The 144,179-nt window shown below is 34.6% G+C and overlaps 1 protein-coding gene across 2 annotated transcripts; it reads left to right on the forward strand.

Annotated features, from left to right (window-relative positions):
* Positions 1–2,518: 2,518 nt before the first annotated feature.
* LANCL1 (LanC like glutathione S-transferase 1) lies at positions 2,519–69,813 on the forward strand. 2 transcript variants are annotated; one of them, XM_051983625.1, is made up of 10 exons: positions 2,519–4,095; positions 5,038–5,134; positions 10,812–10,929; positions 33,611–33,818; positions 42,286–42,421; positions 42,926–43,072; positions 48,761–48,943; positions 50,166–50,342; positions 50,858–50,930; positions 51,319–69,813. In XM_051983625.1, exons 1-10 carry the CDS (start codon positions 3,935–3,937, stop codon positions 51,393–51,395), a joined length of 1,377 nt encoding a protein of 458 aa, XP_051839585.1. In that variant the 5' UTR covers positions 2,519–3,934; the 3' UTR covers positions 51,396–69,813. The 2 variants fall into 2 exon arrangements, with proteins under 2 accessions (XP_051839585.1, XP_051839586.1); XM_051983626.1 differs by lacking the exon at positions 2,519–4,095 and adding an exon at positions 4,501–4,737.
* The last annotated feature ends 74,366 nt before the right edge of the window (positions 69,814–144,179 follow it).

The raw sequence follows: 144,179 nt of genomic DNA on the forward strand, positions 1-144,179 counted from the left end.
ATATTACTGAATAGAGCTCTCATTAAAGCTTTTAGGTAACAGTAACAAGAACATTTAAAAATTACAAAGAAAAAATTTCTAAATGTTAAAAATATTTTAAAGATGTTAAAATAAGCCTCTGATCTCAGGGTATTTACATTATAATTGGGGAACTGGAAAGAGAAAAGACAAATATATTAATAACTGTGATTCAAGGTAGATACTGGTATGTTCAAAGGTCCAGGAAATGCTTTAAGATAAATTTTCATAGGAAAAGAACTTTCCAATCAAGAGATCACAGGAGGTTACATTGGTATAGGAAAAAGATGGCTGTTTAAGTCAGACCTTGAAAAGAACTATTTCAAATATAATACAGTAGAGAAGTTTAAGGACTTTAGCAGAGAATTACTATTAGAATACATTTATCTAAACTAAACATCATGGCAATATACTATATATAGCCAATTCTCAGTTTAAATATATTTAGAGGTTCCCTATTTGGGTCTAATGAATAAAGTTCAAACTCTTTTGCCAGGCATTCAATGCTCTCTACAATCTGAACCTCCTACCTTATTTTTCCTCTTATCTCAAATTAATCAGGAGAAATATGCATTGTCCTGAGAATGCACTGAGTTTTCTCATCTCCATGCCTTTCTTGGGGTGTTCATATACCTATAATGTTTTTTCATCTTATCCTTTTGTACGTATTTTCTATACTACTACTATCTAAAGGCAGGTAATGTTTTTGCTCTTTGTATCCTTAATATAATGCACGGTACATAATAAGTACACAATAATGCTTGCTGATTGATTTAATTTCTATCCTTTAAAATCCAACTAAATTCAAATGCCATTTGCCTCCATGACATCTTCTATGATCACTTGTCAGCATTTTGCAAGTCTCTAAGTCAATTAACATGCTTATTATATTTATGTTTGTACCTTCTATCTTCATTAGTCTGTATCAAAAAGCTGAAGAATAAAATGGGCTCTGAGGCCTAACTCATCCTAAGAATGAATCCTCTCTAGAACTAAGTCCCAATAAGTTAGTTTCTGTTTAAAGAGTTACAACAAAAAGGAACTAACTCCTAATGGAGCCCATATTACTTTGAGATACTTGTAATTGTTCCACAAGGTCTCATCACAGAAGTGCCAGCTTTCTTGAAAAGGTAACAAATCAAGAGAAAAGTGGAGGAAGAGTTGGTAGGTTACTTTTTGTTGATCAATAATTGTGCACCCAAAGCAGACTCTGAGGCAAAGATGCAATATAAACAGGTATGGATTGATTTTCTGCTGCTTTTGCTAATTCTGGCCTGACAAGAAAATAGAGGTTTTCTACCAGTTGGCCCTGTACCTTCCAAATACTGAACCATTTGTTATAGCAAATAGAGAAATGTGGAATATTGTGGGTATGTTCACTTATTTTGGTAGTATATTTTCTAAGGATGTCCACATTAGTGATGGAAGTTGATGCATGTACTACCAGAACTAGCTCCATGTTTGTGAAGCTCCAAAAGAAAGTGAAGTATTTTTAAGATATACCAAACTGAAGGTCTTCAGAGTATTATGCTGACTTCATTGTCATGTCTGTGAAAACTGGACAGCCTACTATTACCATGTCAGAAAATTAAACTACTTCCAAATGAATTATCTCAGGAAGATTCTGAAGATAACCTGGCAAGATATGGTAATAAATCCTGAGATCCTTTTTCTGAGGTTGGATTTGAACTCAGGTCTTCCTGACTAGAACTGGCACTCTTATCCACCCCACTACCTGGCTGCTCATAATTCCAGAAACATAAAGGAAACATGAAATGGTAGAGGCATCTCAATCCTAAATGAAGTATTTCTACCCAACCTGTACTAGAGCTCATGTTTTATATATATAGTACCTTAACCCCAACAACTCAGTCCTCTTTGAGTAAGAAGGACAATTACAGCTGCAATTGTTTTCAAAGTTTTTCCTTACACTGAAACTCAATCTGCCTCTAAAAATTTCATTCATTGTTATATGACAAAACAAAGCTCATTTCTTTTTCATATCATAGGCCTTCAAATATAGTTGTCCATGTCTTTTTTTCAGATTAAACAACTTTTTTTTAACCAATTCTGTATGTGAAAAATTGGAAGTGATTTAAAAATGTTAAAATTTCATAATATATAAAATATATTTAAAATATTTATATATATTTAATATATATTAAAATGTATATTTAAAATACATATGGACATATGTACACATATATATGAGCTATTTGTATTCTAATTATTTAGAGATTACTTTCTACTAAGTTCCCACTAGATTCTTAACTGGTTCTTATTATTCTGCAATTCACTACCTGAAATAGGAATGTTATAATTTTCTGCTATTATTCATCTTTTCTAATGTTAGTTCTAAGCTATTCCAATATCACTTGGTTACTTTTGATGGACTTCATCACTCTTCTTGACATTTTAATTTGCCATCACTCTATCAACATATACTTTTCTCAGACCTTATTCATTTCACTAAAGCTATTTATGTTGTATCGTTCTATCTCCTATTCCCTCTATTAAGTATGAGATGTACTTAAAATAGCATATTCTGTCTCATAAAACATAGGATATTTGTAGAAAGTGTTTAATGATTTTTTTGTGTGCTTAACATAGTATTTTCCTTTTTTGTTTTTAATTTATATTGACAAAAAATTGGTCTTTAATCTCATTTAATATTTTGTGATTTACTGATATTTACAAAATACACATAGAATACCTAATACATTCCCTGAAAACAATTAACTTCTCAAATGACACTTTTTTCTCCTTTACTCAATTCTTCATTCTCCAGTTTATAACAATTTTGTTTTCTGAAAGGCACTATAAGTTATAAGAGCATTCCCAATTCTGTAATTTGTTAGCTATATGACACTGGACTAGTGGCAAGTGATGTAACAACTGGGCAGCTAAGTGGCCCAGATCACTAATTGCTCTACTTGGAATCACAAAGACCTGACTTCACTTCCTGTCTCACTCAAACTACCTGTACAACCCTGGCCAAGTCTCTTAAATTCTTTAAGCCTTCATTTCTTCATCTGTAAAATGAGGATAACAATAGCAGGTAAATCCCAGTGTTGTTGTGAAGACAAAATGAGATTTATAAAAGTACCACATAAAATACTAGATATTATGATGCCCTCTCCTCCTATTCAGTAAACTCTAATGGTTCCTTAGCACCTCCAAGAAAAAATACAAATCTTTTTCCTATCTTCCCATTTTCCTTATACCTTATAACCTTCCAGTACTCGGCTGACCCAGTGACTCTTCTGACACAAGACATCCCATCTCCCAAATGTAGGCATTTTCTCTGGCTGTACCTCATGTCTAGAATGTTTTCTCCTCATCTCAGTTTCCTGGGCTTCAAGTGTTAAATAAAATCCCACCTTCTGCAAAAGCCTTCCCTGATTCTCCCCATCCTCCCCCAATGTCACCTTTCCCCCTAAGATTATTTCCAATTTATATTTAGTTTCTACAGTTGATCCAGGGATGATGGTTCAGTACAGTTGCCTGCTTACTGTCTCCCCCATTAGATCGTGAGTTCCTTGAGGATAGGGACTGTGTTTGCCTTTTTCTGTATCCCCACTGCTAACCCCAGTGTCCGGTATATAATACTTGACTCCTCCATTTTACTGTTTGGACTATATAATCCAATTCCTTGGACTTAAAAATCCAAGGCTCTTTCCAGTGTCTAATACGAAGAATTTGCCGTTGAAGGCTTCCAAGACGTCCCCAGTTATCACGAGGCGGACAACCCCTGCGTGGACCAGTTAGACGATGAGAAAGATGCACAGCTGCAGAAAATTCTTCAGGCCGACCAAGGTCACTTTTGGAGGTAATATTATATTGCGGGTTTGGAGGGACAAACGCAGAGACGACAAATCCGAGGCTGGGTCTGGCATCTAGAAGGGCATTAGGCAAGATGAGGCTGGTTTTACGGCTGTGGAGAGGAGCCAACGCGAGTGACGGCTTTGGGGCTGCGAGCAGGAAATGGAGAACGACTGGGAGCCGAAGAATCGATTTCAGATTCTTGATTGGCTGGGCTACCTCCCGGGGCCGAAAAATGGGGTTAAACTGCACCAGGTGAGGTTCAGAAAGAGACACCCTCGCCCGTGGGTTCCCAAAGAGCTGGAAAAGGGGGGGATTAGGGGGGAGGAGAGCTAAGGGAAAAGAAGGGCCCTAACCGGGGGAATGAGCGCCCACACGGAGTTCAGCCCAATTGTTTTACAATAGGCGTTTAAAAAATGCTTGGGGGCTCCTCTACGCTAGTAGCCCGCCCTGGGAAAGTTTTCCCCGGTCGGAAGTGGGATGCCCCAGCCCTGTCCACCCGGCGCCACAAAGGAGGCCTCCAATGCAGTCACCAGGCTCCACTGCTGAGCTCAAGGAGCCGTCTAGAAGGGCAGCTTACTCTCCGCTCTCGCGATAAAAAACACCCCGAAATCTCCCGCCCCGAGGTGGGGAGGGGCATTGTGCGTGCGCGCAGAAGGAGAGGGGGCGGGGAAAAACGGATGAACTATGAAGCGCGGAATGGGCCATCTCGACGTCTAAGAAACGAGACAGTTAGAAACACCTTGTCTCCGCCAGGCCCGAAAACCTCCTGTCTCTTTAACAAACTGACAACCAGAGGGTGGGTCTCCGCAGGTCGGGCGGGCACTCCCATTGGCCCTTGCGGACAAGAAGTGGGCGTGGGTAGGACGCTTCTGTTATTGGAGTCGGAGGCTACTGGTGAGGAGGAGTGGGTTCTTCATCCCTTTCATTAGGAAAAAAAAAGGCTCACAGGGGACGGGGGCAAAAGGGAAGGAGGAAGGAAGGAGGTTGGGAAGAGAGTCTCGGTTGGTCCCAGGTGTGGGTGTTGAGGGACTCCCCAGCCCCCCACGGGCTCCGGGCGAGGCCCTTCCTGAGAGATGCCCCTACCTGCCCGAGCCTGCCTTGAGTCCCAGCCTGTGCTGACGGTACTGGGAGCAGCCCAGCAGCCGCCCCTCGCCTCTGCACCCCCCAGCGCCCTCTCTCGCCCCTCTCTTGCAGGTTCGCATCTGGCATCATGGCAGAAAGGGCCTTCACGAATCCCTACCCAGATTATAGCAAATCCCAGACAATGGAGTATTTTGACACTTCGGGGAGGGTGAGTTTTTGGCTTGCTTTGTTGTTTTGTGTGTATTTTGGACGGGGAGAGGAATGCGTTGTGGGGAGCCATTTATGTCTTCCCCCACCCCCTCCCCCAGGGCCTTGGTTCCGCCGTTAGATATCCCTGCTGGTAAATGAAGGGAAAGAGAAAAGGATCAATCGATCAAAATATTAAATGCTCTTTTCGTGACAGGCACGTGCTTCGTGTTTGGGGATACTAAAGAATCCTCAGGGAGCTTATCATCTAAATACACCCATCAATAAACACAGATCCCCTGCTATGGGTCAAGCATTGTGCAAAGTGTAGATGGCTTTAAAAAAAAAAAAAAAAAGACAAAATATAGTCCCTGCCCTCAATGAGTTCACCACCTAACAGGGGAGACAATATACACTTTAATTTACAAATAAGGTACGTACAATGGAAATAAGAAAAAAATCACAAGAGAGAAAATACTAGAAATGAGAGAGGTTGAGAAAGGCTTCCTGTAGTCTATGTGATTTTTATTTTGAACTTGAAACCAGCAAGATCAATAGTCTTGAAGAAAGTGTAGTCTTTGAGGAAAGGAGGAAATTTATTAAGTACCTACTATGTGCTAGGCACTATGTGCACATTACAAATAAAATCCTTTTTCATCTTTACAATAACCCTGAAAAGTAAGTTCTCTTATTATCCCCATCTTACAGTTGAAACTAGCGCATTAGAGGTTTAAGTGAGAGAAAGAAGTTAAGGGTACTTTGTGGAGCAGTTAGTAGTACAGTAGGCATGGAGTCAGGAAGGCCTGAATTCAAATGCTGGCCTTAGGTACTCTAGCTGTGTGAGTTACTGGTCTACTTCAGTTACTTAACCTGCCAATTTCCTCATGAGTAACATTCAATTAATCAGTAAACAATAAATGATGGCCAACTGGATTGGGAAGACAGTAATAGCATTTATCTCCTAGTGTTGTTAGCATCAGATGAGATTTGTAAAGCACTTAGCATGCTACCTGGTACATACATAGTACTGGTGTGATAAATGCTTCTTCCTTTTCCTTATCCAGGATCATAATTAATAAAAGAGTCTGAGGGGGGATTTGAACTACAGCTCCAAATCTGTACAACATCTCACTGTCTCCAAAGAAAAACACAAAACAACCAGGCTTTAAAAAAAAAAAAAAATTCAAGTCAAGGCTTTCAGTCTTAATGCATATAAAAAAATATTTGGATTTGTCATTTGCTCTGTAAATATGGAGGATTTTTTTCTGGAAAAACCTGGGCCTTCAATTTTATTCCTGGTATGGAAACTCTTCTAACAATTAAGGAATTTATAGTTCTATCCTTGCTTTGGGATCCCCCATCTTATATGAGTCAAAAGCAAGACTTGAATCCAGATCTTCCTCATTCCAATAGACCCCTCCTTTATTCCCTTTTATCCCTCTCCCTCTTCTCGCCAATCTTCTTTTTGTTAACCTCTCAGGTTTGGAGAAAGAAGTGGTGTTGTTTTGTTTTTTAATGTCAAGTGGCAGTTTTGTTATTTTTTATGACAAGCTTCATTTTTTATGATTGGGGTTTATTTCAAGTTTATGTTCTGATAAAAACACGAGTCTGTTAACACAACATCTGTTAAATACTTCTCATATTCCAGACACTATGCTAAGCTTGGGGAACAATTCTTGTTCTCAAGGAGTTTATACAGACCTGATAGAAGTTTCATCTTTTTTTGGGCACTAAGTATTTAGACTGAAAATCTTATTCTTTAGATTAACCTGGAATTTGGGATAAAGGCTTAAAATCATCCTTTTTGTCCTTAGGTCTTCTGTAACACCTCCCTACTCACTAATGAAGTTGATTAGATATAGATTCTCTCTGGATTGCTTTAATTTACTCTCAAGATCATACAAAAATGAAAACTGAAACTGTGTAGGAAATTACTAGGAAGTATATGTTAATGTCTTATTTGGAGAATGGAATTTTTGGTGAAAAAAAGTGCTTTTAAGAGTAACCAGTTTTAAGAAACTAATCCACAGACATATTTACTGTGGGTTCTTTAAAAACACAAACCAATTTTTTGTTTTACCAGTTACTCTTCTAAGTATAACAATCATATATTCCAATACCATGGGACACTAGAATTTATTGGCTTCTAAAAGTCTTATAGATCCCAAGTTACATATCTAACAGAGTAAGACATGACAAGAGAGTGACATTGACCCAGCCTATACCTATCTGAATCTGTTCCCTCCAAAGTTAAGAGTGAGCTTTTAATTGCCAAATCCAATGACTTTCTCAATCTTTATTCTTCTTGATTTTTGACAGCCTTTGACATACTCAATAGGTTTTCAGGACATTATTCTTTTCTGATTTTTTTTTCCTGTACTTACTTGATCTTTCCTTCTTAGTTAGTGGAGCTTCATTCAAATCACTCCTACTTATGGTGAGTGACCCAGAGCTCTGAACTGTATCCTCTTCTTTATCACTTTACCTGGTAATCTAATCATCTCATAAAAGATTTATTATCTGTCTGCATATGATTCCCAGGTCTATATATTCTAGCATCACTTAGATTATATTAGTCTTTATTGTGGGTTGCCTTTCTGATATCTGGAGCCAGACATCTCCCAACAGATCACACTAAACATGTCTGAAACAAAACACATTTTCCCCTTCCCCAAAAAAATCCTCTCCTCTTCCTTACTAATACTATGGTAGGGACTACCAGCCTCTCAATCACCCAGGCTCAAAACCTCACCATCAGCTTCGTCTCTACTTAGACTCACAACATATATCTAATGTGTTGTCAGATTTTATCATTTCTGTCTCATGTAGTGACTCCCCTATTCCCTTCAGGAGCAAGTAGAAAGTTCCCATTTTTTAAGCTGTTCACACCTTAGCCCCTTCATGCCTATCTAATAATAGTTTCCTTCTCACCTCATGATCCAAATAATAGCACCTCACACATGACAATTCTGTGTTTAGTGGCTTTTTACTATTCCTCATCCCTGGAATGCTTTGCCCTGTTACCTCTGTCTCCTAACTTCCCTGGCTTCCTGAAAGATTAAACTCAAGTCTTATCTTATATAGGAAACCTTTTCAAGTCCTGTCATTTGATGATTTTCTTCTCTCTGTTATTACTTCACATCTGGCATGAATGGGGGGTTTAGGGAAGCCTAGCACTCTGGTGCAAGGACTAGCTGAGCCCTTTTCAGAGTTATTATTCTCACTCCACTTTCACCTGGGGCTCCGACAGGCCTGTAATAACACATGCAGTGGCCTCTTCAGATGGAATAAATAAAAATATTTGGATTTGTCATTTGCTTTGTAAATATGGAAGATTTTTTTCTGGAAAAACCTGGGCCTTCAATTTTATTCCTGGTATGGAAACTCTTCTAACAATTAAGTAATTTATAGTTCTAGCCTTGTTTTGGGATTCCTCATCTTATATGAGTCAAAGGCAAGACTTGAATTCAAGTGGAAGTACCTCTTCAGATGGGATGAACCAGGTGGAGGCAACAAGCTTCAGATGACTGAGAGTTAGGAGGACATTTAATGGAAGCATGGGAAGACTTCCTCCGGCTGAATGGGTGCATGAAAACAGCTTGTTCCTACAGCCATGAAGGCTACTGAAACCAGCACTGTGGAGCATTTGGTCAGACATCTGGGAAATCAAGGTCATCCACAGCCATCTCCACCCTTGTCCTACCCTGAAACTTCAGTGCCTCTGGGAGAAAGAATGGAGCTGACAACTTAGCATAATTGTCTCTCTTAAATCCTGTTCATTTGTGCCAACCCTGGTCCTTTTCAAAAACAAAAATAACTTGCTAATACTTGGAGTTTTTAAAAGTAGAATAGGATGCCAGGGAGGTGTTCCTGGACAGTTTCCCTTAATATCTTTGGAGTGGCTGGCTGATCTCTAGTTAACAATGCTAGAGAGGCTATATATTTATAAGTGATTCTGTGATGCATAAAAAGAAAGGACGGTGATTGTGATTAGAGAAATGAAGTTGGATTTTATTTTTTAAATGTCACCGTAGTGAAAAGGTCTTTGCAATCTTCTTGAAATTTCATAGTTCCATTTAGCAGCTTAAACCTTAACTCTGAATCTAGGCTAACTGCATATAGAGATGTCATAAAAATAGGTCCTGACTTGTTCCATAAAACTACTAAAATATTATTATTTATGTGACATTACTTCATGCCAGAACCTCAACACTAAAGGCCCTAGGATGTGCCAAAACAGGAAAATGGTAACTCACATTCCAGGTTGTCTTATGTGTAAAATATTTTTAAGGAGGAAAATGGTATCTCTAATTTCTTTGATGTTAGATCTTTAATTTTCTACTGTGCTCTGATTTTATTTCAGTTTTTACTTTGCTTTCTGGTATTTCACTATAAAAAGTTCTATATCACTGAAGCCTTTTTTCCCTTTTTCCTAAAAAAAAAAATTAAAAAAAAACAGAACATCACTTTTGTGCTATATATCCAAGCCAGATTGCCCACACCCAAAACAATAATCACATTTATTACACATTACCCATTTCCTGACAGTCCCCAGAAAACAAAATGAAACAAACAGGAAGAATTCTAAAAACATTAAAACACAGGGGATCTGGCCTCAGAGATCTGTCCTCTTTAATATGTTAACTCCAAAATTTCACTTTAGTCACATAAATTTTGGAATGTATCTCAAAAGGGGTATTTTAAGAATAAAAGGGAGTCTTGACATTCTTACTGACTCATAAGCTAATCTTTGAGAGTTTCTTCTGATTATTCCCATATTATTAATTATTTAATAACTTCCTCCAAATGAATACTATTTTACATCATAGAATAATTTTATTATACATTATAGGCTAGGCAGAAAAACATTTCTCTAACTGATATGTCTCATCCACGGTCTTTGTTATGAAATGAGTTGAATTAAGTATAACTCACTTCACCTGTTAGATTACAGGTATTCATTAGCATGTACTTTAATTGATTTAAAGACTGTTTACATGAGTAAATTTACATAAGTAAATTTCATCCCAATAATATGTAATATTCTTAAAACTTTTAATCTGATGGAAACATAAAGAATATTTCTTTTCTTAGTGAAATGTAACATTGAATATTTGCTCCACATAAATGCAGCAAAGAAGTAAGTGATTTAGGTGTACTTAATTGATACTTGTGTAGCACTGGTAGTTGAAATTTACTTTTTTCTGCCATACTACTTTTAAGAAATTATATATCAGCAAGGTCCACCCAAAATGGCAAGCAATAATGAAACTCTTGACTAATTTAACAAATAAATAGTTCAGCCAAGCAGAGAAATGAAGAAAATCAACTGTCTGCCTGTTTATTTGGAACAAAGTTCTCTTTTAAGTATTCACTATATGTCAGACATAATTCATACTCAGAAAGGCATTACATTTCTAATGGGAATAGGTATTTATATACCATATCAAAGTTTGCACATGACATTTGTCTTGATCCTCATACCAACCTGTGATGTAAATGCATTATCTCCACTTTATAAATGGGAAAACTGAAACAAAGAGAGGTTAGTGATTTCCCCAAAGTTTCATAGCCAGTAAGTAGCAAAGGCAGATTTGAACTCAGGTCTAAGCCTAATACTTAGTCCCTCACACTGCCAGGAAAGTCAAATGGTCCTGTGTTTTATCAAATGTATTTTTCTCCTTTTTTAATATTTACAGCTTACTACTGACTTCTCGCAACGAATAAACAATAGGATTCGAGAGCTTCTTCAGCAGATGGAAATAGGCCTAAAATCAGCTGACCGTCGAGACTGTACTACCTACACTGGATGGGCAGGTATGAAGACTCTGCAAGTTGCTCTTTTTTATATGAAAACAAAAATACTTGCTAATCATTATGTCAGGTTGAATAATTCACTGATTCACTTCTTGTGGCCTTTTCTTTCAAAGAGATGTGATTAGAACATCATTATTAATCTGCTGGGCAGTGCCTAAAAGAATCATCACTTTTGTTTGCATTTGGGGAGAATAATTATAAAAAAATCACAAAGCACAAAGCACTTTAAAGTTTATAAAGCACCTTCTTCTTTATAGTTATATGACAGTCAGTGGAAGCATTATCCATGAAGCTGAGAGAGACTTACCGAGGTTGAGTCATTTGTCCATGGTCACATAGATAGTAAATACCAGGCAGGAGTCAAATCCTGGTCTTTGTATTCCAAATCTAGTGCTCATTCCACCATGGCAAGCCAATCAGTTATAGCCTAACAATATTTGATTTTCCCATTAATTGGAGAGAAAGCACGCACTTTAATTTCACAGATGACAACTACTTTGGAATGGCCTGCTGCAGAAAAGAATTAGAATTCAAAATTACCATGAAAAGTCAGCTAAGAGGCAAACAATTGTGGTAAAGACACTTGGTTGAAGAGCATACTTAGCTACAAAGTATGAGCAGACACAAAAAGTGATCAGATACATGGAAATATAGCTACAGGACAAATTAGTAACACAGAACTAATGGGTCAGTAGTGTTACCCTAGTTGAACCTAGCATTTTAGTGGATATAGGGTGAGGGTTCTCTACCTTAATCTTTCTATTGCACCTAATACTAATCACACTAAGCTTTATCTGTTCTTAAGCTACAAAACTTAAAAGTCTTACAGTTTAGAAAGCACTGAAAGGAAATTTACAAAGATGACTCAAGGGTTATACAGTGAGAGAAGTAAAAGTACTGGGATTTTGCCTAGAGGAATGACAGAAGGGTGTTTTCAAATATTGAAAAAGTGCTAAATTAGCAACTTAAATTTAGAGCACAAGCAAAAACTATACAAAACACCATAAGAAAGGCATACCATTATGTTTTATAGGATTCAAAATTAAAATCAGTCTTAATAATATGTAAGCCTAGAAAAGAAGCTTAATAGTTTTGAAAAATACTAAATTTAGTGAATTCATGTTTTCCTTTTCCTCTGAAAATAGAAAAAAAGAAAAGAAAGAAAAAGAAAGAAGCTTTTTCAGTATTTGGAATTTAGATTAGGCACGGAGACTTTTTCCTCCCCAATACAAGAGTAATTAACTCTTAAAATTAGAGTAACTCATATTTGATGAGAGAGTCACAGTAACATATGGGAGGAAAGGATGGTCATAAAGTTAGGAAAATCTGATTTCAGGTCGGTCTTCTGACAAATACTGGCCATGTAAGTGAAATTTATGGTTGTTTTTCTCTTGATAGTTAAATAAAAACAACAACTCAAGCTCTGATTCTGAATTTCCATTTCCTACCATATCTAACATTTATGCTGCTATTTCATTTCTAAGAAGAATATCTTGGGGAAACAAAAAAAAAAAAAAAAAAGATGTGAAGAATCAATGGAGTGAATTTAAGGGTTGCTAACAAATAACTTTTACATGTAAATCACCAGTTCAGGCTAAATCCAGGGCAATAGTGTCTGATGGTTCAAAGCACCCAAGTAAAATATGGAGCTTTTATTTAAACTTTTGTTTGTCTTTGCCCCTAAAGTCTTGTTGAAACCAATTTTGAATTGTCGTAGAAACTGAAGAATGATTTTGTATCAGTTTAGAAGAAGCTTCTTGGTAGAATCATCTATTTTGCCCATACGTATTTCTTCTATATGCCAAGTTTACTTCATCTTTCTCCTCCAAAACAGCTATAGTATTTGTTGCAACTTAAATAACAGGATGAAACTCGTTGTCACACTAAACATTTGAGTGTGATTTCTGTTGCTAGGTATTTGGTGCTTTTTGATCTTAATAGAATCATCTAAGTAAAATTGTTTATTATTTTTGAGGCAAGCAACCTAATACTTTCTAGTATTTGATAAGTACTTTGCAATGCCTGTGTACAAAGAACCAAAATTTTTAATATTAAAATATAACGAAAACCTGCCATTTATTGTCTTAGACAATATTACTAAGTACCTTTTACTCATAAGAATAAAGTCTTGTTATACAAAATTATTACCTTGAATTTCATTTTATAACAAGGGCATTCACAGCAGTGTTTAAATGAACTCTAAATGTATAATTAAATTAAGTATCCAAATATTATTCATTTACCAGTACATTTTGTATTGTCTTGCTAGAGATCTTATTCCTTTTCTACCTTGTGTACCACTTAATGTCCATGTTATGCTTGATATATAATTGCCCCATTTCCTTTTCTGGGATTATGTGTTGACTGAAACTGATTTTAATTTTGAATCTTATAAGACATTGTGGTATGCCTTTTTTTAAGATGGTAAAGTTTTTGTTCATGCTTCAAATTTAAGGTGCTAATTTAGCACTTTATTCAGTATTTGAAAACACCCTTGATGTAACTCTTGGAAAAAAATAAATCCTCCACTAGGTCTGTGATGACAAAAGTATGGGATATTCTTTTAAGATACAGATCATAATTCATTTATACTTCTTCCTGTGCCCAGTCTATCCATATCTAAGGAATCTGAATAAGAAAACTATCAGAGGAGCATTACAGGAGTCATGGTCTAGAAAAATGAGTTGGAGGATTGAAGGTCATGGTGAGGACAGAGTATAGAGTTAGAGATCATAAGACAGAGAAAAAGAGTGATGAAAGATTACAGTCAAAAAAGGGGACTTCAGTATTCATGAGTGTGGAAGTGGAACATCTGGAAGTAATGACAAGAATAAGGTGGAGAAGTAGGTTATGGGTGGAACTGGGAAATAAAGGTCTTTTAGGGAGTATGGATTGAAATATGGATACTGAAGTGTCCCTTAGGATAAGGATAGAAATTGAAGTGAAGAGAAAGATTTAATCTGGCACTGAACTTATTGAGGGAGAAAAGAGTGTCCAAGTGTCTGTGCTATTGGTAGATACCAGGTATAAGAATCTTGATTGGCTGATAAATTCAGATTGAATAAGATTGGTTGATAAATTCAGATTGAATAATCTCAAAGGGGCAGAGGTCACTTAGTGACTATGGTAAGTCTAGAAATAACAATGAGGAGCAACAAGTGTTTTAGCAGGTCCATATCCCCAGTGCATTGGTGGGTATGGATGCATGTACAACTAGTCCTAGCCAGGGATGCTGTATTATCAGGAGGAGCTGTTTCAGTGAGAACTAGAAGATTGAAAGAGTAGAGAAGGTTTATGATCAAAGTAAGTTTGTGAGCTTTGGAAGAAGCATTGCAAGGAGCACAGCAGAAGGTGTGAGTGGACATGAAATAGATAGTGGTGAGGGGTGGAGTTGAGATTTGAAGTCTTAAATGGGTATTTGAGGTCAGAGGGGTGGAGTAAGAGCAGGCAGGGGAGATGGGATGGACTTTGTGCAGTGACAGCCAGGGATTCGGATTCCTGAGATGGAAGAGTCAGGTAGGCTAGAAGTTCCCATTGTGGAATGAGCTCAGGCAGATTATCAGGGGATGCAGAGAGATTTATTGAGGAAGGTGATTCACATCTTCAGAATTCTTCCTTGAGGTCCACTCTGTTGGGCCCACTGGGTCTATCAGTCAGGAGTAGGCAAAGGTATGGTTTGGGAGGGGGTGAGGGATCTGGTCAAGAGGCAGAAGTGTCAATTTAAGGTGAATCTAAATCTGGAAGTGGTCTCAGTAGCACTGCAGAAGTCCCTAGAATGAGGCCAGAGGTGAGATACCTGGGTCCTAAACTGACACAGGGCTCCCTGAGAAGATTCAGTGTGAAAATAAAGCCAGACATGATTGTTCATTTTTATGCAGTGGTAAAATGAAACATTTTATATTCAAAAAATGTTAGCTCCTTCTTCCCGGGTTATTTTTACCTTCTGAATCCATTTCTTCCTGCACAACAAGAGAACTGTTCGGTTTTGCACACATATATTGTATCTAGAATATACTATGATACATTTAACATGTATAGGAATGCTTGCCATCTAGAGGGAGGGGGTGGAGGGAGAGAGGGGAAAAATCAGAACAGACGTTAGTGCAAGGGATAATGTAAAAAATTACCCAGGCATAGGTTCCGTCAATAAAAAGTTATAATTATTTTTAAAAAAGAAAAGAAAAAAAAGTTTTCGATTCATTAGACCAAAAAAAAAAAAAAAGTTGGTTTTACCCCATATTTGGACTTCAGCTAAAGATTTTTCAGCATAATACTTAGAGGTTCATGCTGTTCACTACAATGCATGAAGTAAAGTTCAAAAAATTCCTCTGTAGAGTCAGGCATACTCATTGCTGCCCTTTATAATGCTGATGTAGAGTCATTCCTAAATACAAATTTAAGTAAGGCAAAAGAAAAAATTTTGAAATTTTTATTTCTAAGACTGAGTTTTTATATTCAACAACTTCTTGCCTTTTTGGAGAAAAAGTAAAGAATGTAATGAAGTGATTAGCGATTTTTAAATAGGCTTCAAACATACTGTTTTTTCCCCAAGTTTGGCACATTTACATACCTGGTATTTTATTGTCTTCCATAAAAGCTGTATACCTAGATTTTGCCTTCCAGTCCTTTGAAAAGTAGAAAAAGTGAGTAACAGATGGTAAAAACTTTATAAGTAAAAAATTCTTTATTATTTTGGAAGTCAACAAAGCTAATTTTAGGTGGTATTCTTGTAAAATTGGAGGATGAGTTTTGTTTATTTTGATGAGGAGAGTAACATATACCATGCAAGAAGTACTGATTTTCAAAGAACTAGAAATCAGTAAAATATACAAAACTAAAAAGACTGAATACATTTTAATTTTTGATTCAGAAAATACTTTAATATTGTGTAATACCACAGAATTATCATTATCAATGTGAGTTATCACTTAAGTAGTAAGTAGGAAAAATGCCCTTAATTGAGAGATCCTCTTGATAGAATACTAGATGTCATCCTTTATTTCTATTTTTTTTAACATTTGAGCACCTCAGAATGTGATGATATATTTCAAATACATTTTCCTGACTTTGGAATTTATGATCCCAATTTTACAAATGGAGAACATAAGTCATAAGTAAACATAAGACAGCATAATATTAGCAGTGTATAGAGCTTTTGAATAATTATTTAAAATAAGGTGCTCAGGCAAAAGTCATGAAGGGGAATCTGAAGGGATAGGCAAGGGTAGAATGTCTTTAAAAAAAAAAGTCTAGGGTGAAAATTTTTAGGATTAAAATTAAACCTTGGAAAGACTCCTATGGTCTGCACCTAAAGAAAATGGAATCTGCTAGCATTCTTTTGTACAATTTTTTTCTTCCTAATCCTGTATTAATTTATTCAATGTGATTGCTGAACGGAAAATTAATTGGGCCAAGACAGGAGCTTTTTCTCATAATTGCTTATGTAGAAAAGGGTTGTTGAGTATCTTCTCATGTAAATCATCACCCAGTAGTCTGAAATCAATCGGTAGCTCTTGCAGCTGCTAATAAGAGATATAAAAATGAACAGCTTCAGCTCTTTTCACAAAAATCCCCTCTTATGAAATGTGGTACAATGAAGTGCAATACTATATCTAGTGATGTATGACATTTGCAAGCAATAGATTTAAGATGTTAGTTTTCCAGTTTAATCTTTCCATACTGTGCTTATAGAATCTCCTTGCCAGCATCCTCCAAATACTTTGGTGGACCATATTTTCAAACTCCTATTGATTATTTCCACCTGGAAGTCATATTATCTCCAAATCAAATCTAAACTATACTAAAAAAACTTACTCTTCTTCCTAACTACTCCATTTCTAATTTTTCTATTTCTGTTTCCTTACTTCCCAATCACCCCAGTTTGTAACCTAAGAATAATCTTTGATTAGTCCTTTTCCCTTACCCTTCATATCAACATCCTAACTTCCATTTCTAATTTTTCTATTTCTGTTTCCTTACTTCCCAATCACCCCAGTTTGTTAGTCCTTTTTCCTTACCCTTCATATCAACATTGTCCTTCCTAATTCCCAAATATCTTGTATATCTGTCTTCTCTTGTCCTTGAAAGTGATCTCTCAATTCTTGGATGTCTCCTAACATAATGAACTCAGGCTTTCCTGACTCCATGCCCAATGCTGTTCCTAAATGATAATAGACAAAAAGATGATGAGATCTTTCATGATTCTCTGTTAGTGTTTTTACCTCCCTCTTCCAAATTACTTCGTTAATATTTCTATTCTATATACATGTATTTTCTTAGCATTTTACATTATGTTTCACCCAGTAGGATGTAAACTTAAGGATTAGAACTATTTTTTTTTGTCTCGCATATAATAGCTGCTTAATAAATGGGGGTCAAATTGGAATGCATTTTTTTAAACTATTAGATGATTTCACTCTTAGATGGAGTGTATAGGGTTTTCAGAGAGGACTAGCATCTTTGGTATGGGGACTTATCAACCCCTTTTCAGGGCTGCTTATCTATCTTTGGTGTCTAACCATTCACTCAGCTCTCACCTGTGGCTCAGAAAAGTGTAATTGCCTCACCTAAATCCTCCACTTAAATCCATTCAAATAAGTCAAGCTTGACATCCCTCTAATGTTACTGGTCCTCTTAGAAAACAAAGGTCAAAAAACAACATTAGATGATATTTTCTTTTCTTTCTTTCTTTTTTTTTTCTGAAGCTATTGGGATTAAGTGACTTGCCCAGGATCACACAGCTAGGAAGTGTGAAGTGTCTGAGCGCAGATTTGAACTCAAGTCCTCCTGAATTCAGGGCTGGTGCTCTATCCATTGCGCCATCTAGCTGCCCAGATGATATTTTCAAATAAAAATATTAGTGGTCCAAAAGGGTCCCAACATTATGATGTCATAAGAGATATTTCTTCCTCTGACTTGCAAAATACATAATCTTTGAGCATCCACCTTATAATTTGGGTCCTAGATGATGTTAACACCAGACTTAAATGTTGTTTGTCCTTCATTTTCTAAGAGAACTAGTGACATCCCTAGAGCAGTGTCTTGACTTCTATGTGAATTGGTTTAAATGAGGCAGAGTTAAGCAGTCACCAGCTTTACTCTTCACCTGAGTCATTGAAATGTAGTGGCAGAAGAAAAGAAAAAGTGGCTGGTGGTGACCAGGTCATAGTGGATGACCTTGATGTCTTTGATGACTGACCAAGTTCAGAGTGATCAACAGTTCTCCTTCAGCCACCCACATGGCCTTTGAAATAAATTATTCTCACAAGCCTGTTCTGCCAGAGGAAGTCTTCACATGCATAGGATAGATGCAAAGTTCACCATAGGTTTGATTGAGGCCTGTTGACTCCTCTCAACCTGATTTATCCCATCTCCTGGAATTGTTTTACTAGGATGTGGCCATTGTATATGCTAGCTTCTTGGAGCCACGGGTAAAAATTGGGTAACAGGTAGGCAGCAAAGGCAAGTAAATAGTTCAGAAAAGGAGTACATCGGTGTGCATCTAATAAAACAAAGACCATGTAGTTAGCTGAAGCAGGAACTGTGGAGCACTTAGAACTTGCTCAAACATCAAAGATATCAAGGACATTTACTATAATGTCATTGACAGGATATAATAGCTGATTGAAGAAGAGGAGGAATCTTGGAAATAAAAATATACTTGGTTTCAGCCATTGTGAATTTGATGTGCCAATGGAGCACCCAGGTGGAGTTAATATTAGTTAATTGCTTATATATTAGTTAATGTTTATATAGAATTTTCCTCATTTTACAGATGAAAAAACTAAGGCATTGAAAGGCTTAAGTGCTTTGCTGAATGTCAAAATGCAAAATTGGGATTTTAAACCACACCTTCTGATACCAAGTCCAGTGCTCTTCTGCCTCCACAGAAATGTCAGAAGATAGAACTGAGTATAGGGTTCTTAATCTCCTGACATAGAAAGACTTCCTTTGTAAGAACTCACACCTTTTAATGTCAGAAATTTCTTAGATGTTCATATGATAATAAATGTAATGGTGTTATATGATAATAAATGTAATACTATATCTGTTTATTAAGAAAATAGATAACGATAAAGCAAATTTAGAATATATTTGTATACATTTGTATTTCAGTAATCATAGTACTTATTATACATGTGATATTTGAATTTTTTTTCAGTCTGTAGAAGGAATTTTTATGATTTTGCAAACACCATATAGTATTCTACTACAAAATCACAGGGGCTTATCAATCATAGATTGGGAGAGTTTAACATAAACTGTTGAGAGTTTAGTAGAGAAATTAGAAATGCCAACTTTAGAGTAATCCATGTAGAAATGACAAAAAGATAAGTAAGGAAAGGGAAGTTGATGCCAGAAAAGGTACATTCAGCATTGTTTATTCGTAAGGTCTTAGCAGTTAATATTGATCCTTCTCAAGCCACCAGATATTGGTTTAAATGGGCCTTAGCTGGGCTTAAACAAACTCTCTTCAACCATTCATCTGCCCATTTGACATGACTCAGACTCAAGGAACAGAGATATGAAAAAGTGATTTGGTTATCAATAAGTAAACAAGATATTTATTGGGCATCAATGAAGGCTCTCTGCCAGGCACACTGAATGATACAAAGAATTAAAAATCATATATAATCTTGTAAGAAAATGAGACATGAACAAGTTAATGAATGTCACTTAAATGCTTAATTAGGGGAATACTATATAATCAGTGTTACTGACCAGACCTATAGAGGCCATCTAGTCTAACTTCTTCATTTTAGAGAGGAAACTAAGGGAACTTAAATGCTTACCAGATAAACACCTGGAAAACAGCAGAGTCTGAGTCCATACCAAATCCACTGTGCTGATATAGGAGATCAAGCAGTGCTGATTGTGTTGCTTATGGGTTCTCCAGCAAAAACTTAAACAGCAATAAGTGTTGAATAAAAATATTTATATATATGTATTTATATCATATCATATATATATTTAAGTAAATATTTGAGTTTATCACTTTTCTAGTATTTCTTTGATTATCAAAGCAAGAATAAGAATATGTCACCTTCTATGTCTTCTCATTCCTTCCTTGGTAGCAGAATCTGGAAAAGACAGGAAAAGGTAAGAATATTTGAGGGTTCCTCCCCAGATGATGATATTTGATTGGAGCCTCACAGTCCATTCTGATGTATCTACTTTCATCAACAGGGATTAAACTTGTTCAGTCATCTAGAAAGCCTAGTCATGCGTTTGTCAAGTACACAATACGGAGGCAGTTCAGTGTGTAGTAGACTTAGGATCAAAAGTCCTGTGTTCCAGTCCTGAACCTGCTCTTTATTGATCACATGATCTTAGCAAACCACTCACCTCCTGGCCCTCATTCCACTCACCAATAAGATGGAAAAGTTGGGAGAGAACCTCTAAGTTTCTTTCAACTCTATCTGGATCATCTGTTCTTAGGTCAGTAAAATGGGAATAATGCTTAAGCTGCCTCCCTTGGTGCATTACAAAATGTAGGAATGTATTTTGTAAACTAAGTTACTGTATGTTAAGATTCTTACAAAGTGATAAGTCACTTGTCTAATTTAGCATGATACTTAACAAATTCTCTAGCTCACTAATGTATTTCGCACTCATTGGAGTTCTACAAGATTCACAAGTTCAATGGAGGAGATTCACAAGTCACAGCTCCCACAATCCCACTCTCGGAGGAGGAGTGAACCTTTGAGTTCACACCTCTAAAAGAACATATAAAAGGACAAGCACTAGAGACTTGGGGAGATTGAAAGCCAGAATTCAGTCAGGAGATTCAGAACCAGGATTCAGAGAGAGATAGAGGCTGAAGCTGGCAGAGGCAAAGGACAAGCTGCAAAAGCTCTTAGAACCAAGAAGGCAGATAGGCCTCTAAGAAAACTAACCGGGCTATTTTGGAAGAGACAATAAAGGACTGAACTTTTAGCAGCTGGCTGCATTTGAGGTGATTATTACACTGAACTGAAACTAAGGCTGCCTCCAGAAGCCCCCAAGAAACTTGCTCACAGAGAACCATTATATTTTAGAGAAGAGAACATTGCAACTTGTATACATTACATATGAAGGAATATTACTCTGTTAATGGTAATTATTTCATGCTACCATGTACAGAACATTGTTGAAAGAAATACTGGAAAAAGGGGATGGGAATGTTGTTCAGAAAGAGAATAGGACCTGCTCTTAAAGGACTTTATAATTTAGTTGGGGAGACAGAATTCATCTATATTCAGAACTGAAGAAACATTGTTTAAAAAGCAGCATATCCACAAGCTCTTGAGGGTGTTACAAAACAGAGGTAATCTAATAAATTGAAAAGGACACTAGCCTTGGGTTCTAGTTCTGTCGCTGCCATTAACTGGGAGACTTTATCTTATTATTTATTACAGTCAAAAGGTATGATCAAAATAAGGCTATTCAGGTAGCTTCCTGGTAGTTTAGATGAGTTTCATTATCTTACATTTATATGACATTGTGGGGAAACACATTCCTAGAATTTCAGATTTTACAGATGATCCAACCTAACTCTTTTCACTGCCCTCCTCCCCATCTTACTGATAAAAGGGAGGCCAGAGAAGTGAAGTTTATTTATCCACTAGTAATAACTGTAGAATTCAAAATTCAGGACCTCTGATTTGAAATCCAGCACACTTTCTGCAATAATTACCAAACTTGATAACTGAAAAGTTGTAAATTTTACATTTTGAATACTCTGCTGTTCCCTGTCTTGGAAATTTTTCTATTTCAATATCATTCAAAATTATCTCAGAGTTCTATACCTTTATGTATAGCATTCATGCTAATTGAGTATCTCCAGTGTCTTCTTTTTTATTGGTACCTATAATGTTAACACAATTTTGTTCTTAGAGTTGATGAAGGAAAGAGAGGTGCTCAATGTAATACTGGAGGTCATCTACAAAGCTGAAGTGGTATTCTGACAAAGGATTGACATCACCAAGTCATATTTATAAAATAAAAGAAAAAGGTTAAGAAATAACTACAGATGGAGTAGCTGGAAGTCACAGTAAATAAGAGTGCCAGGCCTGTGGTCAAGAGGACCTGAGTTCAAATCCAGCCTCAGACACTTGAATAGTCACTAGCTATGTGACCCTAGGCAAATCACTTGATCCTGATTGCCTCACAAAAAAGAAAAAAAAGAAAAAACAAATAACCACGGAAATGCAAAAAAAGAAGTATTTTATAAAGACCACACATCTGTTCTCTTTATGGAGGTTGTTTCTACAGTTATCTACACCCTGTACTACTACGTTTTTTTACTCTCCCATCTTCATGATGTTTATAACATACACCTATATCTCCCATCCTGAATAAAAAACAAACCAAAAACCCCCTTCATTTAGCCCTACTATTCATTCAAGGCAATGTCCTTCAGCTCTCCTTTTTTTCCACTAGAAAAATTTTCTCCACCCACTGTCTCTCCTCTAACTTCTCAATTCTTTGCAATCTGTCTTCTCTCCTTTCAATTATATAATTGAAATTGCTCTCTGCCAAGTTATTAATGATTTCTTAATTGCCAGATGTAGATGCCTTTTCTCAATCCACATTTCTTCTTGACTTCATTGCAGTATTTGTTACAATTATTTACCACCCTCTCCTATTTACTCTCTGGATTTTCATGATATTGCCTTCTCTTGGTTTTATTCCTTCCTGTCTGTCTTGCCCCTCAATCTCCATTTCTGGTTGTTCTTGGATCTCCATCATGACCCAAGATTCTATCATTTTTTGATCATCATTTTTTTATCTTCTCCCTTTTCTTTTTTTCTCAACAATCACAAATTGTATCATCTCTTTACTTTGATGCAAGGCACTGGAGATAAATCTTATACTAAAAATTTCAATAACAGGGCAAATAACCCAATGCTTTGGTTTCCTCATTTCTAAAATGTAATTTCATCAGCCTCATTATAGTAAATGGAGCCATTTTTTAAATGGACCACTCATGAATTGCCCTCACATTTTATAGGATTAGATATTAGGAATGTTTAATCAATAATTTACAGCATATTACAATTATAAAGCATTGTGAATATTTTTAATAATAGCTAGTTACCTCCTTAAAGCAATGTTTTGAGATGAATGAGATAATGTTTATGAAGGACTTTGTGCTCAGACAAAATATAATTCTCTTCATTCAAGACAACATGATTCTTAAATTTTGCATTATTTAAATGATTTTCCCTCAAGTTCTAGCTTTTCAAAAACATATACAGCTTGTAATAGCTTGAAGTTATCTTGGAGAAAGACAGTTTGCAATCTCCACAGAATATATAAAATTTTTCATGTACCAATGAACATTTCCCCTAAATTTTTGTTTCTGTCTTGTTATTACCACTGTCCCAGCCAGTCTGTCTCAAAATCTTGGAATAATTCTTTGATGAATCCATTTCTTCCCATAAACTTAGCCAATCACTAATTCCTTTTGACTTTCAAAATGACTTTGTAATATCCTTTAATATTTATAATGACTTTAATAATAATATTGAATTTTAATATTTTTCAGATTTTCCTTTGTTTCTATCCCACTTCCACTACTCTAGTTTAAGCCTTTTCACATTTTCAATTTAATTCAGAAAACATTCCTTAGGCACCTATATGCACAGTAATATACAAAGAGAGGAAGATGATTAAAAAGAAAATAAAAAACCCATGATCCCTGCTTTCAGGGGTACCACCTAGCTAATCTATCTATAAATTGCTAGAATGCTTCAATAGTAGCTTAGTGATGTCAGGAGAAATAAGGAAAATCTCTAGCATATTGGATAGACCTCTTGAGGCAAACTTGGGTGGGATATGAACAACAGTCACATAAGATGTGCAGATATAGATTGATGGTCTATATACATTTGTAGGAACTATAGAGTTGATGAGATCCCAGATCTAGTTGAATAATTTGTGAACAAACAACACATGAAAGCAATGACATTGTTTAAGAACACAGTAAAAGACAAAATGACCAGTATTGAGCTTTCATAATTCACAAATAAGCTAATGTAAAATAAAACATAATAGTTTTCAAAATCCCAGGAAGGATACTTTCTAGTCATTAGGTTCAGGAAAGACTATGAAGAGATTAGTATTTAAACTGAACTTGAAAGGATTATTCAGGAAGTGATGTGAGGAAGACATTCCAGATGAGCAGAAATTTATGTGTCATAATACTTGTGGATGTCAACCACATGACAGACAGGAAGCAGATTGGTTGGACCAGATTAGATGGGCACAACTATGATACATTAACTCCCAGGCCCCAAGATGACCTAGACATCTAAACCCAATGAATCCTTAACTTTTCCACTTTTACTTTTACACAAATTTTCTGATGGTTCTCCTTAGTCTTATTTATTTATGACCCATGTCACATCATCTCTTTTTTCCCTGGCTCTTTTTTCATAGCATATATATGTATGTATGTATATTTGTATGTGTACACCTATTATATTTGAACTCAATAATAACCTGTCTTGTATTGGCTGCATACTTGTATTGTCCATCCAACTAGATTATTGTTATGGGCCAGAACTCCGTACTTAGAACAAGGATTCTTACAAGGTGCTAACTCAGTGGAATTAATAAGACAATGGTTATTAATAAGACAATGGCTATCTAGTTTAGCATGGTGATTAATAGTTCTCCAGTTCAGTACATGTACTTAGTACTTAATATAATTCTACAAGATTCACACCTACGATGATGTAATTATAATAGAGTATATAACAGCCAGCAGGGACGCAGAGACAGATTCATTCCATCATCCACTTTTGTGGTGGCTGGAGGCTGAAGCACAAGCCCTCGAACTCAGAGACAGATTCACTTCATTTCACACCACTGTGGTGGCTGGCCTATCCTCCTGCATTTCCTCCACTAAGACCAAGGCCCATCTGAAGGACCTCCACAAAGCTAGCTGAAGCCCCAGGCAAGGAGACAGGACTTTGAAGGAGACAATAAAGAATTTGGACTTTAGCCCTGGCTATTCTCATAATGATTACTCTACTGAAATAAAGGCTGGGCCAGAGACCTCCAGAAAACCAACCAGAACACTACAGATTATAAATTTCTGAAAGATAGGAACCCTCTGTTTTAAGCCTTATGTAAGCTTAAGTGTTCAATTCAGTGCTGAGCATGTAGTTTTAGATTAGCCATCTGACTTTCAGATCAAAAAGTGTCAGAGGATTTTGAGTGGTATAGCCAATGGAGTGTGTGTTTGTGTATGTATATAAGTAAACTTTTTGATGAAGTAACCTTTATCAAGGTATTAACTAGTAATTAACATGTTAAATGTTAAAAGATTTAAAATGTGACCATCTCAGGAACATTCTTATTTTAAAAGGCTTCCCCCCCCCCCCAGATAGAAAAAACCATTAGCAAAGTAACAAGTGATAGGGCTTTGTAGTTTTCTTTTTTTGCCTGAGAACTACATGACCATCATATTGGCAAAGTTGTGACCAAAAAGGGAAAATAACAAATTTTGTAGTCTGTGAGAAAACAGACACATTAGAGCTCTGTTGGACTTATGAATTGGAAAGGCATTTTGGAAAGAAGTTGAAAACTAGGCCAAAAAAATTATTAAACCATACATACAGTGTCATTCAGAGATACTACAACTAGGCCTGTAAATAAAGAAGTCAGAGAGAAACAAGAAAAGGTCTTATGTGTGCTTAAATGTCTGTGGCAGTTTTTCTTTTGAATGATGGTAAAGAATTTGAAAGCAAAGAGATGCTCATCAATTGGGGACTTGACTGAACAAATTATGGCATATGAATGTAAGAAGAATATAATAGCAAAGAAAAAAGATGATTTCAAAAAAACTTGGACATGAACTGATAACAGAATGATTTGAGCAGCATATTTGTCATTTTAACTTTTTATATGTTTTAAACAATGTCACCGCATTCATATGTTGTGTTTGTTCACAAGTTTTCAGATATATCTGGGATCTCATTAAATATAGTTCTAACAAACAAAACTTCCCAATATATGTTTGCCTTAAGAGGTCTACCCAGTGTGCTAGAGATCTTCCTTGACTTTCTCTGACAACATGAAGATACCATTGGAGCCACTCTTGCCATTTATGTATATTTATAGCCTTTAATAGCTAGGTGGCATGGTGGATAAAGCAGTGGACCTAGAATCAGAAAATTCAAATCCCAACAACTATGTGATTTTGTGAAGTCATTTGACCCCCCGTCTGCTAAAATGATTGTATTGTAAAGTGTTTGGCAAACCTTAAAAATATGAGTCAGTTTGTTATCATTATCATCATCATCATCATCATCATCATCATCATCATTATCATCATTTCTTGCTCTAGCCATGTGACCAGTGCCATACAATATTTTAATGATGTCCTTTACTCCTGTTGTTCTAGTTCCTCATAGATTATGTTACAGCCTGCTCCTGTTTGCCATGAACTTTTCCATTACCCTTTGTATGATCTTGATTCCTTGTCATTAAAATGATATTCCAAGTCTCACTGAAAAACAGCAAAACTGGTTATATAGAAAAGATGAGCCTTTGCTGTTATGGGAATTTGGAGAATCAGTAAAAATTCTTTGAAGTTTCCCAAAAGCAGTCCAACTCTGGATCTAGCTCATTATTCATCTGTATTGATTGTCCCAGATACACATATTGTTGGTTAGATGTCTATTCAAATGCTTGTTGAACTCTTGAGTAGTAGACTATTTTCTTCCAATTTTTCTTTCTCTTGTGAATGGAGAGGGCAAATTCCTTTGAGTAATTACAGATCTCTCCCTAGAGGCTCTTGAATGTCCTGGGGCTTGATTAATTCAACACATTTACATCACACACAAGAACAACTTGAAAACCTCTCCATCTACAGAGAATTCCTCCTCAATCTGGACTCCAGTATTTCTCTTTGTAGAGTGTACATTGATTTAATTTGTTAAGTGTTACTAAATTAATGTCTTCATAGTATTCCCCTACTTTAGCAACTAATATTGATACAGAAGCTGCAGTTATTTTTGTGGTTATCTTTTTGCTTTTAACTTATCATTAATACTTCATTATATGATGAATCAGTGTTTCTTGAAATAAGTCTTACAGATTTTAAGCATAGAATAAAATAAAATCTACTTTGCCATCTCTTTTTTTTTTTTTTTTTTTTGCCTCTCCAGGTAGATTTCGTAAGTTATCCTTTATTATAAATGTAATTTCTTACATACAGTTTTATTTGTAGCAAGAATATCAAGGTTGATATGATTCAGGTCCTTCAACAAAATAAACTACTTATTAATTATTGACATTTAGAATGCCACTAGTAAAATTAAGGTTTCTTAGGACCATCTGCCACATTTCCCCACTATTAACCAGAAAAAAAATTGCGTAGTATGAGGGTCATTTTTTATTCTTGTCTGTTTCATGTGTTACTATAGCCAAAAAAAAAAAAAGATGTCATCACCAAACAAGCTGGTCTTTTAGTGTTGTGCCTCTTCATGATTAACAGAGCTTGTCCTCAGAAAATAGATTCAATTTCTTTCTGGGCTCATAATGACTACTTTTTCAGTATGGTAGAACATTTCAGAACTTATGTTATCTGTCACATTGAGGCTTGAAATGAGACTTTTTGTTTGTTAACAAGGACAGCTACATTACAGAAAAAGTATTGGATAGTTGAAAGAATTCTAGACTTCAAGTCAGAAGAACTGGGTTTGATCACAGGCTCTATCACTTATTCTCATGTGACCCTTAAAGGAACATGTCATCTCTCTGATCTTTAGTTTCTTCATCTTTAAAAGGACGAGGATTGACTAGATGGTGTTTAAGGTCACATGAAGCTCTGAATCTTCTGATTTACAAAATATGTTAACCTTGAATAGTTTAAAAGAAGTAATGGAAGAGTAAGCTAATTAAGACATTGGTAAAAGTAGTAGAATTCTTCATTCCAGAGTAATGCCATAGATTGTGTTATACAAAATTAATACAGAATTCCTGATTATAGATTATTATCAACATTGGATGGCAGTTACAGGATCGTACAATGGATAGAGCACTAGGTTTGAATCATGAAGAAGAGTTCAAATCAGATACTTGCTAATTAAATGAACTTGGTTTGATTAGTTAACCTTGTTTGCCTCAGTTCTTCATCTATAAAATGATCCAGAGAAGGAAATGGCAAACTACTCTAATGTTTTTACCAAGAAAACCCCAAAATGGTTGGTCATGAAGAATGAGACATGACTAAAACAACTCAACAAAATCAACCTTGAAAAATGGAGGGGATATTATATAGATAGTTTAAAATATGAATGTCATTTTTAAATAGATATATAGACCAAGGAGAGGAACAGATATTATTATTTAACATTTCAAAAAAATTGTTTCTTGAAAAGAGAGAGTAAGAGGATAGAAAAAGAGAATAGCTGCCTATTATTTGGATATTTACATGTCACCTAAAAGAGTATAGTGTAAGAATTAGTTGTCTCTGGTAACATCACAAATTTAAGTCAAGAACACTACTTGATTAAAAATGGATTGCCACATCTCCAAGAATTAAGACAAATGTGTATTGAAGTAAAAAGGGAAAATAATAAACCACATAAAAATTATGCATCCTGCCTAACAGTAACGTAGCACTTGATACAAAATATAAATGATCTATTAAAATGAACTTTTTTTATTCCAAGAAAACAGTAAGTTTTCCCCCCTTTTATATTCTTGCAGAATCAGGAATGACATAATCCATTATAGGTAATCTGATAAAACAAGTATAACATATACAATTATCCCCAGTACTTTTCCCACAAGCTATTCTTTTCTCAATAGTGTTGGGTGACAGATCCTAGAGAATTCTTGAAGGAATATATAGCCATCTTGCATCTTTAGTTTTACACTTGCTCTACAGGTTATCATGATTACATATGGGAAATTAAAATCCATTTTGTCCCAAAGCAACAGACAAACATTAATTTCTCAGAATAGAGGGTTATTTATTAGAAATAAAATGTTATCTATAAAATGAATAGTATGTCAAATTAAAATCGAAATGGGGCCATAAGAATCCTTGACCTAGAAATCACATATCAATGTTACGTATATTTGATTGTATTTTTCAAAAATTTGTTATGTATTTTAATCTGGGAAATGGCCTGCAACCTGCAGTTTTGACACTTCTGGATTAGATAACCATTGTGGCTAGTTTTATCCCCAAACATGATCTCATAAGTACCTTTTTTTAATGTGATTGTTTAAGTGAACAAAGTTTCAGCACAATTATTTTGTTTGAGAGTATTTGTTGATCTGTGCATAGTGTTTAGCGAAGTATATAGGCTTTTTATAGTAGTAGAAGGTGGAAATACTTTTATTTACTTCCTTGATGGAAAACTCCATCTTCCAGTGACCTGAAGCAAATAATGGAGTTTATTATTTCTACTGAGAAAGAATGATTCTGAGTCTTTAATATTCAGACCTTAGAATTATTAACTAAAATGTCATTCTATTTGATCTCAGTTGCAGTTACTGGGAAAATGAACATCTTGATTAACCAGAAATCAAATAGACCATTTCAAAATTCACTGTCAGACTAGCATTTGTACTTGCTGAAACTTTATTTTTCTTTTTGAGGTACTTTTGATATTAATTTAAAGAGAAAACCACAAAAGAGAAGATAAGCCTCTATAAAATGTGATTAGGTCATTCATACAAGATGCATCTTTAGAAATGCAACATTGGCTTCAGCTTCTACAGCTGAATATCTAATAGTAGTAACAAATTAAGGAATATCCTTTAATTGTAAATGTCACTGTAAGAATTTATATTGTTAAAGTCATTTGGTTGGAACAGAAACTAGTCTGGAATTTTCAATAGCTTTCACATTCTTTTTTTGTAATTAAAGATTTTTATTTAGAGTTTTGAATTCCAAATTTTATCCTTCCCTCTCTCTTCTCCTTGAGATGGTAATCAATCAGATATAGGTTACATATGTGCAATTATGTGAAACATTTTCATTTTAGTCATTTTTGTACAAGACCCTCTGGAGTAAAAGGGGAAAAAAAGAAAGTGAAAAAACAGTATAATAATTAAGAAGGTTTCACATGCAAGGACATAGAGAAAGTATGGTTTACTGAACAAGATGTTTGATATGTGATTCTTTGGATGTTGTTTTTACATAAATTTTACATAAATTCCTTTAAATAATCAAATTTCAAAAATCATCTCAAATAGGAATTTCAAGTTGGAATCAAAATATTGAAAGAAACCTCCTTTTCCCTCCGTGGAGTCAAGGATAAGCTATAGAGGGAAGATGCCTGTTGTATTTCATTTCTTTCTTGGCTAGTTAGCATTCTGCTTGTTTAGTCTCAGAAACACTACACCCTCTTCTTTCTCTTCTTTCTACTAGCCACCCCAAAAAAAGATAATACAATTTTTAGTATTTTTGAAGAATCTTAATATTTTCATTTTGTTTATCCATTGACTGGTAAATTTAAATGAAACATCCTTCTAGCAAGAAACTGAGGTGTGAAATAAACTCTTAACTCAGGATGAAGGGGGGTAGAGAGGAACCCACAAATAATAGTTTTCCTCTTAAATTTTAGAGTAGGTTCATTGCTCACACAAGTGAAAAATTATAAAGCATTATCAGAGGACAGAAGTAATGTCAATAAAAGTTGGATCAATGAAAATATAAGCCTTTAACTTTTTCCAGTATAGCCTTAAGAAGATTCTCTTGCTATTTCTGTCTAGAAATTTGCAGATATTTGAGGTGGTGTGATCACATTTGTATATGGAGCCTCCTTATGATTAGAGCAATATACATAGCAAGTTTAAGCCATTTCACCTAAGATTTTTCTAGACGTCGTAGAACTGAGAATTTAAAAACTTCTCTTTATGTTCTTGTACTATTAAAATTTGGTAGTATAGAACATCACATTATATAACTTCAGCATGTTGTGCATTTTACCTGACCTTGTAATTTTCATATCTAACTACGTTATTTGTAAATATTAGGCATCCATATAACTAGTAACTTTTTGATAGTTTAAAGCATTTTTGATGCTTTAAAGTTTTAATGCTTTTTAATCTCATAAGTAAAATGAAGGAATTAAAAGATCCCTCAGGAATGTAGAAACTGCAACACATAGAAAGTATAGCCAAAGATAGAAACTTGGTTCTCAGAAATATAGAATCCTAAAATTGGGAAAAGCCTCCTCAAGTTTTCCTTCCTCCAACTGTCTTCTATTTAAATTCTTTAACAATGTCTTCTATTTAAATTCTTTAACAAGGGCAAGATTTGAGAAATGATAATCTAGTGTGTATTATAGAAAATATACCAAAATTCACATTTAAGGCTTCCAGAAAGCTCGAGTTCCTTTTAAAAAAAAAAAAAGAAGAAGAAGAAAAAGAAGAATTGACTTGGGAAGGGGAACAGTGAAATTGTTGAAAATGAGATGGAAAAAGCCTGTAGAAAGAAACAATTATGAGGCTTGTATTTAATCCCTTTTTATTTTCCTAAACTTCAGTCATGTCAGTTATCTGGCCATGGTGCTTACATTACTTAATTAGGAAAGTTGAGACAGCAATGGGAATAGAAGCTGCCTGCATAGTGAAAAGGTAACAATTTAAAACCTATCACACTCTCATATGAATTGGGTAGATGGAGATAAAGCCTATTAAGGACCTCATTCAAGGAGAAGCACTTGACATTGATCACTTGTGAAAAGGAATTTTTTCCCTATCCCAAAACAAATTTTCATGTGTTTGTACATAGAAACTCCAAGCGTTGGTCCATCTGATTCATCAGCTTGTGGAATTACTAACATTGAGCTGCCTTGAAGGAACGGACAAGGTTATTAACTTTGGCAGGAAATTGTCTTTAATATACATGTGAAATTGAATTGTCTGTAGCACGAAGCTTTGGAGATTACCCATGCAAAATGAGAAAACGATCTAAATTTAAAATTGGCCTCAGTACAGTGGAAAGTAATTTTGTAGGCTGCGTTCTTCCTGCATTGAAATCTGTACAGAGATGGGCTCTATTAATTTAGATTTAAACACAGAACCTGTGTCTTCTTAGAAATGGTTAATGAGATGGAAAGTGTACCATAAGGAGAAAAATGAGAATTCTAGAAATGCTTCAGGCAAGTAAGTTCTCTATGTCTTAGCCTTTGAGTCTGCAGTGAGACCAATTGGCTTTAGAAAGGAGGTTCTCCCTACTGTGACAGGCATTTGGAATAAGGAAATCCTGATGATTCTTCACAATTTTGTATGACGGTCTGAAGACCATGAAGGGGAGTAGAGAGGCTCAGAGACAGAGTCCCTGACATAGCTTTTATAATGTCAGTGCCGATGTGGCTGAGTGCCTATAGGAAAGAGCCGGGGGAAGTAGAATATACATTCTCAGAGAATGAATAACTTTTATGTGTTTCTTAAAAGACCTGCCTATGGCAAACAAGAAGACAGGATAGGAGAGCAAAATATTTCTCTTTATTATTAGGAAAAGAAAATCATCTTCCTCCTGAAGATAAAGTGAGCTCTTCCTATCTACGATGCATCAAACTAGTTTCCCTTATTTGTACATGGAGTTCGGCTGTCTGTTTAATTACAAGTTCAGTTGGTTGTTTAATTACTGACAAGTTGTTGAGAGGTAGCAAGACATAGTGTAGAGATCTGACATTGGATCCCAGAAGACCTGGGTCTGAGTCTCTGATACCGGCTATTTAACCTCAAGCAAATTAATGAAGCTCTCAGTGCACCCCAGACACTGCTATAGAAAATAAAGACAATTTGGTGATGTGCATTCATAGAGGGAATTTCCTTATCAAAAGTTCATTACATTTTTTAAATTTCAAGTGAATTAAGGAAAAAGTGTTGGTGCACTAGTCACTGTGAAGGTAAAGATCAGTAATTTTGCCTTGATGAGGGGCAACCTCATATCATTAAAAGAGCAGCTATCTTAGAGTCAGAAAAAGGTAGGTTCAAGCTTCAGCTCTGACACTTAACTACTTTATGACTTTAATGTCTTGGGTTCTCTGTTTCTTCATCTGTAAAATGAGAGAGTTGGACAAGATAATCTCTGTTTTCTAAAAGTTCTAAATTCTGTGGGACTTACTAGCATCCAGTCGCTGAGCTTAAACTGAGCACTTAACTAACTTCCTTACTCTCAGTTTCTTATCAAAGGGGGATATTAACTTATACTGTTAATCTTACAGTTTGGTTGTGAGGAAAACTATTTGTGAACTATAGAATGTATTTTAATTGATTTTTTATTCATTACTATCAACCAACTTAATTCCTTAATTCAGTTATTTGGCAAATTTTTATTGAGTGTTTTGTGTACTAGTCACTATGGGAATAATAAAAGGATGTATAGTTAGTTGCTTCATTCTGTTTTGAACAAGAGAAAGGAAGGGAGAGGGAAGTAAGCATTAACATAGTACACGGTGCTAAGCATTTTAGATATTTTTCTCCCAAGTGATCTTTCCTAACTACCCTATGAGGAAAGTGCTGTTATTATTTCCATTTTATAGTTGAAGGAACTGAGGTTAAGTGACTTGCCCTGAGTCACACAGCTAGTAAGTATCTGATGTTGGATTTGAACTTGTCATTCTGACCCAAGACCCACCTGCCTGCCTCTCTCTGTTAGATAGTATACCAAAAGATAGCATCTCAGTCCTTACCTTAATAAATATTTCCTTTCCAGGTATTGCTCTTCTGTACTTACATCTCTATGAAGTCTATGGCGACCCAGTCTACCTACAAATGTCCCATGAATATGTAAAAAAGAGCTTAAATACTCTGACCAAGCGCACCATCACCTTCCTTTGTGGGGATGCTGGCCCCTTAGCGATAGGAGCTGTGGTGTATCACAAGATGGGGAATGAGAAACAGGTAGAGGACTGCCTCACTCGGTAAGTTTCTTTGGGGAGAGGATTATTTTATCTTGATATCACAAAATGCACTCATTTTGCCTATGTAATCGGGATTAAATCAAGAATAGTCTAAGGAACATTACTTTTTATGTATAAAAGTCCTTTTTTTCCAGTATTCCTATTATGATCATCTGAGTAATCTGTGTACAATTCCCTTATTGTATTTAGGGTTTAGGGCTATAATTTCAGTTTCATAGCAAGTTGTCTTGACATTAGTATGCTCAAAGTTTAGCAGCCATTCAGTGATAGTCCTAACAGAAGAACTAAACCTTTTCATTCTGAATCCATCTGGGAAGCTCCCTGTGTGTTACTCACCTGCTATTGCAGGTGAAGAAACACTGATTATTCTTAGTTATTAGCATGTTTTCCTTCTGTTAAAGCTGAATTGCCCAACTTTAATTAACAAAGAATACTATTCCATGTCCAATGCAAGATGAAACATAAAGCCTGAAACAAATTATTTCATTTTCGGCTAAGCAAGTTCAGAGTCCTTTGGAAACTTTTTTTTTTTTTTTTTTGATGACTTCTCCTCATAGATTAAATAATAGCAAATGAAGTAAGCCCAGCATTATATTTCAATATGGCTACTACAGTCATAAACACTTTTAATCAAATGTTAATCCTTCTCTTTAAAAAAAACAACAACATTTTTCTTCAGTTATAATACAAAATGCAGATATATGATAGGAACATTCTTTATGATAGCAGCTTTCTTTTCTCAGTTTTTAAGACTTTGTGTCAAAGCAAATAAGAATTTGAAAAATATATAAATTCTGTATAATTCCTTCTCATTAACAAAGCCGTAAATTCATTTTATCCCAAAGTTCATAGCATCAGAGCTGTACTTGATCTTACTACTTTTATCACCACAAAAGAAAACTTGAGTTTTTTCTTCTTATGCACCAAACTAGCTTCCCCTCTGGTCTTTCATTTTCTGTGTTACTCTTCTTTTGCTTCCTCTTGGTTCTCATCTAGTATGTTACACAACAATCCTTTGATGAAATAAATTTCTCTCTCAACTTGTGTTGTGTAATGAAATGGGTTCTACTCCCACCATCATACCTTAACCACCCCTCCTGAGGTGTCTTAAAGAAACAGCCTTTTGGGAGTGAACAATTTTAGAATGTTAACATCATAGTGTTATACTTGAATATGCGCATATTGGAGCCTTATATTACTTTAAACAAAAAGTAGAATAAAGGAGCACCAGATGTTCTGAGGTTTGTACTATACCCATTTTTACTGTTTTTAACTCCTATCCAGAGATCTCAAAGGCATCCCTAAATGAATGTAATTATCACTATTTTATAATCAAGGGAGTGATTTACTCTTAATTTATTACAAACTATTTTGAGGAGGATCTAGAACTTTTGCTTTCTAGTTGTGTACAAAAAGGATAATAGGGACTCTCCTTTATAATATGATGTGTCTAGAAAAGGTTTCTCAGAAAAACTTGCTAAGATAATTTCCTCGTACAGTCCAAAATTTCTTCTAAACAGCTTGACAAAGCTGAGAGATGGCAAATAAAATTGTTGTTTATGCTTTTATTTTTCCTTCAATGTTATTTCATCATTGCTTTATTCCCTGTAATAAAAAGTCTTGTGTTACAATCAATATTACCAACATTTCAAAACAAATAAATGGAACAGCAAATATCTACTTCTGAATTCTAAAGTTTCCAAAACACTTAAAATATCCATTATGCTTTATAAATTCCATTATCTCTTCAGTTTATCATCATTGTACAAAATATAAAACATTCAGTTAAAAGAAAACATTGCCTTTAATGATCATTGAACCGAATTGATGAATTTCGTGACTTGAATTCATATCCAACGAGTATGGAATAGCTGTGTTTTCTCCAAAACTGTACAGTATAATTTTAATGGGATACTATCCTCTATTATATTTAAAGAGAATTCACTTCTTTGTTGAACTTTGATAAGACAGAGAATTTTGTCAGAAATATTAATTCTGTACTGCCATCTATTGGCAGTTATTAAGCTCACAGCCCTGGAATAACAGGATTTGTTTAAAAAAAAAAAAAAAACACAAATTCTGAGGGAAAAAGAATAGCAATTGAAACTTACTACAGGGTTTCATTGAAGGTCCTCATTGATATGATCAATTATATTGGCAAAATAGAAAGTAAAATGATTTATTAAAAACATTCTTCTGCAAGGCATTTTTTCCTCCTTCAGGGATTTTGATGATATAGAAAATATTAATTCACTTTGGATTTTGTTGAAGCCTTGCTTACCACTTATTTTCATTTGTAATTTAATGCAATATCATAGAATCATAGTAATAGATAATAATAATAAAGAAACCTTAGTAGAGATCACCTAGTCTGCCCCCTTCACTTATTACATACAATGTACATGAGAAAAATTGAGTTTATAGAAGCACATGAATTGTCCAGAGTTACAGGGTTCTAGTCTATCTTGCCTATTATCTCAGGATAGGTTAAGAGAAGAGGTAGAATTTAGAATTCAAAACTTTTTAAAAATTGAATATTAAAAATTATTTTTACATGTAATTGAAGGGGAAATAAAATAATTATTTAAAAAAGCATTCAGTATTAAAAGGCACAAGAAAACTTAGAATTCACAGACATCTCACAGAGGGAAAGTTTCATATTCCTGAAGAATTTTATAAAGCTGAAAGGTGCCACTTTTTCCCTAAAACATTGTTTATATCCTAAAATGTCTTGCTTCAAAACTGTTAAATTTTGTTTTATTTATAAGTGATCATAAGATTTTATGAAAAAATTTAGTGAAAAAAAAATCCATATTTTTATAGGGAACTTCTGTGAAACTAGTAGAAAAAATGGAATTTTACAAAGTATTTGGATGAAGTTCATTTGACTTAATTGCTATTGGAGTAAAACTAGCATCAAAAAATATCATGGGACATTCTGAAAGAAAGGAATAAAAAAGACCTTAGATGCCAGTGTCTAGAAACAGCTATAGAACAATTGTGTACATGCAAAACATAAATATTTGACTTGGCTTAAGTTAAGTTTGGAACCATTTTTTTCCACAGCCAGAAGAATAAGCCCCACTATTAGGATTCGCCTTAAAGCCCATGCCCATGTAAGGTATTTCAGATAACTGGACTCCTTGAGTAGCCTATTTATTGACTTTTGCATAAAACTATACAAATAGTCCCTGTTGCAACCTTGACCCATTTACAAAATCTTTTAAAAAGGCATTATACCAAAGTTTGGGGCTTTTTAATACTAATTTAAGCTTTTTATTTTTCAGAAGACATGCAAAAATAGTTTTCAGCATCTATCCTTGCAAAACCTTGTGTTCTAAATTTTTCTCCCTCCTTTCCCCATCCCTCCTCCCTTAAATAGCTTATTTTCACATTTTATCATGCTGCACAAAGAAAATCAGATCAAGAGAAAAAAATAAAAATAAAAAGCAGGAAGCCAACAACAATAACCAAAGGTGTGCTGTGATCCATATTCAGTGCCCACAGTTTTCTCTCTGTATGCAAATATCTTTCTCCATCCCAAGTCCATTAGAACTGGCCAGAATCAATCCATTGTTGAATTGATCATCATATAATCTTGCTGTTGCTGTGTACAATGTACCCATTTCCCTTAGCTTCAGTTCATGTAAGTCTCCAGGCCTTCCTGAAATCATCCTGCTGGTCATTTCTTACAGAACAATAATATTCCATAACATTCATATACCACAACTTATTCAGCCATTCTCCAATTGATGGGCATCCATTCATTTTCCAGCTTCTAGCCACTACAAACAGGGCTGTCACAAACATTTTGGCACATACAGGTCCCTTTCCCTTCTTTAGAATTTCTTTGGGGTATGAGCCCAGTAGAACCACTGCTGGATCAAAGAGTGTGCACTTTGATAGCTCTTTGGGCATAGTTCCAAACTGTTCTCCAGAATGGTTGGATCAGTTCACAATTCCACCAACAATGTATCAGTGTCCCAGTTTTCCCACATCCCCTCCAACATTTATCATTTTCTTTTCCTGTCATTTTAGTTAATCTGAAGAGGTATGAAGTGTATAACAAAGTTTTTACTGAGAATGTAATCCTATTTTATACATGCCCAATAAATATTTTTTCAACCTTACTCTCTCAAATACTTGTTATGATTACATCTCTATTTCATACACACAATAAAAATATATTTAAGATGTTATAATACACATATTGTCATACCTCAGTGCTAGAATCCTGCCTGTGCATAACTTTTTGATGTGTCTTTGTAGCTCTCCTAGTTTCACCCTTTGATGCCATTGTGAGAATTGGCATCCCTGAAATGCATGACTTAGAATGATCTCTTGAGTGCAAAAAGAAGGAATCTGTGAAATAATGAAAATCTTTGACCAAGAAGGGACAAATCCATTTAAATTAACCCCTTTAATTTATAAGTGAGAAAACTGAAGATTTAGAGGGGATAAGTGACTTTTCCAGAATTACTGCTAATTTGTGGTAGAATTACAAGACTCCTAAGCCTTGTCCAGTGCTATGCTTTTTCCAGTACCTCATGCTGATATTGCCTTTTAAATTTTTCTCTTATGCTTTGAGAGTTCTAAAGAAATATTTCTGCAATATATGCTTTGTAGAGTCAGATTTTCCTTTTGTAAGTTGGAAATGGCAATGCGAGTCACCTCAAAGAACCTGACCACTCTGGTGGAGAAGAAAGCAAGACTACAGATTATAAGATTTTCTTTTAAATTGCACAGTCAGGAAGACTTGTCCCTCTTGAGTTCAAATCTAGCCTTAGACTCTTATACATGTGATGCTGGGCAACTCACTCAACCCTGTTTGCCTCAGTTTCCTCATCTATAAAATGAGCTGGAGAAGGAAATGGCAAAACACTCTGGTACCTCTGCCAAGAAAACCCCAAAAGGAGTCAGAAGAGCTGGACATGACTGAACATGATGCAATCTTCAAATATATTGCTTCAAGTTTTTAAGTATCAAGATATAGACCAACTCTTAAATTTAAAAAAAGTACAATTTGGTTAAATCAATTTATTCTGTTTTAGCAGGTAGTAGAGTGGATAGAATTGTAATCTTGGAGTCAGGGATGCCTGGATTTGTATTCTGTTCAGACATTGACTAGTTATGTGAACTCTGGGCAAGTTATTTAGCTTCTCAGTCTCAAATTTCTCATCAAAAAGAGCTTATGATAGCTCCTACCTCAGCAGATGGTTGTGAGCATCAAATGAAATAATATATGTAAAGTACTTTGTAAACTTTAAAGCACTGTATTAATGAAGATGATAGTATTAATTGTTAGTATTAGCATATAACATGTTTGGAATATTTGTCAGTTAAAATAGGAATTAACTGGATCCTTCTTTAGGACCATTCAGTCTTGGTATTTTTGTTTTAATTTGTTATGAACCATTTCCTTTATGAATTCTTTTCTCTAAGTTTTACCATCCTACTAGACAAGCTCTTCTCTAAAAGCAATGCATTTGGAACTCAATTTTCTCGATTTAAAAAAAAAAACAGTATTAAAGTCTTTTGAACTTAAAAAACAACATAATATAGATTCTGCTGTGTCCATTTTATTTAGAAATTGAATTACAAGAGATTTTAGCATCTAGGATCAGTTAAAAGGAACGTGAGACAATTTGTCATCTGAACCTCTCATTTTACAAATAAGGAAACATAGTCTTGAAGAAGTGAAGTGATTTCCTATAAAACCATTTTCATAATTTCCTAAGGATAACAGTAATCTGCTTTTTACAAAGGTTAGGGATAAGAAATTGCCTACAAAATAAAATATGTATATTGTTATTAGAGTTTTATGATGATATCAAAGTTTTTTATTGATGTGTGTGTTTCCCAATGACAAGTAAAATAGGAAAATACCCTTGAATCTTGATTTTAAAAAAATTGTATAATTCAGTGTAAGAAAAATTCAACTTATATGGTTATTAACTTCCTCCAAGAGGGAAATTAATTACTGAAATATCAGAAGTAATTCATTTTAAGGCATCCTCATCTATAGAATGTACACCAAGGACATATTTTTTTTTTAATTTAATAGTATTTTAAGAGTCATGTAGGCCAGTTAAACCAGATCTCTATCTGCAGACAGAAGAGAGGAACACATGTAAATAGAAGTAGCCAGAATGATGGAGGGCTCTGTGCATGTAGTCCCTTTCTTTTTCCAATTTGTTCGAGATTGGTCTATTTAAACATATTTGGGCTATGCTTTTCCTGAATTTTTTTATTGGTGTCTCTTTGTCTACCTTACCATAAAACTTTTCTATATCTGTAAAGAAAAAGGAAATGAATTATAATTATACCTGTGACAGTCACAGGGTGGGGGTCTCTTAATCATTGCTGGCAGGATTCATGTCAGAGTCTTCCTCAATGGGCTAATCCTTCACCTGGAAGATAGTTATCTACCTGGGAGTCAACGTGGTTTCAGAAACGACGAAGTAGTGGTTGATATGGTGTTCGCTGCCTAATATCTCTAGGAGAAATGCCAAAAACAGAACAGATGTTGGTGACATGATATTCATTGATCTGACCAAGGCTTTTGGTAGTCAGTTACAGGGACACAGGGAAAATCATGATAAAATTTAGTTTTCTGAAGTACATCAGTCTTGTACATCAGTTTTGTGACAAAGTGCTTACACAGGTTCTAGATAACGAATGGATTATGCTCTTGTACTTTCCCAGTCACCAGTGGAGTGAAAGCAGGAGCTCTGTGCTTGCTCATATGCTTTTTGAAAAACATGTTTTCAAAAAAATAAAAATAAAAAAAAAAAGAAAAGAAAAGAAAAACATGTTTTCAGCTATATTAGGATGCCTTCAGAGAGGATGAAAATGACAAGGTCAGCTACTACACTGTTGAAATTATTTAGCTTGAAGACTACATACCCATACTAAAATGGAAAGAGAGTTGATATATGTCTTTTTTTTTGCAGATGATTGTGCACTTAATACAGCCTCTAAGAATGAGATGCAACCAAGTATTACTAGGCTCTCTGTATCTTGTGCTAATTTTGGCCTAACAATTAAAAGCAAAAAAAAAAAAAAAAAAAAACAGGTTATCCATCAGCCAGCACCACACCACACCCATATATGTAACCATTGATTATAGCAGATGGAGAAATTTTGAGTGCTGTGGATAAGTTAACTCATCTTGATTCGGTATATTTTGGGGGGATGTGCACATAGATAGTGGATATTGTGTTTGTAGATATACATAAATGATAAGGCTGATGAATGCATTGCCAGAACTAGTTTAATGTGTGGAAGACTCCGAAGGAAAATGTGGGAGAGCAGAGGCATTAACTGCCGAGCAGAGGCATTAACTGCCGACCAAACTGAAGAGCTACAGAGCTGTTGTGCTGACCTCATTATTGGATGGCTGTAAAATCTGGGCAGTCTACCCGTGCCATACTAGGAAACTGAATCATTTTCATTTGAATTGTTTTAGAAAGATTCTGATGATTACTTGGCAAGATTAGCACTGGACAGTGAAGTTCTTTCTTTAGCTGAACCACATTCAAACTCTGCTGCGGAGAGTTAACTCCAATTGGGTGGCCCCATTGTTTGAATACCAAACATACATTTACCTAAAAGACTATTTTATTGAGAACTTGTACAAGAAAGTACTCCCATGGAAGCCAAAAGAAATGTGATACAAGGACATTGACGATCTCTCTGAAGAACTTTGGAGTTGATTTGAGACATGGGTAGCATGGACACAGAACCACATCACCCCTCATGCTCACATCAAAGAAGGCACTGTGCTTTATGAGCTAAGCACAATTGCAGTAGCTCAAAGGAAATGTGAGATGTACAAATTTAGAGACATTCCCATTCCAAAATTCTGTGTGGACTACTTGTCACACCTTGTGGTAGAGCCTTCCACACTCAGACACAGTACACCTTGGCCCAACAGAGTGATGTCATTTTGGCCCTCTTCAGGGGGAAAAAAAGACAACCACCATAATAGGAATAGAAAATGGATCTGCTATTTCATTCAAGAATCTTTGTATAAGGGAAATCCCTCTGCCAATACAGATCAGCAACACATTTGCAAAAAGAGTTTACCTCTTAGACAACTATCCAAGTGTGTGTCAGAGCTAGGACAACTTCTTAAGGCCGACTCTCTGTCCACTCCACCACGCTACCTCTTCCTTCTTGGAAACAGTTATATGTAGATTCATTTCCCAGAGCCTGATGAAGATGGGAATCACAGGAGGTAAAACAGAAGTACATAGCTCCTTGTATACTTTTGCATGAATCAATATTCTAATATTATTAGAATACTGATGCTTTGTATTCAATTCACAAATTACAGTTGTTAAGGTATATGTAGCCATATCTCTCTCCCTTGAAAAACCCAAACAGAACCAGCTACAGAGCTTTATTTTTACATGTCTGCTTTACATTCCACCCAATTCCCTTTCATGTATCCTTTTGTTTTCAGTCTTGTCCACCTGCATAAACTTGACCCCCGAGCTCCTGATGAAATGCTCTATGGACGAATGGGCTACATTTATGCTTTGCTTTTTGTGAACAAATACTTTGGACAAGAAAAGATACCTCAGCACCATATTCAGCAGGTACCCAGCTCTCTACCAGTCACTGTATATATTTTTTAAATTTTTCTTCTAAAATATGACTTTGTTCCTGTACAGTATTTCAAGGTTTTCTGAGATGGTGGGATTATCTATAATCTCTGAAATTCACACACATTCAAACAATATAACATGACATTGAGAGCTATGTCAAGTGACAAACTGTGTCACTTCCATTAAAGAATCCATCTCCTTGCAGTGGAGAACAAGTCAGATGCCTCCTTCCACATAAACCTCCTTAAATAAATATTATTTTCTTCTAACAAATAATTTGTTATCTGAAAGTATTTAGGAACTTTTTATATTTGTTTTCAGAAAAGAGCTGTAAATGCTTTCATGCCCAAAATTGTAATATTTGTGAGACTAGTGTCTATATATATGTATATATATCCCTAGTTTCCTCATACTTCTTAACAAGATAGTTTCCTTATTCTATGTCAGGATATTTTTATTCTAATTCAGTTATTCACATTTGGTTCTCCCCTACAGATTTGTGATATGGTAGTATCATCAGGTGAGGGTCTTGCCAGAAAAAGAAACTTTATTTCAAAGACACCACTGATGTATGAATGGTATCAAGAATATTATGTGGGTGCTGCCCATGGACTGGCAGGTATTTACTACTTCTTGATGCAGGTAGGAATGATTAAGAATTCTTAAGTTGTTTTGTTTTCTTCCCCCTCTCCCCCGCCCTGTTTTGCAGATATCTTGATTAGCAGTTTAGGTTTATTGGTTCCATGAAAGCATAACTTTGAGAGAAATATGATTGGAGTCAATAGGACAATTAGTTCCATAATTTTTTAAGTGTTGTGTTTTATACTGAGAAATTATTTCTTTTATTTAAGACATTAGTCAAAAGAAGTAAATGCCATTACTTTTACTTTATAATTTTGGCTTTTAAAATATATTTTTACATCATCATGGTTTCCCTCAGCGTCCTTCCCGATTTTTAGAAGCCAAAAGAAAGAAAAAAGAGGGGAAAAATCAGCATAACCCATCAAGACATCAAAAATGTCTGCAAATTTACACAATGTACAATAAATTGTAAACCTTTTACTTCTGCAAAAGGTTAGGTTAGGAGTATCTTATTTCACTTTTTTCCATTTTTTGTATCACTTTTTTTGAGCCCATGCTTGTTTTTTTATAATTTTGAAGCATTCATTTTTCATTGTGTGTGTGTGTGTGTGTGGCTATTCTTTCATTTTGTTATAGTCATTGTGTGAATCATTTTCTTGATTCTGCTTACTTCACTCTGTATCAATTCATAAAGATCTTTCCATGCTATTATATTTGTCACATTGACAGTTTCTTATAACATTGTAATATTTCATTATATTTATATGCTGCAATTTTTTACCCATTCCTAATTGATGAGTATCTACCTTTTTTCCTCAATAAATCTTGGCAATCACAAAAGTGATGCTATCAGTATGTTGATGAATATGGTATGGAGTCTTTTTCTTATTGGTAGCTCCTTTTGTTAAAAGCCCAGTAATAAAATCTCTGGTTCAGAAATTATGGATATGTTAGTCACTTTATTTCCATAATCACAAATTGCTTTCCTAAATCATTATACCAATTCACAGATTCATCAATAATGCATCAGTGTGCCCATCTTCCTAAAAGCAAGCCCTCCAATATCGATTCTTCCTACCTTTGACATCTTTGTCAATTTGCGGAGTATGAGATGAAAATCTTGATTGTTTTGATTTGATTTTCTCTTTATTTTTAGTAATTTGGAGCATTCTTTCATGTGGTTATTAATTTTACAATTCTTTTGTTTATTCATATCTTTTGTTACAGCTGTTCTGGGGGGGCTTTTGGTCTTCTATGTGTGTATATCTGTATGTGTATGTTTGTGTGATATATATTTATGTGTGTGTATATATTTATAAATGTGTATATACGTATAAATATGCATGTCAGTTGTTTAGTTTATATAGATTAGATGCCAAAACCCTTATCAGAGAAATTTGAAACAAAGTTTTTTTGTTTTTGTTTTTGTTTTTCCCCCAATCACTTTGCCTCTTATCTTCAATGACTTAATTTTGTTGGTGTAAAAGCTTTTCAGTTTCATGTAACCAAAATTATCTATTTTATCTTTTGTAATTGTCTCTATTCCTTGTATGGTTAAGAATATGTCTCTTACCTGATCAAGGAGAAGCATAATTATATATACCGCTCAGAACTAATTTTTTATAGTATGATCTTTAATATTAAAGTCATATAAAAATAGAAAAAACAAAAAAATTAAGCTCATGTATATACTTAGAAGTATTGTAAAATATTACATAAGGTTTTATTTTAAGCCTAATTCTGGCAAACTGCTTTCCACTTATTCTAGTGGTTTTTATCAGATAAGGAATTCTTTTCTAAGTGATTTATGTTTTCCATTTTATTAAAACTGAGTTAATTTCTTAAAACTGGGTTAATTGGATTCTCTTCTTTCTGGTTCTCCCTTATCTATAGTCTATTCCATTAAAATACCTTTTTTTTTTTTTTTTTAACCACTACCAAATGGTTTTGATGACTATTGCTTCAGAATATAGTTGAAAGCCTCAATTCCTATTTTTAACTACATTTTAGGATAGCTACAGTTTAGACCTAAAAGAACCTAAAATTGTTTTTTACAAACACATGAGATTTTAAGAATGGGTAAATTAGGTAACTCAGATTAAGTAATGTTCTTAAAACTCCAAGTCAGCAAAAGGAACCCTATGGTTTACAACTGGTGCATTTATTTGAATGGTAGATTTATTTGCATGGCAGATCATATGTATAACTGGGGGAGCAGTGGTAAAAACTAGTTCTTGGAGGAGAAACAGCAGTGAATAGACCCTCTACAAAGACATTTGCAGAAACTGAATTAAAGAGTTAAAAAAAAAAAAAATCCAACGATATCTTAGTGAGGGAGTATATGAAAAGGATTTAATTTTTTTTTTCTCAGAACCTTCTTAATCTTTAGGTTAAGATTTGTCAAGAGAAGAGATTTATATTTTGTTTTTCACAGACCTGCTGTCCTCAGCTGGCTGAATCTACATCCACCCAAAACAAATAAACAACAACAAAAAAAAAAAAAAAAAAAAAAAGCAAGACAAATTATGGTGCCTTAGCTTTGTGGAAGGAAAGAGCTGTAAACTTGGGGCATAGGAGACAAATGCCTCCCTTTCCCTTCTTCAAGAAACTATCACAATAAGACCTACCAATGGTTTGAACCAAGTGCTTTGAACTTGCTGAAATTGGGAAGTGTTTTTGTTTTTTTTTTTCTTTTTTGTATTTGGAGCAAGTAGTTAGAATACTTAACTTGATGCCTCATTGTTCTGAATGAGGCTGTTGCTAATAAAGGGAATTCCTTTTCAGCAAATTATTTACATAAAGTATTTCATATCTGTTTGTATTATTTAATAACTTGCATAAAGAGCAAAAAAAGTGCAGCTGGCTTAGATTGACATTTAGAGCTCTGATGTCATTATTCCACACATGTTAGTATAGGGTTTGGGTTTAATATGACAATAGGAAAGACAAATAAGATTGATCAGAACAACTTTATGACTGTACTGTTTCTGGGAAGCTCATTATACACATTTATCATTTTCATTGGCCATCCACATTCCAACAAAATCATATATTAAGGTAAGTTTTTTTTTCCCACATTAATACTTAAACCAATCAAAGATAAGGAAATAAACAGAATATTATGATGAATTAGAGGCCTCACCTTGGACTCTGGAACACCCACATTGAGAATCAATCCTCCTTCTGACACATATATTTCATTGCCCATGCGACAAGTCACTTAATCCCTCAGTGCCTTGAACAAGTCAGATGAACTGTCATTTTGCACTGATGGGGAAATTTTCTACATCAAAGAATTCCCTACACTTTCTTCAATACTGATGATTAGATTAATATGTATTTGTATAACATTTACATGCATGTGTATATAAACCTATATATGCCTCCATACATAATAGTTGTGTGGATTATGGTGTGCTTGTATATGTGCAAGTATAGTAGTAGGCACATAGCATTATACCTTAATTTTGATGGGTCACTGAATTGTATCAAGGCATAAATCTTCTTTAGAACTACAGAAACTAAAAAAGTTATGACTTGGAATTCCAGAGCTCCTGCTATGGCATTCACTTGTTTAATGAATTTCTTGAATAGAGAAATCATTTCTCATTATAAAGGACAATCTCTTGAAAATAAATCCTGCAGGAAGAAGAAAATCAGTAAAAAAAAAAAAAAAAAGAGTACATGTTACTTGAGCATAGTTTCAGATAATAAATCTTAGGATGCATTTAATGGATTTTGTGTAACTCAATTGGAAAAAAAAAAAAAACTAAATAGACCTAATACCATTTGGGGACATCTACCTGAGTAAGATAAATTTGGCACAAACAGAATTCAAGCAGAATGTAAAGAAGAGGGATTCCCCACTACAATCTCATTTTCTTGAGACCAGTGACTGTTTTTTGTCATTCTTTGTATTCCCAAATTTAGCGCAATTTTTGGTACATAAAAAATGCTTAATAATTGCTATTGACTGATTTGCCTGAAAGTTGCATAATTTTCTTTAATTAGAGTTTGACACTTGTTAGTGTTTTTGTAAGTTGAGGGTTTTATGGATAAAGATAAAAGATTTTAGCAAAGATAATGCCCATCCATAAGCACTATGTGTCATAGTAGAGAAGATTGTTTTAATTAGTAATGTACAAGAAGGAATATCAGCTGATTAAGTAGCAAAATGGAATATAATAAAACAAGTCCAGCACAGGTCCTTCATGAAACGGATCATTAGAAGATTGTTTATGCTGTTGAATGTAAATTCTTCCTTAAATTAAGTAAATGAATTTTGCAAATAATAAATTGCCTCTTAATTTAGAAGTTCCTAAAGTATTATTAATGCCTATTTAGATTTAAAATATCATTGTTTTTTTCTACCATTTGTTCTTATGGCCTCTCTTTCCAGAGGTAGATACAGGCCCATAGACCTTCTTCAAGAAAGAAGAATAAGAATATACCCCTTTAAATATTTTTAAATGAGACTTAGGCTTATGTGTCACAGAAAACAGAAGGTATTAATTGACTTCACACTGACACTAAAAAACAGATCTTCAGGTCCTCTTGAATTGTTTAGCTAACTTAATCATCATTGCTTAAGTGTTGGGTTTTCCATTTGCAAATTATTCGTAATCTAAAAAATGATTCATAATCTAAAAAAGATTCATTTAAGTTCTTATCTGTCAAAGCAAAACAAAATTACTTTAGGTTGGGTAGAGAATACTGATAGTTTGGATTTAAGAGCAGTCTACTTGGGATTGAGTAAGGCACAGGAAATGTTCTGCTTCTGCTAAAGAATACAGTATTCTTTTAGTAATCATGAAATGTTAATTATCCTTCATTCCCTAAAAACCAGAAGTTGATTTTGTTATTTATAGGGAAGTTGGTGAACAAATAATTTTGAATTGAGAGCTGTAAAATAAGAAAAGAACTTACATTACCTTTGTCATTGGATCCTATAAATTTTATATAGCTAGACATTGTTAATTTGCTGTACATATTATTTTAAGATGAGTTAGAACAAGAACAATTTTGGTCCTGAGTTATGCATCACTATCTGTGTGTTTTCTATCAGACAAATTTCACCTCATATTTTCCTAAAATAAATATAATCTGTGATAAAAATGTATAGTGAACATGGACTTCTTGGGAATACTGCACAAAATGCTAGTATCTCTCTTTAAGTAGCAGAATAACATGGACAAGTCCATAAAATAGCAGCTTCAGAGAGTCTACTGAGAGCCTAAACTCAAAAGTTAAGTTTATGTAGACAGAGGTGAATATTAAGAAATAAAAATTATATAATAATTCTTTACCTAAATTCCTGAGAGCTGGACTGATTATGTAATTAGAAATGTTTGATTCTTCACAATTAAGAAATAACATGCAGGTACAGAAGAGATCTAGGTATGAGAAGATAAAATAAATAAATCCTAAAATGCCTTAATGATGCCCAGTATATTTTCTTATACTTGCTTCTCTTTAAAACTTGTTCCTCAGAATTAGGAAGAAAAGTTTTTGTTATTGTTGTTTTTAAAAGTAAGATTTTTAATAAGTCCAAGCATTTTTCTTTAACCATGAAGATATATATATGTATATATATATATACATATATATATATAAAATATAAACATTTCCTTAAATGTCTAAGGAATTTAATTTTTCAAATGTATAGTAAATTTCCTTTTCTTCTTAATTTGGAAATTTCTTAAGTATGTTAATGCCTATTTGCATTTAAAGTATTATTTTATTTCATAGCCTGTCCTTCAGGTAAGCCAAGTGAAGTTGCACAATGTGGTCAAGCCCAGTGTAGACTATGTCTGTGACCTGAAATTCCCTTCTGGCAACTATCCTCCATGTGTGGATGATACTAGAGATCTTCTTGTCCATTGGTGCCATGGGGCTCCTGGGGTGATCTACATGCTTGTCCAGGCTTACAAGGTATATACTTCTTTGTTATGCTAGGAGACAAAGTATAATTTCATTAACAAAAATGGTATTTCAGAAACAATGTACAAATTCCACTCTTCTTAGAACTCCTTTACCTAAGAACTAAAATAATTTTTTTAAATATATCACATAAGTCAGGAAAACAATTACTATAAAAGCGAAGGTATCCAAATTAAATCAAGTCAACTTCATTGCCAAGAACAACTTGTAAAAGTGTTTCCTGGCACATTTCAATAGCTAATTAGAAATTAAAACGACCAGAAATCCTGATGCACATATGGTGCTAAATATACTTGATTGTTCATACAAGCAAGAAGGGAAAAAAAGACTACCAACTTAGTCTGTTGTATTTTGGTAAGCATTTGCTTGTATGGTAATGTGTATTTTATAAATGACAGAGACTTAACAGTCTAAACTGCTTATAGACAATGGGAGGTTCCAATAAGTCCTCTGTACTTTTGTCATTTTTTAATATGATATAATATTCATAAAGTATATATGTTTTAAAGTATTATGTTTGATTTCATAAGTGGCATTGTGTTCTCCCAAATAAGAACACACTACAGAAAAGTTTCCTTGGATAAACTTTATCCTCATTTCCTAGTAACTGGGCATTTTTGTTACAAAGAAAGCTACCATGTATTCTATGGAAGGTGACTAATGATGACAGTTTGATGTAAATTTGATAATGTTCTTGCTACCTCATCAATCACTCTAAAACCCTTTACAAGTACAGACAAAGTCACAGTCATCTTTAATATAAGGAGAGCCACTGAGGGGTGGGAAAATGAGCCTCATCCACATAACACATTGATAGTCAGTGGAGCTCTCCTTCTCTGTGACCTCCCCTCCTGCTCCATGTCTCTAAGCCCTCAGCTTCCAGGATGGGAGGGAACCACAGGGTCTTTTGAGTTAAAAAGCACCTTAAGAGTCATCTGGTTCCCCCCCACCTAGAATACCACACTACACCATCCCATGCAGAGAGACTGTCAAGGTGTAACAGACCCGGACGCTCTCATTCTGGAGTTTTGCAGTTGATGTTAATCTAAGTTCAGGACCTTACAGTTGTCTTTATTATTTAAATTTCTTCCTTTTGTATTTCACCCATCATTTTGGGCTCTTTTTTTTCTGTCATCTAATACATTTTATTTAGTTGTCAATGGAGTTAAAATGATCATTTACAATAAAACTCGATTTTCCTAATTGCTTACAGATATTTAATGAGGAAAAGTATCTTAATGATGCCTTTAAGTGTGCTGATGTGATCTGGAAGTATGGGTTACTCAAAAAAGGATATGGGCTGTGCCATGGTGCTGCAGGCAATGCATATGCCTTCCTGTCTTTATACAAAATCACCCATGATGTGAAATATCTGTACAGAGCTTGTAAGGTAGGTTGAAGAACATCCAAAGAAGAAGAAAAAGTTTTTTCAAGATATTTTTTAAAGTGTCTAATTCTGGTTTCATTTTCCCCGTTTTAGTAATCTACAGAAAACAGTTAAAATGACCTTTTAAAAGTTTAATTTAATTTGCCTTTTATAAAACAAATTGCTGTATTTAACTGTTTATTTGAGCTGGCAGTGGATTGGCTTGTTTATTTTGTTCCTATCTTCCTTTGGCAATTTGTTTATAAGCCTTAAGATAAAATTTCAGTCATTTAAGCCCATCATCCAGGCTAGCCCTCGATTTTAAGAAGCTTATGTTCTACATAAGTAAGTACAGTTTAGCCAGTTCATCACTTTTTCTTTTTTGGGCCAAAGTCTTCTTGGCTTCCCTTGTAGTTCCCATAGAATCACCTTGATCTTCCCCATAAACCCATTATCTTTTCAGATGAGTACTGTTCAGTGTTTTGGCATCTGAATTGAATATGTATTCTGAATAATTTGACATGGCCTTTCTTTTCCAGTTTGCTGAATGGTGTCTAGATTATGGTGAGCATGCATGCAGGACCCCTGACACACCTTTCTCCCTCTTTGAAGGTATTCTTTTCACATTACTTGTTTTCTTTATAATAGAAATATACATTTGAAGACACCATCTCCAAGGCATACTAATGTAATGATCCTTTAATTTCTTAGCCTTCCCTTCTGAACTCCCTTTGCATTTAGTAGAAAAAATTATTTTATCTTTTCTTGCTCATAAGTAATGAACAGATAAACTAAAGCAAGCACTAATGTAAATGTAAACCTAGAAGCTGAGAATAGTTGTAGTGCTTTCTAAACCTAACATGTAACTAAGTAAAAATACTTTTAATTCTGCTAAGGTTGTGCTGTTAATTTCAGAATAAAGCTAGTGCAGAAAACTAGAGCTATGCTATAGTAGTAGTACTTTAATATGATAACTCCTTATCTCTTTTGGTTTCTTCAGGAATGGCTGGAACAATTTATTTCCTGTCTGACCTGCTTGTTCCAACAAAAGCCAGATTCCCAGCTTTTGAAATATAAAAGGCCAAACACATCCCTACAGTTCATTGCATGTCCATCACTACCCATGCAAACATTGGCTAAATGAGTGCATTACTTTTCACCATCTTTCTTAACTAAAGGGAACAAATTCTGTGTTTAAAATAATTGGTCTTTTCCACAATAATCTTCTGCTCAATTCATTTTGGGGAGTTTTCTTTTATTTAAAAGGATAAGAGGAAAAAAAACCACTTTAGGTTGTTTTCCTGAAAGGGGATGAGATGAACAGTATTTTGTTGGAAACACACATACATACACATTTCTGAACTTGGAAGAAATTGCTAGTTATTTAAACTTTTCAACATGATTTAATGTTGATACAATTCTCACTACTATAATAAAAACTGAATTGTACTTAAAGATTAGTACATAACTGTTAGTGCTATTTAAATATTCATTTTCCTTTGGCCTATAGAAAACATATTATTATAGCCATGCTTTCTTTATGAATGGCCAACTATCAAAGGGGAGGGGAGCAGAAATGTATTTCCTCTAGAAAATTGCAAAAGCCACAAGCTGAACCAAGGATATCTGAACCTTTTTCTTAAATTCACATTATCTATTCAGAGTTTATTTAATGAACTCTTATCTTTTTATTTCGTGGATATAAGTTAGCTTTTGTATATATCTCCCAGATTAAAAAAAAACTTTTAAAAATGTGATAATCAGTTTAAAATTTTTACTTTAATGTTTTGATAAAGTTCAAAGTATTCTTAGAATTACACATTTATTATTTTTGGCTCTAGAAAAATGTTCTAAATTTTGGAAATGCTTATTAAAAGGTGGATGATTTTGTTATTACCAGTGACCAGTGAAACATGTTTTTGTTTACTACTATATTGTGAATTTTTCACCCTCTTGAGCCTTTACTTCCCTTTTACTTGCCTTCTGATCATTGTGCTTTGGTGTACTGCTTGCTAATGCTGTAGAATAGTTTAATCTCTCAAGTTATTTGAGTCTGATCTTCTCACTAAATAGAATAGCATTATCCCATTTTTGTTACAAAGACCAAGAAAAATTCCCCCGCTCCCTCCCCAGCCAACTACTTGAAAAGGAAGCACTTCAGCATTTAGTAGAAGTTCTATTTAGCTGTAAGTTACAACTATGAAGACATCTAGGTGGTACTATGTATAGAGACAGAGTACTAAGTCTGGTGTCTGGAAGAACTGAGTTCAAATTCAGCCTCAGATACTTATTAGCTGTGTGATCCTAGGCAAGTCATTTAACTCTATTCACCTCCGTTTCTCAACTCTGTGAAAATAAGCTGGTAAAGGAAATGGCAAACCACTCCCGTGACTTTGACAAGAAAACACCAATGAGGTCACATAGAGTTGGACACAAATGAAATGACTGAACAAAAACAAATTATCTAATGGGTTGTGTTCAGCACAAATAATGGAACAATCTTAGGTACCTGGATTGTACCTACTTCCAATCTCATGAACAAACAGAATTGGTTTCCCACCATAGGCAACTGATTTGACCCCAATGGATTTATTAAGATGTTTGTGTTAAATATCCTAGTGAACAAATAGAACTTTTGCTAAATACTCAGGGGCCAGTTTTTCAAATTATTGGCTGTATGGCATTTTCCTGATCTTTTTCATAGAAACTCATAGAAAATGAGTGCTAAATGTTTAATTGGAAGACTAAGATTGTTATAAAGTGGGAGGAAAGTATAAGCAAGAAGTACTCAAATGTAGTGATCCCAGAACAGACAAAACACAAATCAGGACTTACAGAATTGTTAAATCATAAATGAAAATTTGTTTTGTTGGCTTAATGATAACAAAAATATGTACCTTTAAAAAAATATTTCCCCAATACAAAACATTTGTGTTGCAATTCACTATTTTCTAAGACTTTAAAATTAGATAGGGAAAGAAACATTGGTGCCTCAAAAACCTCCCAAACTCTGGGGTCATTGGCACCCTTCCCTACTGCTGACCCTTGAGGTAGGCTGGACCTTGCCTCATACTCTTTTTTTTCTATAGCTTTTTAGAACTCTTTAAGGGCTTAAAAAACAGTTTAGGAAAATGGAATATACCTGTTTGATCAGCATGCCCTCACAAGAACAAAAACATGCTGCTGACATTGAAATCTGACATATGAGCTACTCGTTGGCTACTGGTGTTAATATTCCTGTTATTTTCCCTGTTATCTAAAAATAGCTAATAGTGGAAATAATCTGGATCTTTAAATATTGCTGATAGTAGACTCTAAAAACACTTAATTACACAATTTCCTGGTTGGCCTTCTGTGGATTGTGCAAATTGTGGATAACCCTCAGTCACGTATCCTTCAAAAGTGCTTGTGGGTAAGCTGCACCTTCCTTGTGAAAGATTTTGGGTTAGCTGTGTGGGCAGTTATACTAATAAAGAAATGTAAGTCACAAGGAAGTTAATCTGCCTTTGGCTGATTGTCCTGGTTGAAAGAATAAAGCTCATTTGTTTAGCTACATGTCTGCTGTACTGTTTTTGCACTTTTCAATAAATAATTGTGAACCATGGAGAAAAAGAGCACATTCCTCTTAGCTGGAGGGTAGAAATAACTAGCTTTGAACTTTTTTTGATTAATTCCAGGTAAACTTCTGTTCTGATGAAATTGTATTTTCATTGAGAATCCTAGTTGATGTTTAGATTTTAACTGAAGTTTTATCTAGAAAAAGTTTCAAGTAAACCTTTCATGAACACCATAGGTATTATTTAAAACTTTAAAACAGTTGGCTTGCAAACAGTCTATGAATTACTTTAAAATAGTAGGCCAGCAAACCTTTATTAATGTAAACACAATTGAATTAATCAAATCATACAGTAGAAGTATGGTTTGCTGGATTTTTTTTAAATGAAATTTTCAATCGGCATTGTGTCAAGTATTGGTGCTATCACTTTATTTATGTTCAGAATCAGAGACCTTATAATGGCAAATAAAAACTTGAAAACTTCAAGTTTTCTTAAAGTTCACAATAGGAAATATGTTTTTTTTTATTTCAGTTTTACTTTTTTATTTTGCTTTTAAGTATCCTTGCCCTTAGCTTGTGGTTCAGTGATTTTTTTTTTCACTTATGCTTTTCCTTTTCCCCCCAAAAAAAGTTGATTTAATGAAAAATCATTTGCATTTTCCTGGGTGTAGGGTTTTTATATGTTCTGTGTGGACCTAAGACAGAGAAGCTGGTTCAGCATGTACATTTAAAGCATTAACATTTACATAATATGTGCCTATGTCTACGGTGATGAGAAATTGAAGTAGTTAATTTTTCATCCCAAGGTAACTTTTTAAAGACAGTTTTTCCAAATCTCTGTTGGGCCTAGAGTCATTTTAATTTGCAACCATTAATCATCCTTAGAACCTTTTCCCTTCTCTTCTCCACGCTTTGATGCCAATTATAATTATATGGCATTAGAAATCTTTGTGATGGGTAGGATTTTAAGTGAAAATAGTTAGACCTAAGAGCACCTTCTGCATTAGTAAATTTTGTGAATAAATTAAAATAAATGTTTTTCATTGTCATCACCTTATTATTGTTTTGTTTGGGGTCCAAAATGCTTTGCTTTCTATGAATAGTTAGTAAAATTATAAAAATGATCTTTTGTATGCCTATGATTATTTTTTTCTGTATTTCTCAGAAGTCCATTATTACTCAACAGCACTCTTGGTCCCATTTCTTTTTTCAGTGGGTAATACCTCCAAAGTCAAAGCAAATCTCTTTCTGTAAACATATGTCCTTGGTCTTTAGAAGAGCTATTTCTCTCCCATAAATTGGTTTAACCTCTTTTATTGTGTTATGTTTTAGGACTGGAGATATATATAATTAACTTATTGTTAGAAAATGTTAATGTTGTCATCATAATGTGTACTTTGTGGAAAAATTTGTCATAAATCAAACTCTTATTTCAGTGGCAAAAGTGATATCAAAGAATACTAGTTTCCCACCTTTCTCTAACACACTATTGTCTGAGGTATGTTTTTGGCTTTCTTTTCTTTAGACCAAAACTGATTTTCCAGAAGCACTATTTTTTTTTTAAGAAAACAAATCTTTAAGGTAACAATTTTGTGGGCACACATATTCGTTTAATAACTGCATTGTAAAAGAATTTTTAATAGGTTCTATAGCTCATTCCCTCAGCCTTCAGGTCACAAAAAGTATCTTTAACATTTCATACATGTGAGACTCCATTCTATCATTGATAAACAAAGTTGTAATTCTAAAAATTCATTTCCCTGACCTTATGGATTATTTCCTAAATGAATCTTGAATTAGAGAGGTATAAGAAGATAGAAAGGATTGAGAATAGGCTAGAAATAATTGTAAAATATATTTTTGTACTATGAAAGTAGAGCTTTTGTCTTGTGTAGTATTCTGTATGCTACAATTTCAGTGTCACCAACAAATGGCAAGAATTTCCAAAATTTTAAAAATGTTAATTTTTAACCCTAAATTATTTTGTATTCTTTAGTAAGTTTGATTACATTTTCTTAAAATGCTGTTTAAATTTTCCCATAATTTTTGTAAGATTAAGAGTAAATGTGCAATTATACCAATTAATTCTTACCTTTGAGAAAGGAGTATGAAGCAAAGGGAGTATTAGTTCATAAGAATCATTAATAGATTTAGTATAGTGCTTCTTTCTCCCATGACTCAGCCACAGAACACATCACAGTTCATGCCATCTGATTTTCCCTCTTCGGTTGATTTTTTCCCCTCATTTCTTTTCTCTAATTGATTAAGAGGAATCACAAAGGTACCCATTTCCAGTCTTATAAATAAAACAAATCTGGGTCCCCGGTGATAGAGAACTGATTTTACTGCTGCAGATTTGTTCATAGTAATTGATTTTCTTCAGTCTTTTCTAAATTTGAATTTCAGAAAAAGTCTCCTTTTTTTGTCTCTGAACACTGAAGGAAAGATTGATTGTCACATAATTTCTTTTTCTTTTTTTTTCCTTCCTATACTTGATAACACCATAAATTCAGTATTATAAAATGGTTCATGCACTGCTCCTACAGGCACCAAATTAATAAATATCTATAAGTTTCATTTCCTTGGGCTCTCATACCTAATGTTACCATATTCACCTCTTTCCTACTCAAACCTATCATCAACAGTATGCAAAAATGTCATCAATTTTACATCAGAGATCATGTTGGATCTCTCAGTGTATAAAGCAGTGATTCTCAAAGTTTTGTTCTCCGTATGCCTTTATACTATTAAATATTCTTGAGGATCTGTCCAAAGAGTTTTGGCTTATATTTATAGATATTTACCCTATTAAAAATAAAAACTATTTTTGAATTTGTAGACCCTCTGAAAGAATTTCAGAGATTCCCAGGATTCTCTGGACCACACCTTGAGAACCACTGGTATAAGTTGTTTAAATACTGTCTTCCAAAATTCTCTCATGATAGTATCCACAAGGACAAATTTGATAAATTTCATAAGAAATAGCAGAAAACCAAAAACATAATAAACAAAGAGATGAAATAATGAGAATAGAAGGATGAATATAAGCAGTGCTGCTTTATAGTCAACTAGTTCAATTTCACATCTCTACATTATATTAACTTTTTCATCTGACTCAAATTATAGCCATGGTAACAATAAATTTTCAGTTAATGTACTATCACACCACAAATAAGTATTAGGGGGAAAAAAAAACATGAGGCACTCTGTCATGCAAGCAGATACAAGACTTATGTGGTAAATCAGTTTATAAAGCACTATCACAATCATTCAGTTTCTCTCATGATGAAGCTTGAACCTTAAAGAAAACATTTTAAGAAAATATTGATGGCATTCCCAGTAATTTGATGATTCCTATTGATTGCCTCTTTTAAATATGATTTTAGAAATCATCTACATACCTCCTTGCTTACAGATTCCCAGTTGTATGTTGACATTTTGACTCTTTGCCATAGTTTATATGCTGCAAAACTTGATGCTTAACCCTCTTGTGTAAATTACTAGGTGTCCAAAATAACTTCCAGTAACCAATATTGGTAGGGATTGGTTTTAAGTTGCAGTATGGAAGTCATTGACTTTGCATAAACTTTAGTATTTCATCTCTTCCTTTTCCCCTATAAGAATTAAGGCAAAATTTCCAATCCATTAACACTAGAGCTAAGAGAAATAGAGCCACCTTTATATCCTGTTCAGTTTATGTCATGAATGATCATGTTTTCTTACCTGTTATGGAGTTTATCTGCTTAACTTTGAAGATAATTTTGTGAATGTATATGGAAGTTCCACAGACCCCTTCAGAGCTTCTAAGAGTTCTCCCTGGAGATCTCTTGGGTGCAGGTTAATATTAAAGGCTTAAAGGTGACACTTGCCCCCAGATACAAAGAGCCCTGTTTCCCTATTTCAGAAATTGTCACTATCAATCCCATTATGATAGTGTATCCTAAAGTCTTCTATCAAAATAGAGAATAACTAGAATAATCATTAAAATTCCAATACAAATTGTTGATAGTTGCTATTGTGAAAGAAAAGAACAAGATTATGAAAGAATAGTACCTGAGGCCCATAAGTTCTGAAAAAACTTAGGTTAGAAAAAAATCTCTGTTTTAAAGTTATCAAGTACACTGCTTTGAGAGATTGCTGTGTTTGGTTTTGGTCCAAAGGATTCCATGTGAGCCCCTCAGCCAGTCACACCTAGTTATTAGGACGCTAAACCAGTAGACCAGCCTATGGTCGCTTCTGGCACCCAGAATTCCTTAAAACATTGACTGACTTCCACTGATGGGGTTAACTCCTGCTGTGTAATCTTCTAGCTTTACAATTCTTATGACCAAGGTGGGTCGTCCCCCACCATCGAGGTTGTTTTCTTACCTTCACACGGTTCAGAACCCTCTGACCAAAAATAAGGTGGTACAGAATGGTATCTGAACGTTCGGGGTGATTAAGAAAAAATTTGCAAAAGTGGGTCCCATGGGCATTCCCAAATAATCTGGTCCTGAACAACCCCTCTCTTAGAGAGTGGTTGTAAGTCATTCTAAGGCTTTCCTGAGTGCTGCGAGGAGTCCTTTTCAATATTGCAGGCAGTCCATCCAGTCAGCATAAAGCTTAACAACACACGAGGGCAGAGTTATGATCAGATGCATCGACTCTTCTGAGATGGATCGGGACCAAATGAAGACACAGTCAGGGAAGTAACTCCAGGAACTACAGAAACAGGTATCTGGGGAAAGACTTCTGCAAATGTGTGCGGAGTCATTGAGTAAACATGATAAAAAGGCCAAAGACTACAGGCATACTCAGGCCTCTTGTTTGCTACATCAAAGAAATTTGGGATTTCTCTTAAGAATTCCAGGCTGTAACTCACTTTCTGGTAACACATATCACAAGGAAGAAATATGCTCTAAAATGATGAAACAAGGTCAGATGATCATATGACCTGTATCCTCGAGTGATTGTTTCTGGCACAGTTACAAGAATCAAGCAAGGAAGCCAGTTGCCAAACTGTGGTTCTCTTCCCCCTTGGAGCATGAAATGTGACACTTACTGCCTTTCCAAGCCACCTCAGCACCTCTCAAAACTGCTTCTGTCCCCAAACTACGTACTTAGCAGACTGACTTGATTTTGGTAATCGCTTTAGCAAAATTGTAATACAAAATCCTTGTATTTTCCTTTGGAAACATTAATCTTAAACCTATCTTTGAGAACTCTATAGAAGGATATAGAAGAGTTTTATCAAAATTCCATACTTTTGCATTTTAGTATTGCTACCTCTTACTCTGTTTTGAATTCTTGACCCTGTAAATATAATATTCTGAATTTATGATTTTTGTTGTTAAAGTGTATACATAATCAGTCTTTATATGTTTCACCTGTCAGTAAGTCTTAGTAGTGGAAAAAAGTGGTGACAAAGGAAAAAAAAATTTTTTTCTTAAATGTAAACAAAAATAATGGATAATATTCTGTTTTACATATCAGTTTGCATTCTTTCCAGCTAACAAGTTAGATGTTTTTGCAGTCTCCCTGCTTTTTATGATGATGACTTTGTGGGCCATGGCAGATTGCATATGTATTAATAAGATTATTTTATATCAGCAAAAATGGTTTATGCATAATAAAATAATGGCCCACATTTTACATGCATATGGTGCTTTAAGGCTTATAGAGCATTTGGTTCCCCACAGCCCTATGTCAGTAGCTAGGGTTATATATCCCTGTTTTATAGACAAAGGACACAAGCCCCAAGGTAAAGTGATTTGGCTGGGGTAATAAGACTAATAAATGACAGCTCCAAAATTTGAACATAGGCCTTTGAGTCTCAAGTACAGTATTCGTTTCATGCTCCAAAATTTCAAAGTCATGAAATCAGCTTTAAATTCAATCACTAAGCCAAAAAAAAAAAAAAAGGCAAAATTTAATTTTAAATTTTTTTGTTGATAAACTATTGGTCATTGATGTGCATTTGGGATTGCTTTTGCTGAACAGTCTTCTTCATCAACAAGGAATATCACGGGACACTTTACATCAAAAAGTACACTAGAATAGTTAATTCAGAATTAATCCTGAGCAAGTAGCTTCATATCCCTAGGTCTCAAGTTTTCTTATCTGTAAAATGAGATGGCTGGACTAGCTCAGTGGTGTCAAACACAAATAGAACATATCCCTGCAGACCTCATTGACTTAGAAAATCACAGATTAACATTGTTTTATTTTTATTTTGCTTTCCAGTTATATTTCAATTCAATTACAATTCAATTACAAAATATTTTGGAATTTTATAGGCCATTTGCCACTTGCAGTTGAACATTTTGACACTTTTAGGGTAGATGCTCTCTAAAGTCCAGTTCTAAATTGATGATTTTATGAACTGGGTAGTCATTAAAAATGCAGGTACAAGTTGGGAAAGCAGGAAGGAAAGGCAGGTGAGGGAAAATTTATATAGCACTTTGCAAGTGCTCACAACTCTGGTGTAGGTAGGTACTGTTATCTCCATTTTACAGTTAAGGGGTCATACAATTAGTAGGTGTCTGGAAGTCAAATTTGAACTCAGTTCCTCCTGACTCCAAGCCCAGCACTCTGTCCACTAGGTCACCTAGCTTGTCAGTGAGTTGCTTAAGAGCTATGTATGTGTCTGAAAAGTTTTTGAAATGATGAAAATCAAGTATTTCTATTCTTGGAGTGTTATATATTCAGAAATTGGTTCTAAATCATTTTTAATAAATTTACTCTCCACCATTCTGGAATGTCAATGTATATCATGTCAAAAAAGCATCCTATACTCAACTGCTTAATTTTTAAAATGGGATTGGTTTTACCTTTTAATGAATTTTCTGATAATGAAGTTGACTTACCCATGTTTCACGAACTTTTGTTTTAAATTTGTGCCATACTATTTCAGAAATTTATATTTAACTTGGTTCCATATTGATTGTATTTTCTTTTGCAGATCTTTGCTCCCCAGACTAATCAAAACTCTCTCTCCAATAAAAACAGCATTACCCCTGGGGCTAACACAATGATAAATTCTCTCCAGCAGATGTCAGTAGAGTTAAGTTCATAATTTTGTTTCTTCTTGAACTTTGGTTCAGTACAGATTTTGGTCATCCACAATTAATGACTGGTTAATGAATGGATTTTTGTGTATTTAGATGTTTGTAATTGCACTTAGAAGAACAGGGATCCGTAGTGATCATCTCTAATCTCTTGTCCCTTTGACCAGGCCTAGTTTACTCTCACCATTCTCCCTGGACCTTGCCCCCCCCAAAAAAAAAAAAAAAAATTAGGAGCATTTTAAAAGAGCTTCCTCTTCTACCCTGCTCACCAGCTCTTATCATTCAAACATCTTCCTCTACCTCCTTCACTCTGGTCCCAGTTGAAGAGGCTCCTTGACAAGAGCAACGCTTCTAAATGCATCCTTGCTGCAGTCATGCTGATTCCCCTACTCCAGTCTCTTCCTATATACTGGTTCTTTCCCTGCTGTTTACAAAGAAGTACACCCACATTTTCCCACATCTTTAAAAAAAATGCTCATTATATTCCTCTTCTAGTTAAAATCCTGGAGAAAGACATGCATATTAGATACTTTTATTTCCTTGCTTCTCATTTCTAAACCCTCTCCATTCTTGTTTCCGTTCCTATTATTCAACTGAAATTGCTCTTTTCAAAGATACCAAGCCTCTTTTCAAAAGGATCCTTCTTCATCTCTTAATACCCTTCTCTTTGTGGATACTCCTCACCAGGCTTTTGTGGCCCTGTTCTCTCTTGGTTCTCTCTTTTTTTGTTTTTTTGGTGAGGGGTTTTGGTTCTCCCTTCTAATCACATACACTCTTTGGGTTATCTGTGGTATCTGCTAGTTGGAGTTTACTCCTGGGTAATCCCCCAAAGCTCTGAAGTAGGATATCATCTCTTCTCCTTTATTAATTTGCTTGGTGATCTCATGAGCTCCCATGGATTTAATTATCATTTCTATGAAGATTATCTACATATGCATGTATTTATATTTACAGCTATATATACACACATATCCAATACTGAATCACTTCCAGGCCAATTCCAATGCTCTTATGATGGAAAGAGCCATCTGCACCCAAAGAGAGAGCTGTGGGGATTGAGTGCAGATCACAACATAGTATTTTCACACTTTTTGTTGTTGTTTACTTGCATTTTATTTCATTTTTTTCCTTTTTGTTCTGATTTTTCTTGGGCAGCTTGATAACTGTGGAAATATGTATAGAATTGCATATGCTTAATATATTGGATTATTTGCCATCTCTGAGACAGAGTGCAAGGAAAGAAGGGGAAAAAAATTTGGAACACAAGGTTTTTCAAAGATGAATATTGAAAATTATCTAAGCATATATTTTGTTAATTAAAAAAAAAAAAGAAAGAAACTGAATCAATTCCCTGCTAAACAAGTTCCAATGGCTTCTTGCCCAAGCTCAAATTAAATGAGTTATCTCCCCTCCTCACTCTGCCAATACTTCCTTTCAGAACTCAAATCCCATCTACTTCAGGCTGCTTTTCCCTGTCTATCCACACACATGCCTCCAAACTACAAATGCCATCCCTTCCTTAGTGTCTTACCTCTGCTATATAGATCTTGTATCTCCCTGATTAGAATGTAAATTCATGGAGGGCAAGGCTGTTTTATTTTAATTTTTGTCTGTCTTTGTATTTTTAGAACATCATAGTGTCTGGTAGATAGCTGCTTGCTAGTTTGATTTGAGATAAATTTTAAGATGTAAAGATTTTATCTACAATAAAACAGGTTTTGATAATGGCAGTGTCTTTCAGGCAGTACTGATAGTGCCTCAGTGCTTATATCCACCAGTTCTTTTAGTGGATGTCCTTCATCTGGATTTGGTGACTTGAACTCATATCCTGATGCTTTCTTACAATCTCCCCAGGAGGATTTCCAGTTCAGCGAGGATGCTCCTTGAAAAAGACAAGCAGAACAAGAGTTGAGCAGCTCTGCTCTCTCTCATCCCTTATCATCATTCTACCACCGCCTAAGCAATCTACCATTTCTTTGAACTTTCTTTCCCTCCCACTATTACTAACAAGCTTTCACTGCTGTGATACTTTTTTATAGGACTATGATATACTTTTTGTTTTCCCCTTCTTGGAAACATGTCCTGCCTCTTCTCCACCTGGGAAGGAGGGGAACTTCCTAGCTTCCCTGAGCAGCCACTCCATCATACTCCTGACATTCTCTTACAATTAGGAATTATTTTGTCCTGCTGGGGAGCCCCAAGCCTTTATGCTGTCTAGCTACCCACAGCTTCCCTATGCCTTATGCCTAAACCTCCTGGAGGCAGAATCCTTTTGGACAATGACAAAGTAACCTGAACTCATTCCTCAATGATTAATGTACTCCTATCCCATGGTACCTGGTAGGGATTCTGGACACCTTGTTGCTGTTATTCAAAATGCATTCTCCATCCCTCATTGAACACTTTAATCTCATTTCCTGAAATCATATTTCCCCATTCTACACCGCCCCCCCCTCCATTGTATCAAAACTACATTACCCATTGTATTCTCTATAGGTTAAACAAACTAGCTTTCATCTTAACCCTTTTCTATTTTTTTTCCATCTTTTTGCACTCACTGAGACCTAATGGGACATCTTTCCCAACCACCTTTTTCAACAATGGTTGCATTACCCTAACATATAATATCTTGTCTAGATATCACACTAATGACATATTGGGAGATAGTAGCTAGTACTTTGTTTGTAATCCAAATTTACTATGTTTATAGCATTTTCTTAGTTATCAATTTAGCAAAACATATGAGTTCAGCTTAGCATTGTACTTGATGAATGCATGCTAGCTTTCTGTGAACCTTATTTCCCCTCTAAGTGCTTATAAATGACCTAGAATTTTGCCACGTATCAAAACTCCCTGTTTGAAGACTTTATCTTTTTTCCCTTTCTCAAAACAAAGTTAGTTTTCAGTTTTGTAATGCCTTTCTATTCTCCATGATTTTTCAAAGATCATGAAGCAATAACAACTACATCCTACATCTAGTGTGTATGTTGCCTAGGCAACAAAATAGCCTCATTGAGGCCAACTAAGGCGTCCTTTTTTCAACTTATTTTGGGTTTTGATAACCATTTCCTTTCATATTTCCTAATCATCATTCCACTTGATTGAGAAAACAGAAGGAAAATAGAAATTGAATAGCTCTCCCTTCTCTATGTCCTCCATTACTATTATTTCTATAGACATCCTCACGGGATGGGGAGAGCCTAGAATGGGAATTAGAGGCTACCAGGTTTGCATTTCCTCATCCATAAAGTTGAGTTAAATTAGGTAACCTCTAATTTTCTTTCCAATTCTAAACTGGAATTCTAATTTCCAATTCTAAAGCTATAATGCTACAAATTCTTTTTACCATTCTAGTCTTGGTTCTTCATTTGTAAAATTAGAGTTTTGGAAGAGATGATTTCTAAGGTCTCTTCAAGTGCTAAGATTCTAATTCTGTGACTCAAAGGCTATTATTGGAGTGCTAACTATGGTTCAAAGTCAGCAGTTGGAGTTTCTTCTGCTCCAGGATACAACCAAATGGAAAAGTTAGAAGGTCAAAGGGATAAGTAGAAATTTGCTACAGGTTGGATGTTGTACAGGCTTCCTAGAAATGGTTGTTGAACTGTTACCAATACGGGAAACATTTCAACCATATCATTAATCAGTGAGAAAATAATGAATCTTCACTTATAGAAAGACTCTTAAGAATTTTTTTTTAATTAATAGGTTATCTTGAGCAGAAAAATACTATGTCCTGTGCTTTATTAAGGAAAATATGGGTTATAATCTCAAGAGACATGGATCATAGGCCTGCCTCTCCCACATAGGTCCATCTTGCCCATCAACCAGCTACATGATCACAGATGCACTCAATTACCTCAATTTTTCATTTATAAAATAGGATTGAGCTATATGATTTCTGAAGTACCTTCCATGTTTAAAGCTCAATGATTATGTGATTCAGATCTTGCTTTTTTATTGAGTCACTAAATGATTCTGGAAAACCTAGATTAATTCAATCTGTTTCCACTAATCCAAGAGTTAAGTAAATTTAGTCATTGCACTCTAGCTATTTTATAGAAGGTAGGAATAAAACATAGTTGGGAAGGTACTAATGCCTATAGCCAATCTATCACAGCAATACCAACTTCAGAGCTGCTTTTACTCTAGCTAACACTGATCTTTGGAATGCACTGATCTTTCTAACTGTCTTCCTTATAATGAGATGGAGAGGAATCCATTTTACCCTTGAATTTCAAGTAAGACGAAATTAAGAGTTTTTGAAAATGAATTTTTTACTGAGCAACTAAAGACAACAAACAAATGATAAAAATGAAACAATAGTTTGTAGAATGTATATTCCCTATTCTAACTTTAACATATAATCAAATATTGGTTTGGCTAAAACAGCTTATGAGGCACTGAAGTCCACAAATTCTTCCCCTGTATGAGTTGGATATGAAAGAATGAATGCTAAGTAGAGATTCTTAAAACTTTAGCAAAAGTAAATTGTAGTCAAATTATTTCTAGGTAGGTCAATTCCTCTATACCCTACTCCACTCCCATGCTATATCCAATTTTCCTTAGTCTATACTAACCATTTTTATCCCATAGCCACTTAACTTCAGCACACCCCCCTAAATTCCCTCATTGTGCTTCATAGATTTTAGTCCCCTGGGCAATTCTATAGTTTTATTATACATCTTTGGAGTTAAGAATATGCTTTATTCCTGACCCATTTTTCTTTGCTCTTGCATCTGCTGCTGAATATATTTATGAGCTATTTACTAAAGGTGGTTTCATGATATCATTGAAAGACAGTCTGGCAATCTGGCAGCAAGGACTACAGATCTTCATTGAATTTGAGATTTGAAGACATAGATTCAAATACTGGCTCTGATCCCTATAAATTACAACTTTGAGCATGACTTAAATTCTGAGTCCCAGTTTTTAAAAGTAAGATAATTCTTGCCCAAACTACTTCTTTTTTTTTTTTTTTTGTAAGTTTAAATGACGAATATTATGGTTCATCAGAAGAAAACATTTTCTTACATAATCAAGTTAAGATCAGTTCAAAAGATTTGAGAAAAACATATCTATTTGTGCAAAGCATTATAGTAGATGTGATTGTAAAACTATACAGGAGAGAAACCTTGTTCTCAAGGACTTTGCAATCTAAAGGGGTTACAGACATCTTTACAACTAATTGTGACACCAGATAAAATAACCATGGAGCTTCCTGATAAAGTCACCCATGTTCATCCATGATTGTTCTGTTTTAGCCCCTCCCAGACATCCAACTATTTGACAAGCCTTGATCCAATGTTCTCCACATTTCTCATATTCACCCTTTCTCTCATACAGCAATAACCCTAGTTCAGTCTCTTCTCTCCTGGACTATTGTAATAACATTTTCTTTAGGGGCCCTTAATTCCAAACTACTCCATCTCCACTCCAACCTCTACTCATTTTCCAAGGAGATTTTTCCTTTTTTTTTCCAAAAGGAGTAACATGTTCCTCCCAGTTACATGTAAAAACCACTTTTAACATTTGTTTTTAAAACTTTTGAGTTCCTAATTCTCTCTCTACCTCCATCTCCAATCCTCTTCATTGAGAAGATAAGCAATTTTATATAGACTATATATGTGTAGTCATGAAAAACATTTTTATAACAGTCACATTGTAAAAGAAAACAGACCAAAAAAATCCCTCAAGAAAAATAAAGTAAAACAAAAGTATGCCAAACTACTTCTCAAAGCAGTTATGAGGATCATATGAAATATGTCAGACATTCTGTAAACAAAGTGTAACATAGCTATGAACTTTTTCCTTTTAAGATTTCTTCTTACTTTCAATAAAGATAATTCTCTACACTTATCATTCCAACCTACAATTTGGAAATACTCTTGAGTGACGATGCCATCTAGAAAAAGGAAAAAGGGAAAAGAAAAAATATTTCCTTAGACTTTTGGACTGAATCACAATCACATCAAGCTCTCGGGCTGTATAAAAGATTTTAACTCCCTCTTACTCTCTTTCCCGCTCCCAAGTTCTTGATTCCTACCTGAGAGGTGCTTCAGTTTCTCACCTCATTTTCACAACACTAATTAGACAGATTCCAAACCTAGAGATTGTTAAAACCTTTGTCAGCTTAAAAGATGAATCTCACTCACCAGAATAGTAGATGTTTTCCATATGAAGGAGCCAACCATGACATATTAGCAAACAAAATTTCCAATAAGGGAAGAGGAAAAGCATTCTCATTGATACAGTGGCACTGGGAAAATAGATATCTATGGAACTTGTTTTGCTATTGTTTTTTACCAACTCAGGAGAAAGAAGCCATAGGAACATTTTATTTGCAAAGTTAACTGTTAAATTTTCCTAATCATTGTCTCAGTGGATTTTTCATTTTATGGGTATCTGTTTTCTTGTGGTATAAATTTTCTTATCCCTTGGTGGCTTTGAATAGGGATCATCTGTTAAGCTCATTGCACACAATTTCTCTAAGGGTGCATATAGCCTTGAGACTTTCTTCTTCTGATATATTTCCATGAATAAAATAATCATCTTAAAAAAAAAAAAAAGAAAAAGAAACATTTCTCAGTGGGATATTTTCTTCAGTCACTGAAATCAACCATTACTCTGTGGTAAGGAAAGTATGAGCAGTAAGCCTCTTAAAATAACTCTACCATAGCTCTAATTGGAGTTGATTGTGAAAATCCACTTGATTCCAAACTTTAACACATGACTGAAAAGATTGCATCTGTTTTATATTATTATAAAACCTATTTTCCTCCCGTTTTACACACATTTGAAAAAAAAAAAAAGGTATTTTTTTTTAAACTTAGTTTTCAAGAAGATTATGCTGATATAGTAAGTGGTTTGAACCTGGGCTTTTATTTCCATAAATAAAACCTACATGTTTATAGGAGTCCCTAAAGGATTTACCATAAGATAATGTACTTGCTTAGAAAGACTAAGGACTGATATGAAAGTAAACATACATTTACTTTCACTAAAAGTTTTCTGATTTGTGTGAGCCAATGTACCCTTAAGAAGATATATAACAACTATGGTGAGTTGTTAAATTTCAATTAAAAAATCAAAAGGAGCATTTAGAAGTGAGAGTAACTATTGGCAGAATTGAATTGGTCCAACCAATTCTGCATATCAATTTAAATGAAATTATTCAAGAAAAGACTAAATTGTTTTTATACCCTTTGATCCTTTGATTCCCTTTACTGGATAAATATACCCAAGGAGGTCAAAGGCAAAAAAAGTCCAATTCTCTTTTTGTGATAACAAAGAACTGGAAACACAGTGAGTGCCCATCAAGTGTAATGGAATATTATCATTCATAAAGAATTGGCAAATGTGATGAATTCAGATAAAAACATGGGAAGGTCTATATGAATAGAAATGAAATAAGTAGAAACAGGAGAATGCAATAACTACAGTATAAATATACATATTCCTTTGAACACTATGAGAAAGCCAGGCTCCAAGTCACTTTCAATACTTCCTTTAAAAGAAAGGTTGATGAAAAATACCTCTTCTCAGGAAGAAGTGGAAACTTACTAAGGTAGGGTATTATATCCATTAAGGCATGGTCATTATTTCAAGTGTTTTTGCTTAACTGTTCTTTATTAAAAGAAAAGGTTAAATGTCCAGGGGTATTGCTTCTAGAAATGACTGCAGTATTAAAACAATGGCATTTATGAAACATTTTATAATATCCTCCAGAATTTAAAAAAAAATTTTTTTTAAGTATGGCTAAGTGATAGTTTACAAAAATGATAACAAAGAATTTTATTCACTATACCTTCCTCTATATACTCTGAGGTATTAGTAAAAATAACATTTCCATTTTCACAAGAAATGCAAGTGATCATAAGCCCTTCTCATTTCAATTTTTAAAATAATAAACCCATTAGGAAAATGAGCCATAAGGATGATGACAAAAGGTGTATAACCACAATAGAATTATCTCCTTGTCCCCTTATATTCACAATCACTATTTCTTCCTTCCCTACTTGAAAAAGTGATGTAATTCAAGCAATGACTTTAATAGCAGAGGGAATGCGAACTTCCAGCTTATCAAGGCTGCTTAAAACCAGAAGCAGGTTACCCAGTTCCCACAAATCCACCAGCATAGCCTTGAAGTTCTTATCAGATCAAATAACAAGAAATCTAATGAGAAATTATAATCACTTCCACCCTGATTTCATAAGAGATTGGCCAAAAATGAAGCCTGAAAGCAATAGGAATGGTACCTGGCACCAACACATAGTAAGTAGCCTCCCAACTATAACTCGGGACTGCCAAGAAAATGTATGAAAAGCATTTGTTTCTTGAGTAGCAAGAGTAAAGAGTTCCTTCAAAGGAAAAAAAAAAAATTCTGTGGTGATCAGGAAGCCCTGAAATGGTGATAAATGGGAGTAACAAGTAGCAGCCAGTGCATAGCATAGTGAAGAGGTATGACCTGAACATCTAAGCCCAGAGACCAAGTTTGCTAGCATCTGTTCGAAGCACTCTGAACCTCAAATATCTAGAGGGACCCAAACCTAGGAGTGTGGATGTCAGCACAAGAATTCAGGTGACCCAGGATGCAAAAGTGTAACAGGGCAGAGCCTGACCTTGGTGCAAAGCAATTCAAGAATGGAATCTGGAGACATGAACTAGCATAAAAAATAATTGCAAATCTAAAACTACCACAAAAAAAATCACAGAAGATTCAAGGGGGGGAAATGTATTTTCATCAAGAAGTACATGTATGCTAGAAGCAGTGAAGCAAGAGCTAAAGCAAATATACAACTTAAAGAGCTGTTAAGGAAAGAATTAGAACAAATAACTTAGGATTGGAAAGTGATCATTTAATGGACTCTTTGAAATAAAATAACCCAAACAGAAATTGACTTTTCAATATATTTCTCAAGAAATATTAGATCGAAATCTAGAAAAAAAAAATAGAAAATGTAAGATATTAAAAGACAATTAACCTGGAAAATAAGTCAAGGAGAGAATTTAAGAATCATTGATGTCTTGAAAGCCATTTAAAAAAAAAAAAAACTGGATGCTATATTTCAAGAAATAAGTGAAAACTGTTCAGATCTATTAGTGAATCCACTGAAAGAAACCTCAAAAAAAGTTCCAGGAATGTCATAGCCAAACCCATAGTTCTCCCAGGAGGTCAAAGAAGTGCTGTAAGCATCCATTAAGCAATACAGTTAGCAAAGAATAATGTTCACACAAATCATGTCAAATTCCATATTAAATTAGAGATTTTGGGAGTAAAATAACCCAAAAGGCAAAAGAGAAATCACCTTGAAAAGTTCGATTTAATCCTATAGGGGAAAAGTGAATTTTAAATAGAATACTTTGAAACATATCTGATAAGACCAGAGCTGAGTAGAAACTTTTGATAAAAACAGTAGTCCAAAGAAATTAAGAAAGGTGAGTGTACTTGAGCAATTTGAATAAGCTATATGGTGACATGCTAATATTCTAATTGTGAGAGAAAAATCTAGTGTCTTCATAAGCTTAATGTCTTCAAATAGTATTGAAGTTCAATAAAGATCCTGAGAGGGGATTTTGCTTTGAGAGTTTGAAGAAGATGGAAAAGCAAGGATAAAAGGGAATATATGTACAGAAAGAAATGGGTGGAATATACTGTTTCTCATAAATGGACTTTGTGAGTAGACTATACAAAGGATATAGTGGAGCCAATGGGCTAAGATGAACCTCTTTTTTGAAATGGACAAAGAGTTGAATATATACATTTACACAAAGAATCTGGTGTAGAAATAGATCAAATTCAACACAAGTAAAATGAGAGGATGTGGGTGATGAGGTGGCTGCCCCCCACCCATTGCCCCTGCTGCACAAGGAAAAAAAATCAGAAAGGAAAAAAAAGTAAGCAAAAGCAAAAATACAATTTGTGTTCCACATTCATTCCCTGTAGTCCTCATTCTGGATACAGATGGTTCTCTCCATAAGTCTATTGGAATTGGCTTGAATCACCTCATTGTTGAATAAAACCAAGTCTGCCACAGTTGAGCATCACATAATGTTGCCGTGTACAGTGTTTTTTCTACTCCATGTAAATCTCTTCAGGACGATCATTTCTTATCCCATAATACATATCAAACTTATTCAGCTATTCTCCAACTGAAAAGCAGATACAACAAAACATTTTTGTACATGTGGGTCTTTTCCCTTTTTTTATGTCTCTTTGGGATACAGAACCAGTAGAGACACTGCTGGATCAAAGGGGATGCACAGTTTGATAGCCTTTTGGACATAGTTCCAAATTACTTTCCAGAATGATTGGATCAGTTCACAACTCCACCAACAATGTATGTGTTTTCCCATATCCCCTCCATTTATCTTTCCTGTCATGTTTGTTAATCTGATAGGTATGTAATAGTACCTCAGAGTTGTTTTAATTTTCATTTCTCTATTCAGTGATTTAGAGCATTTTTTTTCACATGACTAGAAATGGCTTTAATTTTGCCTGAAAAATTGTCGTTATTCTTTGACCAGTTATCATTTGGAGAATAGCATGTTCAGAAGAAGGCACAAACAGAACAGCTTAACATGTAGATTTAGTTATGTAAAAAATTAAGTGGTTTAAAGTGGATATTTCATTTTTTCAGAGGAATCTTGTTTTTATGTTTGACTATGAATACAAAAATACCCTTTGGTTTTTTTTTAATTCTGGGGTGTTCAAGTTTAGAATTAAAGTATTTTTAAGAACATGACCAGATATTTCAGGAAGAGCCTTATAATCCATTAGCAAAGAAAGAATCCCCCCAACTAAGGGTCTGTTCAGGTTAATGAATTAAATTGCATCATTTGGAGGTAACCAAGCTCTGAAGGGAAGATTTTCACTATGGAAAGTTGGAGGAGGTAGACTGATAAACCAGAATGACATTTTCAATTTACCCTGAAAAATAGAGTTGCCAGCAAACCAGAATTCTCATATCAACTGCCCAGTACATTCTCTTCCAAACAGGAAAATTTAGAAACAAAATTAATAAAAGTTGCTCAGTAACTGTAGCATTAAAATAAATGGAGTTGGATGATTTCGTGAGTCTCGCTTTGAAAATGTCATTAAGCCCAATCTTAATCTCTATTCTAAGAATATAACAAGCAGGCCAAGATATTTTTGTCTGCTAGTTTGAGCATCCCTCCTCTGGACAATACTGGGTAAATATTAAGTTATTATATTTAGCTCATTTCTTTCATCTTCACTCAGATGCTATCCCTTGGTTGTGACATTAAATTTAACAATTAGAAAAGCTTTACCTTTGATTCCTCTGAATTTTCCTGGATCATAATCCCTGTGTTTTCATTCAATTTAAAACTATAAAATTCTAAGTTGGAAGGAACTTCATAAATCTTGTCAAATCTTCCACCTAGTTTGAGAATATGTAGAGATTTGATCATGTTATTACTCTGGCTCAGAAATCTTCAGGCTCCCCATTGCTTACTAAGCAAAGTTCAAACTCCTTTCCTGGAATCCAAGACCATCCACAGCCTGGCAATATTATACTCCTTCAACCTATTATGCCTTATATTCTAGCCAAATTAACAACTCTTTGTTATGTCATAGTCTTTGTTTACATTGCTCTTTGTGACTAAAATGTTCTCCATTTGTTGAATTCTTATACATTTTTTAGAGCCCAGCTCTAATACCAAATGTTCCATGAACTCTTTCATGACCTTCCTCCTTGAACGTCATAAAGCATTTTCCCCCCTCTCTAATGCACTTACATAGTAATATGAATTGTATCTCTAATATATTACATAACTTATTAGGCTAAGTCAAGGAGGATTTCCAGGTCATATGAGCAACAAGATGGATATTAAATATTTAATGTTCACAACTTCTCAAACCTCTTTAAAACAGAAATGAACCAAAGATAAAATGACTTCAGCTGTCTCTCTAGGGTATGTAGAATCCAAAAGAATAATTTAAAAATACTCTTATCTATAAACTAATGCTCACTGACCCCTTCCCCACTACCTACAAGACTGCATTAGCAAACTTAACCCAATAACAAGCTTGTGATAAAATCCACTTCTCTTCATTTTCCCATTGTCATGGAGTCCCCAGCTCCAGTCTGTAGAAATTTGTCTGTGCCCCTTATGGAGCAAACAGCAAACCCATTAGTTGGAGAATGCAATCCCAGAGCATCAATATGGCATCTTTCTGCCAGTGCCAAACCAGAGAGCTAAGGACAGGAAACGGGATAGAACATTTATGGAGTAGGGAAGATAGGGAGAGACATTCTCCTGTAAGCCCTACTCTTCAAAGTTTAGAAAAAAGCATACCATCCAGCTGGGACCAGTTCTGTCCACCCATAAATCACTTGGAGCAGAGACCTAGTGTGGGAGTTGCCCACATGATATGCTCAGTGTGAGAGAAAATTTAAGATGCTTTGAGATCCAGATCCCAAGGAAACCACCTATCTGAGGGAACAAAGTGGATAGGGAAAAACAGGAAGGGAAAAAGATTATCAAAAATTCCAAGAGAAGGAAAACTGAAGGACCTTGAAAGTAGGCAGATAAACCAATAGTAACAATAGAAAAAAAAAAAAAAGACCCCAAGATATATAGTAAACATAGTTTAAGTATCTATGAATAAATACTGGGAAAGAAAGGAAATTTATTCAATACTAGATGAAACAGAGGAACTTATAGAATGGGAGAACATGGAACCATAACATGCCACTTCTAAGTGGTTCAAAAGAGAAATGAGAATTATGATATAACAAACAGAATGTATGGCATGCACAGCAAAAATAATAAAATATAATCTATAATGACAAGTTTCAGCCAAAAAAAAAATATAAAAGAAGTGCAAATATACAGAAGTGAAAGACAATCTAAGAAGCAAAAAATATTTTAAAATGCTCACTAAGCAAAAATTACTGATCTCAAAGACAGGATGCATAGAGATAATTTAAGTACCATAGGTCTCCCTGAAGAACAGGACAGAACAAAAATCCTTAACACTTTGATGCAGGAAATAATGGATGAGAACTGTCCAGAATTTCTGAACATTGAAAAGGAAATACCAAATGAAAGAATTCAAAAACCATCTTTAATAACTATGTAAAAGAAAATTATGATGATGTAACAATGTACCAAAAACAATCCTCAGAAAGAAAATATCCTTATAGTCATGCATTTACAAAATAGAAAAAGAGAAGATTGTTTAACATTAAATTATCATTTTAAAAAAACCCAACAAACCTAAAACAGAAGAAAGATTAAAAATTAGAGGGAAAATAGATAAATTGGAAACAAAAATAATAAAATAGTAAATAAGCCTAAAACTGGCTCTTGGAAAAAGCTAATAAAATTGATAAACCTTTAGCTAATCTAATTAAAAATGAGAGCAGAAAATCTAATCAAAATAGCAAATGGCCCAAGGTGAAATCATACCAAATCCCAAAGAAATAAAAATAATAATCATAGAATTATGTACCTTTATATGCTAACAGCACTGAGAATACAAAATAAAGGAATACATTCAAAAATATGAAATGTCCACCCCTTCAGAAGATTTAACACAGCTTTTAAATAATCTAACCTCAGAAAAAGAAGTAGATCTGGCTGCAGAAGAACAACCAAATAAAATAATCCTGGACCAACTCAGAGGACAAATCTATCAAACTTTGAAAGAACAATTAGTGACTATATTTCACAAGTTATTCTCAAAAACTGAGACTCTACCAGGATCTCTTCATGAGACAAATATAGTCCTAATATGATCAAGTGAGATTTACACCAGGAATGCAAGATGGTTCAAAATTAGGAAAGCATTCAGCATAATTAATATTATGGAATATTATTGTTCTGTAAGAAATGGCCAACAGGATGATTTCAGAAAGGCCTAGAGAGTCTTACATGAACTGATGATGAAATGAGCAGGACCAGGAGATCATTATATACTTCAACAACAATACCATATAATGATCAATTCTGATGGACCTGGCCCTCTTCAGCAATGAGATGAACTAAATCAGTTCCAATGGAGCAGGAATGAATTGAACCAGCTACACCCAGCGAAAGAACTTTGAGAGATGACTAAGAACCATTACATAGAATTTCCAATCCCTCTATTTTTGTCGGCCTGCATTTTTTATTTCCTTCACAGGCTAATTGTACACTATCTCAGAGTCTGATTCTTTTTGTACAGCAAAATAACTCTTTGGATATGTATACTTATTTTGTATGTAATTTATACTTTAACATATTTAACATGTACTGGTCAACCTATCATCTGGGGGAGGGAATGGGGGGAAGGAGGGGAAAAATTGGAACAAAAGGTTGGCAGTTGTCAATGCTATAAAATTACCCATGCATATAACTTGTAAATAAAAAGCTATTTTAAAAAATCGTCTGTTATTGTTTAAAAAGTAGAGATAGACCAGTGGAACGTACTGGACAAAGGAGATTCAGAAATAATAATGTAATAACTCAAGTGTTTGATAAAAGGACTTATATAAGCCTAGAGATAAATTCTCTGATTTAAAAAAAAAAAAAAAACTCGAAAATATTCTGCAGAATTTAGCATAGACTATGGGATAGTATACCTCTCAGATCCATGGAGATTGCATTATGAAATGCAAACATTATGAAACATTATGAAATGCAAACATTATGAAACATTATGAAATGCAACTGGGAACTTGGAATTCCTAGAATCAACTAGCACCTGGAGAAATGGGAGAACATGGTTCCCAGTAAAGAGATTTTACGCAATTTGGGGAAAATTAACAAGGGAGGTTATAGTTCAACGGTAGACTATATAATCAAGGATGTAGTGAGGGAGGACCCTATTTTCTCTGACATCTGCAATAACTGGCATTGTTTGTTTTGGCAGTGGTACATAATAGAAAAGGGGAATCTTCCAACCAAACTTTAAAAGTAGTGACAGAAAGGGGAGACCCTAAAATGGTTACATTGAACATTTTGATTGAGGATAAGAGAAAAGATAGATACTAGATAATCATAGGAGTCACAAATCTGAGAATGGGGAGTCTAGAGTAAACTTGAAGAATGCATAATGAAGAAAGTGAGAGAAATCCTTTTTTTTTTTCTTTTGGAAAGAGGCACCAAAAAAATGAAATTTAAATAACTAGGTGAAGCCAGTCCAATTCAAGTAAAATCAGAATGAAGATGCTAGAGGTAAGACTAGGAAAGAACTGAGACATTAGAAAGCTTGATGAGGGCAAAGAGAGGTTTAATATGAATGAAAAGGATAGAAGCTAGTAGTTAGAAAATGGAATTTTGGAATTCATGCTCTTAAAAGTAAATCTATGTGTTGAAGAGGTAGTAGAAATAAAAATTATTAGAGATTCTGACTTCAGACCTGAATTATGCCATTATTGATAAGTATGGTTAACACTCACCATAAAAATTGATAAAATCATCTTCCTTTTCTATAACCACCAGTGTAGCCCTAAAGATTTTACTTTCCTAATGGAAAGTTTTGATTCATAGTGGATGTAAGAGAAGAAAGAAAAAAAAAAAAAAAGACAAGGAGTTACTGCATTTTTATTAATAACTTGGCTGAAAAGTGGCAAGGTAACATCTGGAATAGATATTATCAATTTGGCATGCTGCTCATCTCCTCAGATAAGATTCAAAATGACAAGCACTGTTATAAAGAAATAAGCTCCATCTAGTTAAATTAAAATGATTAGGGTCATTTAGGCAGAAGAAGTTTAATTTAAATGGATCTAAAAGTTTTGTATAAACCAGAATACCTAAGTATTTAATCTTGCCTGAAGCTTGTTTTAAAATTGAAAATGATTATAGCATAGACCGATAAGGAGTGAAAATATATTAGAAAATAATTTTTAACTGTTTCACACTGCAGACTTATATGTCAGCCAATCAATCCAAAAATGCTTGACTTCCATTTTGTACACAATAATAGAAGAAAATGTTCTACACAACTCATTAACCATTTCATTATTTGATTAATTCTTAAATGTTAAGCTGATCAACTAGAATGTGCCTTAAATTCTGCTTGCTTGTCTAGCCAGCAACTAAATTTACATTGCAACATGAATCAATAAAATTTCAAATAACTAATCTCTTCCATTGATTTCTAAAATTAAGTATACAGGTGAGATTTGAAAGATCTCAGGAACGGTAATATAGCTGCTGAAACAGGCTGGATTTTTGTAGCATTATACAAGATAAAGTAGATTTGACAATCCTCCTACTTGAATGACTAACAAAGATAGCCAGACCAGATTTGGGGACCTGAATTATCTGACTTTGCTGTTTGTATAAATATCAGAGATCTATTTTGTTCTGTCTTATGCTGTCCATTCTTTTAGCAATCATCTAGATTTTTTGTGTGAGAATAATGATTCTGATTAGCTTTGAGTTAGACAACCAGCCACAAGTATGCATGTAATCAGTGTGCTATCTAATGACTAATCTGAGTGTGTCTTATTAAAAATATCCCTTTTTCTTGGAGTCCAATAGATATAAATTCGGAAATGGCCTTTGTAAGCCATTCCATTCAAAATGGAAATAATATCAACTTAACATTTTCTCTGCAAAGACATATCAGTTCCAAACCATCCTTTAAAATCTTGCCAAAGAAGAGAAGCAAAATCCATTGGTCATATGTGTCAGATTGAGGGGAATACCTGATCAGTGCTTGAAAGTCAAATTAAAAGGTACTGGAAATGACTACACAAGAGAAGCTTACAAGATCAGAGGTATTTATTGAAGGGCACACAAAATCAGACTGCTGATGCTCCATTTCCTCTAGGGCTGAAGTTATTATCATCTAACAGATCTCCATCCCCAGGTTTCAGTTTCTTGAACTCTGTAATTTGCTTTGTATTACCATAGCTATCAAATGTACTGTCAAATGGCAGAATGCTGTTCCAATTTGTTCCATTACCCTTTGTTGCCTATTTCTCTTACAATCACCTTGCAGAAACTATAAGGAAGTATCCACGAGGACAGAATATTTTCAAAAATAGAGATTTATCTAGGAAAAGTCCACAACATTTTTCCTTTATACCAATGTATCTACTCAGAACAGAGGGGAAATCATACTGACTTTTCTCTACATTCTACTAAATACTTTTTGCTATTCAAAATGAAGAGGAAAGTAATAGAACACTCAAAAAAACTTGTGATCATTCGAGTCATTTTTGTAATGGGGGAGTGCTGTGAGTGGACAATATAGATAGGGAATCTCAAGTTTTACCAAACTTAACCACAGAAATCATGTCTTTTTACATATCCCTGCAGTCCTCAAATTGTTTAACATAATGTCATATATTTAGTAAGTACTAAAAGTTTGATAAATGAATTAATGAATGAAGATTCCCTATCTATGTAACAAAAATGCAACAATCCATCTGTTTAGGAACAAAGTAGTAAGGCATCTGATTGTAACAACATTTCTATGATTCTGTAATGATATTATTGTTGGTTTTTCCTCCATATCAAAAATTACAGTTCTAGCACATGGTAAACTATCTTTTTGAAATCTGTGGTCAAAAAAAAAATCATCACTGAAGCTAACATGGTAATGAACCACTCAAATATTAGGAAAAAATTAGTATAACTAAGCAAAAAACATGATTGCATGATTATATTTATAGATGCAAAGGAAAAAAAAAAAAAACACTTCCAAAAAATTAAGCACTCTGTCTAAAACTCTAAAAGCTTAGGCATGAAAAGACCCTTCTGTAAAATCAACAAATACAAATACATACCCAAAAGTAATGGAGGAACACTGGAACACTTTCCAGGTAAAACAAAGATGCTTCCACTCTCTATTATTATTTGAAACAGTAATAGAATAAACAGCCTCAAGACAAAGAAATTTGGGCTATTGAATGTTAACAAACAATAGGCAAAGTTGCATGTGATATATTAAATTTTTTCTTTAAAAAGTCATCATAGAGAGACAGCTAGATGGTATAGTGGATAGAGCACCAGCATTGAAGTCAGGAGGACATGAATTCAAATGTGGTCTCAAACACTTTATACTTACTACAAGCTATGTGACTCTGGGCAAGTTGTAATGCTTAAGAAACTGAGGCAAGATAGAGATTAGAGAGTTATTAATAATTTATTTGGAAGGGAGAGATTTACTGGGACTAAATGGATTCATGGTTTGGTCTCTGGGCTGAATGTGACTATCATCTTCAAGAATCCCGCAAACAATGTGAGTTCTCAATGACTTGTATATACATGGCTCAGACTCAGGGGGTAGACTGAGGCAGGGGCGGAGTCAGGGAGTCAGGGTGATAAGAACAGGACTCTGCCAATCAGGTTCTGACAGGGTGAGGGAGGGGAGGCATGGGAGATATCTGATAATTGGGATTACAGAATGGGAGAGGCACCCAACATTCTGATGATGCCTAAGATAAAAGGTCTTATCTGGATCATCATGATTAGGAGGGAGGGATGGTTGAGCAGAACAATTAGAAACTGAGGCAGAACAATTCAGGGATACCGAGGCATGACAATTAGGGAAACTGAGTCAGGACAATTAAGGAAACTGAGTCAATACAATAAAAGAGAACTGTGAGGCAGTTCAACGGAGACTCACACAAGACTCTTCATCTTAAAACTCCAGGAGTTTCTACTAGGTATTCCCCATCCCTGGAATTCTCCATCTCAATTCTGTCTCCTGACCTTCCTGACTTCTTTCAAATAGCAACCAAAATTCCTCCTTCTACAAGAAATCTTTCCCAATCCTTCTTAACATAGTTCCTTCTTTCTATGATCATGTCTAATTTGTCCTGTAAATAGCTTAATTGTACATAGTTATTTGCATGATATCTTCCCCATTACACTGTGATCTTTTTGAGAAAAGATTTTTTTTTGGTATTCTCATTGTCTAACTCCTAATAGTTACTTAATAAATACTCACTGATGACCAAATTGTAGTATACCAATATATAACAACATTTATTTGGGCTCACTTCCCAAGTTGCACTGGTATTAATATACCCACTCTCCCGAGGAGTGACTACTACTAATTTCAGCATCCTAGAGAAAACAGTATGGAAAGCTATACTTCTAATTCTAGCTCATAGCCCCTAATTTGCTTCCTTTTAACACTCAGTCAAAATTTTAAATATAAATATTAATCTCATTTGATTCTTACAACAATTCTGTGAAGTAGATGCTACTTTTATCACCATTTTATAGTTAAAAAAACTAAAATGAACAGAATTAAGTCACTTACCGAGGGTCATACAACTATTAAGTCTCTGAGATTTAATTTGGACTCATCTTCCTGATTCAAAATCCATCACTGCATCCATCGCATCACCTAGTCACTTTAGGAGTAAAAGTCTAGGCCCTCCTGATGGACAGTAATTCCTTTATCAAAAGCCCCTCTCCTCTGGAAAGGCATGATTCCTTGCCTTTCCGTGATCTTAATTCAGTCAGTTATCCCGCCTGGAATTCCTCTTCAGTTTTCATGTAGATGAGTGACGTGGCTTGGGGTGAGAATATATTTTGTTCCCAGATGCAAGTTCATTGTCTCCCAGACCCCTTCATATACAGTCAAGTTATTTAAGACAACAAGACCTTCCTTCTATACATTTTAAAGTCTATCTTTTAGCCAGTTTTTACTGGTCTCATTTCTTCACCCTTACAAAACTAATACATTTGATCATGCCAAAGTGAAAAGACAACAACACAGTTGCTATCATAAGATAATTGAAAATAACATTAATAAAACAACTAATGTCTGGTAATTACAGTGAACAATCCTGACACTAGGGAACAAATGATAAAAAAAAAACATTTCTCTCCTCTTGCCAGAGAGATAGGGACTATTGGTCCAAAATACTGCCTTTGATGTCAAACACAAGTGTTTTGTCATTTTTGCTTTACTTTTTTTCTCTGTTACAAGAGAGGGCCCAATGTAGGAGAGGATAAATTTATACTGAGAAATAAATTTTATGTAAAAAAAGACATCATTAATAATTTTTTTTTAATTTAGCAAGGCTAATCCTTATAGCAGAGTCCAGTATCTAGGAGTCTTGTTTTTTTCTTTTTCTAACCACATTTCAATATTAATTTTCTTTATAATCTCATGCATTATTCTTTATTTTAAAACATTATTCTGAAAAAGGATTTATAATTTTCATCAGATTGCCATACCACACATAAAAAAGGTTAGAAACACTTGCCTAAAAGAAAAGATTCATTATCTTTAGGTCCATATTGAGAGCTTTTCTAGTTTGTCATATCCTATTGGAGATTATACTCTCCTGACATAATCTTCAAGAGTTTCTCAACTCCATAAAGAGACACTACTACTAAAATGTTACCTCAGTGTCTCTTTATGGAGATGCAAGATTCTTGAAGATTATGTCAGAAAAATGAAAGCTCCAGTAAGACTTTAGTAGAGGCAATAAAAATTAATTATTTAAAGTAACTCAGGTTAAAAACTAATACTTTAGTGGAAGTGTTTATAAGACATTTTTTAAAAATTTCTTATTAAAAAGCTCACTTCCCCATCATGACAACTTTGTTTACTGTACAAAGGGAAAATATTATTTAATTTTCATTTGAAATTAAAAAATATATTGAGGCACAGATAAGTAGTTGTCTAAGTCAGAGCTTCTTAAAGATTTTCCATTTGTGAGCTCATTGCCTGAGAAATTTTTACTTGACCCTGGGTAGATAGGTATACAAAATAGGCTTACAAATAAAACATTTACTGATTATAACTCATAAGGAAAATTATTTTAAAATAATTTTTGGTATACATATAATTTTACCATTTATTAAAGGTAAATACAAATTTCCATACTAATAAGATGGATGTGTTTGCTTATTTTCTCTCTCTCTCTCTCTCTCTCTCTCTTTTTTTTTTTGCACAGAGGCAATTGGGATTAAGTGACTTGGCCAGGGTCACACAGCTAGGAAGTGTTAAGTGTCTGAGATCACATTTGAACTCAGGTTCTCCTGAATTCAGAGATGGTGCTCTATCCACTGCACCATCTATCTGCCTCTTGCTTATTTTCCCAAAAGACAATCCACATGGTCTAGTAAGAAGATCACAATTCTAGTCTGTAGCCCTGGATTACAGGTCTAATTCTAATTAGTAATGTGACTTAGAACAAAGCTTCTTAAACTGTGGGAAAAGAAACTATACTATAAAACTATACTATTACTTATACTTGTTATTTTTTCCCCTTTAACAAATATCATAATCGGAACAGGTATCAAGTAGGTAACAATGTCATTTTATAATCCAATATTTTAGAATATCAGGAAAGTTTTCCTTGACAATTTCTTGAAAGATGATGTCCAGGATCTTTTTCTGATAATTATTTCTAGGAAAACCATAATTTTTAAATTGTCTGTCCTGGATATATTTTTCAGGTCAGCTGCTTTGCCAGTGAAATAGTTCACATTTTGCTTTATTTGTTTGTTTTTTCATTCTTTTGGTTTTGCTTTATTGTATCTTGATTTCTCATAAAGTCATTAGCTTCCATTTGCTCAATTCTAATTTTTTAAGGAATTATTTTCCTTAATGACCTTTTGTACCTCCTTTCCCAATTGGCCAATTTTGCTTTTTAAGGCATTCTTTTCTTTATTTGCTTTTTGTATTTCCTTCTGCATCATTCTCAATTATTTTCCAAATTTTCCCTCTATCTTTCTTATTTGATTTTCAAAATCTCTTTTGAGCTTCCGTGTCCTAAGCCCAATTCTTATTTCTCTTGGAGACTTTGTATTATAATCCAACATTTTTCATAGTGTTTTGATGAATCCATTTGTTTGATTATGATAAATATAGTACCACTTTTAAAACTCAAAGTTTGTTCATTTTTTCATTGCTTTAGCAATTTCTAAACAACATTGAATCAGAATTCCAATTTTTATGCCAACAATTTTGCTTTTTTAGTAAAACAGAATAAAAAGGGAGAAAGAATGAATGAGAGAGAACAAAAAAGAAGAGGAGAGAAGTGAAGAGAGGGTGGGAGAGGAGAGGAGAGAAGAGGTGAGGAGAGAAGAAAGGAGAGGAGGAAAGGAGAGGAGAGGAAGAGAGTACTATTTAACTCTAAATATTACTACTTTGAAATCTTGAGGCTGGCAAGATGTGTGCTCACTGGGTACATTCTGCCAGGACATTTTGCAGTGGCTGCAGTCTATCACAGTTCATGCAGTGACTCCAGGCTGTAACTGAATCCTCTGTTAGTTCATCTCCCATAAATTTGGAGCAGCGCCTAGAAATAGCTTCACTGAAGTCTGTAATGGCATGCAGAATGGGAGCAAATGTTCTACATGGCGACTGTCATCTCTGATTAGATAAATTAAGGAGTCGAGCATGTTTCCACCATTTGGTTCAGTTTTATTTTAGTCCCAGAGGTCCATTCCTCCCATTTTATGTCCTGGCACTTTCCCATTGGTGAAGGGGATACTATCGTATCACTGAATGTAGCTTCCTCAAGCATAAGTCCCATGGGACAATGTCAGCCCCTAGAGACACCCACTCTCCAACAAATCAAAGGTGCAGCTGTTCTGTAATTGATCACAGAACTGGCTCTTCATCTCAGTTTTCTTAAACTCATCCTTGCTTTAAAATAAAATAATTAAAGGGTATTTGGGAGGATGTATAAAGTACTTTCAAGAATAACTTATTCAAAATGCAGATCAGGAAATAAGACACTTGAGAAATATACTAGTTAAATTTACATGGGCAGATGGAAGTGGAAAGTTAAACAATCATCTAGATAATTTCATTATTGTAAAGGGCTAATATTAAGTTTCCAGAACCATTAATTCCTTAACAGCATGCTTTAAAAAAAAAAAAAAATTCAGATAATTGCCTCAATTCTCTATTATGTATATGCCCAGCAATGTAGTATCTATATGCATTATAAGTTCCTGGTACTTTTTCCCCCTTTAGGCAGACACTGTAATTCCCCCACCACCACCACCAAAATTAGAGTTATTGTATAACAGTTAAAATTAGGTTTGCTGTCCTTTGACTGTTCATTGTTACCTGAGAAATTGGGCTTTGGAAAAAAACAGAGGCAAAGTAACTGCATCCTCAAACTTCCTAATAAAGAAATGGATTCAGCCCCCTACCTCTTCTACAAGGGTATTTTTATTTAAAATATCTGCTTTGGGTACATTTCAAAGGATTGAATGTTGTTACTCCACTAACTTAAATTCTAATCTAAAAAGACTTTGTTTCAACTTTTAAACAAAATTGCATATTATAAATAAGATCATTATATACTACTGGTTATCGCTTCAATCCAAGCAATAAATCATAATATGATTACTCATCATCTCTGTGCCAACTGAGACTGATTCTTCAAATGAATTTAAAGAAGTAATGAAGTCTCCTTATCAGAACCATCAATCACTGTCCAATGGAATGTAAGCTTCTTGAGGTCTTGGACTGTTTTACTTTTTTCTTTATATTCTTGTAGCTTAACACAAAGCCTTGAACATAGAAAATATGTAGTCTATGGAACTAAATTAAACAGAATTACAAGAATTTAGATTTGTGAAGCTTAATCAAGTCTTGATGAAAGCTTTTAAATCTCAGAGCTGTGCGATCTACTTCTACTACAAATTGGGGAACTTCTAAGGTGACATGTTACAGAATTACCTTGCATGTGGAATTCATAATGAAGCTCTCTAGTAGTACCTCTTAATAAACTAAAATTTATATCATATAAAGGATGAACGCAAAGCTTTCGAGTAATACTGCATTACTACACATCGAAGAAATTAAAGGAGTAACTCCAATGTAAATGCTTCCTTTAACACAGTCAGAAAACTTGCCAACAGGGTCAGTAGAACAGAGGAAATGCACATGTCACTATATCTGCTATTCATGTGTAACAACCTCTGTTCAGGATATAGAGGATTATGAAAGAAACTGCTCATAGATTCAAGGATCTGGAATATAGAGTCCACATGAAAGGTCATCTCCAGAGAGCGTGCTATTCTAAGGCCATCATAAGCAGAATGATTTTTCACTTTATTTTTATTATTTCACTCTCACTTTATCTCACTCTAGCATCTTGAAAGCTATTTACCACATAATAAGTATTTAATAAATGCTTATTGGATGGAGTTTGAAACGAGTCCAGCAACTAACAGGGCAATTCCTGTTACCTAGAACAATTGTTTTCCTGTTGCATAGGACAGCTATGACCCCAATCCAAATTAAAATTAGAGACTCTCAAAGTAAAAAAAAAAAAAAAAGCAAAAAAGAATGTATTACAATCTCTGGAGAAAGGGCAACTCCTAACAGACAAGGTATCATCAGTAAAGGAGTGCAAAGCACAAGCTACAAATACAGGATTATATAGACTCTAACCAGAAGCCCCCATACCCTTTTCTAACCTTTTCTCCCATTGTCCGGGGAAGTCCAGGTTTAGAACTTAAAGGTGGAAATCTATCCCAGAAATAAAAGAATACTAGTAAATAATAAACTCTTTACTCATTAAGTACTTAAATACTCATTAAGAGATGGTGGGGAGGAGACATGTTCAAACACCTGCAGTTTTTAGCTATAGCTCAATTTGTTATTGCAAAGTCTCAAGTCACAATTAGGGCCTAAGTCAAGGTCACATTCTTATGAGAGGTCTTCCCTCAGTTTAAACTATTCAATCCTTCTTTATTTATTAACCTTTGAAGACCTCTCACACCATTTTTGATGCATTTCTTCAGCCATCATCTCCAATCCCTCTAGGTCTGGTTTGTCCTTTTTCTCTACTGAGGTCCATCTTCTTCAGGAACCAAAGAACTTGTTTTCAATTTGATTCCTTAGTCCCACCCTCTAAAGGTCCAAATCTAACTAGATTTCACCTTCCAGGTTGTTCAGTCTTTACTATCCCAGTTATATCAAACTCCAGAGACCAATTCTCTGTGAAAATCCCAATCATGTCCTTAAGGTCAAATTTTCCCTATAAAACCTACTTGTGAGCCATCCTATGGCTGCTACCTTCCTTTGGGTAAGCCCACCACAGCATTCTGACTTGTAGTGTCTTTTCACCTCCCCCATGCCACATGGTATCTTCCCTAACTCCATTATGCTTCCCAACCCCACTTCTCCTCCTTACAGCTGACTCACTCTTTTAAGATGCTAAGTCCCTTTCAGGATTTATAGCCTGACAGCTAAGGGCATGCCCCAACTTCATGGGGTGTTTTCTTTCTACTGGGAAATTGTGAGTTCTGCTGAGGAACTTGCCTTTCATACGCTCTCCCAACTCTATTTCATATCCCTTCATTTTGTCTGTAACCAATTCCCCCAAATAAATCTACCTTTTGCCAAAGAGAATGGTCATTGTGAATTTTTCACATGACTGAACCCTGCCATCATTGGTGACAAGACCCATACCATAAATCACATCAGTGAGGTCTGGAATGGGACATGGGTTAATTTTCTGTTGTCTTTGGCAATTTCCTTCACTACCTGTCCATTATCAATTTTCACACAGCAAAAATTTAATTTCCCATAAACTCTACCTTCTTTAGTCAACAAGTAGTCTAATACCAATCTACGCTAGAATACTGCTTCTCTAGAATGGCCTGATCTGCTAACAAATTCAGTGCCTTTGTCATCTGGTTAGTAATTATTTTGACATGGCCTGGACTCTAATAAGTCTATTGAGCATACAAATCGGGGTTCTGTACCCTCAACTCCCACCTGGAGCCATTTATCACCCCAGCTATTTGTGTCCCCAGTAATTAGAGTTGGTAACTCTTCATAAATAAAGATGTCTATCAGGAAAGTCAGCAACAACAGAAATGCTAAGAAATAGACAGACATATGCATCTAGCAACAGATAGATGATTAGGTCAAACACTCACCTCATTATTTAGGATATAATAATCACATATTTTCAGATAAGAAACTGCAAGAACTTACATACTTGAATTGTGCTCATAGCTTCTACTGAACATTTGCCCTGATTATAGATATTTGCTATAAGAGGAAAAAGAAGGGACATGGTTATAATAGCATGAAAATTGGTCCTTCAGGCTTCAGCCTGAGAGCACATACACGACAGGATAAAGCATCCTTAGCTAATTATATGCAATAACAATTCTACCTGATAGCCAGACCCAGGAATAATCGGGTAGATTCTTATTCAAAGGAACACCACTGGAAAACCAAGTCAGAAGGATCCCATCTTAAGCAGAGGCCAAGGTTGTTCTCCTAATTCTTGCCCAGATATTAATGTCCACCTGTAACAATTCAGAATCACATTCCTCTGAGCAACTTGGAACATATTCCTTTCAGATGGTGGATTGCTGGCTTGATGATCCATTAGGCAATCATACCTAAATTCAAAACTTCAAATAATTCCAGCTACAATCTCAAGAGATTTTATTTCAAATAGCAAGTCTCATTAATCGAAGCTTCAGGTGAATTTAGCTCTCAAGGATAACATAACCAAAATAAGTATTGACTATAATCTTATACTGATAACAGTAAGAGATTCATCCTAGAAAGTTCACAGCTTATCTTCATCTCTAAATAGATGGGTTTTAAATTCATCTGTAAGATGCTCAATAACCAATCTATCTCAAAATTTGTTCGGGTATTAACCATATTTAAAGGGACAATGACATTGATCACTGTTTTCAGAATCTCCTTAAACAATGAGAACAGCTTTAAAATGACTTAATACAACCAATTAAAATTCAAATAGAATATAGAATATACTGCCCTAAGTTCACATTAAAGAACCTATCAGAAATGGTCAAAGGATATGAACAGACAATTTTCAGATGATGAAATTGAAACTATTACCACTCATATGAAAGAGTATTCCAAATCACTATTGATCAGAGAAATGCAAATTAAGACAACTCTGAGATACCACTACACACCTGTCAGATTGGCTAAGATGACAGAAAAAAATAATGATGAATGTTGGAGGGGATGCGGGAAAACTGGGACACAGATGCATTGTTGGTGGAATTGTGAACAAATCTAACCATTCTGGAGAGCAATCTGTTATTATGCCCAAAAAGTTATCAAACTGTGCATACCCTTTGATCCAGCAGTGTTTCTACTGGGCTTATACCCCAAAGAGATACTAAAGAAGGGAAATGGACCTGTATGTGCCAAAATGTTTGTGGCAGCCCTGCCACAAACTGGAAATTGAATGGATGCCCATCAATTGGAGAATGGCTGGGTAAATTGTGGTATATGAATGGTATGGAATATTATTGTTCTGTAAGAAATGACCAGCAGGATGAATACAGAGAGGCTTGGAGAGACCTACATGAACTGAGGCTAAGTGAAATGAGCAGAACCAGGAGATCATTATATACCTCAACAACGATATTGTATGAGGACATATTCTGATGGAAGTGGATTTCTTTGACAAAGAGACCTAACTCCGTTTCAATTGATAAATGATGGACAGAAGCCTACACCCAAAAAAAGAACACTGGGAAATGAATATAAACTATTTGCATTTTTGTTTTTCTTCCCCGGGTTATTTTTATCTTCTTAATCCAACTCTCCCTGTGCAACAAGAGAACTGTTCAGTTCTGCAAACATATATTGTATCTAGGATATGCAACATTTAACATATATAGGACTGCTTGCCATCTAGGGGAGGGGGTGGAGGGAGGGAGGGGAAAAATTGGAACAGAAGTGAGTGCAAGGGATAGTGTTGTAAAAAAATTACTCTGGCATGGATTCTGTCAATAAAAAGTTATTATAAAATTAAATTAAATTTAAAAAAAAAAAGAACCTATCAGAATTAACATTAAAAATTTCTTCATGCTAAAAAAAAAAGTTAATTGAACTTCCTCTAATTGAGGAGTTTCAATACACTTTTCTGGAAACATAAATCAACAGGTACATCACTAATATTGTTAAAATTCTAAGCACAATTAATCTCTCTCCTACCAAAACATTCCTAATTACAAAGTCAATTTTAGAGGTTATAAACTGTCCTTAACAGTCCTTCACAAGTCCTCCACAGGTTCTTCTAAAGGTTCTTTAAGCCTGGTGTTCTCAGCCTCCAGACTGCAGTCTCAGTCATCGGTGACATCTGATAAGGTCCTTCCTACTCTGTTTCTTCCAGGACTTAGTAAGCACCCACTGTCCTGGAACTGCAAACTCCAAAGCTGTTGTCTGAGCCAGCAATTCTTGCTTCCTAAGAGTTAAAAGGCATAAGGACACTGCCATTATATAATTCCTTAAAATTTTATCCTTTGTTTCAAAAGAGGATCTCTCCCTTTCTCCTCCCAAGTAAAATAAACCAATCTCATATGGGGAAAGTCCCAAATCATTTCTGGGGACACTTCTAATTCTTTAACAAAGCAACAGGCAAACTTTTGGCCCAAGGCAATTTAGTCTCTAACATCAATTTAGTAATCTATTTCTAAAGAATCTGATTCATTCCTTCCTCTTTCCCTGATGGGGGCAAATGCCCAGGTATATGGAATTACCACTCAAATTTGAAATCTCTTCCCATTATTTCTTGTAAAATCTTAGAAGTAAAATATGTTCCTTTATCAGAATCAATAGTCTCTACCAATCCATGCTTAGGTACAATTTGTTTCAATATTATTCTGCCAACCCTCTCAAGGCAGCAGAGCTCAAGAGAAAGTTTTTACCTATCCTATCAAATAGTCCATTATAATCAGTAAATCCCTCAGTTTTCCCAGTGGTGTCATTTCAGTAACATTTAACTTGAACATTGTGAAGCCAGATTCCTTCCCCCAGAGGGACACCTATATGTAATAGACATATTACATACCTTTCAGAAACAATTTGTTTTGCAATTACATATATCCCTCTACGTCAAGTTTTCTTGCTTTTATTTCTTTGTTAAAGGAAGAAAGCAAGACAAATCTTAGGATGTGGAATATATCTAAATAACTTTGGACCAAATTTCACAAAATTTATATTACATATCCCACTGAGCTAAAAAAAAAATGTTTTTACAAATTTCCTAATGTGCAATTTATCAAGAAACATAGTAACTTAGATATATTTCATCTAATTAGGAGATATAAACATATGATCTCTTTGGGTAAGTTACCAGAGAACCAATACTTGAATATCAATATCAATGCACACATATTTCTAAAATCTTATACCAGAATAAACAAATTTATAATTTTAGTACTCAATAGTTAATAGCAATTATCTCATACAATTTCAGAATCAGAATTTCATTTCAAACACACACAGCCCAAAATTTAAGGTGGCAGAAAACTGCCCTTTCAAGTCCATCTACAAGGGAGGGGACCATGCAAGAAGGGCATTAAGAAATTGGAGGTCTTTAGAACCATGGGGAAGAGGATTGGAGAAATTTGGACTTAGGTGTCCATCTATAGATCTGTGGCCCAATGACCAATCTACCTTCCATGCTAGAAATGCAGAGATCCATGTTGAAGATGTTGGGACACCAGCTCAAACCCCAGAAGAATCTAGGCCAGCAAAGTACCCCAGAGTAGCTAGCACAAATTCCACAAGCCTGTTCAAGGGAAAGAAGCTTCCCTTGGAAAATCCCACAGGGGGTGGCTTTTCTTCCTTTTGTAGTTTTTCTGTAAGCCTTAGGTTCAAGCCCTCAGAAGGTTTTTAATCATGTAAATTAAGCCTACTTAAAAATACAATAGATTAACTCAAGTTAGCAGACTGAGAGGTAGTGCCAAGCAACTTAAAACTTAGCCTCAAAACCCCCAGAATCTGCTAAAATGTTGTAACAGTTCTGTAACTTTAACTATTTCCATAGATCCAAATTGGCCAGTTCTAAGTCCACAGAAATGTCAGGGTTTTTTTTTTTTTTTTCTCTTTTTGATGTGGCAATTAAAAACTTTCCCTATCTCAGAACTAGTCCTTCCTCTCTCTAGCTAAGAACTATTTGTATAAGTCCAATTATGTACAAAACAAGCAGTTTTTAAATTCCAAATAGCCAGATTTTTTCCTTTGTAATTCGGCTGAGAGAAACACAGGAGAGAAATACTCACACCAACACAAACTGTTTTTCTAAATCAATCTAATTCCCATTCTTGGCCCCTCATGGAGTGGAAGCTAGGATTTCCACCTAACCCTCAGGGGATAGAAAGAAAGTTCCTCTGAGTAGGGCACCTCCCCAAACAAAACAACAGCATTTCCCAATTCTTCCCAAAGGACTATCTTGCCAAGACACTAGATAGGTATTCAGAGTCAGCTACCTTAGATTGTTCCTTTCCCAAGGTTCATAGTATCTTGTCCTTTTTGGTGAAGAACTCCCCAATCTTAACAAAGAAAATTTCAAAAACCCTTATGGATTCAAACTGGGCTACTTAGAATTTTCCACTATCAAAAGGGAAACTGGGATCTTTTATAGACTCAAACCACTTAAATTTTTCCAATCTTAGTCTCCCCGATGGCTTATCAGTTCTTATCACAAAGAATCTGAGCTCTTTGAGGAAAGGGGCTGTTTTTTCATTTCCTTTGTTATCCCCCCTCTTATCACAGTGTTACTTAGCACATGGTAAGTATTAAATATATGTTTACTGACTTTAAAACCCTAAAATTTTATCATATTCCAAAAGTTGACAGGAAGGTACATCAGAATACATACAGAATACAATATTTGCCACAATTACACAAAAATGGCCATGAAAATAAAATGGAAATTGTTTGCCTCCTTGAAAGAAATGGTGAAGAATTCCCAACCCCTCTATTTTTGTCCACCTGCATTTTTTTAGTTCTTTCACAGGCTAATTGTATATGATTTCAAAGTCCAACTCTTTTTATACAGCAAAATAACTATTTAACATGTATTGGTCAACCTGTCATCTGGGGGAAGGGGTGGAGGGAAGGAGGGAAAAAGTTGGAACAAAAGGATTTGCAACTGTCAATGCTGAAATGTTACCTCTGCATATATCTTGTAAATAAAAGCTATAATAATAATTTTTTAAAAAGAAAGAAATAGTGAATGTAATTGCTGAGTCACTATTTGTGATCTTTACAAGATAAAATGGGCAAAGTGCCTCAGGACTAGAGAGATACAAATGTAGTTTTGTTGCAATAAAGCTCAGTCATGTTGAAGGTCTGTAAGGTCCTTCTGTTTTTATCAATACCACACACCAAGGATATCCCAACTCAGTCACTTCTATGTGACAAGTCAAGTTATTCAACCTCTCCTGGAGGTCTGTTTCCTTTTCTGTAAAAAGAGGAGTTTCAATAAGATGACACTAAAGTCCCTTCCAGCTTTAAATATGAGATCCTATGAATACTACCTTCCATTCTTTTCTTGTCTGTGTAAATCTGGAATCTCTGTTAGTTGGAAATGCTGAATTATGATGATGACAGCTAATTATGTTTTCCTAGTATTTTGTTTTGTTTTGGGTTTTTTTGCTGAAGGAATTGGGGTTAAGTGACTTGCCCACGTAATGCCTGAGAAACTGAGCAAGACAGAGATTAGAGAACAATTTAATAGTTTATTAAATGGAAAGATTTACTGGGACCAAAGGATCCATGTTTAGTCCCAAGGCTGAATGAGACCATTGTCTCAAAAAATCCAGCCTTGAATATCACATAGCAAGACTCTTTTATAGGAAAATAAGAACAATGACATAATGGGGGAGGTACCTGGATGGGGATAACCCAATGGGGGGAGGCACCTAGGATGATATAATGGAGGGAGATATTGGAGAGGTTACTGATATTCTAATGATGTCTAAAATGGATAGACCTTTATCCTGTCAAACATTAAGAAGGAATGATTATAGCCTAAAGATATAAAACCTTTATCTCATCAAACATTAAGAGGGAATGATTATAATCTGAGGCAGAATAACTAAATAGGACAATTGGGAAACTAGATCAGGACATTAAAATGGAATTGTGGCACAACACCCAGGGTCACATACCTAGGAAGTGTTAAGTGCCTGGGGTCACATTTGAACTCAGGTCCTCCTGACTTCAGGACTGGTGCTCTATCCAATGAGCCATCTAGCTGCCCTCCTAATATTGTTAAGAATCTTCCCAAAAAAAATTACATTAGATTCACTTCTGACCTGAAAATCTTCTATTTTCTAATGGTAACTGCCCCCCAAAAAAATTAGAGAAGGGAAAAAAGGAGTGTAAATGCCTTACGGACAAGAATGTAGGTGTCCCCAGAGCTTAGCATAGAGACTGGATTATAGGATGTGCTTAAAAATTTATTGTTGAATTGACTGAGATCAGGAAGATGAAGAATAAAGAAAAAGGGAAGAAAGAGGAATATGCTGACTGATGTTGGTTCTGCTCCTCCCTTTGCATAGCTGCCTAGCCAGCTGTGATCCATAAACAAATATCACTGATTTGAGAATGCCTGCGCCAACCAAGTATTTTCACCAGTGATTAATCTGTCAAAAGCTCTTTAGATCATGAGAAAACTAAAATAATTTCTGTATTAAAACAAAAATTAAACTGAATGCAATGATGATAGCAAATGTCAGGTTATCAACAATATAAAGCCTAATGTCTCTATTTATCCAAAGACATTAGAATATAATTAGCATAAGAGATGCCATGTTCTATCACCCCGAGTTCAGAGTTGGGACATTCTATTATTAACACTGTCCAGGTGTTTCTTCCTATTTTTAAATACCAAGATCGAAGAGGTTACCAAATCATGTGCCTTTCTGTTGACCTGGAACAGAACAGGTTTAGACACTAAAAAAGTAATTGAACCATTTACATGTTGTGCCTAGGGACATACACTTGCAAAGTTCCTTATAAATGAATTAAGATTGGCAAAGCTAATCCCTTGTTGAGATAATAAAGGAGGAAAAAACACAAAGAAGTGAAATATGTTTATCTCTGAATTCTATTTAGATGGACATTTTTCCCTCTTTGGAAAGAGTAAAACATAATTAGGAATTTTTCATAGGAAAACTATGCTTTAAAAGATCAGTTATTTTAGAGTTGTGCTTTGCTAATGAATGAGAATTCTATTTCATTATTTCAATTATCAATCTCTGACTTAGATTGATTTATCAAATATATTAATAAGAGTGAGCTTGTATATGGGGCAAGTGGTAGTAAGTGGAGATGGTAATCAAACTGCATTGAAATTGGACATATAGCTATATATGAGTAAATGGGACCTTGGTGTGTCTGTGACAAGAGTGAATAGCAGAGAGATGGACTGTCTCACATACCTAAAATCTGCTCCATCCTTTTTTGCACTTCACAGACCCTTTTCTTTTAAAAATGTTTTTAATTTTTGAAATTTTCTCTTTAAGACTTAGCTCAAGCAAGGGTCTGAAGCCTTTCTTAAAATATAGATGTATGTGTGTGTGTGTGTGTGTGTGTGTGTGTGTATACATCTATTTTAAATTTATTTAAGTTGAATTAAAATGTATTTATATTTATAGATTTGTTTATATTTTTACAAAAAAGAATAAAAGACAAAACAAAGATTTTGAAACTAAAAGAGAAGGTAAAGAATGATATATTTTAATATATTTGAACTTTTCATTTTCTTAATTTATATCTCTTCCCTTTATTCTCCCTGAGAATCATCAAACATAACAAAGTTTTATTTTTATGAAAAAAAAAAAAAAAGAATTACATTGGATTCACTTCTGACTTGAAATATCTTCTATTTTCTAATGGTAACTGTCCTCAAAAAATTATAAAGAAGAAAAAAAAGAAAATGTAAGCTTCTTGTGGACAGGAATGTGGGTGTCTCCAAAGTATAACACAGTGACTACATTTATAGTATGTGCTTAAAAATTTATTGTTGAATTGACTGAGAAGAACAGGAAGATGAAGGATGAAGAAAATGAGGAGAAAGAGGAATATGCTGACTAATGTTGGTTTTGTTCTTCCATTTGCAAAGCTACCTATTATTAATCAAAAATGGTCAATTCATTGAATAAGTCTGACAGGACATGCAGTGTTCCCATATTATCAAGGAAGGGGGGAGTGGAGAGGAGGACTCTCAAGAAGTCTTTCTTGATTCTCAATTCCTAAAGCCCTGCTTCCCAAGTTACTGTGTATTTGTTACAATTTTATATGTAATTATTCTCTCTGTATTTATGCTACATGTGTTTATATGTACTTGTTTGCATTGTCAGAATATAAGGTTACTGCAAGTAGGGGTAGCTAGGTGATGCAGTGTATAGATCATCAGCCCTGAAGTCAGGAGGATCTGAGTTCAATTTGGCCTCAGACATGGAATACCCTCTTAGCTGTGTGATCATGGGCAAGTAACTTAACTGCAATTGCCTCAGGGGGAAAAAAGATTACTGCAAGTAGAGATGGGTTCATTCTTGACATATAGTAGATAAATAATTTTAATGGATTAATTGAACTGAGGAGTACAGCTATCTTTTATATTACATAATATATTTGAAAGATAAGTTTATGACCTACCCTTAGATATCTGGGAAAAGATTAAGAGGAGTAGTCTTTCACAAAGGAAGAGTAAGAGGGAAAACATAACCCTTATTATTAGGATGATGTTCATCTACATCTGCCTCCATCCAATTTCCTCTAATTTCTCCTAGTTTTGCTCACTGTACTATGCAAAACAAGTCAAATTCACTTTTGTAATATAGTCATTGAAATGTTAGAAATATGTCATGTACCTTCTAAGTCTTTTCTTCTCCAAGATCCTATTTATGTATCATGTATCATGACCCCAGTCACCTTACTATGTTGGTTTCCATGTTATGAACACCTTCATTTCCACCTCTTTTCATTATTTTTGTTTCCAGCATGATCCTTTATCTTCTCTTTCAGTTTCAAAATCTTTGATTTGTCTTTTATTCTTTTTTTCCTCCTAAAGTGACAACTCTGAATAAAATCCAATTCTTACATTTCCCACTGTTGAGGGGTGAGGTACCCTAATAGCAATGGGGGTTCCCAGGCCATAGGCCAGTGTCACAGGCTTTGCTAAAGAATTCGCAGACCTAGTGTGCAAGTGAGGTTTTGTCAAAAATGAGTTTATTTCACTCTTTCCCTCAGTGGATGTCTTCCTGATTAGGAAGATAGTGAAGTCTGGAATACAGAATTCTGCTTTTTATTTAGCCTTCTATGGCCCAGGAGCAAGGGAGTGATCTCCAGATGAATTGAGGGACTAATTTCCAGATCAGTAATAGGTGGTGATTGTTTCCCAGACCAAAGTGATTCCCAGATCAATTGGCGGTGGGAGTTTCCCATGGGAACCAGGTAGTTTTCCCAGAGTCAGGAGGGATTGAGATTTAGGGTTTTTCCAACCTAGGCCCCCAAGAGATCAGGAGGACACAGTTCTATCACCTCACCACCGTATTTTAAAAAGAATTTCTCTGGGAAAGAATTTGGCAACTGAATGCATCTGCTAGTAACACATTATCTTTTAGGCAGCAAGAAAAAATAGTATGATAAGCAAACTAAATATCCCTGTGTAAGGGATCCAGACTCATTTCAACTCAATCATAATTATTCTCAAGTTTTCAGTTCCTGAGAACTTCTTAAACATGTAGTGTGGGGCTTAGAATTACCATTCTACCCTCTGTGCCAGTTATTCCAGGAAGGGCACAGAGCAGATATACAAAGAATCTCTTCATAAATGCTTAGGCTACTCCAATATGTCTGTAATCTCTTGGATGTAGGCCCTCTCTTCATCAATATAGATGGATGTAGGCTTTCCTATCAGTCTTCTCCTCTGCTCTGCAAATCTTGGTTATCAGAAGATAGCAACATATCAGATATTCTCAAATCTATCCTATGTTCACTCAATGTGCGAGAGGCTTTCCTCACATTTTCTGGACATTGGATACCTATAACACATTTGAACTGTCCATCAGTCACAGCATCATGATATAAGTATTACCATAATTATATTTCAAATATTATAATTGTAATACCAGAGAAACTGAGCAAGATAGAGATTAGAGAGTATTTAATAATTTATTAAATAGAGAGATATACTGGGACCAAATGGATCCATGGTTTGGTCCCAGGGCTGAATGAGACTATCGTCTCCAAGAATCCAGCAGTGACTGTCAGACACAAGATTCTTTTATAGAGTAACAAAAAACGATGACATAATGGGGGACCTACCTAGATGGGAATGACCTAATGGGAGGAGGCACCTAGGATGCCATAATGGAGGGAGGTACTGGAGAGGCTCCTGATAGTCTAATGATGTCTAAAATGAATAAAAAACTATCCCATCAAACATTAAGAAGGAATGATTATAGCCTGAAGATATAAGACCTTTGTCCTGGCAAATGTTAAGAGGGAATGGTTATAACCTGAGACAGAATAACAATTAGGGAAACTGGGTCAGGACATTTAAAAGGAACTGTGGCACAACATAATAATATCAACAGCTGACATGAAACTTTAATATTCACAAAGTGCTTAGCATACAATTCTGATCTCCTTGAGTTTATTATAAGAAGCTGTCCATGAATCAGGCTCAAAACTCAAGTAATCCAGGATGTCTTTTCTAATGGAACCATGTGACTTTGATAGCTGCTTTCCTTGACATATTGTCCCAACACAAATTACACAATGTACAAGGTCACTTTCATTTTGCAATAAGATCAAGTATTGGTGACAAAGCATTTTTTTTTATTTTTTATTTTTTTTGTGCTGAGGCAATTGGGATTAAGTGACTTGCCCAGGGTCACATGGCCAGGAAATGTTAAATCTGAGACCAGATTGGAACTCAGGTTCTCCTGACTTCAGGGCTGGTTCCCTACCCACTGTGTCACCTAGCTGACAAAGTATATTTAAGTATTCTTATTTCCTAGGTAGCTAGTAAGTTTTGTGTGGGTCAGAAACCATTAATAAAACTGGATAGATCTCTAGAAGCAAAGCAAAGTTTATTTACATTCTTGAGAATGGGCACCCCACCCATCGAGCAGACAATTGAAGGGAGGAGGCCCCGAAGGGGGTAGGGTCGGTGCTTTTATCCCTAACGCAAATTCCCCCTCCCACCACTGACTCTCATCCTTATTGGCTGAGGATCTTACATTCTAAACGCGGGAACTATCCAAGAAATTGAACTTGACCAACAAGTACATAGTTGCCCATATTTGGCTGAAATAGGGAGGATAACAAGAAGGGGACTTAAGTATGCCCTTAGGGGGCTAACAGGGAGGGGATAGCAGGGAGGAGACTTTAAGTATGTCCTTAAGATAGCAGGGAGGAGACACTTTAAGTATGCCCTTGACTTAAAAGTCCTTCAGGCCTACTCAAACTTTGAAATAGATGAAGCCTTACTCGATTTTCACAACTGTCTTGAAAGATCTCATTTTTATCTCGTTCAGTTTCTTTTCTAGTTCCTGGTACTCCCAGTTTATGGCACATTGTGTTGATGAAAATTGTGGTTTAATTGTCATGGACATACAAAAAACTGCTTGTATAAGAGCTGATTCAATAGCAATCTTGTGGTCCTGGGTAGCTAGGTGGAGATAGCACAGAAAGCCTTAATAGACTCAGATTGAATGTGAATAGCTATTATTTCTGCTTTGGCCAGAAACCCTGAGGGTCCTCCCCTCCCAGATTTATTCACTTATTTAATTATCTGTTTAGATTTTTGAATAGGTGAAAGAGGAGATTCTTTGTCTCAGTTGCTACTTAGTCACTGAATGGGTACAGGTTCAACTGACCTGAGACCTGCTGAAGACCTTATCTTAAAAAGGTCAAAGTCTCCCACTGCATCCAGGGACCATCTCCAGTCTTCCTGATCTATAGCTGGCCACTGGACCCAAATGACTCTGGAGGGGAAACAGAATTATGTGATCTTGCCCAGCCCTTCCTTATTTAAGTCCAATTCACTTGCATGCCATGGCTTCCCCTCCCCATGTCATGGTCCTTTTAGAGAAGGACAAACAACAGTACACAGAAACAACTCCTTGAAATAAGCAGGGAAGAGTTGGTGGGATCCAACCCTCCCTGTGGAAGTCTTTGGAAACCTCACCTTATTGTGCCCAACCAGAAAGCCAAGTTATGATGTCAACCCCCGGAGGTTAAATTTCCTCTATAAATCTGCCCATGGCCTATGCCAGCTTTGCTAGAGCAGTTTTAGGGGTTAGCCCCCATGCTCCACTTCATGGTATCTTTCTCCTTGTTATAGCTAACTCTTTTAGAGCACTAAATCCCTTTTAGGATCAACTCACCACCAATGGTGTAATCCCCTTCCCTTGTTAACAACTGTGTGGGATGGATGCTACACCCCTTTCCCAAATTAACCAATCAGAGACATTTTCAGGTACAAAGAAAAAGCATTTATTTGCTCCCTTCAGGGAGAGACCCAGACACACACCTGGGAGACATCCCAACTCCCGCCATGTGCTTGTGAACCTGGTCAACTTCTGGCTTGTCCAAGATTTAAAAAGCGAAAGACCTGAGACTTTTCATTGGATAGACTAAAAGGACCATCCTTGACCAATGTCGTCTGCTTCCTGTGGGAGTGACTTTTAGAGATCACATGACTCTACAAAGCAGGGCTCAAGATGGAATAAGGCAGGTGGCCCAAGACCTTGTCTTCGCCCTCTGGATATAGGGATCAGTGACTTAGGCCTAGTCTCATAACTTGAGAAAACTTCATCCAGCCAGTCCCATTCACCCCTTTGGAGGTGAATCTACCAAACTCCTCCATGGTTTAGCCTGCCAGTCAGTGGTGTTCTTATCTCACGATGTATTCACATTCTCCCGATTAACTGTGAGTTCCACTAGGAAAAGACAGATTCCATTGTTAATTGTTAAAACCCTTTTTCTTGCTAACTATAATATTCTCCTTGTTTGCCTGAATCTATTTCATATTAGCCACTCCTGGTCTCTGTTTTACCTCTTCATTTTGTCCAGAACCTCTTCACATAAAAAAAGGCAAGGAGAACTCCATTGTGAATTCTTCACCTGTGCTTTGCACTTTGAGCCCTGAGTTCACATTAGGAATTACTTCTGTGAGAAATGGATGGGCATTTGTTTGGCTTCCACAGTTGTGAAGGCTGAATTGGAGAAAAAGTGAAGAGGGGACCCCCCAACTCAGAAAATCCTTGAAGGAGAAAATCTTCAATTCTGCCTCAATAAGACACTTTGCCCCATGTCTTTTTTTTCTTAAATGAATTTAAGTTTCAACTGCTAGAGAGGGGAATGATGTGGCTGTGGTCCTTTTAAGAATTGACTTATTCCTTTCTTTCTGATTCCCAACCCCTCCTAGCTGATGTAATTATCAATCAAGGACTTTTTGATTCACAAATCCTGGTCCCTTTGAATTCCAATAGAAGATCAGGGCCTGACCCAGCCCCACCTGGATCTGAGCCAACTTGGACTCCACCCACAGCCCCTCTAGCTAAATCTCCCATTATAAAAGGGTCAAGCTGGGACCTCCTCTTTGCAGAGGTCCCAAACATGCCAGCCTTATACCTGTGTGATGGTTGGCAAATCAATTAATCTCCCTATACCTCAGTTTATCCATACGTAAAATGAAAGGGTTGGAGTTCATAGTCTCTAAAATTCCTTCCAGTTCTAGCAGATCCCATTCACTTTATAATTCTAGGATATAAAAGTACAAAATAAGTATGTTTGTGAAATCTCATGAAATTGTTTCACCCTTCTATTTTGGAAAGATGATCAAAAAAGATGAGAATATTCTCATTGAATTAATACCATAGATAACAAGCAGTTAATATTTTCTCAACTGAAGTGTATTTAAAAGGGAAAAATTAATGCTCCATAGCATAGAGGAAGCAAGATTTCTAGTGTAAATGTCTTCCTGACAGATGTCTTATTACCCCAAGAGTTACCCACCATCACTCTCTTTGACTCTTCTCTTCATTCATTTCACCCTTTGCTTCTGCAGAGGAAGGAACATTGCTCACATTATCCCTGAGAACAGAGAATAAATAGACTCAGAAATCAGAGAGCAGAAATATTCAGCTGGTTTTGACTTAATTCCCTGGCAGAAGCTTTTGTCCCTTTTTCCTTTGAAGAGATCCTACAATCAGCAAGATGCGCTTTTAGAACTAATTAGACAAATACCAGCTTAAGCTCCATTGTATTACATAATGGCCTTCCATTAAATGTAATGATACTGAATTTTGGACAGGGCTTTCTGCCATTTCAAAAACTGAGGCTGGAAAGAGAATATGCATGTCAGGAGAAGTTTCCTATTGCATATTCAACATTAATGCTTCCAAAAAGGTCATTGGAACTTACCAAATCTTTTCTATTGAAAAACTTAGTGGATGTTATAATTAAAATATTTCAATGAATAGAGATGTAAATTAATTTTCATTAAGAGATATTCACATGAATCTGAGAAATATACTAAATAAATGTAAATGAGTTTTTAATACAAAAGGGGAAAATGTACTCATAAATAAATCTATGTTCAAATTATAACAATGATAATAACTAATAGTTATGTGGCACTTTGAAATAAACAAAGCATTTTATATGCATTATTTCATGAGAACTTTATACAAATCCTTGAAAAAGAATATTCTTCTAATATTACCACAAGTTTAGAAATGAGGGAATTGAGGCCCCAAAAGGAAAAGTGACAATCATGGAAGCAGAATTTGAACCCCAATCATCCTACCTCCATATGCAGCATTTTATGTATCTATTCCATGAGGCTGCAGCTAAGACAAAGCTAAAAATTATCTAGTAGTGCATTGAGATGTTAAGGAAGTTGCCCAGGCTCAAAACATTCAATATGTCAGTAGAGAATTTGAACTCAGACCTTCTGTGATGTGCTAGTAAAGATTTAACAACCAGCTCTTCAAAACTGAACACACTTTTTAAGTTTAATTTGCATTTATTAACATAGTCTTCATCACTTTTCAAAATTTAAACAATCAACAAAACAAATCAAACACTGACTTGTAGCCTTTATCCAAGGGCAAATATTTACACCAAAAATGTAAAGATTTGCTTTCCTAAGCAATTGGATCCCTCCTCCTGCTCCAAAGTCATTTCCCTATCAACTATATAAACTTCTCCTTTGCTTATCACATTCTAACCTATTTATCAGAGGTTGGCATCTATTCTCTCCTACCAGATTATAAGCATCCTCAGGCCAAAAATTATGCCATCTTTGTCTTTTTTAAAAAAGTTTTTCCTAGCACTAAGCAAAGAGAATTGAATATAGTAGGGTTTTAATAATGCCTTCTGAATGAATGAATGAATATCATCAAAATACAGATTAGAAACAATAAATTGTGGCAGCTTAAAACTGCACTAAAACTTTTGCGATACCCTGTAATACCTAGAATCTCAACCTTGTCCCCCAGTTTGCTCCCCATCCCCGTACCCCTACCTATATACATTTTATAGCTGGACTCTTTGGAAGTATGAGTTAGTCCTTTCTCCATATTCTACAGTATAGGGATGTTCTTTGGGAGGGAAATACAAATGATCCTGAAAATAAGTTGATGTCTAGTAGTCTCTAATCCATCCCTATCTCTGATGACATGAAATATAAATAGTTGCCAGTGATATTAATCTCCTTTTTAATGGAATTTTATTATAAACACTTAAGGCTACCAGAAAATGATGCAAGGTTGATTTCCTGTATATGCTACAATAATGCCACTTAGCATAACCATGTTGAGGGAATATTAATAGCCGGATGCCCCATCATTCATCAACTATGACCTTCAGACATACTTTTTTAAAAACCTGAATTCAGAAAAGGAAATCTAATAGCAGCGAGTTTAAATTTCTCTTTATGAATTTACTAGTGTTGTTGTTCTTGTTTTAAACTGAAGGCAGTGGGAGAAAGAGAAAACCCCCAGTCTCTGTAAAGGATTTCAATCCAGCACCTTCAGCGATCTAATTTTACTGGCACTGCGCAATATACTAAAAATATCCATAAAATAGAAGTGCATCTGCGTCCCGCCCCCACATCACCCCCAATAGAAAGGAATAAAGGAGAGAGATTATTATGCAAAGATGCAGTTAATTGAGGAGATACAGTGTGGACATGAGGAATTAACATCTGAAACATTAAAGATGCCCCTGAATTATCACTTGACTTATGTCAGCCTTTGGAATGTTAGTTTTCACTTAACCTCCAGAGACTTATAATTTGTACATAAACATATTTATTTTGTTCAAATCTATTATTTTATCGGCAGTAAGGAACTCTGAGTGTGAAAGCTCTTTCCACTGATGCTTTTAACTTTTGAGAGTTGTTGGGACACTGAGGAGTTAAAGTTATGCTCATCTTCATTCAGACATATATCAGAGATAAAACTTAAATCTGGGTCTCCTGGGGTCTAAGTTAACTCTCTTATTTACTAATGACAACTGCCTTATTCAAACTATTGTCAGGTAATGAGGTGATGCCTGCCTCTTAAGGAAATAAACTCTCTTTTCCCCTTGGAAAGCACCTTGTTTGTCCATCTTAATTGCATCAATCTTATTTTATATTCTAGATTACCAATATAAATCACATCCTCCTTCTAGAACATAAGCTTCTCTTAAGCAGGGACTATGTCTGATCTAAACTTTTGTCTCTTGCAGCTTTCAGAGTAATGCCCTGTACATAGTAGGTGCTTAAATGTTTACTTAAGAGAATTATCTAAAAATTCTTTGAAATCTTCAGAGAAAATTTGTATATCAAGTACTGTTAGTTTATGGAAATATAAAACACATTTTTAAATATGGAGAAAAAAATCCCTAACTGTTTGATTGCATGCTAAAGTAATTTTCACAATTGAAATACTCTTTGTCATTCATTTATCACGAATCAGATTAAACCTGGAAATGTTAATCTTCTCAAAGTTTTTTTTGGTACTATACTAAAACTGTATTGTTAGCCAGAGTGTACACACTGCCACCAGATAAAAGAAAATTTTTCTTAATACTTTATTATTACTATCTAAAACATTAATTTGGTACCTGATTGATATATGTTTTTTCTGGTCCATGATCATTGCAAAAAAGAAAAAAAAAGTTAAGATAGGGTCCAAGTACTGAGTCATGTATACTGTTCCAAATTAAATTCATTTTCAGAAATACACAAACCTGACCTTGTTGGTAAGAACACTAACTACCATTAACTCATTATTTGAGGCATCAAGATGTGAGGTTTGTTCTTTACTGTACCCTTTAAACCATTAACAACTGGGATTTATAGCATTATAAAGTTTACAAACCACTTAATGTACGATATTTCATTTTAGTCTCACATCCCAACTGCAAGATAGCTATTATCATTATTATTATTATCTCTTTAGTAATAGAAATAATTATAGTAGCTGATATATAGTTTATGATTTGCTAGGCATTTTATAACTACTGTTTTGTTTAGTATTCATAACAACCCTCTAAAGCAGGTGCTATTATTAGCCCTATTTTATAGCTGACAAAACTAAGGTTGGGGAGGATAAGTGATCACAATCATGTAGTTAGGAAATGTCAAGATGCAAGGCAGAATTCGAACCCAAATCTTCCTAGCTACAACTTTAGTCCTCCATCCTCAACACCCCACTTCTTATGATGAGAATATAGAGTTTTTTTACTCAATCCAAGACTCCTTAACCCTTCAAGTAAGCTTTTCTGTTCTCACCAACCAAAAAAATGTTTTTTTAATAATAATCTCACCAATTACATCTAAGTTTAACAGCCTTCTGAACTTTCTGTTCACTTAGAGAAAAGCTCTGTCCTATCCATTTTCTAGACAATTCTCTTTCTTTATGCTTAGGGACAAATATCTGGCCGTTTGGAACTGATTCTCCTAACTGATGCTTTGAAGACTTTCAGTAACTTCACTAGGGTCATCTGGTCCTCTTAGCAGGGATCACCACTTACCTGTCACGTTAGACATGCAATATATGAAACAAAAATATTAACTCCAGGTTCTTAACAACAACAATAACAACAAAACAAACAAAAGAACAATAAAATAAACTAAAAGAGTTCCAAAGAGAGAAATCTTGACAAAAAAGGAGTAAAAGAGGAACATGATCAGACCAAAAGAGTAAGAAAATCCAAGAAAGAACCAGAGGTAGATCCAAAAGGAAGGTTGGTGTTAATAAATCAGCAAATTCATGTGTTCCAAAGTCAACTGGTGGTACAGTGGATAAAGCACTGGGCTTGGAGTCAGGAACACCTGAGTTCAAATCTGGTTTCAGATTCTTTCTAGCTGTGTGATTTTGGGGAAATCACTTCACTTGTTTGCTTCAATTTCTTCAATAGTAAAATAAGGAAAATAATAGTATGTATTTCACAGGAATAAAAAGCACATTTAGCGCAGTGCTTGGGGTTATATAAATGATTATTCATCACTGCACAATTTTTTTCACTTCTACAATTCATCAGAATATATTGATTCAATTTCACCCTAACAACAATCTCCAATTCAGTTCCATTCTATTATATAAATATTCTTAAGACTGTCATTCCCTATTCTTGCAGAAAGATCTTCATAATAATAATAGCTAGCATTTATATAATGTTTTAAAATTTGCAAAATCCTTTACAAATGTTACCTTATTTTAGAGTCATATGCTTAAGTTGATGCTATTATTAGCCCTATTTTATAGCTGACAAAACTAAGGTTGGGGAGGATAAGTGATCACAATCATGTAGTTAGGAAATGTCAAGATGCAAGGCAGAATTCGAACCCAAATCTTCCTAGCTACAACTTTAGTCCTCCATCCTCAACACCCCACTTCTTATGATGAGAATATAGAGTTTTTTACTCAATCCAAGACTTCTTAACCCTTCAAGTAAGCTTTTCTGTTCTCACCAACCAAAAAAATGTTTTTTTAATAATAATCTCACCAATTACATCTAAGTTTAACAGCCTTCTGAACTTTCTGTTCACTTAGAGAAAAGCTCTGTCCTATCCATTTTCTAGACAATTCTCTTTCTTTATGCTTAGGGACAAATATCTGGCCGTTTGGAACTGACTCTCCTAACTGATGCTTTGAAGACTTTCAGTAACTTCACTAGGGTCATCTGGTCCTCTTAGCAGGGATCACCACTTACCTGTCACGTTAGACATGCAATATATGAAACAAAAATATTAACTCCAGGTTCTTAACAACAACAATAACAACAAAACAACAAAACAAACAAAAGAACAATAAAATAGACTAAAAGAGTTCCAAAGAGAGAAATCTTGACAAAAAAAGGAGTAAAAGAGGAACATGATCAGACCAAAAGAGTAAGAAAATCCAAGAAAGAACCAGAGGTAGATCCAAAAGGAAGGTTGGTGTTAACAAATCAGCAAATTCATGTGTTCCAAAGTCAACTGGTGGTACAGTGGATAAAGCACTGGGCTTGGAGTCAGGAACACCTGAGTTCAAATCTGGTTTCAGATTCTTTCTAGCTGTGTGATTTTGGGGAAATCACTTCACTTGTTTGCTTCAATTTTTTCAATAGTAAAATAAGGAAAATAATAGTATGTATTTCACAGGGATAAAAAGCACATTTAGCGCAGTGCTTGGGGTTATATAAATGATTATTCATCACTGCACAATTTTTTTCACTTCTACAATTCATCAGAATATATTGATTCAATTTCACCCTAACAACAATCTCCAATTCAGTTCCATTCTATTATATAAATATTCTTAAGACTGTCATTCCCTATTCTTGCAGAAAGATCTTCATAATAATAATAGCTAGCATTTATATAATGTTTTAAAATTTGCAAAATCCTTTACAAATGTTACCTTATTTTAGAGTCATATGCTTAAGTTGATGCTATTATTATTCCCATTTTATAGATGGGAAACTAAAGCAATAAAAAATTAAATAAATGACTTTTAGGATCACCCAGGTAGTAAGTGCTCAGAGCTGAATTTAAGGCTTCCTGACTCTTAGTCCAGAGCTCTATTTACTGATTCACCTTGCTATCTTGGAGAAGCTTTTGCTCAGATAAATTTTCTCTCCAAGGTCCTAAAGGATATATGCCAACATAAAGCCTCAGATATTTCTACCAAGGTTTGTCTCAAATACTTCTACCAAATAGATTCAAATTCTCTCCACTTATAAACTGCTCATACACATGAGAGGCTTTATCCTTCACAAACAGCTAGTGTATCACTGTTTCCTGCTGTCCAGAAAAGGCAGAACTGGGCTTCAATGGGGCAGGCAAATTGCCAGTCAAGACCCTGGAGAGTTACTGTAGACAGCTTTCAGCCAAAGACTTAATGCAAAAAGTTCATCTTGATGAATAGAATTCCTCTATTCCTTCTATTAGGAACAAGGTTTGAGAAAAGAGAAAAGAGAGAAGAGCTCAGTTGGTGATGTTAGAACTTGGCACCCAGCACTCCTGATGAGTGCCAGGAGTATTTTCACTCCTGAAAATTGCAGAATAATCCTAATAATGATAGCTTGCCTTTTTCATAATGCTTTACTGAGTGCAATATACTATTTAGGTCTATGGTGACAAGTGAATAATAATGAAGGTAACAATTGCCTCTCTGAGAAGTCACTAAGTGTAGGGCCCAGAGTTCAATTTGAGAAATGAAGACTAACCCATTTTTTTCAATATAGAATTCATTCACTCACTTGTTCAACGGACATTTGTTAGATGCTTACTACATGACACTGAGGGGTAGGAATATAAAGCTTACCCAAATCTCCTTAACTTTATAGTGAGTAGGATTGGATGCTACAAATAAATCAGAAAGGTAATATCCCTGAAATAAGCAAAGATTTAATAAACCCTTATTTTGTGCTAAACACTGAGAAAAAAAAAAGTCAAAAACAGTCCCTGAAAAATTACATTCTAGTAGGGGAGACCATTTGGAACTAAATCAATACATAATGATAAATGCAAAGTAGTTGAAAGAGAGCCTTTCAGGTATGGACATTAGCAATTGGGGGGGGGGGGGGGGGGGAGACAGGGGAAAATAAAAAGCCTCTTGAAGAAAGAAGTACTTGAAATGAGTCTTAGGAGAGCACACAAGGGTAAGAGGCAATCCATGAAAAAGCATGGAGAGGAGAGATTGAGCATGGAGCATCATGTGCAAAGAACAGCAATTAGATCAGTGTGGCTGGACCAAAGAATATGTGGAAAGAAAGAATATGTACAAAGACTGGCAATGTAAGAAAGACTTAGGCTATGAAGAGTTTTAAGTGCCAAAGAAGGAGTTTACATTTGATTTTAGAAGTAATAATAAACTATTAATATTTATGGAGGGAGACAAATGGGTTTTCATGGACAGGTCTGTGCTTTAAGGAAATTATTTTAGCAGCTGGGAAGAGATTCAAATAAATGCTTATGAATTTGATGTCTATACCAATGATGTGGAAACTTCCCACAGTGGGATGAGTGAATAAGAAAAATTTGTTCCAACGGCCATGAAGGCAGTTGAAGCAGGTGCTGTGGAGCACTAAGACTTCAATGGTTCTCAAAGTATGGTCTAGACTCCAGACTGAAGGGTCCTCAAACTTTTTAAATAGGGGACCAGTTCACTGTCCCTCAGACTGTTGGAGGGCCAGACTATAGTAAAAACAAAACCTTTGTTTTGTGGGCCTTTAAATAAAGAAACTTCACAGCCCTAGGTGAAGGGGATAAACGTCTTCAACTGCTGTGTCTGGCCTGCTGACCGTAGTTTGAGGACCCCTGGCCCCAGAGAATCCTGGGGATTTCTGAAACCCTTTTAGAGGGTCTACAAATTCAAAATTAGTTTTTGTTTCCAATATGGTAAATGTCTATAAATATAATCCAGATAAACAAAAACTCTTTGGTGAGATCCCCAATAATTTTTAATAGGATAAAGATACTGAAAACAAAAGTTTGAGAACCACTGACTAAGAGCTTGGTCAGAAATCAAAGACATCCTTGACTATTGCCAGTCATTTCCACCTTTGTCTCACCACTGAACTTCAGTGACTCTGAGAAAGTGAGGCTGCTGACTTTGTGGAACTCTACCTCATCTAAATCCAATTTACTCACAAATCAACACATCAACCAGTGGTCCTCTTCAAAAAAGGCCATGCAAAATGTATCTTGTGAAGAACATGAGCTTCTTGAAGGCAAGAACTAATTTTTTTTTTCATTTTGTCTTTGCTTCCTCAGTGATTTAATAAATGCTTATTGAATTGATTTAAATCCCCTCTAAAATCCAGACCCATCATTGTTCAAACAGATCACAGACCTGATTTTTAAGTAGTTAAAGAACTTCACAACCTGAATCCAACCCACCTTTCTAGCTTTATTCCACATTATTCCCTTTCATGTACTCTGAACTCCAGCCCAATTGGCCTATTTTCCATTCCTCATATCCAAGATTCTATCTCCCATTTCCATCCCTTTGCATTTCCACGGACTTCCTCTCTCCTCTCCTTCCCCCCCTTAGAATGAATCTTCAGTGCTTAGTTCAAGGGACAGCTTCTCCATTAGACCACAGATTTACAACTGAAAAAGATCTTAGAAATCGTATAATACAAAAGCAAGCTAGAGGGTCAAGAGGTAATAAGTGCCTGAGACAGGATTAAAATGCAGATCTCCAAAACTCCAAATCCATCATTTTATACTTTAGAGATCCACATCCCTCCTTTTTTTCCCCCCTTCTCCCTCCCCCCCCCCAGCTATTAAGAAATTACCCCTTGGAGGAAGGGGAGGAACATTTAGAACACAATGTTTTGCAAGGATTGATGTTGAAAAATTATCCATGCATATGTTTTGAAAAATAAAAAGTTTTAGTAAAAAATAATTCCTTATTTATTTTTTATATGGCATCAATTAACTTCCTTAATGCTTACAAAAATATTAACACACATTACTGTATCTAAACCTCACATCAGCACCCCCGTTACTTATTTCATACAAAAATTTACTGTCTTCATATATTCCAACTCTCAGGTATGAGAAGCCCCATGAAAGAATCAATTGTACATCAGACATATATGATATATAGATAGCATATGAAAATCAACACACACACACACACACACACACACACACACACACACAGATACACACACACACTTTACCTGAGGCTGCTAGTTGGTACTGTGGCCTAGAGTCAGTAATATTTGAATTCAAATTTGACCTCAGACACTTAACTGTGTGACAGAGGGCAAGGTACTTAATTTCTATTTGCCTCAGTTTCCTCAACTGTAAAATGATGATAATCAGAGCAGGTTACAAATAGATATATTTGTAAAAGCACTAAGCATAGTTCCTGAAACATAGTAGGTGCTATATGAATGCTTATTCCTTTCCCTTTCTCCTGTCTTCTGACATGCAGAAATAAGCACTAAGTCTGATCCCACCCACTTTTTTTGAACAATATAACTATAATTCTGTCTAATTAAGTGAAGTGGAAACAGGTCCTGATGCTGAATGAGTTGAGGAAGAGAGGAAGCAGAAACTACCATTTGCCTGTGTCCCTTGAGAAAATAGACAGGAAATTAATCAACATGAAATGGTATTCATATGTTGGTGGGAGGTTCCTTTCCCAGAACATCACATGGAACCAAACAATACATGTCCACTTGTTGTCACAGAAAGAAAGCAGATTTTTTTTTTTTTAAAGAAAAGGTTTACAACTATTTAGGGAACCTGTTTTCCAAAACTGAAGAAGATTAACCATAGTCACAGAAATTTCATTCATTAAGAAATCATTGTTTAGTATTTGGGGATTGTGAGCTAAAGTGAAGCCCATAGCCATTTTACTTAGGGAATCGCCTGGGAAATATAAAAGGAAAAAAATCCTTTTTATCGTGAAATATTCTTCTACTTGCACTGTTTAATTTTTTAATTACATATTGTAAATTGGGAACATTCTTATCCTGGGAGAGTTATGAGAAGATATCTTTACTATACTTCCTGGAAGGCAAACAGAAAATAGGGATATTTAAACCATTGCTTGGATGAAAAAGAACCTTCATTACTGTTTTTCAAGGAGATATGAAAGAAATCAATCTTACCAAAATGTGTGTGTATGTGTGTATGTGTCCTTCTACAAATATGAGGGCATGGACATAGGGGTAGGTTTCTTTATTTTGGAATGAGCCAAATATTTTTCTCTTGATATTATTGAGATAGACATCCACTATCTCAAAAGACCATTAAAAGTTATAAAGAACCCTGAAAAAAGAGAAAGCAAACTCATCTCTGCAATTAAAACATATGAAATTAAAGAATGGAGAGTCCAAGAAAAATTATCTTGGAAGATTACCTTGAGAGAAAAACTTATTCCATACAAAAATGACCCAAAATGAAAGGTACTTTGGAGGCTAGACAAGTGGTACATGCCTGTGATGCCTTTTCCTGGGAAGGTTCAGGCTAGTGGATCCTTTGAGCTCAGAAATTCTGAGTTGAAATAAAGTTAAACCTGCCAAGTATCTACATGAAGTCTGGCACTAACATGATGAGCCCTTTGGGAATAAGGGCAATAGCAGGTTGCTTGAGGAATCAACCTAAGTGTATTAGAAACAGGGGTCAAACCTCCCATTCTTATCAGCAATGAGATTTAAATAACCATTGTACTTTCAACCTGGACAGGAAAAGAAAACAGTCTACAAAAAGCTGTGCTTTAGAGCAAGGCTTCTTAAATTTCCCCTTGTGACCCCTTTTCATCCAAGAAATTTTTACACAACTCCAGATGTATAAATATATAAAAGAGGTATGCAAATCAAGCATCCATTGATAATAAATCATAAAGAAATTTATTTTAAAACAATTCTTTGATATGCATATAATTTTATCATTTATTAAAGATGAATGCAAATTTAAATACTGAGATGGATGTTTTTGTTTATTTTTTACATAAAGAATTAAATCTTGTGGAATATTTGATACTTTTTAATGTTGCTATTTGTTTTACAACCTCCACATTCAGTTATGTGCCACCACATGGGATCATGAACCATAGTTTAAGAAGCTTTGTTTTAGAGCATATGTTATTAAGGGTTTTGTCCCTTTTTTATTCTATATTTTCCATTTCCCCTCTGCCATCTTCTTTTCCCCTCTTCTTTTAAGTTTGAGAAAAATCAGACAATGAAGAATACACAGGAGAACTCCTCTGTGCTTCAAGCCACACAGATTTCATTCATTGAGCAAAAATGTTTTCCCAGCCAACTAACTAGTCAGGGATAGTTGCTAATTGCTTCTGTCTCAACTCACATGATTGGGCATAACCCAGCTCTTACTACAAGTTCCTTTTGTTTATCTGATATTGCTGGGAGAAGAGGTATATTCCATATGCTGCCTTTCTTTGATCAGGCAATGGACAAGCTGTTCTTCATAAGACCATCTCTTCTTTCATTTTTATAAAATAACACAGGACAAAACTTACCCTAAAAGTTAGTATTTAAAACCACCAAGATGCTAAAAGAATGATACGTTAATTTTGCCAATACTCTTCCTAACAACACATAAGGAAAAACTTACCAACCATGAGAGCTCTGCAAAAGTGGAGAGGCTATTTTGTGGCATAGTAAGTCCCCCTCGTTAAAGATTTGTAAGCAGGATGCAGTTCATGTGGATCCCAACTTGATTTTCTGTATTTATCATACTCATTGTTTTTTACAACACAATAATATTCCATTACATTCAGAATACCACAATTTATATAGCTATCCCCCAATAGATGAACAATCTGCTGTTTTTAATTTTATACTACTGCAAAATGTGCTTTATAAATATTTCTGTATATATGGAGATTTTCTTATAAATAATCTTCTTAGAGAATATGTCTAGTAGTATAAACAGACAATTTGTAACACTTTTTTTTTTTTTGCTGAGGCCATTGGAGTTAAGTGACTTGCCCAGGGTCACACAACAGCTAGGAAGTGTTAAGTGTCTGAGATCATATTTGAACTCGGGTCCTCCTGACTTCAGAGCTGGTGCTCTATCTACTGCTCCCAATTTATATCACTTTTTAAAAACATATTAATCACTTTATCTGGATAATTCCAAATTGCTTACAAAAAAGGTACTGTCCTAGATCCACCAACAATGCACTAGTGTGCCTATTTGCAAAGATCCCTCAGACATTGACTAATCTCATCTTTTGTCATCACCAACAGTTTATTGGGTATGAGATGAAACCTCAAGTTTATTTTAATTTACATTTCTTTTATTATTAGTGATTTGGAGCATTCCTTCATATGGTTGTTAGTAGCTTGTAATTCATCTTTTGAAAAATATTTGTTCATATACTTTGATCACTTAATTGTTAAGGAATGGATTTTGGTCTTCAATATATCCTATCTTTTAGCTGTCTATAAATCTGGTATATCAAACCCTTGTATGAGAATTTGATACTAAGATTTTTAACCGTTCAACTGCCTCTCTTTTTTATTTTATATGTGTTCATTTTATTTATGCAGACATCTTTCAATTTCATATGATCGATTTATTTTATCTTTTGTAATTGCCTTTATGCTTTGGTTAAGAAATCATCTTCTACCCATAACTATGAAAAGTACACATTACTTGCTTCCCTTATAATTTTTTAATGATATGATCTCTAATAATCAAGTCACATTTATTTTTAAATTTAAAATTACTTTGGAATAAAATGTAAAATGGTGGTATAAGTCTAATTTCCACCAGACTATTTTTTAGTTTTCCTAATAGTTCTCATCAAATATGGAGTTCTTTCCCAAGTAGCATGCTTTCCAGTTTAACAAATGTTGATTTATTGAGTTTCATTACTTCACATTTTCTTTTGTCTAATCTTTTGTCCAATAAATCTTTCATTGATTTATCTCTATTTTTTAACCAATTCAAATAGTTTCTGATGAATTCTGCTTTATGAATAGGTTAAGGCCTAGAAATTCTCTTCTCCATTCCTATATTTTTTATTATTATTTTTCTTTTCTTGATTTTTTGTTTCTTCAATTGAATTTTGTTATTATCTTATCAAGTTCTGAAAAATATTCAATTAATATTTTAATTGGTATAGCTTTAAAATTGTAAATTAACTTTATCATGTTTATTATATTGACCCATTCACCAATTATATATATATATATATATATATATATATATATATATATATATATGTTAAATTTAACAACAGTAACAAGCAATAAATTCCTCAAGTGATCAGGGAAAAGACCTCCAAATATAAAGAAAAGGAAATTTAAATAATACAGGACAATTCTGCATCGACCAAAAAACATGGAAGGGAATGGAATAAATATGTTCCAAAGAACAAAGTAATTCAAGATACTGTCCAAAGTGGCCTACCCTGCAAATCTGAACTTATGTATACATGAAGAAGATGAATATTCAATTTTTTAAAAATGTTTGAAACATCTCTGAAAAGAAAACAAAACTTGAAGAAACCATTTACTTCTCCAACAGCCCAGACAAAAGAAATACACAAAGAGCAAAGATAGCAACCAAGGGCAACAATATGAGAGACCATTAGGTGATTTTTTTCTAAATGTATATAATACAAGAGTGAAAGAAAAAGTTAAATAGGAGTGATGAAACTTGAAACATTATGAACTCACAACACCCTGTCTATAGGTGAATCAATATTTTTTTTTTACAAAACTAAATTACAAAATAGTAAGAGCACTTTTTAAATGAATCTATACAAGTATTTTTGCAAATGTACCCTCAAATATTTTATGCATTCCATAGTTATTTTGAATAGGATCCTCTATCTATATTGCTTCTTGAATTTTGTTATTGTTACAATGATAGTACTATTGATTTCTCTAGGTTTATTTTGTAACCTGAAATTTTGTTGAAGTTATTGTTTCAAGTAGATTCTTTACTTGTTTCCTAGGATTTTCTAAATAAACTATCATGCCCTCATCAAACAAGAATAGTCTTATTACCTTTTTGCATACCTTTAGTTTCTTTCTCTTGTTTTTTTGCTATTGTTAATATTTCTAGAATTACATCAGATTATAGTGGGGAAAATGAGCATCCTGGCCCTACTCTTGTATCTACCGACAATGTTGAGTATATTGCTATTATATATGATGCTTGCTTTTGATTTCAGATATTTTTATGCTATTAATCTTTATGCCTATACTTTGTAGGATATTAACATAATTCAGTCTATGCTTTATCAAAGACTTTTTCTACATCTATTAAAATAAGTATCTGTTTTTTGGATTATCTGTTTTTTCATTATGCTGATAATTTTTAGTTATCCCTGAATCCTTTGTATAAATCCAAATTGATTGCTTGGATGAATTGCTAAAGTTTATTTGACTTAATTTGGTTTAAAATATTTTACTTGATATTCACTAATGAAAATGGTTTATAGTTCTTTTATAGTTGTTAGGATTACATTTGTCTCATAAAAGGGAGCTTAATATAGTATTTTCTTTCAACTTTTGAGAATAATTTTTGTAGTATTGATATTAATTATTCCTTAAAATTTTGATAAATTCCTACAAATCCATCAAATAAGATTAGGTGTTCTTTACATTGGCATTCCCTTTATAATTAATTCTATTTCCTTTTATGAGATTGGATTATTTAAGATCTCCATTTGGTCTTCTGTTAGTTCAATTATTTTATATTTTGGAAGGTAATCCTCTATTTATTTGGTGTTTGCAGTTTTGTTAGCATATCATTGTACATCATGGTTTCAGATTAATCAACAGTTTCTATACTTGTCTATATGTTGAGCTCTTCCCACTTGTGAGCAAACGCTCAGAGTTCTTTGAATAACTCTGATCTTCATTTAGACTTTATAGCCATACAGTAGTAAGTTCCTTCAGCAAACTCTGGCCATATAAGTTACATGAGAACCAGAATGACATTCTTATGATCTACAATGTCACGATTCCTCTTTTCTAAAATTGGATCTAAAACTCTGTGGCCCATTTAAAGAAATTTGGCATGCAGAGATATCAGAGTAGGAGTAATTCTGCCAAATAGAGCTACTATCAGAATTATGAACATTTAAAAGCTTATTAAGCATCATACGCTGCAAAAGAGGCAGCATATAAAAATGACAGTAACAACAATCATACGAATAGAACAGAATAATGAATTTTTGACAATGTAACAGTTATAATGAAAATTAAAAATGAATATTCTATCCACTGGTCAGTAGAGTTAATGTCAGGGGAAATTATCTAAATATACATACAGTTTAAATGAGAAATAATGAGAAAAAAGGAAAAGATGAAACTGTCCATGAGTGAGAATGAAGTAATAAGATTAGAAATAATAGAATTTGAACTTTATAGGTAACTCTTCATATCATGGAAGTAACAAGTTAATGGCATTTTAAATTATTTTGAATTAAAATTGATATGGATTTCTGTAACTTTGTAGCTGATGGTCCTAATTTATGATAACGTAGTTAGATGCAATAGATTCACTTGATTCTTTCATTCATTCAACAAATATTTGCTGAATAGCAACTGTGTCCAAGACATTGTGCCAGGTGTCGTGGTAGTCAGGCAAATATCTTTGTTAAGTCTAGACAATTATCTGTAACTGCAGAAAGTTAATTCCAACAAACAAATGTATAGGGTAATGTTATCTCTTTCCTCAGTGCCAAGATAGCTGACCTTTAAAGGGAGAGGAAGAAGGTTGCTGTTATATGCCCTGTAAAACTAAAATGTACCAGTGGTTGAAATATTCACTTGTCCAGTAAATGTGGAGCAAGGCTCAAATTGATATCCAAGTGAAAATGATCCTAAAGGTTATCCAGGGTGAGAAACCTATGTTTTTCAAGACTGCTACATCAAGAGGCTGAGGCTGCATTGGATTCCAGGTACAGAAGCAGAGATCCAAGCCCCAAAGGTCAACACTGTCTCCAGAAGCAGGATACAGAGACCGTCAGCAAGCTATTTGAATCAACCAGTCTCCCTAAACTTCTGTCATTTATGGTGGTTTGATGTGTTCCCAGTCTTTGTTTTATATTACTAAATTCTTAATGTGCTCATAGGTAAAACATTGGATAACATTTCTTCATGACTCAGCCATTTGAAAAAGGCTTTAATTCCCTATTCCCTAGACTATGATTTGATGAGAATGAATTTCTTTATGAATCCAGGGGTATAAATGCAATGCAGAAAAGCACTGACACTATCTTCTCTCTGAAGAAATACTTGAAACTCCCACTACAAAATCCCACTCTCTAATCCTAATTTCATGTTAATTTACTCTTTTCCCAGTCTGAGGAGAAATATAACTCTTAGGCTCTTTAGTCACTTGTGCTCCAGTCCAATTCTTGCTAGAAGGCCTGTGACATAAACATAAAATACATGTATTTTCTAGAGAGGTCTAAATTTTAGCTAATCCAAAATGTGGAGGGGGTGATTCCATTATCTTTGTGACCCAAGAATATCACAGAATCTCAGAGTTAAAAAGGATATTTATTCTCACCATACCTAGTCCCTTATAAAGCATTGTCAACAAATACTCCTCCACTTTCTAATTAAAAAAAAAAACCTTTGCTTAGTGATCTTCTTGGGAAATGTGCCCCAGTGTGGGATCACTCATTCAAAGGGTATAATCAGCTTTGTAACTTTTCTTACCCACTTTTGGGGTTTGTTTTCAAAAAGTCCTACAGTGTCACTATCAAGTATCTCATCCATAAGTAGAGCCAGCAGGTTGGGATTGAGGGTCTTAGACTAAGTGGATCATGTCATTGAATGGTCTTGGATGGTGCATCAAATCTAACATAATCTAATGGTCCTTGTATGTGCCAAAATGTTTGTGGCAGTCATGTTTGTAGTGGCTAGAAGCTGGAAAATGAATGGATGCCCATCAATTGGAGAATGGTTGAGTAAATTGTGGTATATGAACGTTATGGAATATTATTGTTCTGTAAGGAATGACCAGCAGGATGAATACAGAGAGGACTGGCGAGACTTACATGAACTGATGCTGAGTGAAATGAGCAGAACCAGGAGATCATTATATACCTCAACAACGATACTGTTTGAGGATGTATTCTGATGGAAGTGGATCTCTTCGATAAAGAGAGCTTTAATTGATCAAAGATGGACAGAAGCAGCTACACCCAAAGAAAGAACACTGGGAGATGAATATAAACTGCTTGCATCTTTGTTTTTCTTCCCGGGTTATTTATACTTTCTGAATTCAATTCTCCCTGTGCAACAAGAGAACTGTTCGGTTCTACAAACATATATTGTATCTAGGATATATTGCAACCCATTCAACATGTAAAGGACTGCTTGCCATCTGGGGGAAGGGGTGGAGGGAGGGAGGGGAAAAATCGGAACAGAAGTGAGTGCAAGGAATAATGTTGTAAAATATTACCCTGGCATGAGTTCTATCAATAAAAAGTTATTTAAAAAATGATCTAATGGTCCTTATACAGAAAGATATTGTAAACATCTGTTTTAAGTAATTCATCTAATAGCACAAGACATTTACTTTCCTAAGTTCTATTTGATACCTAGATTTTGCTACATCAGTTAACCCATCTTACTCTAAAAACTCATGCTAAGTGCCGATTTAGGGTCTTAGAGCAGGTGGCATATATTTTAGCACAGTTCCTTATATCTGTTGGAGCAATCTCAATTCTAGGGTGTTAAGGGCAGTTTTAGTTCAAGTTCAGTGTTTAGGTGAAATGAGGCACTTGCAACATATTGCATGATTAATAATAATTGCATGCATTAATAATAATAATTGCATGAGAAGATGTACTTAGTCCTAACATAGCAAAGATACGTTAACTTCTAGAGTCATCGGCTCCATCAGCTCCATATGGAAAGAGCATCACTCTAATGCAAAGAGAATAGTTTAGTTAAGCTAAGTCCTTGTACAAGCTCCTGCAATATTTAAGCTATCTCTTTGAATCTGCAGTTCAACATCATATGTACTTCAAAGCCCACACAAAGGCTTAGAGACAGGAATACAAATATAAGATGAGAAGACCCATGGAACAGGATGTAGCAATTAACCCAGTCTTCAGAAATCCACACATTGGAGGGATCCCAATCCCTTGTCAATTCAGCCAATGTCTCCCAGAAGCTACATCTAGAGAGACACAGCTTGAGCTTTGTCCTATTCTCCAGGTCTTGATCTTGTCACTCTTCCCTACTCTAATTAGGGGATAGGAGATGAGGTATGGGGTTGGGAGTGGATCATGATAGATATTGCTGCTATGACCTAGGGTGTCAAATTTCTCATTTTTTAAAGGAAATCCCTCTATGTCAGGGGTCCTCAAACTACAGCCTGCGGATCAGATGCAGCAGTTGAGAATGTTGATCCCCCTCACACAGGGCTATGAAGTTTCTTTATTTAAAGGCCCACAAAATAAAGTTTTTGTTTTTATTATAATCTGGCCCTCCAATAGTCTGAGGGACAGTGAAGTGGCCCCCTATTTTAAAAGTTTGAGGACCCCTGTGGGTCTATGTTGTCCAATTGAGGCTATTTTCAATGAAGTTAAGAGGTAGGTCACCGAAGGAACTGACCCTGTAAGCAGTATACCATAAAGGCTACTATAGCCTGATTAGTTGAAGGGAAGTCCATGAGTAGTTTGGCCAGGAATCCTTTTTTGGCTTCCTACCATCTCTAGATGCTGTCAGGAGAAAGGCAGTTGATTCCAGCAATTAAATGAATTTTACTTTCCAGAGAGTAGTGAAACAGCTCCAGAAGATGAGATCTCTATCCCTTTGTCCTAGTTGAATTTGGGGTGTGACTGCTTGAGAGGGGGAACAATATGGTATAGCTTCTAAGGAAATATAAGTGATTTTGAGGTCTCCTGACCTTAGGGGGCTTTTGCCCTAACAATAAGTTAGTGATTTTAAGTCCTCTGGCTTTGGAATATGACTCTGTGAACTCCCACATCCAATCTATTCTAAAGTCTTCTGGACTCAGGATAGTCCCACAAATCAAACTCCTGGGACAATAGTGAATAGACCACTCCTCAGTTCATTGCTGACTGTCAGATAGATATTCTATTGGTCAGTAAGAATCAAATTCCAAAGACCATTCCTTGATCTTACTTCTGGGCCATGAAAAAAGCACATGAAGAATTAGATAAACGTTTTTCTTTGCTTCTGTTTCTTTGCTAAATTCTCTTGGAATTTAGATGGCTTCCAAATGGCATTACAGCTACAATAAACTTTGTTCCCTGACTAGGAAAAGGGTTCAAGCCTGCAACAAGGTTTTGAGACACCTGTGACCCCAAGCCTTTGGGATCCCTTCACAATCTTAACAGTAGCAAAAAGTAGAATGGGCCCAATTCTGTACCTTGACAAGAGGGTTCTCTGTAACTCAGCTGTTAGGCCCAGTGTTTCTACCACGGATGGAATCAGTATCTTTGTCAGAATCAGGGAATATTATTAGAGGTAAGCAGTCTCCTGGAGAAGGTGGGACAATCCCCCACTCAGCATCCAAGCATACACACTACCTGAGTAACTGATCTTGATTAGGTCAAAGCTCCTTAGACCTTAAATTCCTCATCTGTAAAATGAAATGTTAGGCTATGTAGCTTCTGAGGTCCTTCCAACTCTAATTCTGTGATCCTAAGGATAAAAGACTGAGGAAGATCTGGATACTGGAGTGGAGAACAAGATTCAATTCAATATGTTTTTACAAGCATTTATTAAGCATCTGTTTTGTCAGGCATTGGGCTGAACACTAATGATATAAAGACAATAAGAGAACAGTCCCTGCCATAAGCAAGGTTGCATTCTACTCTCAGAAACTAAAATGAACTCCTAAGTAAATGCAAAATATATGATAAATGAGTACAAAATAACTTGAGAAAGATCTGAAAGGAAAAGGCAAAGCATTAATAGTTATGAGAATTGGAAAAGGTTCCTTGTAGGAAATCAGTTCTTGGTTCTGGAGGCAAGAAATAGCAAATTGACTTTTTATCTGACTCAATTTGACTATCCCGGAGCCTCTGATTTTCACTGTGATTATATGTGTATCCCATATAGTCATGGACCAGATCTACTGTGCCCACTTCAAATTAATCTATGCCAACTAAATAGGCTGTGGGCTTGGATTGATCTCTTAAGGGGGAGAAATTTCATTGAAGAAGAAAGAGAAATAAAAAAAGACGCAGAAACCGAACCAAAAGGATAAAGTTTTGAAAACAGAGAATATAAATAACTTTCTTGTTCTAAGACTCCCTTGTTCCAAAGAAGCTGTGAAATTTTTTACCTTACTGCATTTGCTCCCAGATTTCCAGAATTTCCCACAAGAAAAGAAGTCTACCTAAGACACAGACTTCACAGAAAAACAAAAGTCAAAGAGCCACCAAAAATTGCTTTTGTTTTTCTTCAGTTCCCTTGGTAAAAGAACACAGTGGAAATGTAGCATTCAGAAGTAACTCTGCCCACCATTTCCATCTTGATTGGTGCTAGATCTGAAGTCAGCAGTCAGGAAGTTCCAAGTTCAAATTCAGCCTCAGATCCTTACTAAGTGTGTGATCTTGAGCAAATCACTTAAGTTTTCTCACTGTCAGTTTCCTCATTTATAAAAACGGGAATAATAGCACTTGCCTCGCAGGTTTGATTTGACACAACCTATGTAAAATGCCTTGCGAAGTCAGAAGTGCAATATAAAAGCTAGCTATTATTATTATGAGTAAGTACAGCATGTAGAAAAATCTAGTGTTATAAAGGAATCGGAAGAAAGGGAGGTAAGAGATTCGAAGTATGATGTCTATTCATGATTCAAACACCTTTGCTGGTATGAAATCAAATATAGAATCAGTACTTAATAAATCCTTGTTGACCAATAGAGTTATATAATTAGAAAAGAACCAAAAAAAAAACAAATTCAGAAGTTCAAACTATGTTTTAACTTTCATTTCCCTCGATGGATTCTACCAAATCCACATGATCCACATAAGACTTATCTCTTCCCATATCTTTATTAGACTTGAGATGGCAGAACTCCATCATGAGTGGGACAGAATATAGAGAAGACACATTTATCTTTTTTATAATCAATCATTTCAGACTAGTATAATTTATAAAAGTAATTTACTTATATATTAAGGGAAACTGGGTTAGAAATAGATTTAGAAGTGGGAGAGATTTAGAGGTTACTAGGTCCTTTATTTGAAAGATGGAGAATTGAAGCTTAGAAAGATACAACATGCCCAATGTCATATAAGTGGTATAGCAAAGCTGAGATTTGAAAACAGATTTTCTGCATCCATATCCAGTTTACTCCCCATTGTACAATTCCACCTTCTTAGATGGACTATAAAGTGTCTTCCAGTTCTAAGAATTATTCAAACAACAAAGAACTGGCTGCTACATGCGAGACAAAGACAAAAATGAAATATTCCTTATCCTCAAGGAGCTTACATTCTTTCAGAGGAGAGAACATGTACATCTAACTAGACAGCTAGATGGCACAGTGGATAAAGTGCTAGCTCTGGAGTCAGGAAGTTCCTAGTTCAAATTCAGCCTTAGGTCCTTATGAACTGTGTGACCTTGAGCAAAATTGTCACTTAAATTTTCTCATTGTCAGTTTCCCTACGTGTAAAAATGGGAATAGTAGCACCTGCCTCATAAATTTGGTTTGAGAGAATCTATGTTAAGGGTTTTGGAAAATCTGAAGTGCAATATAAAAGTTAGCTATTATTATTACAAATAAGTCTATATATAAATCTAATATATGGCAAAAAACCAACTCCACAAATAAAAAAGGTTTAGTTGTAAAGATCTAGCATTTTTGAACGTTTCCAGAAGAATTCTTCCGAATTAGAAGAATAAGTTCCACAACTGTTTAAACTGATTCTGATTTCATGAGAGACCTTTAAGGTTTTGTTTAATGAAGAAAAAGGCTGTGGAATTTAAAAATTGTGTGTTTGTCATACTGTAGCACTGTAGACTAACCAAGTGTTTGGGGACACTGTGCTATTTATTTAGCCACATTTTCATGCCCTTTCCAGTTCTAAAGTCATTGCAGTCTCTAGCAAATTATTGAAACGGGACTTGTGAACAATGTCGTCCATTTCAACGAACAGTAATCGAATTTTTCCTCTACACATTCTGGGGAGGCAAAAAAGGAATTCTCCAGCTGGAGCACAGGTTGTGGGGCACTGAAACTACAAGAATTTTAATTGCTCAAAGTAGCACCCAGGGGATTTTTAATATCTACCTTGTGCCTAAGTTGGGAACAACATCTTGTGCAGTATTTAATCTGTACATTTGAAATCATGCAGCATAACTTCCCACTACAAGGATGCTTCCTGAGACAGCCAACATTTCCAAGCTTGTTAAAAAAAAAAAAAAATCCCACTTGAAGAGAATCAATATGTGTTTTTGGTCTTGGCTACAAATCTCTCATTAGAAGCTGAGAAAACACATGTTGCAAATCTTTTCACCGTGTTATCTTCCACTTGCCTTTTATAGTTTGGGCCATTAACATGTCCAAAAGCAAGTGTTTATTTTTGATAACCCAGGAGGGTATAAGATAAATTCAGAAATCTACAAACTGTGAGTTGGAAATTCCAAAAGATTCTCTTCACATTAATCTTCAAACAGTATGTGATAAAAATTCTGAAGTTTGGTTTGGATTTCCAAGTTTCAAAAGCAAGGGCTGCATTCTGAGGTTGGGTACATGATGAGACCAGTATTCCTAAGTGATGTTCCTCTTCTTGATTGGGGTGGGGGTGAGGGCAGAGGGAAGAGCAGGATTACCAAAGCTGGGATTAAGGCAGCAGAGAGCTCTCTGAGACATGCCTGACATGCTACGGGGCAGGCATCTTAGAAGCACAGATGCCAACTGCCTTAGGACGAAATTAGAAAACCTTGAGCTGGGGGCACAAGGAGCAGCAAGTGCAATGTCAGGCTTAAGCTATTCAGGGCACAGCAGTTGTTGCCTTTGCTCCAAAAGGACTCAACATGGACTCATAGTATCTGACCACCTCCTCCCCACTTGTGAAAATAGGGTGTTCCTTTTGCTTTAGAAAAGAGACCCACTTCATCTAACTCAGATTCTTCATTTCATCCTTCATTCAGTCTCTGCAATTAATCCCTATCCATATTGTTTCATGACAAACATCAATTTATTTTTTTAATTTAAATCTGATTTTGTTGATATAGAAAGTTTCATGGTTTTTCCCCCCTTTTTTTAATAAAGCTTTTTTATTTTCAAAACATATGCTTGGATAATTTGACAACATTGACCCTTGCATAGCCTTGTGTTTCACATTTTCTCCTCCTTTCCCCCACCCCCTTCCCTAGATGGCAAGCAATCCAATACATGTTAAACATGTTAAAATATCTGACAAACATCATTTTAAAAAGACATATATCAACTAGATGGGACTGAAGACAGAGTATTGGATCTTGAGTCAGTCACAAGGTCAAATCCAGATCCAGACACTCACTAGTTGTGTGATGATGGGCAAATCACTTAACCTCTTGCAGCATCAGTTTCCCCATCCCACAAAATGGGAATAATAACAGCACCTTTGTCACAGGTTTGTTGTAAGGGTTCATAACATAATATATGTAAAATGCTTGGCAAATCTTTCAGTGATATATAAGTGCTTTTGTTGTGGTTCAGTCATTTCCATCATGTCCAACTCTTTGGAATCCTATTTGGGGTTTTCTTGGTAAATATAGTAGTTTGCCATTTCCTTCTCCACTCATTTACAGATGAAGAAACTGAGGCAAAGAGAGTTAGGTGACTTGCATTTATTATTAGTTTCTTCATGCTGTGCTCACTCCAACAAAACATGAGATTTTGAGTTAGAAGGGAGGGACTTTAGGGGTCCTCTAGTTCAACCGCATCATTTTGTGATTGAGAAAACTGAAGTCCAAAAAAATGAACAGTGATTGGCCCAAAGTTGTAAAGCTGTATCCAAGACCAATAGTCATTTCATTATTCATTTACATTATATATCTCTTCTGTGGCCAATTTTTTTTGAGTGTAAATTATCTTCTCCATTAGAATATGAGCTCCTTGAGGAAGACTAGGGCAATGTTATTGTCTTTTCTTAATGTCACCAGAACTTAGCACAGTACTGGCACGTAGGAAATTTTTTTTTTTTTTTACTTTTTTTGGATATTATCTTGGTATTGGAACTTACTGTCTGGGAATTTATACTCTGAGTTTTTCTGCTCTGTGTCAGGAACAATCTTTGAACAGTTGGTCACTCGACAAGCATTTATTTTTTTAAATAGCATTTAACCTTTACAAATAAAGATAGTTTTCAACACTCATTTTTATAAAACTTTGTTTTCAATTTTTCTCCCTCACTCCTTTACCTCCTCCCTCCCCAAGACAGCAAGCAATCTAATAGATTAAATAGGTGCCATTCTTTTAAACTAATTTTCCTATCTAACATGTTCAAGAAGCATTTATTAAGCACCTATAATAAGCCAGGCACTGTGCTAAGCTGGGGGCAGCAGCTTAAATGCTGGTAAAAAAAGACAGTCTCTGTTATCAAGGACCTCGCAGCCTAGAAGAGTGCTTTGCCAGTCTATTAAAGGTTCTCTTATCACCATCCCCGCCTTTTCCTTGAGTGGCACCTGAGGGACATGTTCTCCTGTGCCACTGTCTGGGATTCTGTGTCCTCATATTTTTGTCTCTCTGCCCTTGCCAACATCAATACTACAGTTTCAAAATTCCTCTCGAGCTCTCACTAAACTAGGGAACATGACACAATGAAGCAAGCTCTGAGTAATGTTAATTACTCCAAATGACTTTCCTTTAGCAACTGTACACCTCTGCCTTGAAGGAGAGGGCCATGATTAGAATCATGGCTAGTTCAGTGCCCCATGTTGCACACACTGACTTCTTGGGTGCTGGTCCTGGCTCAGTGCTGCCTGACCTCTGACAAGACATTCTGGGCTTCAACTCCTTCAGCAACAAAATGAGAAAAATAATACTGGTCCCCTGCTTTCACTGGGATTTATGGAGTGTGAAATAAATAACATTACTAAGATCCAGTGATGAGAGGAGTGTAAATACGAAACATCTTCCTTATTAGAGAAGTTGCCTGGTGCCTTGGAGGGTTTTGGAATCGGCTGAGCTGGATTCAAATTCAGTTCTGTTACTTAAGTGATCTTGGACAAATCATTTAACTTCTCCCTAATTCGGTTTTCTTATCTGTAAAATGAGGGGTTGGAATGGAAGATCTCTGAGGTCCCTTACAGCTCTATATTTGGGAAGGGGACCCTGAAAGGAAACTTAATCTATTCCACTCTCTCTTAGGTGTCTCACACCTAAATATCCATCTACTTCTGTTAATCTTAACCAGAATATTACAGGCTTTCAGAGACTAAGCTCACTCTCTTATAGCCCCCAAATAAGGAAATTATTTCCTTTTGACTGAAAAAGTCTTTTTACTTTGTCCTCTTAATCTAGACTTATGTTGAAAATAGCTGAAGACTATCCTCTAAAGCAAGGCTTCTTAAATCTTTTCCGCTAGCAGTCTCTTTTCATCTAAGAAAGTTTTACTTGACCCCATCTCAAATCTGGATCAAAGTGTTTGTGATAGCATTTGTGCATGCACAGTGCAAAATGCACATTCTGTGGGTTCAGAATCAAGACTGCAGGGAAGTCACAATATTCAACATGGGCAAGTACTGCCAGAAATACCTCAGATTCATTATGAATTTGATTTTGAATGAATTTTTGGTCAATGCATTCAGAAATCTTTTACTATTGCCAAATTTTTCATAGCCCTCACTTTCAATTACATGACACCATATGGGTCCCAACTCACAGTTTATGAAGCTTTGCTCTGGTGAATATTCCTGTATATAATGAAAAGTTATAATGAATTCACCTTTTGTCTTTTTTTTTTCTATTGGATAAATACTTCACATTTTCTGAATAGAATCTTATCTTCAACGTTTTAAACCTCTTTCCTTTTCACTCTATCATTCAGATTTTTCATAAGTCTCAAATTATAGAACCACTAATTAGCATGAATCTTTTAATGGTAATTGGCCACTAAATGTCTGGAGCTTCATACTGTAGTCCTCATGAGTAATTCTCAATTGCACATGATCCTTTTATATACCACAATTCTATTCACAATACTTAAGATGGAACTCTGTATCTCCAGTCCTGCCTATTGAACATTTAGCACCAATTTTTTTTATGAGCATCTCAAATTCAACATATCCAAAACAGAAATCATTACCTCTCCCACCAGTCTTCTCTTCAAAATTTCCTTATTTCTGTGGAAGACAACATCATCCTTTCAATCTTCCAAATTCACAACTTCAGTGTCACCCTCAAATTCTCACTCTGACTCCTCATATTGAATAAGTTCCCAAATAGAGTAATTTCTTTTCCCACCCCATCTCTCACCTAGGTCCCCATTTTTCTATTCATGTAAGCAATACTTTCTTCATCTCTCTCTTGGATAATTACAACAGTCTCTTTCTCAAGTTGGTTCCTATTCTAATACATTTTCCACATAGCCACCAACGTGATTTCCTTAAAATGAAAGTATAACTGTTTCTTTTCCCTATTTAATAAACTTCAGTGTCACCCCAATACCTCTAGGATTGAGGTGATATTTAAACTATTCAAAACCTAGCTCTAATCTATCTTTCCAGTCTTATTACACATTGCTTCCCTTCATGTACTCTATAATCCTCTGAAGACCTTTTGCTAAGTACTAAGAAATTTTGATCATTAACAAAAATATTTTTATTGAAATATTCTCAAGGACAGAGAGAATGATGAGAGCCCATCTCATTCAATGCTTCACCTATTCACTTAACAAGCAAATTAGGTATCTTTTAGGTACCAGCCACTGAGATACAAAGCTAAAAAATAAAAACAGTAAGTGCCTCAAGAACCTTACATTTAACATGGAGAATAAGATGTAAATAAATTAACAAAACCAAAACTATATATAAAGTAATATAGATGGCCCTAACACCTACTAGAATCAGAAAAGATATTAAATATAATGAGGGACTCTAGCTACAAGGCACAATGTGACTCAGAATTTTGGATTAAAATTTTTAAAGAAATTTTTATTCATTTTGAACAAATCCAAAAAAAAAAGGAAAAAAGAAAAACATCTCCATATACACAGCACAACATAAAAAGGGAATTTAATATAAACCATGAATTTCCATTTCACATTCTTTTAATTAAAAAAAAAACTATATAATTAATATTACATGTAATTTTCAAAGCTACACTGCTTTTCTGTGCTTCCAAGTTTTCTTTTGTTTTCTGCCATGCCCTTTTTCTTTCCTTCTCTCTCTCCCCATCCTATATATAAAAGGCTACCTAGATAGACAGACAGACAGACAGATACAAATATATATATAATCTTTATACTATGCATACTTCTACTTATCAATTTTTTCTCTGGATGTGGATTGAGTTTCAATTTGTCCATATCCTCTTCAACATTAGTTGTTTTCCTCTTCTATCATTTTAGCCAATCTAAGAGGTGTGATATAATATCTCAAAGTTGCTTTAATTTGCATTTTTCATATATCTATATATAATATAGATATATGATTTCTTCATTGAAAAATTTACTGTTCATTTCCCATGACTATTTTTCAACTGAGAAATGACTCATAAATTTGACAAATTTTCTCATATATATGAAATATGAGAGCTTTATCTGAGAAATTATCTCTAAAAACTTTCAATTTTCTTTCTAATCTTGGCTACATTGGTTTTATTTGTACACAAAAACTTTCATTTTAATCTAATAAAAATTATTCATTTTTATCTTATAATGCTCTCTATTGTTTGTCATAAATTATTGTACTATAAGTCTAGTAGGTAATATTTTCTTTGGTCTTCTAATTTTCTTCTATCTCCCTTTATATCTGGGTCATGTATTCATCTTGACCTTATGGTAAATAGTGTAAGATATTTATCAGTCTTTTACCAATTTCTGCCTAAGTGCTTCTCAGCTTTTTCAGCAATTTTTATTAAAAATGAATTCTTATCCTCAAAGCTAAAATCTTTACTTTTTTCAAACATAAAGTTACCATAATCAGTTCCTGTGTATTTTATGTCTACTCTATTCCACTGATCTTTCTGTTTCTTAGTCAGCACCAGATAGTTTTGATAATTACTGCCTTATATATATGTCAGTATAATTACTGACTTTTTGTTCTTCCAAATGAGTTTTGTTATTGTTTATTCTATATCAATGAACTAATTTTTTAGTAATTTAATCAGGATAATATTGAATAAGTAGATTAAGTAAATTTATCATCCTTATATTAACTCTATTCATGAACAATTAATATTTCTTTATTTTATTTTGTAAATTATTTTATTTGTATAAAAAGTGTTTAAAATAATGTTTATGTAGTTCCTGGCTTGTTTTGACAGCTATACTCCCACGTGTATTATACAATCTACAATTATTTTAAATGGGGCTTCTCTTACTATCTATTCTTGCAAGATTTTGTTCATGATACATAGAAATGATAGTGATTTATGTGAATTTATGTCATTCCCTGCTACTTGGCTAAAATTATTCATTGTTTCCACTAACTTTTTAGTTGAATCTTTAGGATTGTCCAAGCATATCATCATATAATCTGCAAAAAGATAATTTTGTTACCTTGTTGCCCATTCTAATTCCTTCAATTTCTTTCTTCTTCTCTTATTACTATTGCTAGCATTCATTTCTAAGATAACATTGAATAGTACTGATATTGATAAACATCCTTTTTTTCTCTCCAATCTTACTGGGAAGGCTTTTAGCTTACTTCTTTAACAATTAATGCTTGCTGGTGATTTGGGGGGTACATGCATTGCATTGATTAGACTTCTAAGGTCTTTCAAAATTACTTTTAAAAAATTATTTCCTACTTCTGAAATGATGAGCTCAGTGATCTTAGGACAACATGGATGGATTTGTATGGAATAAAGAAGAATGAATAGAGCATAACAAAGAGAATATTATATAAAGTAAGAGGAATATTGTTTAACTACAAAACACACATGAAGAAAAATGCTATCTTCACCTAGAGAAAGCCTGATAAGTAGAAGTATGTATGGAAAAATTTTATAAACACACACATACACTCCCCATTATTTGTGTCTAATGTGGCCATTTCTAGGGCATGGTAGGGAGGGAAGAAAGAAAGAAATCTATATGATAACTTTATAATATATTTAAAAGAAATAGCAAGGTGCACATAATAGATTTACAATTTCATGTGCAATCATCTTTTAATTATACTATATTATAGAAATGCTTGTTTTACTGTATATTAAAATAAAATAAATAAATAATTTAAAAATAAACTTTTCTTTCTAAAAATCTCAGATATGTTGTAACTATAGTTAGATGGATAGAATTTGACCCATGAGTTGCTTCTTACATGAAAGATATGATTTAATTTTTCACATGAGGAAATGGTCATGTAGGAAAGTGTCTTGCCCCAAATTTCACTAATAGGATTTGATATGGGACTAATAAGAGAAACCAAAGTCATGAGAGATGAGTGTGGGTGAAAAGTTGTGATAGTATTATTAATCACTAAGTCTCTCACATATGAGATTTAATTTCATATTCTTCACATTCATTCCCTGAAATGACATAAAAGTAGCTTGATTTCTGATGAGATAAATTGGGATTGGATTAGTCTGTGGTTTCAATAAATGGTACTTATTACTGCCTGAGTGATGCACAGCCATTGAATTCTGCTCCCCCACCCAATTCATGAAGGAGAGGGGAAAGTAAATAAAAAGATGTGATTTCCATATAGATCCTATCCACCAAATTTGGACTGCAATTTGTACATGCTGCTCAGACAAGAAAAAATAGGTTGCAGGTGGCAGAGCTTTGGAAGCACATCATTGAATATAAGTGAATATGTCAACTAAAGACTAAAATATAAAGAGGATTCAGAGATGTTCTGGGAGAGAGAAGCAATGACAAAATAAAGAGGTTTACCCATAACCTCTTGAAGTGATCTCGAATTTATTTCAGGTTACAACTTGCTTCTCTCTTGGTAAGTATATCTTGGAGAGAAATGTCTTGAAGTTTAGAGCAGTGTCTTTCCACAGTCACACAATTGTTAAGTGTTCATGACAGAATTTAAATCCAAGACTTTCTGAGAGGTTCAGCATTTGATTCAGTGCCACTATACTACCTTGTTTTTATCATAGTAATATAAGTTGAGTTGTGTATGTAAAAATAAAAGGAAAACCTTGAATTCCAAATTAAAACATTTAAGTTGGCAGAAGCTATTTGTATATTTAGTCGTTCCATCTATTTCTTTTTTATAATAGCTTTTTATTTTTCAAAATATATACAAAAATCGTTTTCAACATTCACTCTTGCAAAACCTTGTATTCCAAATTTTTCTTCCTCCCTTCTCCTATCCCCTATTTCTTAGATAGCATATTTCCACATTTATCATGCTGCGCATTAAGATGAGACCAAAAGGAAAAAATTAGAAAGAAAAAAATAAGCAAACAACCAAAAACAACAATAAAAGTGAAAATACTCTGCTGTGATCCACAATCAGTCTCCAAGAGCAAATGGCTCTTTCCATCACAAGTCTATTGGGATTGCTTTGAATCACTTAATTATTGAAAAGAGCCAAGTCCATCACAGTTGATCATTACATAATCTTGTTGTTGTTGTGTACAATGTTCTTTTGGTGCTCCATCATGTTCATGTAAGTCTCTCCAGGCTTTTCTGAAATCAGCTTGTTTATCATTTCTTATAGAACAATAATATTTCCTTATATTCATATACCACAATTTATTCAGCTGTTCCCCATCTGATGGACACCCCTTGTTCCCAGTTCTTTGCCACTAAAAAGGGCTGCTATGAACATTTTTGTACATGAAAGTTCTTTTCCCTTTTTTATGATCTCTTTGGGATATAAACCCAGAAGAGACACTGCTGAATCAAAAGGTATCCACAGTTTGATAAATCTTTGTGCATAGTTCCAAATTGTTCTTTAGAATGGTTGGATCAATTCAATGGTTTTATTAGTGTCCCAGTTTTCTCACATCCCCTCCAGCATTTATTATTTTTTCCTGTCATCTTAACCAATCTGAGAGGTATGAAGCTTCCCATATATTTCTTACTTGTCCTACTCAGTTATAACATGAGCAAAGAGAATGGATACCAAAAAAATAGTCAATGCAATATAGTGAAATGTATGTTGCAGAATGTTTTCTAGCTGTCTAGAAAAGAGTTCTTTCTGGACTGAGTTTAAACTAGACTCTCAGTCTAGAAAGCTCTCTTTTCTAGATTCATCCTAAAAAGTGTTCTTTTCTAAACTAGTCATGCTTACTAACGTATTAGTTAATTGAACTAACTGAGGAATCTTCTCCCCCTTTGAGCTTTTGATTATGGGGAAGTTGGAAAATAGAGTAGATGAACTTTTGAAGTGATGTTTTATTTATGAATTATTTTTCATTAAGATTTCTTTGCATCACATTTCCACAAAAGTCCTTATGGATAAATCTCACTATAGTGGCTGGTTTTCAATTAATGATAATTTTCATTTTGAATGAAATAAACTTAATAATAAAACCTGTTGTTTATATTATCATTTTATATAACATTATATGTAATATGTATATTGTACTTTAGATATATGTGCACATACATAGGTTTGTATAGGAATAAAGGGATTTTTTAAAAATAAGAACCGCCTACACAAAACCATCAACAAATATTAATTGTAATGGAAATAAGCTAAAAGCTAAAAGATCAGAGAGAAAAAAGGATGGTCATCAACACTAGTATCCAATATTGTCTTAGAAATGAACATTCCAATAGCAATAAGAGAAGAAACAGAAACTGAAGGAATCTAAATACAATAAGATAACAAAACTATCTCATTTTGCAGATGATATTACTTGGACAATCCTAAAGATTCAATTAAAAAGTTAGTGGAAACAATGAATAATTTTAGCAAACTGGCAGGAAATCACATAAACCCACATAAATCATTAGCATTTCCATGTATCATGAACAAAACCTTGCAAGAAGTGATAGTAAGAGATGCCCCATTTAAAATAATTATTGATTGTAGAACATACTTGGGAGCATACCTATCAAAGTAAATTCAGGAACTACATAAACACAATTATAAAAAACTTTTTTCACAAATTAAGTTTGATTTAAATAATTGGAGAAATAATAATTGTTCATGAATAGGCAGAGTCAATATAATAAAGATGACAAATTGACTTAATCTACTTTTTCAATGCCATCCTGATTAAATTACTAAAAAATATTTTACTGGGCTGGAATAAATTATAACAAACCTCATTTATTGGAATAAAAGGTTGAGAATATCAAAGGAATTAATAGAAACATGTAAAAGAAAGAGGTTTAGCACTATCAGATCTTAAACTATAGTATAAAGCAGTAATTATCAAATCTATCTGGTACTGGCTAAGAAACAGAAAATTAGATCAGTGGAACAGAATAGACATACAATACATAGTAGGAAATGATTATGATAACTTTGTGTTTAACAAATGTAAAGATTTAAGTTTTGGGGATAAAAATTCATCATTTAGTAAAAATGTATGTTGGAAAAGCTGGAAAACAGTTTGGCAACAATTGGACATAGAACAATAAATATCTTATACCACATACTATGAAAGGTAAAAATGCATACATGACCCAGATATAAAGGGAGATAGAATAAAATTAGAAGACTATAGAAAATATTACCTACCAGACTTATGGAGAGTAGAACAATTTCTGAATAAACAAGAGATAGAGAGCATTCTATAAGGTATAAAAAGTTTTTCATTAAATTTATTAATGATAATACTTATTAAAATTAAATAAGTGGATGATAAATATCAAATAAAAATAATAATTAATAATAATATATTAAATTAAAAGGGTTTTGCACAAATAAAACCAATGCAATTAGAAAGAAACTGGAAAATTGGGAGAAAATTTTATAGCTTGTTTTTCAGATAAAGTTCTCATCTCTCACATGTATAAGGAAATTTGTCAAATTTATGAGTCATTTCTCAATTGAAAAATGATCAAAGAAATAAATAGGCACTTTTTCAATGAATAAATCAAAAAACATATAGGCATATAAAAATTATCTATTATTGTATAAGGACATTCACATTTAAATAATATATAATATATTATATATATATAATAACAATTCTTATGGAATACTTCCTAGACTGAGAGTGTAGAAAAGAATCTGTTTTCCAGAGAGTCTAGAAAAACTCTTCTGGACTTTTTTTCTAAATTCTCAGTCTGGAAAATACCCTTTTCTAGATTATTTTCTATATTCCTAGCATAGAAAGCACCTCTTTACAGGCTCTCAGACTAGAAAAATACAGTTTTCTAATTCTTTTTAAATACTCTTAGTCTAGAAAAAAATGGCCTTTTTTTAGATTATTTTCTAGATTCTCAATCTAAAAAAGACCATTTTTTGGATTCTTGGCCTAGAAATAGCTATTTTCCAGATTTTCAGTCTAGAAAGCGCTCTTCTCTAGATTCTTGATTGAGAAACCACTCTTTTCTAGATTCTTAGTCCTCTTCTAGATTCTTTTACAAAGGCTTCTTTTCTAGATCCCTTTCTGGATCACACCATTTTCTAGATTCTTTTCTAGATTCTTGATTTAGAAAACTCACTTTGGGGATTTTTTTATAGATTCTCAGTTTAGAAACTTTCTTTATAGATAAAGCACCCTTTTATAGGTTTTTTTCCCCTAGGATTTCATTCTAGAACTACCTTTTTTTCTAGATTCTGTCTAGAAAGCCCTCTTCTATTCTTGATTTACAAAACACCTATTTCTAGATTATATTTCAAATTTTTGATGTATAAAGCCCTTTTTTGAGATTCTCTTTTACATCTTTAGTCTAGAAAGCATTGTTTTAGAAAGAAAATTTAATTGTGAAGTTTCACCTCATATCTGAAAGATTGACAAAGATGATAAAAATGGAAAATGACAATTTGTGGAGGAATTGTAGGAGGACAAGTACAGTAATACTGTTGGTGAAACTGGGAATTTATCCAATCATTCTGGAAAGCAATTTGGAACTATAATCCAGAAGTCAATAAACTGTATATACCCTTTAATTCCACTAAAGTCCTACAAAGTCTATACTCCAAAGAAATAAAAGAAAAAAAAATGACTTAAAAATCCAAAAATATTAATAGCTGGGTTTTTTGGAAGAGAAATGAATGGGAAACTAAAGGGATGCCCATAAACTGAGGAATAGCTAAATAAATTATATTATATATGTAATGGAATATTATTATTCTGTAAGAAATTATTAAAGGGAAAGTTTCACAATATAGATCAGAAGTCTTCAAAGTATGGTCTGGGGCTGCCTGGGGAGTATCAAAGACCCTTTCGGGAAGTTCATAAGATCAAAATTATTTTCATAATAATACTAAGATGTTTTAATTTCTGGTACAAATATTGATAGATATAACCCATATAAACAATGCTCTTTGGGGAATACTCAACAATTTTTATGAATGTAAAGTGGCCCTGAGACTAAAAATTTAAGAAGTACTATGCTGATCTAAACAATAGATATTATCTATAGAATTGGTGTTTTTATGAATTACAAGACTAATCTCTTCTGAATGAGTGCATTGATTAAACTCCCAGAATTATATTCTCAAAGTAATCAGCCCAATCTCTGATAAATCTGCAAATAGGAATATTTGGGAAACCTTAGTCCCTTTTGGGAGTCCCTTTTCAACTGTATTCACAAAACTTAATAACAGCTAACATTTTACATAAGATGTCCCCAAAGTCTTAGTGCAGCACTTTAGGCAAAGCTCTTTACACATTACCTTATATATATCCTCCAAGAAGAGTACAAACACTTTGGTAAGCATATGTCTTCCTATTTCATGTCTCAGTACCAAGAAGGACAGGATTATTAAACAAAGTTAATTTTTGGTTCCATGTCTCTTAACCTATGCTTAGGAGATATCTTACTAATTCTTCCTTTACTTACTCGTGTTTCACTAAATTTGCTTTAGTTATTAATTTTTTAAATCAACAAAAAATAAATATAGTTTATGTAATCTGTATAGTCTGTACCTCCCAATCAGTTTTATGAATGAAGAAAACCTGTGAAATCCTGAGACTTTCATCAAACACCCTCAATATACATGGAAATAGGGTTGTTGTTTTTTTAATAGAGATGGAAAAAAAAAAAAAAACCCAACAGGCAAATGAGTTGACCATCCAAACATTATCTGTTTTTCAAAAGAGTCTTTTGTGTCAGGAAATATCTATAATGTAGCCATTCTTTGAGTGCCTATAGGATTCTCTCACCCTCCCCAACTTTGTTGATCTACATTTTAAAAGTTTTCACTGAATGCATCAAATTGCTTTCTACATATCATGTTCTCCTTAGAATGTAGTTTTTCTTAAAACACAAAGCCTCTGTTTTCTAAAGTTTGTACAATCCAGAATGATGAATCCTGGTAATCAATGGTTGCAGATGTTCTAGGAATTCTGGGTAGGTCAGTAAAAATGACCAACAACAGATGGCCCATTTATTAAAGAGACTGAATCCTACCCAACCACAAATAACACTACAGGAAGCTGAAAATTTTGTAAAATAAACCAGTGGTCATGGTATTGTGAGAGAGAGAAATGAGGATAACATTCATTATGTTTGCCTTATATGGGTAATCAATTAAGAAAGCATTTGTTAAGCATTATGTTTAAGATACTGTGCAAAAAGATTTGAAAACAAAAGAGAAACAATCTCTACCCTCAATTAGCTTATACTCTAATGAAAGTGACACATAAAAGCACTATATAAATATCAAATATTATTATTGCAGTCATTTGGCAATTTCATGAACAGTTAGTTAAAACATTCAAAACTTGCTCTCTTTCACGACAGTATGGATTTTTTTGTTTGATCCAATTCTCCAGGATAAAGGAATGAGATCAGGGAAATGTCAGTCATATATTAGGGCATATATTAAGTGTCTACTGTGTACCATGCACTGATCTAAGTACTGGGGATGCAAAGAAAAAAAGGAAAAAACCAGTTCCTATTCTCAAAGAAATCATAGTCTATAATGCAAACAATTATGATTGTGTGGGTGTGTGTGTGTGTTTGTGTGTGTGTGTATACCAAGTAAATTGGTGGTAATCTCAAAGGGGAGGAGCTAATATTAAAGAGAACTGGAAAAGGCTTCCTGCAGAAGGTGGGGCTTTAGTAGAAACTAAAAGAAAGCTAGGAGAACCAGGCTTTCTTCAAAGTCTCAGTTGAGGAAGATGAGTAGGGTATTCCAAGCATGGAAGATAGCCAGGAAACTTTCAAAGCTGGGAGACTGAGTGTCATGTGAGGAGGAAAAAAATTATATATATATATATTCTTCAAATATACTCCTCAAATTTATATGGTATGGCATGGAAGAACATAGTTTGTTATGGCTAAATAACATAGCTTGTTAAAGAGATGGTCCATCTATTTTGTCTGTTTTCCTTGTTTATCTATGCAGCATCTAACAGGAAAGGACAGGATGACTAATAGAAATAGGAGCAGTGGTCACAAATATCATTTCAAAGGCAAGCACAGAAATGGAACCTGCCCCTTGTTATTCTGCTCCACACTAACCCAGTTTAAAAGAGAAGGATTAAGGATTGTTTTGTTTCTTCATCTAGTAAAGTGCACAGTAGGAGAATAAGACTCCTGTGTTCTTTAATTGTCCAAATATTATGATCCTATTATCCTAAATTAAACAGAAATAAAAAAGCAATAAACCAGTGTAGTCTCTTTTTTGTCATTAAAGCCCAAATTGACTTGTCCAGTTGAACCTTTTCTCTTCCCTAATTTATAATCCTGTTGAAAAAAAGTTACTGTCCAAAACTGTTATGGGCCAGAACTCTGCACTTGAAACAAAGGTTCTTATAAGGTGCTAACTCAGTGGAATTGATAAGACAATGGTTATCTAGTTTAGCATGGTGATTAATAATTCTCTAGTTCAGTACATATACTTAGTATTTAATATAGTTCTACAAAATGGACACCTATTCTACAAGATTCACATCTATGATAATGTAATTATAATAGAGTATATAAGAAGCCAACAAGGATAGAGAGAGAGAGACATTCCATCTTTGGTCAGGCTCCTGGTGACTTTCCTGAGAAACAGACTCAGACTCAGAAGGGCTCAGGGACAGACTCCGAAGGGCTCGGAGACAGACTTGGAGAAGACAGTGGCTGGAGGCTGGAGCACAAGCTGTCGACTGAATCAGATTTAAGACAGAGACCACTGTGATGGTCCTCCTGCCTCCCCCACAGAAACCAAGACACATTCTGGAGAACCTTAAGAAAGCTAGCCTGGGCCGCAGGCAAGGAAACTAGACTGTAAAGGAGATAATAAAGACTTTGGACTTTATCCCTGGCTATTCTCGTGGTGATTCCCCTCCTGAAACAAAGGCTGGTCCAAAGACCTCCAGAAAACCAACCAAAACACTACACAAAACCATATTAATCTCTCAATTGTGATCTGAGTAGCACTTTAAACAAATTGAACTAGAAATGAAGGAGAATAAGGAAAATTCAAAAGCAGCTTTAAAAAAAAAAAAGTAGCTTAACCAATTAGATTGGGAACTTGGCTTACTTTAAAAAAAAAAAAAAAAAAAACAGGGATAATTTAAGAGTTTCTATAGCCCCATTTATAACATTTGCTGCTCAATTCAAGTTTTCCTACTTCTCCAAGCCCTGGTGACTCCCTTGCCAAGGTTCTTAGATTCTTAAATTTTCTTTTACCAGATACTAGGAAGAGAGATGAATAAGTATGTTGTAATCCATTTGTCACAAAGGCTACTGACTTAAGAGTCATTATTAAGTCATTCTCTTGGGTCATCCTGGCCCTTAGAAGAGACTTCTGAATAGAGACAGAGCAAGACTTGCTTGAATCAATTTAACAGTAAATATTTATTAAGGAGCTTCTTTATGTTGGGCACTTACAAATGTGCGGGGTGATACAAATGGCTACAGCCTAAACTGGTGCTCAATGACCTTACAAGCTAATGAAGAGTGGTAGAGAAGGGGTGGGTGGCAAGACATTTATGTGTAACTACTTGTGGGATATTTTCCCCCTTCCATCTCCTTCTTCCTATTTGTAGATCTAGGGAGGACAGTCTTTCCATCTTCCTAAGGATTAAAGGACCTGGAGAAGACTGTTCAAAAAAAATTAGTAGGAGAGCCAGAGAAAGGAAGGATTGTTATCACATGAAGATGGGAAGAAGACTCTGGAAATGTCTACCATGAGCAATTAGAATTTGGAGTTGTTGAAGTGTCGGGTAGAAGAGATAAGGAGTTGAGAAGTCTCTGTCAAAGGAGCCCTCAAAATTGGGACTGTAATTAAGCATGGGAATTTTGTACACCTTTAAGTTTAATGATTATTATTCAAGAGTTTCATTTATTTTAACAAAAAGCTTTTCTGTAAAATGTTTTGTAGACTTGTACAGTTTGTACACAGGAGGTATCCATCAGTCTGCAGTGAAGCAATTAGCAGGAAGAGTATTATTCATATGTTTTCCTGAATTTCTTAGATGGGGCTATGAGCCAAGATAAGTAAAACAACAGTCCTACATGGAGTACTCAAGTCTTTCAAGTCTTGAGCCCTTGACATCAGGGTTAAACAAGCAAATAACTGTGATCCAAGGGAGAGTGATATAACTTTGCAAGAGCAGTCCAGGCAAAGTGTTTCATAATATATGAGAAAGGAAAGATAGCTTTCACCTCGAGGCTTTGGGGAAGATTTCATAAGGAAAACGAAGCTTTAGTCAGAGCTTGATGAAAAAGAAGAACTTCAATGAATGGATAGGTAGTTTTTTGTTTGTTTGCTTTTGGTTTTTGCTTTTTTTCCAAAAAGGGAGAGAAAGGAAACAATCATACCTGCTAAGAGGGAAAAAAATTTAACATCCCCCTTTTCCAATTAAACATGGAATTATACCTTTTTTGTTGTTGTTTGCTTGCTTTTTGTTTTCTTTCTCTTTCCTTTTTGATCTGATTTTTCTTGTGCAGCATGATAAATGTGGAAATATATATAGAAGAAATGCACATGTTTAATATATATATTTGATTACTTGCTGTCTAGGGGAGAGGGTTAGGAGAGGAAAGGGAGAAAAATTTGGAACACAAGATTTTGCAAGGATGAATATTGAAAACTATTTTTGCATATATTTTGAAAATAAAAAGCTATTATTTTAAAAAATATTCACAGGAAAAAACAGAATTAATGGATTCTTAAGAAATAAATTTATATAATTTTTTAATGAAAGAAATAAGCATTCATTAAGCACCTACTATATACCAAGCACTATGCTAAGCACTTTACAAATATTATCTCAAGTGATTCTCAACACAATCTTGGGAAGTAGATGCCATTATTATCCTCAGCTTTTCTAATCATTAAAAAGAAGGAAAATTGGAAAAGGGAGAGAAAGGGGAGGAATATCCTACCATTGATTACATATATACATCTTGCTTCCATTCCTCCTATCTCTCGTTCACCATTTCCTACTAAATTGTAAGGTCTTAGAAAAACAGATTTATGCAGGATCTATCACCTGCTCCTCCTCAATTCATCTCTTAATGTCTAGCACATAGAAACTTTTTATATTTTAGAATTGAAGAATCTGAGGCAAATAGAGACTGCTAGATTTGCCCAGGATCACATAGCTAGCAAGAGTTTGAAGCTTAATTTGAAGTCAAGTATTCCTGACCTCTAGGGTTATCATTCTATCACTGTGTCTGCTAGCTCTTTTGAATGTAAAGAACTATATGGTTGTCCCTCCTTGGTGTGGCTGTTTTTACTTAACTATGCTTTGCTTCTGGCACCTTCCCTTACTTTGAAGTGTAAGGAACAACTTGGTTCCTGGAAAACTAAAAAACTTTCTATTCATTATTTCTCCCCACCTTCTCAGAAAGGGTCATTCATAAATTACAGCAAAAACAACTATTCCTTGGTAGTTGAAAAATCAGTGGTCAAACACTTGACTCTAATAAGAAAAAAAAAAGAAAAAAAGTAGAAAAATGAGAAATATAAAGAAATATGAAAGCATATATCCAGCATGGAACAATCTATAGAAGTATAATGAGAAAATAAAACAAAAATGAGATCATTGATTCCAGCCTCCAGCCATGAAATCTCTAAATCACAGACAACAATCCTGGCCAAAAAAAAAAAAAAAGGCGTAAAGCTATATTATGACAATAATGAGCAAATTAGTTTTTGCTAAGTATACAATGAAAATCAGCCTCAGGAGAATGAAAAACTAGAATTTAGAACAATAAATTTGATCAGTCCTCCAAACTTTAGTAGATATTTCTTTTCCTCTCTTTTCTTCTTCATTCTCTTATGCTTGGGTAAGCAGCTAAAAAAATGTATACAGCAAATGGTACAGTTAAGCGTGAGGAACACTCAAGATCTGGGCACAGAGTTCATCAGCTGTCACTAAGAACATGAATCCTCAGCTGTTGCCCTTTCTTTCTCTTACAAGGGAGTCTTGTCACTTAATCCTGTCAAAGGAGGGGGGAACAGGGAAGGTTCACGTTGATGCTGATTATCACATTAAAGTAGTCAGGGTCAAAGTTTCAGAAACTACTTTGTTTTCGTGTCCAATTTCTGTATATCACCAATAAAGCATAATAGCATTACATTTACAATTCAATCACTGAAAAGAAAACTTAGTACTGTGATTCCTGAAAATTTATCAGTGACAGAACACTGTCAATGGATATTCCCAAATTAGTGGGGAGGTCCAGCTACCATACTTTCTCTTAAAGTTTCAGGCATGAAGGTTCTTCAGGAAAAGTACCTGCTTTGGAAACAGGATTAATCCAAGTTCTGATCTTACTCGTTATGTAATTCTGGGCAAACTTTTGGTGCCTCAGTTTCTTCAAATGTAAAAGGGAAAGGAATGGAGTATGGATTAGAAAATTACATAACTTCTAAAGTTCTTTTTAGTTCTAAATCTTAAATCCCAAAGCCTTCTACCTTTATAGATACTCAATCCTATTACCAGGCTCTATCAATACAAAAAATGCTAAGTGGGGCCAGGCTGTTTTACTTAATTCACAAAAAGTAATTTAATCCAACTATAGAATTCCGGATATGGAAACTTTCTCCATTGATACAAAGCAGATTGTAACTTGTCAATTACTTAGTAAATATGTTTATGATCATAGGCAAAACATTTAACCACTCAATGCCTCAGTTTTCTCTACATAAAAAAAAGTTGCATCAGATAACCTTTAAGTTTCCTTCTGACTTTCAATATATGATATGATGGAGTTGCCTCAGATAAATAGGATTTCAAAGACTTGCATATGGTATCATAGGTCAATTCTTTAATTTCACTATTTTTTCTTTATATCCTACATTTTTACTCAATATGCTTGAAACTTCAAATGAGATATATGTAGAGTGTATGTAGGGTGTAAAAAAAAAGACAATAAAATTAAAATTGGTCATATACGACTAATGATCACAAATGTCAGCTAATAATAAAGATTTCAGCTCTCCTTTGGTTATGAAAAGAAAATGAAGGGTTCTGCACTTGTAAGGTGAGGGGAGAAGGAGAACAAGTAAGGTAGTAGGACAAGGGACTGGGAGTATGCAAAAGTTGTCATTTTTTAAGAACTCCATTCTCATAGTTAAACAGCTGATAGACAATTTCTTCAGATAAATATATTATCTGTTAGAATGACATTTTGATGTATAAGATATCAATAGATGAATTTGGGAAATGGTTGGCTAAGGAGGCTGAGAAATATATCTCTAAGAGCTACTATAATCCAAAGGACCAGGCTGCAAAGTCCTAAAATGAATTAACAAGAATAGTACCACTGAAGTATGTTCTTGGGTTAGTCATTAATAATCCATTACTTTTATGTAAGTCTCTCAAAATATAGAGGATTATAATATTTACCTACTCCAAAGAGATTTTCAGTGGTAATCACTCAATCAATAACAATTTAAGTGTCAAGTATTGTGTTGGGCACTAAGATAAACAAAGAATGGAAGTATTTTAATTCTCAAAAATTTACGTTGTCCAAAGGGAAGAAATGCCATGGAAACTCAAATGTTTCAAAATAGGATTCATTTTTTTTTAAATGTATGGTTCTAATTAATCCAATTTCTTTAAAATCTAATAATACTTAGTGAGTGATAGTTTATCTTCTTTCTTTATAAATATGCTTAATAGTATTATTTCTTTTTTTTAAATTTTATTTAATAATAACTTTATATTGACAGAATCCATGCCAGGGTAATTTTTTACAACATTATCCCTTGCACTTGCTTCTGTTTCAATTTTTCCCCTCTCTCCCTCCACCCCCTCCCCTAGATGGCAAGCATTAATAGTATTATTTCAAAAGTTATCATGACATCACATAAAATGAGAGGGTAAAAATTCAGATGTAAGGTAAATTTCCTTTAAGTAGAATTTTTCAGAATATAAGATATCCTTTAGGTAGTTGCCTTACCCTTCTTAATGCATCAAGACTATACGACATATATGCTCTTTGAGGTCTCTTAACTTGTTTGGGGGTGGTGGTGAAATTACATCTTTCCCTCTCACTAACCTTTGCTTTTTGTATTTGTATTTGTAATATTAGATATTTTATAAGATAATACTTTATTAAACATTTAAAAACATTATTCTGAGAATAGGGGCATAAAGGTTTTATCAGATTGCCAAAGGGATCTATAAGATCCACACAAAAGAATAAGATACCCAAGACAAGGAGCTGGCTGATAACCAAGTGAGTTAAATATAAAAAAATCAAAGCCTTCAGATTGATTACAGAAATGCTAGGTAATGATAATCCAAGTCTTTATTCACCTTTAGTAAATCTAGCCATCCAGGTCAGTTGTTTTCAAACTTTTGTTGTCAATATTTTTATACTACTAAAAATATTGAGGATCTCTCCAAAGAGTTTTTGTTATACAGATCACATAGATATAGATATAGATATAGATATAGATAGATATATATAGATATAGATATAGATATAGATAGATAGATATAGGTATAAATATAGATATAGATATGGTATTTACCATATTAGAAATAAAAATTAGTTCTGAATTTGTAAACCAACCCTCTGAAATGGTTCTGAGGATTCTCTGCACCACACTTTGAGAACCACTGATCTAGGTAGGTAAAATTTAGAATTTTTGTCTTCACTAGAAAGACCTAAGGAATAGGATCTTCCTGATGACAAGATGAAAGATCATTACACTTATCTCAAGAGTTTAAACTTAGAAATAAAGAACAAAGATTGTAAATGTCTCATTTGATTGATGCTAGATGATGGAGGGCGGGGAAAAAGCTGTAAAAAGAGGCAAATTTATTAAATAATACTACTCATAGTAGAAAATGAATTAAATTCCAGAAAGTAGTTTTAGATTTTAAGGAGTAGTTTATTGTGAAGTTCATTTTTCAAAAAAAAAAAAAAAAAAAAAAAAAAGAAGAAGAAGAAGAAGAAGTAGAGAAT

Source organism: Antechinus flavipes, chromosome 3, assembly GCF_016432865.1.
Source record: "Antechinus flavipes isolate AdamAnt ecotype Samford, QLD, Australia chromosome 3, AdamAnt_v2, whole genome shotgun sequence".
Taxonomy (NCBI): domain Eukaryota; kingdom Metazoa; phylum Chordata; class Mammalia; order Dasyuromorphia; family Dasyuridae; genus Antechinus; species Antechinus flavipes.

What these genes read in the sequence shown, in the direction of transcription:
- LANCL1 (XM_051983625.1), top strand. Translation starts at nt 3,935, where the DNA reads ATGAGGCTGGTTTTACGGCTGTGGAGAGGAGCCAACGCGAGTGACGGC. An exon ending in TACCTACACTGGATGGGCAG is followed by an intron (nt 10,930 to 33,610) that starts GTATGAAGACTC and finishes TTTCCTTTCCAG; the next exon opens with GTATTGCTCTTCTGTACTTA. An exon ending in ACCTTTCTCCCTCTTTGAAG is followed by an intron (nt 50,931 to 51,318) that starts GTATTCTTTTCA and finishes TGGTTTCTTCAG; the next exon opens with GAATGGCTGGAACAATTTAT.